Below are 121,896 nucleotides of genomic sequence, written 5' to 3' on the forward strand. Positions count from 1 at the left end.
AGCTTCTCCTTGGAGGACTCTGGGCCTTGGAAATTTAATCCTTCTCTGTATCCTTATCCAAAGATCTTTTCAACAAAGTTGGTCTGGGCTTACAAAGAAATTCTTCTTCTAGACATTAAGATAAACTTTTCTACCTATAAGCATTTGCAAGCAAAGATCCCTTGCCTATGGAAGGGTGTATTTAATGTTGAAGCAGCCTGCTTGACTCGAAGATCTTGATTATGTATAAAGCCTTGGACTTTTGTCTCTAGAAATTGTGCCCCTCACCCCCCATACAGCACATTCAGCAGACCTTCCAGGCTACCTCCCAGGCACCAAAATTATTAGCTGACACTGAAGTTGCCTTGGACCTAGCCCCTAATTGCATCAGAACCTGGCTACTCAGAAGACTGGCTTTCTTAATCCATCCGAACTCAATTGGAAAAATCTACTTAATTAAATAGGAAAGTGGTTAACATTGTGCAAGTACAATTTTCTCAGATGATTAGACACTTTTTCTTTTGAAATGAATAAATAAAAGGGAAAAAGGGGCAGAATAATAATGGTACAGGTTTTACTTTTCTAAAGTTTGAATAAAATTAGCATAATTTCCCTTTTATTAAGCTACAGTAGATAGAAAGCACATTATAGACACTGTAGGTGGAGATGTGGGTGGACACATAGGAGGGGTAATGAGAGAGCATTGAAAATACTGTTGAAATAATGAGCATGTAATATGAAAAACAGCAGCAAGGATCAGGCTGTAGAATGGAAGGATCCCTCATTTGATCACAGACAAAGGGTATGGAGAACAGAAAATAAGAGGTAATCATTCAGCTGAGCTGAGACTGGGACAGCCTGTACTAATGGAGCTGGGCATAGATAGAAAAAGAACTGAGAACGCTTTATCATTGACTTGGGTTTTAAAAATTATACCTTGTGCTTAAAGGGGAAGAAAGCACCATAATATCATTCATAAAAATATTTAGTTTTATTCAAACTAATCATGACGGAAATGAAAGCTACACAACTTGCTTCCATCTGATCTGGAGCAAACTTGCTAGAATATAAGAATATTGGGTTTGATAGTCCTTCTGCCCATCCCCCTCAAAGTACAGATAATATAACTCTCCACATACAGATAGTACAACCCTCCACATATACCTGTTCTGCCCCATTCATTATACAAATGAGGAAATGAAGGCCCAGTGAATTTTTGCAAAAGAAGTGATTTTTTAAAAAATCCTAGAATTTTGTGAGGCAGACAACCAAATATCCACGTGATTTACTATAGTAAAGTGCTCTGTTACTTGCCATATAGCAGAAAGTGAATCAAGATATTTTCAGCAGGATTGAGGCCATTGATCTAGATTCTCAAAGGATATTTATAGATTAGTAAATGACTCTGAATTTGTGATTTCTTCACCTGACCTGTGCCAAGTATATTTACATGGCACCATTGTGTCAGCTACAAATGTGGAAAGTCCAAAAGTTGTTGTACATATTTTCTTTACCCAAATCTAGGCAGTTAGATAGCAAAGTCTCAGATCCAAAATGGACCCTGAGATGTCATCCTTTCAGCCAGCTCTCTCTCTGCATCTCCCAGGCAATGGCTCCACTCTCTAACTTCTTTCCTTGCCCAGGATCTTCTTCTCAGCCTCCTCCCAGACTTGTTTACTTCCCACCCACACAACCTTTATCTCTCCCCATGTCCCCCATGTCCCCTACTCTCTTCTTCTCGTTATGGTTGCCCTTGACAGCGATTGAGAGGTGCTTTGAATGCCCAGTAAATATAAAGCCCAAATTTCCATTATTTTTAAAAATGTTGGATCCCCCTTACTCAAAGACAAGGAATATTCTTCTCTAGAAACATAATTCATTGTTGGTTCCCCCTAGAGACTTCTCCTAGAGAAGAGAGACTTCCTGCATATATTAGGATAAGTGATTCTTAAAAAAAAAGATTTTATTTATTTATTTGAAAGAGAAAACATGAACAGAGGGGAGGGGAGGTGCAGAGGGAGAATCAGACTCCCCACTGAGCAGGCAGCCTGATGCAGGGCTGGATTTCAGGACCCTGAGATCATGACCTGAGGTTCCACTTAAGGTGGGTGCTTAACTGACTGAGCCACCCAGGCACCTCAGCATAAGCAGTTCTAATGTAGCTACTAAAAATAAGAAGTGGTGAAGTTTTCCCTTAAAACAAAGTGAAGCCCTGCATCCCGCTCAAAGGTCTGCTTTTTCCCATGATGGATAATCTGTTCTTGATGTCCATCCTAGAATTTGCAAAAAGCAACTATATGCATGCAGTGTGTTCCCTCATCAGCCTCTGTGGAGGAGTTCTGGCTGTGCTTAAAACAACTCATGTAGATTATGCCGTTCTCAACCATCTTACCTAATGAAGCTTTTCATTCAGTCTTTGATTCAGCACATTGTTACCTTTATAGCCCACAAAATTATTATAGGTCTATTTTCTTACATTTAAGTTTGGTTTAAGTTCTATCAGGGTAGGAAATGTGTTTTTCATGGTTTTTGTGTCATTGCCAGTGAGTTTCTGGCACAAAGTAGCTGCTCAAAAAATACTTGTCAAATGTTTAGGTAAGGGACCTAATATAGGCTCGGTGATCAGGGCTCTGCCACTCATGGGCAGCTCTCCAGAACAACAACTCATCTGTACATATGGCCCAGAAGCATCAATAGCCATCTGAATTGAGGATGTTGGGCTGAGCCAAGAGGTTATCTAACCCCTGTGGGCAGAGAATTTGCCCCCATCCCACGTATGGTAGACTGAATCATTGGCATCAATTCTTTGCCTTTCCTATCCTCACCCTTTCCATGGCCTTTTTTAAAAAAAGATTTATTTATTTATTCATGAGAGACACAGAGAGGCAGAGACATAGGCAGAGGGAGAAGCAGGGTCCCCGCAGGGAGCCCGATGTGGGACTCGATCCCAGGACTCTGGGATCTCATCTGGAGCCGAAGGCAGATGCTCAACCACTGAGCCACCCAGGTGCCCCCTCCATGGCCTTTAATTCTAGAATCAGTCATGTCTTGCTTTGGCCATTGTGGGCAGAGGCGATGCTGGGTCAATTCTCAGGCCAGACCTTAAGAGGCTCTGCATGTTTCTGTCAAGAGCAGAGTCGAGCTAGAAAAATCTAAGCCTCCAGGTAGCCAGTTAAGATAATAAGCCTACATGAAATGACAGTCAAGCATTTAATCACTTACAATAATATTATAAATTATAAGCAAGAGACCAAACAGAGGAAAGTGTTAGTTTCTCAAATGTTCCATTTTCCACTGTGAAAGAACACCAGGCAAAGGCCAGAAATATCATTGGATGGGAGGAATTGTCTCACTGTTACGGGAGCCCCAAACTAAAATCTCTTTCTATTTATGGATCTGGAGGTGGAAGAAAGAAAGAAGGAAAGATTAAGAGTATAAAGTACTGAATATTGTACCACTGTCATTACCATGAGAAGTGATTTCCCTAGTAGCTGCTGCCCCTTTAGCCTGGGTCCCAGACTGAACACATATGGAGTAGAGCCACCTCAGTTGACCTACAGATCTGCAGTTAGAAGTAGAGCTGCCCTAACCATGAGAATATGAAGGAGAACCACTAAGTGGAGCCCAGCCTTCAACAGCATAGTCAACTTAACTGATCCAGAGATACATGAAAATAAAGGCTGTCTATTTTAAGCACCATGTATGGGGTATCTGTTACACATTATTGTGGCATAGCTAATAGATACACTACCCTCTTTCCAGCCATCATGGTTGTGGGCACCTGCCAGAATCCTTACTCCAATCAAATATTATCAGGTATGCAAAGAAATAGGAAAATACCACTTACAGTGAGAAAAAAAGCCAATCAATCAAGAGAAGTCCAAAAATTATATAGATTAGTAGACAAAGACATTGAACTTGTTAAGATATGTTCAAGCAGCTAGATGACAGATTGAACATGTTGAAATGGAAGATAAAACAAAGAAATAAATTGGACTTCTAGAGATTGAAAAGACTACAATTTCTGAGGTGAAATGTGCACTATATAGAATTAATGGCAGATTAGACATTGTGGAAGAAAATATTTTTGAAGTGGAACACACAGCAATAAAAACCATCTGAGAAGATGGGAAAAAGTAATAGAACATTAATGAGTTGTGCAACAACTTGTAGAAGCCTAATGTATATGAAATTGGAGTCATCAAAGAACAGGATTTGGGGGAAAGGAGGAGAAAAAAATACCTGAAGAAATCATAGCAAAAGAATTTGATGCAAACTGTAATTGAACATATTTTAAAAGTTCAACAAATCTTGACCACAAATAATAAGGAGAAAACTACATCAAGACACATTGTAATTAAATTGCTTTTAAAAACTGATAAAGAAAAAGTCTACAAAGTACCCAGAGAAAAAAGATACATTAGGTCTAGAGGAACAAAGACAAAGATGACACCAGGTTGCTCAACATATTCGAAGTATTGAAAGAAAGCAACTGTCCACACAGAATTCTTTCCCAGTGAAAATATATTTCAAACTAAATGCAAAATAAAGGCATTTTCGACACAAAAGCCAAAGGATTCGTCACTAAAAGACTTGTCCTCTAAAAAGTGTTAAATTCCTTCAAGAAAAAGGAAAAAGATATGAGATGTAAATCTATATCTACACAAAGTAATGATCAGCTAAAATAATAACTACATGAATGAATATTAAAAATAAGTCCTCATACTTAAAGCCCTTTAAGACATTATTGATTGTCTAAAGCAGGAAATGGAAAACTTTTTCCGTAAAGAGCTAGGTCCAAAGTATTTTGCACTTTGTAGGTTATATGATCTCTGTCATAACTATTCAATTTTGCTGTTGTTGCATGAAAGCAGCCATAAACAATATGAAAATGAGTAAATGTAACTATTTTCCAATAAAACTTTATTTCCAAAAACAGATGGTAGGCTGGACTTGGCTCATCGCTGTGGTTTACCAAAACTTTGTTTAAAGCAAAAATAATGATAATGTGTTGTAGGGTTTATAACATATGTAAAAATAAAATAGATGGCAAAAAGAGCACAAAGACTGGAATTGATAAAGAAACGTAATGAATGTAACAGAAATATTGTTATACTACATATGAATTATTATAATATAACTTGAAGATAGATTAGTATAACACAAGGATGTACATTTAAAACCTACAGTAGCCACTAAAACAACAAAACATTATAGTCAAAAACTCAACAAAGGAGATAAAACACAATCATAAAAATACTCAACCAAAAGAAGGCAAAAAAGCAAAATGAACAAAGAACAGATAGGATAAAGCAAGTAGCAAGATGTTTGACTAAACACAATATATCAATAATCAAATGAAATATATTAATTATCTAAATACCCCAATTTAAAAAATCACAAATGGTCAGATTCAAATTTTATAAAATCAAGATCCAACTATGTTCTGCCTACAAATACCTTAAAAAAATGTTTAATGTAAAAGGATATACCATGGTAACACTAATCAGAATGAAGCTAAAGTGAATATATTAATATCAAAGTAGATTTCAGAGAAAATAATATTACCAGGCAAAATAAATACAGTAAGCTCATAATGATAAGTGTGTCGATTCATCAAGAGAACACACAGCTCTAAACATGTATTCACTCATCCATCTTTCGATGGACAAAGAAGATGTGGTTTATGTATACAATGGAATATTCCTCAGCCATTATAAATGACAAATACCCACCATTTGCTTCAACGTGGATGGAACTGGAGGATATTGTGCTGAGTGAAGTAAGTCAATCGGAGAAGGACAAATATTATATGGTCTCATTCATTTGGGGAATATAAATAATAGTGAAAGGGAATAGAGGGGAAGGGAGAAGAAATGGTTAGGAAATATCAGAAAGGGAGACAGAACATGGAAGACTCCTAACTCTGGGAAACAAACTAGGGGTGGTGGAAGGGGAGGAGGGCAGGGGGTGGGGGTGACTGGTTGGCAGGCACTGAGGGGAGCACTTGACAGGATGAGCACTGGGTGTTATTCTGTATGTTGGCAAATTGAACACCAATAAAAAATAAATTTATTACTAAAAATAAATAAATAAATAAATAAATAAATAAATAAATAAATAGTAAAAAAATAAACATGTATTCACTTTAAAACAGAGCATACATATTAAACTATATTTGTAAACAATATGATCATCTGTGAATAAAATAAGATCCTATGAAGTAAAAAAGCTGTAAGGATGAATAAGTAATGTTATCAAGGTGGAAGGATTTAATATTAAAATACAAAAATCAATTTCATTCTACATATAGCAACAAAAATCAGATATTGAAACTTAAGGGGCCTCTGAGTAGCTCAGTTGGTTAAGTTTCCGATCTTGATTTCAGCTCAAGTCATGATCTCAGTGTCATGGGACTGGGCCCCATGTCAGGCTCTCAGCACAGAGTCTGCTTGAAGTCTCTCTCTCTCTCTCCCTCTCCCACTGCCCCTCCCCCCGCTCACACATGCACTCTCTTTCTAAAATAAGTAAATAAATAAAATCTTTTAAAAAATAAGTTGAAACTTAGCAACAATAGCTTTTGCAATAGGATATAGAAAATACTTAAGGATAAAAATGACAAAATAGACACAAGACTTGTACACTGAGATATAAAAACATTACTAAGAGAAATTAGACAAACCTTAACAAATCAAAAGACATACTGTATTCATGGATCGGAAGACTCAATATTATTACAATGAGAGTTCTCCTCTAATTTACGTATAGATTCAATGCAATCACATTCAAAATCTCAGAAGGCAATTTTGTAGAAATTGCCAAGCTCATTCTAAAATTCATATGAGGGGGAGGGCCTGGGTGGCTCAGCAGTTCAGCATCTGCCTTTAGCTCAGGGCATATCCCGCAGTCCTGGGATTGAGTCCCACTCTGGGCTCCCTTCATGGAGCCTGTTTCTCCCTCTGTTTCTGTCTCTGCCTCTCTCTGTGTGTCTCTCATGAATAAATAAATAAAACCTTTTTAAAAAATAATGAAATAAAATAAAATTCATATGGGATTAAGAAGTTGGAAGCAGAGAAAGAGGACCCTACTAAACTCACCTCATCCCATGAACACAACTAGATAACTATCAAATCATCCTAAATACCCCAGAAATAGACGTAAAGATGACAGAACAAACTGCACAACTAAAGGTAGAGAAGAAGCCATATCAAAGAAGGTAGTAAGTGTGTAGATGAGGCTTGGGGGAGTAATGGATCATAAGTGCTGTGGAGAGGAAGAAGCTGCAGTCTCAGAGAAAAGTAGGAGAGAGAGGAGCACACAAGGAAATGCACAAGGAGAATGTTTCCCTGGAGAATGAGAGGGGCTGAATTTCATGAATTCTTGGAACCACTGGGACTTAAAGCCTGGAGTTTTAAAAGTCAGTGGGCATGGCTGAGGTGGAGCCCAGAGGGCACTGTATTTCTCGGAGAAAAGGCAGACAAACAACCTGGGCCCAACAGCATGGAAACATCAATTGAAGAGTGCCTGGGGCCCACAGTGGAGAGATTATTTGCTTTTCTTGGAGTGCATCCCTGAGAGATAGCATTCATGGAGACCCCTCTCTCGGTACAAAAGAGCTCACTGGTGCCATTTCCTTTCCCCACTCCTCAACATAAACACAGAGCCACCTATGGGAAGCAGCACAGGGCCAACACTAGCTGCCAAACTTGCTTACACTGAGCCTCAACCACTGTGCTCTGGTGGGACTGCCCTTAGTCATGTTGGCCTTAGTCCTAGTACTGCAGGCCCCTCTCCCAGAAGACCAGCACAAATTCCTGTCCATACCATGTCTCCCGACCAGAGAGTTCTGCACAGCTCTCCACTTCTGGTGGAGAGGCGGGGCAAGATGGCGGAAGAGTAGGGTCCCCAAGTCACCAGTCCCCACCAACTTACCTAGATAACTTTCAAATCATCCTCAAAGTGGATCATAAACCTAAACATAAAACTATGGAACCCCTAAAAAATGAGATTTTCATGACCTTGAGTTAGACAAAGATGTCTTAGATACAACATCAAAAGCACTATTCATTAAAATTTTTGATAAATCTGGACTCCCTCAAATTAAAAATTTTTGCTACACTTCTATAGACAACACTAAGAAAATGAAAAGACAATCCAAGGACTGGGAGAAAAATACTACAAATCTGAAAAAGTACTTGAGTACAGAATATATAAAGAACTCTCAAATATCTGTAGTCATTAGGAAAATGAAACTTTAAACCAATAAGATACCACTAAAATTAACAGTAATGAGAAGAACTGACCATACCAAGTGTTGTTGAGGTTGTCAAGTGACTACAAAACTCTCAGACACTGTGGGTAGGAGTATAAAATGGTACATCCATTAAAAAAAAAAAAAAAAGGTTGGCAGTTTCTTTCCTCATTGTATTTTGAAAGAGCAACTGTTTTGATGTATAAGAGCCTTTTTGGCTTTTTGTTAACAGTCATTTGAGTGGATGTGAAGTGGTAGATCATTGATCTCATCAATTTTTCTTTTTTTTCATAGGTGCACTTTATCAGAGTAGTTCCCTTCTATTTCTAATGGGTGTAGAATTTTATCAAATGCTTTTTCTGGTTCTATTGAAACGATAATTTGTTCTTTGTTATTCTATTGGTATGGCATATGATTAATTGATTTTTTGTATTTTAAACCAACTCTGCACTTTGGTATACCATTTGGTTATATTGCATAATCCTTCCTATATGTAGCTGGGGTTGGTTTGCTGCTATTTTGTTGTGGATTTTTGCATCTATATTCATAAGACATATTTGTCTGCAGTTTCCTTGGGATATTTTCTTCCAGTTTTGGTACCAAGGTAATACTGGCCTTATAGAATGAGTTGGGAAGTGTTCTTCCTCTGCTCCTCCTCCTCCTTCTTCTTCTTTTTATTTTTTGGAAGACTTATAAAGAGTTGTTATTAATTTGCTTTAACTGTTTAGTAGAATTTGCCACTAAAGCCATCTGGGCTTGGCCTTTTCTTTGTAGGTAGTTCTTTGATGACTAATTCAATCTTTTAATTGTTGTAACTCTACTCAGATGGTCTGTTTTTTCTTGAGTTACATTTGGTAGTTTATGATTTGTGGGGGGGGGGGGTCTTTATCCAGTTCATTTAAGTTGTGTTGTCTAATTTATTTTCATATGATTGTCCTTTGTATTTACAATCCTTTTTATCATTTTTATGCCTGTAAAGTCAGTAGGAATGTCCCATTTTTCATTTTCAATTCTAGTAACTTGAGTCTTCTTTCTTTTTTTGTGGTCAATCTTCTAAAATCTGTTCATTTTATTAACTTTATTAAAATGTGTTCTTTCCAAAAAACCAGCCTTTGGTTTCATTGATTTTATTTTTTGTATTTTCTCTTTCACTAATTTCTTTTTTTCTTCAAATTTTTATTTAAATTCTAGTTAATTAGCATATAGTGTAATACTGGTTTTGAGAGTAGAATTCAGCATTCATCACTTACATACAACAACCAGTGCTCATCAGAACAAGTGCCCTCCTTAATCCCCATCATTCATCTAGGCCATACCCCCAACCTCCTCCCTCCACCAACCCTCCATTTGTTTTCTATCTTTAAGAGTCTCTTGGGATCCCTGGGTGGCGCAGCGGTTTAGCACCTGCCTTTGGCCCAGGGCGCGATCCTGGAGACCCGGGATCGAATCCCACATCGGGCTCCCGGTGCATGGAGCCTGCTTCTCCCTCTGCCTGTGTCTCTGCCTCTCTCTCTCTCTGTGTGACTATCATAAATAAATAAAAAATTTTAAAAAAAAATAAGAGTCTCTTATGTTTGGTTTCCCTTTCTTTCTCTCTATTTTCTTTTCCCCCTCCTATATGTTCATCTGTATTGTTTCTTAAATTCCACATGGGTCTATTTCACTAAATTCTGCTCTAATAATTATTTCCTTCCTTCTGCTCACTTTAGATTTAGTTTGTTCTTTTCTTTCCAGTTCTTAAGGTGGAAAGTTATTAATTTTCACTTATGTTAAATTATTTTCTAACTTTCTGTGTGATCTATGTGTGCGTTGCTTAATTTCCACATTTTTGCAAGTTTCCCTTTCTATTATTGGTTTTTAATTTTATTTTGTGGTTTGAGAACATACTTTGTATTATTCCTATCCTTTTAAATGGAATTAGGGTTTTTTAATAGTCTATCCTGGGAAATACTTCATGTACACATGAGAAGAATGTATATTCTGTTTTGATATGGAGTTTTCTACAAATGTCTGTTAGGTATAGTCAGTTTATATTGTTCTTTTTTAAAACTTTACATTCCAGTATAATTAACATACAGTGTTATATTAGTTTCAGGTGTACAATATAGTAATTCAACAATTCCATACAACACTCAGAGTTCATCACAAGTGCCCTCCTTAATCCCCATCACCTATTTCACCCAAACCCCACCCATCTCCTCTCTGGTAACTATTAGTTTGTTCTCTAGAGTTAAAAGTCTGTGTCTTGGTTTGCCTCTCTCTTTTTTTCCCCTTTGCTCATTTGTTTTGTTTCTTAAATTCCACATATGAGTAAAATCATATGATATTTGTCTTTCTCTAACTTGTTTCACTTAGCATTATACTCTCTGGTTTCATCTATGTTATTGCAAATGGCAAGATTTCATTCTTCTGTAGCTAAATAATATTCCTCTGTGTGTGTGTGTGTGTGCCAATTTTGTTAAAATGTCTATACTACCCAAAGCGATCTACAGACTTAACGCAATCCCTATCAAAATGCCAACAGTTCATTTTTTCACAGAACTAGAACAAAAAAATCCTAAATTTGTAGGGTACCACAAAAGATCCTGAACTGCCAAAGCAATTTTGAAAAGGAAAAGCAAAGCTGGAGGTATCAAAATTCCAGACTTCAAATTATATTATGAAACTGTAGTAATTATGGTGTTGCTCAAACTATCTATTTCCTTGTTTATTTTCTGCCTAGTTTTCCAGCCATTGTTGAAAGTAGCTTATTGAAGTCTCCCTTTAATTCTGTCAATTTTTGCTTCAGGTGTTTTGGGATTCTGTTGTTAGGCGCACATATATTTATAATTCTTATATCCTCCAGCTAGATTGATCCTTTTATCACTATAAAATGTCCCTTTTTACCTGTAAGGTTTTTGTTGTTATTTTAAAGTCTTTTTTTGTCTGATATTAGTATTGCTACTTCACCTTCTTAGATGTTGTTTTCATGATATATTTTTTCATCCTTTACCTCAGCAACAAGGTAACTTGAGGCAGAATGAGAAATGTTGACATCCTGTTCCTGTTGGGAAAACATTCCTCTAACTAAGAGTTAGAGAGAGAGATATCCATGTCTGTGCAAGTCTAGAGCATAGTTTTCACCTCACTGAGCTGAGGGAGGGCGGGAAAGAGCATAGGTTTTGGTTCAAATACCACAGATTCTTGCAGTTCTTGCTGAGTTTTTGTAGTTTTTCTTGAACAATATTTCTTCATTTGTTGTATGTCCTGAGAACAATTTTCAGAGACTTTAAATGTTTATTTTCAAAATAATTTTCACCAGCTTAACTGGGAAACATATCCACAAAGCCTTTGATGTTGTCGTGGCAGAAACAAAATTCTAGAGGTGTTTTTTAAGTAAATATATACCCACAAGATGATCTGGCCATTCCATGCTTGGTTGTTTACTTAAGAGAAAAGAATGCATATGTCTATACAAAGACTTGTACATGAGTGCTCCCAACAACTTTGTAATGGCTCCCAACTGGAAATAATTCAAACGTTCATCAGCAAGTGAATAGGTATATGAATTATAATATATCAGTACATTGAAATACTACTCAACAATAAAACAGAGTGAACTGTTAATATGGACAAAGCATAAATGAATCTCAAAATAATTACACTGAGTAAAAGAAGTGAGACAAAAAAGAATAATACTCTATGACTAGTTGTATATAAATTACTAGACAATGTAAAGTAATCAATAGTGACAGAAAATACTCTCGATGGTATGTACTGGAAGGGATGTGATGGAGGGGTTATAAAGGAGCATAAAGCAACCTTCCAGAGTGATGAACAGCCAATTATCTTCATTGTGGTGATTGTTTCACAGGCTTGTATATCTGTTAAAACATGAAATTGATTGTATACTTTAAATATGTGAAGTTCATTGTAAGTCAGTTATGCTTCAATTAAGCTGTTAAGAAAATTCTATTCTTCTTTTTCTTGCTGAACATCTTGGATCCTGGGAGGAAACAGCAAATTTCCTCTTGCTCGGGGAGACTTTTCTCCTTTGTCTGTGTGTTTCCAGCTTCTGATGAACCACCCAAGTTGCTATACTCTTCTCTCTTCCTCTCATTTTGGTGGTTGGTTTCCTCTCTCATCTTTTAATTCAGCTGTGTCCTGGATCCATTCGATTTCATTTCTTTGTTCATTTTTTCATGCCTTCAACAAACATTTGTTGGTCACCTGTGTAATGCCACATGCTATGCTAATTCTAGAAATAAAAGAGAAAAGTGGTCCCTGTTGCCAAGGAACTCATTGTCTAGTAGGATGAAAAGACATATACACAAAAAATACTAGAAGTCCTAAGTAATATGGAGGTTTACACAATGTACCATAAGGCACAAAGAAGGAAATAGTAGGGGATATTTTGGTTTTGTGTTTCCTGAGTTTTCTTTCACCCTAATCTGTTAACAGCCTGATTTCTTTCTGGAGAATTACCTTTCTCTGCTGTGTACTATGTCAGTGTGACTAAGAGTCTAAGTGACTGTGCCCTCCTTGACCAAGAGACTTGTATATAACCCAGGGTGGAACACAGGTTTTTCTCCATGGATTTTGCCTCTTGAGAAATTCAAGGATGAAAAAACAGATATAGTTCACTCTTCCCAAAACTACCTCCTGGGCCAGATGGTCATATTCTAATTCCTGCTCCCTAGTTCCCTGATGTATCCTGATGTCTATTTCTGAATCTGGTACTCCAACCTTCCTATTATATCTATGATGCACTTCTAATAAATGTCCTTTTTTTCCTAAAAAAACTAAGTCAGTTGCCGTTGCATACAAAGAACCCTAAATGGTATAGGTTCATGGAAGAGAAGGTGCTAAAGTTGTCTATTAACATAAGTATGGTACAGATGAGCCATAGATAAAATTGAAGTTGGAGAGATGCACAGGGGCCAGACACTGGAGTGTCTTAGGATAAGGACAAGAGGATTTTAAACTGGAAAGTAATCAGTCAGTAAAGTCATATAATAGCGGTTCTCAAAGTGTAGTCCTTTGGGCCAGAAATATAAGCATCACATAAACACTTACTAGAAACACACATACTAGGGCTACACTGAATCAGACCTACCAAAGCAGAAACTCTAAGCATAGGGCCCAGCAATCTATGTTTTAGACTCTCTACATAATTATGATGCACTGGAAGATTTGAGAATAACTATTCTACATCATTCTTGCTGGTGTGTGATGGGGAGTGGGGTTTAAAGGGTGGAAGTTTGAAGAAAATGAATCCAGTTGGGACACTATTACACTAGTATATGGCCTAAACTAAGGTACTACTAGTAGATGGGAGTATAGGAAAAAATTTCAAGAAATTCAATGAATATAGAGCCAAATGGGCTGCATCATTAATAGAATGATGATAAGAATCCATTCGCAATGAGGAAAACGTAATTTTCAGAATTACTTCCAGATTTTTGACTTGGATGAATGGGTGAATTAAGCTTAAGGGGAGAAGTATAGGAGGAAAGGCACATTTTAAAAAATTTACTGAGGTGAAATGCACACAACACAAAATTAACCATTTTAAAGTGAACAATTCAGTAGTATTTAATACATTTACAACACTATGCAACCACTACCTCTATCTGAACCAAAACATTTCCATCACTCCAAACTGAAATCCTATGCCCATTAAGTAGTTTATCTCCATTTCCTCTTCCCCCAGCCCCTGGAAACCACCAATCTGTGTTTTGTCACTATGGATTTACCTGTTTTGGATATTTCATATAAATGAAATCATACAGTATGTGAACTTGTATGTCTGGCTTTTCTCCCTTAACATAATATTTTTGAGATTTGTCCACACTGTAACATGTATAAGTATTTCATTCATTTTAATGGCTAATATCCATTGCATGTATATACCACAATTTGGTTATCAATTCCTTCTTTAATGGACCTTTGTTTCCATCTTTGGGCTATTGTGAATAGTGATACTATGACTTTGTGTGCACATGTATTTTCATGTACCTGTTTTCAGTTCTTTTGGGTATACACCTAGGAGAAGAATCGCTGAGTTTAGTAACTCTGCTTAACATTTGAAAGAACTACTGAAATGTTTTCCACAGTGACTATCATTTTACACTCCTATCAGCAACATGTTAGAGTTCTAATTTCTCTATATCATCACTAACATTTGTTGTTTTCCTTTTTTTATTATAGTCATCCTAATGGTGTGAGCTGATGTCTTATTGTGGTTTTGATTTGCATTTCTCTAATGGCTGTGGTATTTAGCATCTTTTTCATGTGCTTATTAGCAAGTTGTATATCTTCTTTGGAGAAATGTCTATTTAAGTCCTTTGCCTATTTTTTAATTGGGATGTCTGTCCTATAGTCTTGAGTTTAAATTCCTTACATATTCTAAATACTAGACCCTAACCATATATATATATATGTATATATATATATATATATATATACATATATATATATATGATTTGTAAATACTTTCTCCTATTCTATGGGTTGTCTTTTCACCCTCTTGATAGTATGCTTTGACGGACAAAAGTTTTTAATTTTGAAGAAGTCCAATTTATCTGTTTTTTTTTTCTGTTGTCACTCATGCTTTCGATGTCATATCTAGGAATCCATTGTGCAAATCCAAAGTCATAAAGATTTACTCCTGTACTTTCTTATAGGAGTTTTATGGTTTTAATGTCACGTTTAGGTTTTCAGTTTATTTTGAGTTTACTTTTGTATATGGTGAGAGGTAGGAGTCCAATTTCGTTATTTTACATGTAGATATCCAGTTGTCCCAGAACAATCTGTTGAAGTGATCATTATTTTTCCATTGAATGGTCTTGAAACCCTTGTAGAAAAACAATTGGCCATAGATGTATGGGTTTATTTCTGTATTCTCAATTCTATTCCATTGGTTTATATGTATTACATTGTTTTGATTATTATAATTTTATAGTAATTTTTGAAATTGGGAAATATGAGTCTTCCAACTTTGTTCATTTTCTTGTTTTGGCTATTTTGAGTCTCCTGGAACATCATATATATTTGAATATTAACTTTTCCATTTCTACAAAGAAAAGACACTGGAATTTTGTTAGGGATTGCATTGAATCTATAAAAAAGCAGATTGTAAGATAAAGCATGAGTTTTATTTTAAGCATGATGAGTTTAGGGTGATCATCTATAAGGAATTAGATATATGTTCTAGAGCTTAGAAAAGAGGCTTGAATGGAGATGCATATTTGGGATATGAGTATACATGAAGATAGCAGTTGAAGCCTTAGCTGTGATGAGATCTTTTGGGAAGAGCATGTAGAGAGAAATGAGAGGAAAATCCTTGGCTTCACCAATATTAAGAAAGTGTAAGGAAAGGAGAGCCTGAGAAAATAATTTAATAAAGGAAGGATAATACTGAAGCTAAGTGAACAAGAGTGATACAGTAAAAGCCAAGGGAAGAGAGAGATTTAATACAAGTAGTGTTTCATGTTGCAGAGTTCATGACATAATTTTTAAAAACAATCGATGGATTTGGCACTGGTGACCTTGGGAAGATCACTCTGTACAAAATGTGAAGGCTAAAACCTGGCTAGGGCAGGTTGGAGCATATACAGGAAGTGAGAAAGTAGGGGCAGCAGAAGTATAGCATATTATTTTGGAGCATCTTGGCTATGAAAAGAAGGGAAAGATAAGATTAGCACAAAAGGAGGGTATAATGATATTGGAAGATTTGGAAGCCACAGAGAAATACCTCAGAAAGGAGGTAAGTTGAAAATAGAGGAGAAAGAGGGAGTAATGAGCAGAATAATGCCTTGAATCTGTTAGAGATGAGGGGGATGTGGAGGGGATTGCCTTTATTAGGAAAAAGGACAGCCTCTGCAGACTACTTTTTCCTTCTTTAGTATGAATGATGAAACCTGAAAGTCGGTGCAGACAAAAATGACCCATAAGTAAGGGGGGAAATTACAGAAGTTCAATACGTGATAGCCTTCATATTCTGGGTGAAATTGGAGGTAAGGTCATCTGCACTGAAGTGATGGAGTACTTGTGGTCAATGGAGCAACTAGTCAGAGAAATAGGAGGACAACGTGGTCAGAAATAAGGTAACAAACTAATAAAGGATGCTGAGAGTCAAGGAGGGACTGGTTGCCTTAATTCATTCAAGGATGTGATTTTTCTGCAATAGCATTCAGCAGCCCAGATGTGGAAGCAGCAAGGGAAGATGGCAAGGTTGATCTAGAGTTGAAAATTATAGGAGAGATGTGCGAGAAAGTTGATAGGCTTGGTGCTGAGTTCAAGGATACAATTGTTGAGTGCAGTGGAGTCCGGTTTGGATAGATGAGAAAGTAAAGCAAAATAGGGTTGATGGACTAGAAATAAAATAGCTTTGATGTCTCTGTGTGTGTGAGGTTAAAGAGCTGAAGGGGAAGAAAAGGCTGAGGGATAAGATGATAAGATCCATAACAGTACAGTAGAATATGAGTTTGGAGACAGAGCTGCTCCAGTGATATCAGGTCTAGGATATGACAATCAAAATGGGTCACTGGGGTCATGACAGGTGAGGACTGTTGGTGTTGAAGATGTTTTAAAAACACCCATGAAGCCAGTATGCTGAATGGCTTCTCATGGATAAAGAAGCTGCCCAGCATGAAGACAGGACATGAGGAGGAGAAGAAAACAGGGAATATCCAGGCTTTTAATGAATACAGAGGAACGGGTGAGAGTTTCAAAGATAAAACAAAGAGGAGAGGGATAAAAAGAAGTATATACAGTTGGCATAAATCTTAATGAAGGAGGCTTTCTTGCCCCGGGATGGAAGAGTAATAATCTTCCAGTTGTATTGGAATGCTAGGAGATATGATCAAGTGACAGCATGCAATAAGTGGGAGTAGAAGAATCAGACTTTTCCAAAGAAGAAGCTTGGGAGTTTCAGGAGAGATGTGCTCTGAAGAGCCAGGAGATAGTGCTCTGTGAAGTAGTTGAGGATAGAAGGGAGGTTATTTACAGTGGAATGAGGGTCTTTGAGGAAAGGATTGGAGGGAAGTTAACAATGTGTGAAATATTCAGGTAGAATGAGAGTAATGAATGATAATAATAACTTGTGTCAGATACCATAATAAGGGTTTTATATGTTTATTTCATGTAATTATTACATTAACTCTGCAATGTAGGTGTTATCTCTCTTTTTCATACGAATAAACTGACATTGAAAGCACGTAGAAACTTGTTTAAAGTTATGTATCTAATAAGATGCTAAGTTGGTTTTCCAAGATTTGACTTCCAGCTTGGTCTCAACCACTAAAAAGGATTGGAATGACAGGATCTAAGAGGAGAAAGAGGGTGCTGGAGGGCCTCCAGTGATTGTATAGGAGACTTCATGGGTCCATTTAACTGAAAATGTAGATGTGTATTCATAGGGTCCTCTGACTGAGGCTGCCAGTTAGAGTCAGCAATCTGCTGTCAGATTTCCAGATGGTCAGTGAGTGGAGGAATATGCAGACGGGCTCTTGGAGAAGGCTCTGAAAATGTAACGATAACAGAATTGCTGAAACAAGAAGTGATTCTTTCTTTGATTTTTTTTCTCTTCCCTCTCACCACCAGCCATGCCCCTCCCACAACCTTCTACTTTTAAGGTTTTGCCAGCATTGCTAGTACTCGCTCGTATACTTTCAGATACACACCCTCTTATGGTTTTGATAGGTTTTGGAAGCCTTTGCTTCCAAAGGCTGCATCTGAGACTCTTCGGATGACTGCTCTGTTTGCCTGGGAGAGCTTTAAGCCAGGCAATGGATGGATGTGGCAATATAAAAGCTCAGTTTCCTTGCCTCAGGTTAGGACACCTTGGAGGCATAACTTACTACAGAGTTCCCTTGAGGGATCAGTTTGGACCTACCATCCTTGGAACCTGACCTGAAATTGCACTCTGTCTTGGCTTCTTCCCCCACTTCCTTCCTAGTTTCTTCTGGGAGTGCTTTTTACACAAATCACATGTACATGAATCCTCAACTTAGGGTCTGCTCCTGGGGAACTCAAACAAGAAATCAGATAACTATTAAAGGAATGTTCATTTAGATAGAAATTTTGAGGATAAAATTGAAAATATATTTTTTAAACAAAAACACGTGAACAAATTAAGTACTAAAATGAAGTATGGGTGAATTCCTTCATAATACAGAAGTGGTGAAAGTTTTTTGACTTATGACTTAAAATCAAGAAGCAATGTAAAGAAAAGATTGATAAATTCTGCTACATAAAAATTAAAATAAAATTTTCTTTAAAAACATAAGTAAAGAAAATGACAAAATTAAATAAATATTTGCATCTTTTATCATTGGTGAAGGGCTAATCTCCTTTCTACATAAGGAGCTGTTAAAAATTTAGAGGACAGCAGGGAGGCACATTCTCTTCATTTCTATTCAACAAGTACTGGAAGTCCCAGCCAGAGCAATTAGGCAAGAAAAAGAAGTAAAAGGCATCCAAATCAGAAAGGAAGAAACAAAATTGCCCCTGTTGGCAGATGGCATGATCTTATTTATAGAAAACCCTAAATACTCCATTTTAAAAAAAGCTGTTATATCTAGCAAATAAATTCTAGTGAAGTCTCAGGATACCAAAATCAACATTCAAAAATCAGTTGCATTTCTACACACCAACAATGACTTCTCTGGAAAAGAAATTAGGAAACAATCCATTTATGATAACACAAAAAAGCATAAAGTACTTAGAAATAAACTTAGCTAAGGAGATCAAACACTTATAGACTAAAAACTACAAGCATTAATGAGAGCAATTAAACAATACAAAAACAAATGAAATGACATTCCATGTTCATGGAATGAAATAATATTGTTAAAATTTCCATATCACTCAAAGTGATCTACATATTTAATGTAACCCCTATCAAAATTCTACTGGCATTGTTTTTTGCAGAAATAGAAAACATTTCTTGAATTTATATGGAATAACAAGGCCAGGAATAGCTGACTCAATCTTGAGAAGAAAGAACAAAGATGGAGGCATCACGCTTCCTGATTTCAAAATATATTATAAAGCTATAATAATCAAAACAGTATGTATGAGACTGGCATAAAGACAGATATATCAACTAATGCAACAGAATAAGGAGCCTAGAAATAAGGAATGCACATACACAGTCAATACATCTTTGACAAGAGAGCCAAGAATACACAATGAAAGAAAAATAGTCTCTTCAACAAATGGTGCTGAGAAAGTGAGATATCCACATGCAAAATAATGAAATTAAGCCTTTATCTTACACTATACACAAAAATAGGCTCAACTAGATTATAGACTCAAAGACCCCAAAACTGTATAACTCCTAGAAGAAAACATGGGTGAAAAGTTTCATAACATTGGTCTTGGCAATGATTTCACGAATACAACACCAAAATCACAGGCAAAAAAAAAAAAGCAACCAAACAAAAACCCCATCAAACTAAAAACCTCCTTCACAGCAAAGAAAATAATCAACAGAGTGATAATCAGGGAACTTACAAAATGGAAGAAAATATTTGAAAACCAAGCATCTGATAAGGAGATAATAACTAAAATGTTAAGGAACTCCTTCAACTTGATTGTAAAAAAACTAATAACCCAATTTAGAAATGGGACTTGAATAGATATTCTTCTGAAGAAGACATACAAAGGGCCAACAAGAATATGAAAAAAATGCTCAAATCACTAATTATTACGGGAATGTAAATCAAAACCACAATACAGTATTATCTCACAGCTATCGGGATGGTTATTATTAAAAGAAAATTCCCAAAGGCAACAATGTTGTCGAGTATGTAGAGAAATTAAAATTCCTGCATGCTGTTGGTGGAAATGCAAAATAGCATGGCCTTTTTGGAAAATAGTATGAAGTTTCCTTAAAACATTAAAAATAGAGCTACCATTTGATCCAGCAATCCCATTTCTGGAGGTTTATCCAAAAGAAATGACATCAGGACCTCAAAGAGATATTAGCACTCCTCTCTTCATTAAAACATTGTTTACAATAACCAAGATGTGAAAACAACCAAAACATCAAACAACAAATAAATGGATAAAAAATACAGTATATATATATATATATATATATATATATATATATATGTAATAGAATATTATTCAACCTTTAAAAAGAAGGAAACTCCACAGTATGTGACAATATGGATGAATCTTGAAGACACTATGCTAAGTGAAGTAAGCCAGTCACAGAAAGCCTGCCTGATTCCACTTATCTAAGGTATCTAAGATAGTCAAATTTATAAAGTCAAAGAATAAAATGGTAGTTGCCACAGGCTGGGAAAAGGGGAAAATAAGGAGTTAGTAATGAGTATAAAATTTCAGTTAAGCAAGATGAATAAGTACTAATGATCTGCTGTACAACATCATACCTATAGTCACCAATATTTTCTACACTTAAAATTTTGTTAGGAGGTGGGACCTCATGTTAAATGTTATTACCACAATAAAATAAAAATAGGAAAATAAATGAATATATAAACGGTTTTAAAAATTCAGAGGAAAAATACCAAAGTTCAATTGAAGAATGAGAAAGAGTAATTGCAGAGAGAAAAGTAAACTGGCCCTTAAACATATGAAAAGATGCCTAAAATAACTCAAATAGAAATTACTACTACTCAAAGATACTTTATGCTTATTAAATTGGCAAAAATGAAATGATTGACAAAACATTCTGTTGCAAGACTGTGCAGAAACATATGCACTCATAACTTGATGGCAGAAAGTACAAAATGGCACACTTAGGTGGGATTTTGGCAATATCTAGTGGAATTAAATATGCCCATATTCTTTTACTCAGCAGTACTGAAGATATGCCTCCACAAGACTAAAACAATATACACATAAGTTTATTAGTCATGTATTATTTAAAACAATAATAGTCTGAAAAGAATGCATCTCTGTTAACATAGACTGGTTGAATAAACTAGCCAGGTGATGGAGTACTATACAGCCATAAAGAAAGAATGAGGACAAACTCTCTGAATTGAAATTGAGTACTTTCCAAGATGTAGTAAGTAAAAAAAAAAAATCAAGGTATAGAACAGTCTATGATCCACTACATTTTTTTAAAAGATTTATTTATTTATGATAGAGAGAGAGAGAGAGAGAGAGAGAGGCAGAGACACAGGAGGAGGGAGAAGCAGGCTCCATGCCGGGAGCCGGACGCGGGACTCAATCCCGGGACTCCAGGATCACACCCTGGGCCAAAGGCAGGCGCTAAACCGCTGAGCCACCCAGGGATCCCTGATCCACTACATTTTGTGTATGAAAGAAGGGAAAGGGGCACCTGGGTGGCAAATTGGTTAAGTGCTGGATTCGTGGTTTCAGCTCAGGTCTGATCTCAGGGTTGTGCGATAGAGCCCTACATCAGGCTCCATGCTCAGCAAGGAGTCTGGGTTTATCTCTCTCTCTCGCTCTCTCAAATAAATCAATAAATCTTTAAAAAGGGGAGAATAACCATCTCCCATGCACATATATACAACAATGTGTGTGTCTACACACCTACCCATTATTTACATTGTATATATATTGTGTGTGTATATATATATATATAACAACATATCACTACATGCATATAGTTACATATACACATGCTTAATATTTGCAAAAGAAAAAAGAAACATAGGAAGGACAATCAGAACGTAAGAATAGCTACTATGGAGATATGAATGGAGAGAAAGGTATCAAGGTGGAACTGAGACTTCTCCAAGGATTCACATTTTTGAAATATATTAATATTTTATGTATTCAAAAGTAAAATTACATCAAAAGAAGCAAAAAAAGAAAATCCTAATATTGACCATAAGCAGAGACAGATGAATCTTGCTACATATTAAAATGATAATATATTCACACTGAGAAAAAAAGAATTATAAATTATCTTAAGCAACTTTGAAACGTGGTTCTCTGACTCCAACACTCTGTATATTTAGTAGCATATATTCTGAAGATGAAAAGAGCTGTAAAATAATCTTAAAATTTACCCAGTAGGTTTATTGTCAGTACTATTGGTTCGGTTTAAGTATATTGTGGGATCAAGCAATTTGAGCACAAATATGAAAATTGCTGTATTTTATTGTAACAGGAAATAAATAAAAAAATTATGAGCCCATAATGACACCCAAAGAGAAGGTGGGGTGGAGAGAAGAGGCAGGAGGAAAAGGAGGAAGAGGAGGAGAAGGAGGATTTTGACTGTGGTACTGTAGTTGTTTAAAAGAATGTCCTTGATCTTGGGAAATGTGCACTGAAGTATTTGGTAAAGCGGTTTGATGTTGTCATTTCATTTGAGAGTACTCAGTTCAGAAAAAAATATAATATATGCATATGCACATAGGAAAAGGAAGTAAAACAAATGGAGCAAAAACAAAAAAAACAATTGGTGAATCTGAGTAAAGAATATAGGAGAGATCCTTACACTATTCTTGGAATTTGAAATTATTTCTAAGTAAAAAGTTAGTAAATGAAGTTACTCCAAAAATGCTACCTTCTCAGCATGTGCAACATTTGAGAGCAGAGCAGACGGAAGGGCTGTTCTCCATGCTCAAATATTAACCCTGGTGCAGGATGCAGGCTGATTAGAAAACAGGGAGTAGGACCAGTTCCCAGTAACCAAATTAATCCTCTAATAACTGAGAACACATAGCTCACAAAAGCAAAATGTCTCTAGTTTTTATCATTAGAGATCACAAGGACTTTAATTGCCAAAAACAAATGGATGGAGTTTTAGATGCGGAATAACTGATGCTAAGACCAGGTAAGAGGCCACAGCCCAGCTTGGCTTGATAGGTCCCTGGAACAGGGAAGAATCTGGTGTATATGTCAGGCTGTGTGTGTATGTACGTGCACAGAGGTCAGGCCCCAAATGGAGAAGGAGGAGAGAAAGTATAAGGATGGCAACAGGCAGAAATGCTTTCCTGAATAAAAGGCAAAGTGGAGGGAGCACCAGGAGGCCACAGCCCCTCTCACTTGGGCCTTCAGAATCAGGCCTTTGCAGCCACCTCATTAACACATCATTAAGAAGAGTCCATTCTACCTAAGTGAGTGTTTCTCAGAAAAATGGATTATTTCTGTCCCCTTAAAATTCATAAATGCTGCCCAGAAAGCCCTAGGTTTCCTGTAATGTCTATTAAAAATTCCGGATATTCTAGCAGCAATGTCCAGTCCCCACTATTTCCACTAAGAGAAATAAAATAGTAACACTAAATTATGCTTGTTCTCTCTTAAATGATGTACGCAGTGGAGAGAAGGTATAACATTGGATTGGATACTCAGTCTTTCAGGATCATCACTAAAATACCTGACAGTCTCTTAAAAATTGTAGTATGTTTCATTCTCTAAGGACTAAAATGCAAGAAAACCATTTCTGTTATTAGAGTATTGTGGGTTTTTTTTTTCTTTTTGAAATAGTAAAACTAAAAGAGTTTACCCTAATAGTGAGTGTGAGATTAAATTGGCTTTGATTCCTGAACTGTTGTTTCTTTAGAGCTATAAAATACTTTTGTTTCAGAGTATCTTATACTCATAGGAAGGAAGGAAACTGACATTTATTGGCTGCCTACTATGTGCTAAGCATTGCACTATTTCATTTAATCCAGAATTTAGCTCATTCCAAACTCAGAAGTAAAAGACAGAAAACACTAAAAGATTCTTTTTTATTAGAAAGGGATAACATTAGCACCATTTTGTTCTGTGGATACAAATTCAGACCTATACATTGAACTATGTTTTCATGTGTAGTCTGCAGTATCTAAATGTTTATGTCCCCTTAGGTTGTTTTTGTCAATAAGAATTTCTTACTGCAACTATTTTTCCTTTCTTCATTTCCTGGTGGTTTCTTCTTTTTATAGAATAGAAGACTTACAATATTGTATCAATGAGGCAGATTGTGTCTTATTTTCTCCTTTTCACTTAAAGACAATATAAAAACATTGCAGAAAATTTGGCAAAATGAGGAAGAAAAAACATCTAAAACCTCACCACGCTACAACAATAATGCTTTTCAATTTTGTATATTCATTTCCAGTCTCTGTTGATAGTGTTATGTTTTTACACAGTTGCAATAAAAGTGTATGTGCAAGTGGGGACCTTTTACTCATCTTCTACATATCCTGTCATGCAAATATCTATTTTTCACTATTATAATTCTTAGTGCTAAATAATATTCAATAAAACCACTATACCATAATTTCCTTAAGTGTGTCTCTACCTTTAAACCGCTAGATTGCTCCCTATTTTCCAACATTAGGCAAATTGTGTCAAAAATTTCTTCACCTATATAGCACTGACTTTCTTTTTCAACCATTTCCTTAGGATAACTTCCTAATAGAATATGAGCACTTTTATGGCAATTGACCCGTCTTCTCAAATTGCTTTCTGAAAGTACTGTAGTCAAATGACAACCCTCCAGCTTCAAGTACATTCCAGAGCTACCACATTTTCCTCAGCCCTCCTTCAGTACTTGCTTATTTGAATCATAATGCTTTTGGCCCAGCTAGTAGATAAAACATGGTATCATTTAGTATTCTATGGCATGTCTTATTTGACTTAAAAAAAATTTTAAGGCTTTAATTTTTTTAGAGCAGTTGTAGGTTAACTGCAAAGTGAAGAGGACAATTTTCTATATATCCAATGCCCACACCATGCAAAGCTTCCCCCTACTATCAACATCCCACAGCAGAGTGGTACATTTGTTACAGTTGATGAATCTACATGGACATGTCGTTATTGCCCAGAGTCCATAGTTTACATTAGGGGGTCACTCTTGATATTGTACATTATATGGATTTGGACACACGTATAATGACATATATCCACTATTAGAGACTCATAAAAAGTAGTTTCATTATCCTAAAAATCCTCTGAACTCTGTCTATTCATCCATTCCCCTCTCCAATCCCTGGAAGCCACTGATCTTTTACTGTCCCCATAACTTTGCCTTTTCCAGAATGTCATAGAGTTTGAATCATATTCTATGCACACTTTTCAGACTGGCTTCTTTCATTAATGACATGTATTTAAGATTCCTCCGTGTCTTTTCATGGCTCAACTGCTGATTTCTTTTTAACTGAATAATAGTCCATTGTCTGGAACACCATGGCGTATTTTATGCATTCACCTACCGAATGACATTTTGGTTGCTTTCATGTTTTGGCAGTTATGAATGAAGCTGCCGTAAATATTGTGTGCAGGTTTTTGTGTAAATATTCTACTTGGATTATATTTGCATATCTTTCATTGTAACCAAGTTTGAACATGTCATCTTATTTGTGTTTTCGAAGGTAGTGAATTTCCAAAAGAATTTGTTTGTTTGTTTGTTTGTTTTTAGAGATGAGAAAGAGGGAGACAGAGAATCTCAAGCAGTCTTACCCAGCACAGAGCCTGACATGGGGCTCAGTATAACAACCCTGAGTTTGTGACCTGAGCCAAAATCAAGAGACAGATGCTTAATTCTCTGAGCCAATCGGGTGCCCCTAAAGTAGTGAATTTTTGTGTGAATTTTCTTTTTCCCAATTTTCTGTCCAAATCTGCATGTTTTGTATTTTGGCCAATTTCTACTTTTTTGTTTTAAAACCAATGTCCCTGAAAGTCATTACCTGAAATGTTCTTCTCAGTATGTGACTTAATGTTTAATTTTGTTTTTCCAAAATGATGGTCTTCATGTTTATATGGTCAAATCTATCTTTCCTTTTATACTTCCTTCTATGCTTTAAAGGTTTCAAGGTTAACTCTTCTCCTGAAACCTGAAAAATATTCAAATCTATACTTCTACCTAACTTGCCAATATGTTTATAATGTATTTGGGCGAATTCTGTGAAATGCACTTCTAAGCTATTATTTTTCTAAATTGCTAACCACTTATCTGAACTGCAGTATTTGGGATGCCTCTTTTACATTATCTATGATCAAATCTATTTCTGGATGTTCCACTCTATTCCATCTCTGATTTTCCTCTACTACTATGCTCTTTATATTTTTGTTGCTTATAAATAGGCATTTTGATTGTATTTGTAATGGGGTCTTATATTAGCTCAGGGTGCCATGACAAAAAAACCCCATAACCTGGGTGGCTTAAACAACAGTTGTGTATTTCTCATGGGGCCAGAAGTCCAAGATCAAGATGGCATTTGACCCAGTTCATAGTAAGGGTGCTCTTTCTGACTTGCAGATGGCTGCTATCTTGCTGTGTTTTCATACGGCAAAGAGAAAAGAGTGAGCTCTTCAGTGTCTCCTCTTACAAGAACACTAATCCCACTAGATCTGGGCCCCACCCTTATGACCTTACATAACCTTAATTACTTCCTTTACTTGAAATACAGTCACACTGGGGCTTGGAGCTGCAACATGCATTTGTGGGGAACACAATTCATCCATAGCAGGGTCACATTGCCCAAGAAGCATTCCAGTCCAATTATGTTTCTGACCCTATAATTTCAGATTCCTGAACATCGTCAAAGCCAGCCATAACCTCCAGCAGCTATTTCTAATCATCATCCTAGATCCTATTCCTCAGCCCCCACACTGCTGCTTTAGATTCCTAGTGCTGTACTCCAATCCCCATGATTTGTCTCTGGCCTCTTATAATTGTGCCAGCCCTATACATCCCTCTTGACATTTTGAATCTCTGTAACTCTGCATGGCTCTGGCTCTCTAGTCCATTCTTCCATGGAGCCCCTTGTGGCCTCAGGTGAAAATCTTTATTGAACTGTCATCAGGCTAGCCTCCAGCTCCCTACATTTCTACAGTTTCTTCTGGAAGGATAAGACACATAATGACATCACAATTCACCTTCCAGTTTCATATGAACTCATAATACAGGACTCTATGACACCTTTGTCTCTGCTAACTGTGGTTTAGGTCAATGTAATGGGCCTGTATGTCAGGCTTCTTAAATATGAACCTTAGGATAAGGGATTGCTAAAATCAATACTATTTGCTTGTAATATTCTCTTACTGTGTGTCTTCAAGACTGTTCTCTTACTCTAGACACTATTCCACATCCTTTTTGAAGAGATTGGTGTTCTCACTGTTAGGTTTCCATCGGGTTAGGCAGGCATGGATGACCTGCTAACTGAGCATGTCAGTATGGTGACAAAGACCCTTTCCTTTAGCTTTGGAATCCTCCTCAAAGCCCTGGAGAAAAATTAGATGCTATTTGAAATGAAGGACTTTCTTAAAAAACTCATTCACTCCCAGAAAACATAACTTGGTCTTTTGTTCTTCATTATAAAATCTCCTAAAATAGCAATTGAGAATACGAGTATTTGGCCAGGCACTATTTTATTTGTCCCTCCATCTCTGGCACTTAGTGTAGTGCCTGGCCCATAGTACACACTTAACAAATATTTATGGAAGACAAGAAAGACGAGGTGAATTTAAACCTGGGAGCTGAGCCCAGTTTTTAATTTTATATTTTTTCCTTTATTTTTTAATAAATTTATTTTTTATTGGTGTTAAATTTACCAACATACAGAATAACACCCAGTGCTCATCCCGTCAAGTGCTCTCCTCAGTGCCCGTCACCCATTCACCCCCACCCCCCGCCCTCCTCCCCTTCCACCACCCCTAGTTCGTTTCCCAGAGTTAGGAGTCTTTATGATCTGTCTCCCTTTCTGATATTTCCTACCCATTTCTTCTCCGTTCCCCTTTATTCCCTTTCACTATTTTTTATATTCCCCAAATGAATGAGACCATATAATGTTTGTCCTTCTCTGATTGACTTATTTCACTCAGCATAATACCCTCCAGTACCATCCATGTCGAAGCAAATGGTGGGTATTTGTCATTTCTAACGCATGCCTCTAATTTTTACATCCTGGCAGACTCTTAATTATTTCCCTCATGGACCCTACTCTTCCTCCATCTTGCCCCTCCTCCCTCCTTAATTTTATATTTTAGAATTATTTGTTGGCTTCATGAATGTGTGATCCCTTCAACATAGTTGCACTAAGATACTGCTCACAGGGACAAAATTCTGAGTCTCAGGGGCATTCTTCCACGGGTTTGGCCAGAAGTGTGCTTCACAGAAGGATCTACCAGACATCTCTGCCTAAAATTTAGAAGAGGGGAGGAGGTTTTTATTCATTCTTCAGTTCTATAGGTATTTGATATAGTTCCAAAGATGAGAAAAAGCAATGTACCCCCATAAGACGGGAACAGAGGCTCAAAGAAAGAGGACATTGAAATTAACAGTGGGCCTGCATTTTTTAAAAGAGGAATTGCTTTACATACTATGAAAATAATGGAGATTGGTATTAAGAAATTTACTATTCTTTCCTATCCCTCCCAAACCTGGATCTTACAAAAGTTATAGGATTGATATTCCCACCACTTACCATCAAAAACTGCATCACATCATTCAGACACATCACTTAGAAATTGTAATTCATGGAGTGAGGATTCAGGAATGAATTTGGTGGCAATTCACATCAAGTTCCTACTGTGAGAACTTTCTATTTTATAATCTTTCTTATCTGAAATAGTTTTCCTGCACCTTTCTACCTCATTGCTTCCTATTTTAAAATTAATCTTTTGTTCTGGGGCTGCACTTTGTAATTTCTCTTGTCCTCTATTATTATTTACTATTTTAAATCTGTGTGGCTTCAGGGATAGTCTATTTGAAAGTTGTTAGCAAAAAGTTTTATGGCCAAAAGCATCACATTCTTGGTAGCAAAGCAACCTGTGCTACGTACCCAACTGATTGTACATTCCCAGAATTCTGTTCAGAACTCCTAGGAAAGTGGTCTTTAAAAAAATATTTATTTATTTATTTGAGAGAGAGTGAAGGAAGGAGCAGAGGGAGAGAATCTTCAAGCAAACTCCGCACTAGGCATGGGGTTCAATCCCATAACCCATGAGATCAGACCTGAGCCCAACCCAAGGTGCTTAACCAACTGAGCCACCAAGGCACCCCAGAAATGTGGTCCTAAGGACTTAGCAGGGGCCTTTACACTGTGAAGATAGAAAGCCCTGAGAATGAAAAAGCAAACAGAAATTTATGGGTATGAGATATCACCTATAGATGTGAGGATACTGTAGTTTATTATTGAGGATTACAAAGTACCAAATAGAGGGAGCCCACTAGCACACTGCTTTTCAAACTTTAATGTGTATATGAATCACCAGGGCATTTTGTTAAATGTATATTTTAATTCAGTAGAACTGGAGTTAGGCCTGAGAGTCTGCATTTCTAACACACTCCCAGGTGATGCTGATGCTGACGATCCATGGACCACACTCTGAGGAGAATAGTCTTCTTATGATTTATTTATTTACATCTTCTTTGCTGCAAAGAATGTTACCATTTATTAAGCCAGAGTGATAAAACAAGATAAAAAATAAGTGAAGAAATTAAGGTTAAGGTGAGGGGAGTAGGAAAGGAAGAAAGCAGTCTGGAAGGATCAGTTGATGTAGGAAATGCAAACCATCATGCTGTGAACAATTGCTAGAGAAGGGAAAGCATTTCTGTGCTTTTTACTGTTCAGAGCAAAATGAGAAACTTGACCTGTTACAAATCTTAACAGTGTTTGTGAGATAAAACCTTCCCAGTGCTCAGCAGAAGCAAGTGGCACTGAGCACCAGGGGCTTCATTTCCTGTGGGTAACCAGGCAAGAGGCCCCAGGTGAAGCAGTAAGCAACATTCTTCAATGTGTTCCGAGAGGAAATAGAATGGTTAACTCTTAGTTTTATTTTTTTAAATAACGTATGCATCTGTGTAGGTCCGTGGCATAGTGACAACATGTAGATTTATGACTCTCTGATGCTCTAGCTTGTCTCAAGGATAAGATTTAGGATCTCTAGGATGGAAAGACTGCATATCCTTCAGTATGGATTATTTATATAGAGATAAATCATATATATGTACCCAGCTTAGGAAGTTTGTGTAATAGGATACATAAAAGGATATGGAACGATTTTGTCCAAAGCTGAGCACAAGTCCTCCACTAGGCACAGTCCCCTGAGATTTGCTAAGATGTAGACTAACTCATCCTCCAATTACTCACCCTATCACCAATCTTCAGAATATATATGAGGAGGCTAGATAGTCACTAATATGATCTTTGAAGGAAATTCACAGAAAAAAAGGATGTGGCATTTTCCCCCTCCTCTAGGGAAGGATGGGGGTTTTCTCCCACCCAGTCCAATTTGGAATCTTAAAGCACTTGATGAGGGATTGCTTCCTAAAAGAAGAGCCCAAGATTCTTACAGATATGCCTAAAGCTGTTTCTTGAGTGTTTTAGTCAGTGACACACTAATAAGTGTTTAACAACCTGCTCTCTGAAAAGGGAGTGAAGGTGGAGGAAGCCCTGATTTGTAGCATTTGCTGATTTCTGTGGTGTAAATATTCCCATCAAGCTTGAGGTTACTGATGTAAAGTTGTGAAGAAATGTGTACAAATGTCAGCTTCAGAACATCACCAATTTTAGGTAAACCCCACATTACTACAATAACAGCCCCCAAATGTGTTTTGTAGACACCTCCCACATTAACTTGGAGTTTGATCATCTGACTTGCTTTCAGCCATGGGAAATCAGCAAGTATAACAGAAGCAGAGGCTTAGAACATGCTTGTGCTTTGAGGCTTTCCCTCTTGGAATGCTTCATCATATAAGGAAACCTGGGATAGCCTGCTGGAGACTGAAAGATCACTCAGAGAAATGTAGCCCAGCCAACACCCAACACAAAACTGCAAGACATGTGAGTGAGGTTACCTTAGACCAGCCAGCCCTGACCAAGCCACCAGATGATCACAGCTATATGTGTCACCACAAGGCAGACCAGCAGAAAAACCATCCATCTGAGCCCATCCCAAATTACTGACCCACAGAATTTTGAGCAAACAAAGTGGTTGTTGTTTTAATCTGCTAAGTTTTGGAGTGTTTTAGCCTGCTAAGTTTGTATGGAACAATAGATAACTGACACAGTCCATATATGTCCTCTGAAGTTTAGGGCACATAGGAGTATTGGTGCTGGTAGAGTAGCTCACGATGGCATGGCATGGAGAGAAGGGTCAGTATTGGTTCAAACCATCCTTCCACCTCTTGGTGAGCAAGGTCAAGTCTTTGCCATGAAGGGGATCCTTGAAAGGACTCCACCCAAAAAGGCTACCTGTTGGGACAAAAAAGACCCCACAAGAATAGAGATTATGGGAAGTCCCCTAGAAGCAGGAGATGAAGGGGTATTATTAAGAGAGGTCTGCCGGAAAGCTTATTGCCCACATCTGAAGGAAAGTATAGTGAGGCAGCTTCTGCCAATGCACTTCATAGAAGACTTAGGGTTTGGATGCCTACCAAGATAAAAGGGTATTCAGCAGTCAAGAGAAACATAAACAGCACCAACTCCAAGCTCTCTTTTCTCCATTCCTTCTTTAGAGGAGCCTCCGTGGGAGTAGAATAAAGAGTAAAATAGAAGAAAGCTGTTTCCTGTTTGTATTGTACCAAATCTGGGCAATTCCATAACTTGGAAAACTTATATTTGCATTTAAAGACCTCTTAAAAATTAAAAAATAAAGACCTCTTAAATGATATTCTATGCATAATGAGTGGCTTACAGACACTCAATAAAAATTAAATATTATCATATTCATTCATTCAATAAATATGGATGCAGGATTACTTTTGCCAGGCAAGTTGTAAGATCTAAGAATTGAGCAATAAACAATATAAAGTTCTTAACCTTCATAGAGCTTACATTCTAGTGTGGAGACAGGTAAAAAAGACAAATACATAAGTAAGTATCAGTGGGAAGTGCTCAAATGAGAATAGACATGTATTTTTTGGTATCATTCCAGTGAGTGAGTCACCTCATTACTTTTGGGTGGGTATGATAGTTCAGGTTCTCCACTCAACTTCTATTAGCACTTTGATGAAAGGGGCTTTTAGTCATTCCTTCTTGGCAGTTGGGGGCCAAAATTGTACATGAGGAGAGGACAGCAAGGGGGTAATGGATGATAGAGATGCTATCTATCCTTCATTATTATGTCCTAACACTTCCCAAGCAACCAGTGAAATTCTCAATATGTAGTTACTTAACACAACTTAAATACTCAACACCAGTACAGAGGATAAGTAATTGTGATATATTTATAGAATGGAATGCTATGCACTAATGGCCATAAATGAATGGTATCATGTATAAAGATGGATGAACTTCAGGAATGTAATGTGACAAATAAAAAGCAACTCACAAAAGAAAACACACACCATGTTAATAATTATATAAAGCTTGAAAACAGGCAAAACTAAGCAAGATATTTTTTTAGGGTTACCTGAATGGGTGCAAATGAAAAACTGTAATGAATAATGAGGATCATTCTTGAATGAGTGGGGTGTGACTAGGGAGAGGTATACAGAAGCCTTCAAAAATATCGGTAATGTCCAGCTTATTTTTTCTAATTTTTTTAAATTTTTATTTATTTATGATAGTCACACAGAGAGAGAGAGAGGCAGAGACACAGGCAGAGGGAGAAGTAGACTCCATGCACCGGGAGCCCGACCTAGGGATTTGATCCCGGGTCTCCAGGATCACGCCCTGGGCCAAAGGCAGGTGCCAAACCGCTGCGCCACCCAGGGATCCCCAGTAATGTCCAGCTTAAACTTTGATCTGTGTCAAAATCAGGAAAAAAACTCGCTGGAAGTCTGAGTCTTATTCGACTTTCATGAATTTGAACCTCTTTCTCCTCTATTAATTAGCTCTCCAGTTGACTCTGATAGACAGTAAGTTTTGAGAACCAAGGTTTTCTTAAGCTAGGTAGTGTGTAACCAGAAATTGACTTTGTAATTATCATTTAGCTATATATGTACGTTAAATATATTCTTTATATGTATAATACATTCCATTTAAAACTTTTGTGTAATTGCCTTGACAGCCTTGTCCCTACTTTCTAAGCCTGAAAACTCCAGCAGTCCAAGACTCTTAACCACGACTGGACAGACCTCAAGATACTTTATCGGGGAGTCTAGATTCAGAAATTGGATTGTTCAGTCTAGTTTGAATCAAAACCCCAAGCTTGATTTGGCATTAAACTATATTTCTCTCTCACTTTATACCTGATTCAGACTAAAAGTAAAAGAAGTGTGGTTGACATGGTTGACTTCTTTTTCTCCCCTTAAATTCCCCTCCACCAGCTGCTGTAGTCAAAGCTACCACCATGATTCATCACCACTACTACTATTATGATATTCTATTAACTGTTCTATCTTTTCTCACTTTTGCTTTTCCCTACAACCCATTCTCGACACAGTAGCCTGAATAACATTTGTTTTATTTTTTTTTAGTTTAATTTATTTAGGCTTATAGAAAAGTTGTGTAAATAGTACAAGAGAGGGAAGCCTGAGTGGCTCAGTGGTTGAGCATCTGCCTTTGGCTCAGGTCGTGAGCCTGAGGTCCTGGGATCAAGTCCCACATCAGGCTCCCCGCAGGGTGCCTGCTTCTCCCTCTGCCTGTGTCTCTGCCTCTCTCTATTTGTGTCTCTCATGAATAAATAAATGAAATCTTTTTTAAAAAATAGTACAAGAGAGTTCCCTTATATCCCTTACTCAGGTTTCCCTGATGTCAGCATCTTACATAACCATGGTACACTTATTAAAACCAGGAAATTCACGTTGGTACAATATTATTAACTGAACTACATGCCTTATTCTAATTTTAGCAATTTTCCCACTGTCCTTTTCTCTTTCAGGATCCTATGTAGGATCTCACATAGCATTTAGTTGTTGGTCCTGCTTAATCTCCTCCCGTCTATAAAAGTTCCTCACTCTTTCCTTACCTTTTAATGACCTCTACACATTTGAAGAGTATTATCAGTGATTTTGTCTAATGTCCCCTGGTTTAGGTTTTTTCTGATGTCTCTTAATGATTGGAGTGAGGCATTTTGGTATGCCTAATTTAAAGATTTTCAGAGGTCTCCAGTACACTACAAATAAAATCAAATATCACGAACCAAATCTGGCATTATCTGGCTCTTCATTTTTGCTCTCGATTTACCTTAAATCACTTTGGCCTAGCCACAGTGGGTACTGTAGTTTGAATTGCCCAGGAAGCACACTGTGAGATGGAGTTCACTGCAAGGGATGTTTATTAGGCAGAGCCCTGGGGACTAACCCTTATGGAGGGAATGGGAGAAAGGGTAGTAGGCAAATGGGGAAATTGAGCTGCAGTGCTGGCACAGTGACTCACTTAACTGATCCTACATAAAGCCCTGGGGCTAGGAATGGCCTTTCAGATTTGTCCCCCATTTGCAGTAACATGGCCAAGCCTTATACTTCCCACATGAACTGATCCCTGGAAAGGGTGTGACCTTAGTGCCATTGCACCTGAAGTTCCTGACACTGAAAGTCTTCTGCCCTTAGCATTCCCAGCAGCTGGGACAGTAAGCCGTTCAGTGAAGGAAGATCTAGGTGATACATGACTGTGTTCTGCCAAACTCTTTCGTTTCTAGGTCATTTTCCCTTTAGAAAACTTCATGCACTTGTCCATCTAGCTGTTATGCTTTCCTCTGGTTGTTTGCATAGATGATTCATCCTCATCCTTCAGAAATGAGCTAAATTATCAGTGCCACAGTGAGGCCTTCCTGGTTTCCTTCTTCCTATTTCATGATTTATGATTACATATCTGTTTATTAATTTACTGCCTCCTGATGGGGCTGAGAGCTCCATAAAGGCAGGAAGCACATAAATTTGGCTCACCTCTGTTTACCACCACTTAACTTGGGGCCCAGCCCATAGCAAGCCCTCAATAAATTGTCTAAAATGAATGAACAACAGGATGAATGGATGAAATAAAATAAATCTGGGTTTGTTAGACAGAACTTCAGAGTATGGCAAATAGTCCCAGACAACCAGGAAGTGACCTAGGGTGTGTAGTGTACTGCAATCTCCTTAAGTAAAGGGTTCAGGAGGTGGAAAATGCATTGAGAAACTCAGAAGTCAAGTTGAGTCCAATCTGTTGTCAATGGTGAGTTTTAGTGTACTCAGGCTGCCATAACACAATACAATTGATGGTGTGGCTTAAACAACAAAAACATGTTTTCTCACAGTTCTGGAGGTTGAGAGTTCAAGATCAAGGTGACAGTGTGCTCAGGTGCTAGTGAGAGCCCTTCACCTGGCTTCTAGACGACTACCTTCTTGCTTGGTCTGCTGGCTTATCTTCACATGGTGGAGAAAGGGCAAATGAACTCTCTGATGTTTCTTCTTATAAGGGCACTAATCCCATAATGGGGGCCCACCCTTATGATCTCATGATCAAGAAACCTAATTACTTTCCAAAGTCTCTACATCCAATACCATCACACTGAGGGTGGAGGGCTTCAACACAGGAATTTGGGGTACACAATTCAGTCCATAGCAAGATGTAATGCATTTTATATTGTTTGTTTAAAAGACTATTAACTTACATAATTTTGCATTGAGTTTGTGTAAAAGACTAAATATATTAGCTCATTACCTTTTCTAAAGCATATGGTTAGACCTCAAGGAATAACATCACCACATATTAAGTTTGAAATACTACAGATATACTCCTTTGGGCAAAAAGTACTGTTGATAAATGAATATGAGCAACTTACCAATCTTTGAAATATCAATTTTCAAGTGTTCATGTGCATTAAAGTCTCCTGAGGATCTAGTTAAAATAGATTCCTGGGTTCCAGATCTGGTACTTTTGTCATTTAAACCAGAGTGCCAGGTGATCTGGGTACAGATTGGTGAGGCCAACAGTTTGGGGAACACCTGAGTGGTTAAGTCAACAATCCCTTAGTTTTTCTCAAACTGAATTCAACTTTCTGTTGCTTCCAACCTTGGCCTGACTGCAAGGGCACTGCAGGATTTACAGGGGATCTGGTCCATATCTGTGGTTATGCCAGGTGTCTAAGTAACAGGGGAAGAGGAAAGGTGCTCCTAATAGCCAACAATCCTCTACTTCCATTACACAAGCTGTGCACACACACACACGCACACATGCACACACAACAAGAGAGAAATGGTGCAAAAGGATATGATTGGGGTTGGGGAGAGTTGGTGGTTAAGTCTGGGAGAGTCAGGAGGTGGGTGCGGCCTGATGCAGCATCATCACTAGGTGAATAAGCATAATGACTTACACACAAAAAAAAGTTTAAATCTTTTTTATTTTATTTTTTAAATATTTTACTTATTTATTCATGAGGGACACAGAGAGAGAGAGGCAGAGACATAGGCAGAGGGAGAAGCAGGCTCCATGCAGACAGCCCGATGTGGGACTCGATCCCGGACCCCAGGATCATGTCCTGGGCCAAAGGCAGGCGCCCAACCGCTGAGCCACCCAGGCGTCCCTAAACCTTCTTTAAATCAAACTTTTAAAACAGGTTTAGGTCCACAGAAAAATTGAGGTGAAGTTGGACATTTTCCATGTACCCTCTGCCCTGCCCCTACATATGCATAGCCTCCCCCATTATCAACATCCCCCACCAAGGTGATATATTTGTTACAACTAATGAACCTACATTGACACATCACAATCACTCAAAGTCTATAGTTTACCTTATGATTCACTCTTGGTGTTGTACATTGTATGGGTTTGGACAAATACATAATGACATCTATCCATTGTTGTAGTATCACACAGAGTTTATTTATTTCTCTCTCACCCCTAAAGTCTGGCAACCACTGATCTTTATACTGTCTCCATAATTTTGCCTTTTCCAGAATGGCATATAGTTAGAATCAGACAGTAGGTAGCCTTTTCAGACTGGCTTCTTTCACTTATTAACAGGCATTTAAGTTTCCTCCATATCTTTTCATGGCTTGATAGCTCATTTCTTTTTAGCACTGAATCATATTCCATTGTCTGGATGGACCACAGATTATTTATCCATTCACCTACTGAAGGACATCTTGGTTGCTGCCAAATTTTGGCAATTATGAATAAAGCTGCTATAAACATCTATGTGCAGGTTTTCATGAAAACATAGGTTTTTGACTCCTTTGGGTAAGTACCAAGGAGTGCAGTTGCTGGATTGTATAGTTAAGAGAATATTTGGTTTTATAAGAAACTACCAAACTGTCTTCCAAAGTGGCTATACCACTTTGCATTCTTGTGAACAATGAGTAAGTGTTCCTGTTGCTCCACATCCTCACCAGCATTTAGTATTATTAGTGTTCCTCATTTTTATATTCTTAAAGGTATGTAGTAGTATCTCTGCTGTTGCTTTAATTTACATTTCCTTGATGATATATGATGCAGAATATATTTTCATATGCTTGTTTGCAGGACGCCTGGGTGGCTCAGCGGTTGAGCATCTGCCTTTGGCTCAGGGTGTGATCTCAGGGTCCTGGAATCGAGTCCTGCATGGGACTCCCCGTGGGGGGCCTGCTTTTCCCTCTGCCTATATCTCTGCCTCTCTCTCTCTATGTCCCTCATGAATAAATGAATAAATCTAAAAAGAAACAAATAAACCCAAATCATATGCTTGTTTGCCATCTGCATATTCTTTTGGTAGTGTCTATAAAAATCTTTTACCCATTTTTAATTGTTTTTTTTTTATTGAGTTTTAAGAGACCATTGTATATTTTGGATAACAGTCCTTTATCAGAAGTGTCTTTTTAAAAATATTTTCTCCTACTCTATGGCTTGTCTTTTCATTTTCTTGGCATTGACTTTTGTAGAGCAGGATTTATTTTATTTATTTTTATTTAATATTTATTTATTTATTTATGTTGGTTTTAGCTTGTTAAAAACATCTTTATTCGAAGTGTTCTTTAACACTTCACTACACGCATTACTGAGTGAGGATCACTTCTATTCACTGAAATAACACTATGCTGAACACAGTTTAAAAATATGTTCATTTAAAAATCTTCAATAAAATAGTTTTTTGCACTTCACTATATATATTAAAGAATGGGTATGAGTTCCATTCTTTGAAATAACACTGTTCTGAAGGCAGCTTTTAAGTACCTTGTTAGAAACATCTCTTTTACAAGCGTTTTTAGACACTTCTCTACATGCATTACGGAATGTATATCTCTTCCATTCACTGATATAACACTGTTCTGAAGTTTGCAAGTAGCTTGTTATAAATATTTTATTACAAGTATCTTCCTTTCCAGTTTTATTGAGAAGAATTGGCATACGTTATCGTGTAAATTTAAGACACACAGCATGATGGTTTGATTTACATATATTGTGAAATGATTACCATAATAGCTTCAGCTAACATCCATCTTCTAATATAGATACAATGAAAAGAAAAAAAAAGGAAAATATTTTCTCCTTGTGTTGAGAACTCTTAAGATTTACTCTCATAATAACTGTCCTATATATCACACAGTAGGGTTAGCTAAGTCATTATGTTGTATGCTACATCCCTAGTACTATTTATCTTGTAACTGGAGGTTTGTACCTTTTGACTAGCTTCTCCACTTTCCCCCACCTTCTACCTCTGGTAACTATAATTCTGGTCTTTTTTTCTATGAGTTTGGGTTTTTGTTTTTTCCACACATAAGTGATATCATACAGTATTTGTCTTTCTCTTTCACTTAGCATAATGCCTTCAAAGTCTATCCATGTTGTTGCACATGGTAGGATGTTTCTCATTGTTATGGCTGAATAATATTCCACAATATATATATACCACAATTTCTTTATCCCTTTATGCATTCATGGATGCTTAGATTGTTTCTATGTCTTGGCTACTGTAAATAATGCTGCAATGAACAAGAGGGTGCAGATACCTTTATTGAGTTAGTGTTTTTATTTCCTTTGGATATATTTCCAGAAGTAGAATTGCTGAATCATATGGTAGTTCTATTTTTAATTTTTTGATTGTACTCTTTTCCACAGTGGCTGCATCAATTTGCATTCCCATCAACAGTTCAAAAGGGTTCCCTTTCCTCCACAACCATACCAGCATTTGTTATCTCTTATCTGATGATAAGATAGATGATGACCATTCTAACTGGCATGAGATGATTTCTCATTGTGGTTTTAATTTACATTTCCCTAATGACTAGTGATGTTGAGCATCTTTTCATATATACCTATTGGTCTTTTATATATCTTGTTAGAGAAATGTCCATTCAGGGTAATTTGCCCGTATTTTTAAAGTGGGTTTTTGTTGTTGTTGTTGCTGTTGTTGTTGTTGTTATCTTATTTGCTATCAGGTTGAGTTCTTTTTTTTACATTTTTTATTTTTGTTTTTATTTATTTTTTTTTTAGTTTTTTTTACATTTTTTAAATTTGAGTTGACATACAATGTTACACTAGTTTCAAGTACACAACATAATGTTTCAACAACGCTATACATTATGCTATGTTCGCCACAAGTGTAGCTACCATCTGTCAGCATGCAACACTATTACAATACCATTGCAATATTCCCTATGCTGTACCTTTTGTTCCCATGACTTATTTATTCCATAACTAGAAGCCTGTGTCTCCCACTCCCCCTTCACTCATTTTCCTATCTCTCCTCTCTCTCCCCTGTTGCAATCACCAGTTTGTTTTCTGTACCTATAGCTCTAATTCAGCTTTTTGTTTGTTTATTTGTTGTTTCTTACATTCTACATATAAGTGAAACTGTATTGTGTTTGTCTTTTTCTATCTGTACGTATTTCACTTAGCTTCTGGGTCCATCCAGGTTGTTGCAAATGGCAAGATCTTATCTTTTTTGAAATGGCTGAGTAATATTTGATTGTATAAAATAGACACACAAATCAATGGAACAGAATAGAGAGCCAGGGATAAACCCATGCATATATGGTCAATGAATCTGTAAATTGTGAGTCCTTTCAATAAATGGTGTTAGGAAAACTGGAGAGCTACAATCGAAAGAATGATACTGAACCACTTTCTTTTAAAAAAAGAAAAAGATTTTATTTATTTATCCATGAGAGACACAGAGAGAGAGGCAGAGACACATGCAGAGGGAGAAGCAGGTTCTTCGCAAGGAGCCTGATGTGGGACTTGATCCTCCAACTCCAGGATCATGCCCTGAGCCAGTGGCAGAGCTCAATCACTGAGCCACCCAAGCATCCTCTGAACCACTTTCTTACACCATACACAAAAATAAACTCAAAATGGGTTAGAGATCTAAATGTGAGACCTGAAACCATAAATCTCCTAGAGGAGAGCACAGGCAATAATATCTTCAGCATCAGCTATGGCAACCTCTTTCTAGATATGTCTCTTAAAGCAAGGGAAACAAAAGCCAAAGTAAGTAATTGGAACTACATCAAAATAAAAAGCTTTTGTGCAGCAAAGGAAATCATCAACAAAACGAAAAAGACAACCTACTGAATGGAAAACAATGTTTGCAAATGATGTATCTGATACGGGGTTAATATCCAAAATATGTAAAGAACTTATGCAACTCAACATCAGAAAAACAAATAATCCAATTAAAAATGGGCAGAGGACTTGAATAGACATTTTTCCAAAGAAGACACACAGATGGCTAACAGACACATGAAAGGATACTCAATCACTAACCATCAGGGCAATACAAGTCAAAACCACAATGACTTGGAATTCTTAAATATTTTATTTATTAACCCCTTATCAGATATATGGTTTGCAAATACTTTTCCCATTTTGTAGGTTGTATTTTCATTTTGCTGATGGTTTCTTTTGCTGTGTAGAAGTTTTTAGTTTGATGTAGTCCCACTGATTTATTTTTTTATTTTTATTTTTAATATTTTTTGTTTTTATTATTTCCTTATTTTATGTTTTTATGTTTTATTTTTAATTTTTATTTTATTTTATTTAAACTCACTTGATGAGATGAGATGACCACTTATTTATTTTTACTTATGTTGCTTGTGCTTTAGGTGTCATATCCAAAATATCATTACTAAAGCCCATGTCAAAGAACTCTTTTCTTATGTTTTCTTCTAAAAGTCTCATGGTTTGGGGTCTTACATTTAAGTACTTAATCAATTTTGTGTTATTTTTGTGAGTGGCGTCAGATATGGGTCCAGTTTCATTCTTTTACATGTGATATCCAATTATCTGAGTACCTTTTGTTGAAAAGAATATCTTTTCTCCATTGACTATTCTTGGCTCTCTTGTCAGATATTAGTTGACTGTATATTCTTGGGCTTATTTCTGGGCTCTCGATTCTGTTCCATGTGTCCATTTGTCTGTTTTTGTGCCAGTACCATACTATTTTGATTATAGATTTACAGTATAACTTGAAATCAGAAAGTGTGGTGTCTACTGTTTGGTTCTTTCTCAGTATTTCTTTGAATATTCAGGATCTTTTGTGATTCCATATAAATTTTAGGATTTTTTTCTTCTTCCGTAAAAAATGCCATTGGAATCTTGATAGAGATTGCATTGAATCTATAGATGGCTATTGGTAGTATTGACGTTTTAACAATACTAATTCTTCCAATTCATGAATACAGGATATTTTCCCATTTATTTGTGTCTTCAATTTCTTTCATCAGTGTCTTGTATTTTTCAGAGTAGAGATCTTCCACCTCCTTAGTTAAATTTATTCGTAAGTATATTATTGTTGTTTTTTAACAAGTTTTAAAAAAATATTTTATTTATTTATTTGAGAGAAAGAGAGAGAGCATGAGTAGGGTGAGGAGCAGAAGGAGAAGCAGACTGTCTGCTGAGCAGGGAGCCTGATGCAAAGCTTGATTGCATGACTCCAGGATCGTGACCTGAGCCGAAGGCAGACACTTAATCGACTGAGCCACCCAGACAATCTATTTTATTGCTTTTGATGCTACTATAAATGAGGCTAATTTCTTCATTTCTTTTTCAGATAAATGTTGGTAATGTATAGAAATACTACTGATTTTTGTATGTTGATTTTGTATCCTGCAAATTTATTGAATTCATTGATGAGATCTAATAGTTTTCTAATAGGATTTTCTATATGTCAAATCACATCATCTGTAAAAAGACAATTTTACTTCTTCTTTTCTAATTCTAATACCTTTTATTTCTTTCTCTTGCCTAATTGTTCTAACTAGGACTTCTAGTCGTATACTGAATAACAGTGGTGATAGATTATTTTGGAAATGGTTATTTTTACTACATTCTACATTCATTTTTGTAACCTTCAAACTAGAGTTGCAAGTGAAATATGTACCACTAAGATCATATTGCAAAATCTGACTATGACTATATATCTACCATTACCAGTAAGATTACCCCTATCTTTTAATGTTCTTATGTTGTTAATTAGCATGCTTTTACTTCCACTCAGAGAATTCCCTTTATTTTTCCTTGTAAAGAAGGTCTGGTGGTAATGAACTCTCTTAACTTTTGTTTGGGAAAGTCTTTATCCTTTCTTGGTTTCTAAAGGACATCTTTACCAGGTATTGAATTCTTTGTTGGCAGATATTTTCCTTGAATATTTTGAATATGTCATTGCATTCTGTCCTCACTTGAAGGCTTTCTGTTGAGAAATGGCCTGAAGAGTTTCTGTTGAGAAATCCACCAATAGTCTCATGAGGTTTCCCTTGTATGTAACTTCTCTTTTTCTTGCTGCTCTTAAAATTCTTTCTTTGTATTTGTCTTTTGATAAGTTAATTTTTATGTGTCCTGGTACAGCCCTATTCAGGTTCAACCTATTTAGGGTCCTTTGAGCCTCCTGGATCTGGATATCCATTTTTCTCCTGAGAATTGAGATGTTTTCAGTCATTATTGCTTTAAATATACTTTCTGTCCCTTCCTTTTTCTCTTCTCCTTCTGAAATTCCCATAATGCAAATATTGTTTCTTTTCATATTGATCCATAATTCTCATAGGCTATTTTCATCCTTTTTCATTCTTTTTTCTTTTTGCTCCTCTGACTAGGTAAGTTCCAATGCCTTATCTTCCAGGTCACTGACTCTTCTGCATGATGAAATCTACACTTGAAACTTTCTATTGAGTTTTTCAGTTCAGTTATTATACTTTTAAACTTTTTTGATGGTTTGCTATTTATTTCCTTATTGGACTCTTCATTTTATTCATGTATTGCTTTCCTAATTTTGCTTAGTTATGTTTGTTTTTTCTTGTAGTTCACTAAACTTCCTTAAGAGAACTATTCTGAATTCTCTGAGAGTTCATAGATCTCCATTTCTTTAGGAACAGTTATTAGAGCTTTATTGTTTCCTTTGGTAGTGTCATATTTACCTGATTTTTCATGATCCTTGATTCCTTACATTGATATTTTTGCACTTGAGTACTCAGGCTCCTCTTCCAGATTTTACAGATTTCCTTTGGCAGAGACAATTCATCAGTTAACTCAGTTTGGATTTCTGGGTGTGTCTTCTGGTAATGTCCTTTGGTAGGTTCAGATTGCTATTGTGGCCTATTTGTGAGCAAAACAAGTGTTTGAGCTCTGAAGACAGAAATAGAGGTGTGGCACTAGCTGAGAACAGATAGGACTCTTGCTTGGTTCTGTAACTAAGTGAAGATGTAAGATTAGCTCCGAAGTTGCCTGGATTTCCCAGTAAAACTTACTAGATGACTGGAACTGGGTACTATATTCTAAATATTTTATTTTTTATGTATTTATGAAAAACACACAGAGACAGGCAGAGACATGGGCAGAGGGAGAAGCAGGCTCCCTGCAGGGAGCCTGATGTGGGACTCCATCCCAGGACCTTGGGATCACACCCTGAGCCAAAGATAGACGCTCAACCACTGAGCCACCCAGGCATCTGTATTCAATTCAATAATAGATGGGTCTATGAATTAGCTTCCTTGCACTGGCAGGGCAGTAGAACACGATGCAGGACCTACACAGCTCATTGTTCTGAGACCCAAATCAAGCCAGAGTGTGCATTATATTCCCTGGTTACATGAGGCCACCAGTTTTGCTCTACAGGTAGAGGAAGCCATTGGCTGTGCTCTCTGTTTAAGTATCACTGTTGATAGGCCTGTTGAACATATTATGCAACTTCCCATATGATCTGGTTAGGTTCCTTGGTCAGGCAGGCTAAAGGCTCTATTCAGTGATGAGCAAGGCTATAAATTAGATTCCCTGCCCAGGTGCAGTGGGAGAAGTCATTCTAAGGCTGGTAAAGTTTTTATTTTGTTGTCACAGCTCAAGCTGATCCATACTTCAAGTTTCCTGATTGAACAAGGTCCCTGGCTTTCCTCTACAAATTATCAGCTCTTCTTGCCCACTTCTTGGCTTGAGTGACTCTGGGTTGCACAGCTTCCAGGAATTGTCACCAGGCTTTCTGGTAAGAAGGACCAGAAGACACTCTCCACAGACGGTGAGACTGTGATTCAGCTTCTTTCTTGTATTTGGGCGAATCAAGCTCTAGAGTTGGCAAAAACTCTCCATTTCAAGATCCAAATCAGGCAGATCTGCAACCTACCAAGTTCCTGGTCAGAGCATGTCTCTGACTTGGTCCTGCAGAAAAGCAATGCCACTGGTTGGGATTACTACTTTGGGCACTGCACATATGAACCTGGTCTACCAAGATCCATGTGCTGGTTGCTGTGAGCCCCTTCCCCCTTCTCTGTCACAGTCAGATGTTCAGTGGTTGAGCCCTATACATTTTCTTGTAATCCCTATGGCGCAAGATCAGAGTAGGGGCGCAGCCCAGGTGGCTCAGCAGTTTAGCACCACCTTCGGCCCAGGGCATGACCCTGGAGACCCGGGAGACCCAGGATTGAGTCCCACGTTGGGTTCCCGGCATGGAGCCTGCTTCCTCCTCTGCCTGTGTCTCTGCCTGTCTGTGTGTGTGTCTCTCTCATGAATAAATAGATAAAATCTTTTTAAAAAAAGATTAGAGTAGGGGCTACTGCTAAGTAACCCACAATGCTGGGGGCAGAGCTGGTTGTCCCACTGGCTTCTCTTTTCCTACAGAAACTGAAGGCTTAGGGGGACCTCTCTGCATGGTGCTGTACTGGTCTGAGGGAAGGGCAATGTGGTCAATGTGTAGCCACTTCTTTTACCTTCTAATGCAATCTGTCTTGGTTTCTGTGATACAGGCAGGGGCTTCAGCCTCACCCCCATGCACTATAATTCCCTATTGGTGTCTTATTTTTAAAAAGTTGTTAGTTGCTTTTTTCATGACAGGAACAAAAGTCAAGAACAACCTATGTCACCTTCTTAGTGATATCACACAGAAATTTTTAATTTTAATGTTTAGCTTATTTTTTAAAAGATTTATTTATTTGGGAGAGAGTGATCAGGGTAGAGGGACAGGAGAGGGAGAGAGAGAATCTTAAGCAGACTCCTCACTGAGCACAGAACCCAATGTGGAGCTTGATCTCACTACCCTGAGATCACAACCTGAGCTGAAACCAAGAGTCAGATGCTTAACCAACTGAGCCACCCAGGTCCCTTAGCTTAATTTTTTTAATAAAGTTTATCTTATCAACTATTTCTGTCATGGGTCATGTCTTTAGTGTTATATCTAAAAAATCATCAACATACCCAAAGTCATCTAGGTCTTCTCTAATGTTATCTTCTAGGAGTTTTATCGTTTGGCATTTTACATGCATTTTGAGTTAATTGCTGTGAATTATGTAAGGGCTATGTCTAGATTCATTGTTTTACATGTAGATGTGCAGTGCTAGTACCATTTGCTAAATACTATCTTTGCTCCATTGTATTGCCTTGGCACCTTTGTCAAATATCAGTTGACCATATTTATATGTACCTATTCCTGGGCTCTCTATTCTGTTCCATAGATGTGTTTGTATATTCTCTCACCAATGCCACACTGTCTTGTTGACTGTAGTTTTATAGTAAGTTTTGAAGTTGAGTAGTGTCAGTCCTCCAGCTTTGTTCTTTAAATTGTGTTAAGTGCTTTAGGTCTTTTGATTATTTATATAAGCTTTCAAAATCAGTTTGTTGATAGTCGCAAAATAACTTGCTGGGAGTTTTACTGGGATTGTGTTGGCTGTATAGATCAAGTTGGGAAGAACTGACATTTTAATAATATTGAGTTTTCCTATCCATCAATATGGATTATCTCTTCATTCATTTAGTCCTTTGATTTCATTTATCAAAGTTTTGTAGTTTTCATCATATAGATCTTATACATATTTTGTTAGATTTATACCTAAATATTTCATTTTGACGGGTGCTAATATATAAGTGCTATTGTGTTTTTAATGTCAAATTTCACTTGTTCATTGTTGGCATACAAGAAAGTGACTAGCTTTTGTATATTAACTTTTTATCTTGCAACCTTGCTATTATAATTTATTAGTTCTGAGTTTTTTGTTGATTAATATTTTCTACATAGACAATTATGACAACTGTGAACAAAGAGAGCTTTATTTCTCTTCCCAATCTGTATATCATTTATTTCCCTTTTGTCTTATTTCATTAAGTAGAAATTCCAGTATAATATTGGAAAGGACTAGTAGGAGGGTACATCCTTGCTTTGTAATTGATCCTAGTGGGAATGCCACTAGTTTCTCACCATTAAGTATGATGCTAACTGTAGTTTTTTTGTAGCTATTCTTTATCAAGTTGAGGAATTTACCCTCTAGTCATAGTTTACTATGAGTTTTTTTTATCATGAATGGATGTTGAATTTTGTCAAATATTTTTCTGCAACTATTTATATGATCACTTAATTTTTCTTTTTTAGCCTATTCATGTGATGGATTATATTAATTAATTTAAAATTTTTTAACCAACTTTGCAAACCTGGCAAAAATCCCACTTGGTCCTGGTGTATAATTATTTTTATACATTGTTGGATTTGATTGGCTAATATTTTATTGAGGATTTTTGCATCTATGTTCATGAGAGGTATTGGTCTGTAGTTTTCTTTTCTTGTAATATCTTTTTCTGGTTTTGGTATAGGACAATGTTGGCCTCATAGAATGAATTAGGAAATATCCTTTTGCTTATATATTCTGAAAGAGATTATGGAGAATTGATATAATTTCTTCCTTAAATGTTTGATAAAATTCACCAGTGAATCCATCTAAGCTTAGTGCTTTCTGATTTGGACGGTTATTAATTACTGATTCAATTTCTTTAATAAGCCTATTCAGACAATTTATTTCTTCTTGTGTGAGTTTTGGCAAATTGTATCTTTCAAAGAATTGGTCCATGTCTTCTAGGTTATCACATTTGAGGGCATAGAGTAGTTCTGACATTTCTTTACCATCTTTATTATGTCCATAGACTCTAGTGATGTCTGCATTTTCATTTCTGATGTTAGTAATTGTGTCCTTTTTTTTTTAGTTATCCTTGTTAGAGGCTTACTATTTTTATTTACCTTTTCAAGAAGAAATTTTGGATTTCACTGATTTTTTTTCTGTTGATTTCTTGTTTTCATTTTCATTAATTTCTGCTCTGATTTCTATTATTTCTTTTTTTCTGCTTACTTTGGATTTAATTTGCTCTCCTTTTTTCTAGTTTCCTAAGGTGGAAAACATAGATTACTGATTGAGATTTTTTTAAATATATGCATATATATTAAATGCATATATTAAAAATAAGTACTGCTTTTGCCACACCCCATAAATTTTGATAAGTTGTGTTTTCATTTTTATTTAGTTCAAAATATTTTAAAATTTCTCTTGAGATTTATTTGACCCATGTGTGATTTAGACATATGTTGTTTAATCTCAACATATTTGCAGATAATGCCTCTTTAAAACGTAAATGAAGGAAGACAGTTAAATGAAAACATTTTGTTGTAATCTGGTGTAGCTCAGTCCAGCACAATCAAGGCCCTCAAAATAAATGGAAATTTGAGAATATAATTTTTATATCAATGCTGGATTCTGTATTTAATAGCACACTTCTTTACATATCCAAGAGCAGTCATGAAATGCAGGGCAAGATCAACTAACTTGAGGGTGGAATTTTATTACTATAAATTTTTAAAGAACCACCACAGCTGCTGTGTGCAATGTGGAGGACTAGAATATGTGAAATCCAGTTTGGTCTCCATTATAATTAACACTATAGAAGGGATTACATTTCCAATTATTATTATTATTCAAATGTTAATACACAAATTTTTAAATCCACTCTAATCTGGTAACAGAGTTGATAATGGAAACATGAATTACCTATTTTCTTGCTTTGCCTATTTACATTATGACTGAAAAATTATCTTATTTCATTTAATTAGGGATTAAAATAGGAATAAACTAGGATGAGTCAGTTATAAAAATAGAAGAGAAAAAGTAAAAAATAAATTTAGTATTCATTTAACTATTTTTTATCTCATTTTAATGGAGGAGAAAGTTAGCCTTTTTTCCTTCCCTCGTTGTGACTTCACCGTAGGTTGAAAACTAATAAGTAAGCCATTTCTGGGCTTTCTTTTTTGATAAGAAAACATTTTTAAAAACTAGTGCTTAAGGCATCTTTCTCTTGTATGAGGAACAAATAAAACAGAATCCGGTGATTAGACTATGTTTGCAACAATTGTTTGTTAAGCCTGGGACTTTTTAGAAACAAGTATACAATTATTCATCTAATCTAAACTTTGCATTTTTCTGTTTTCAGGTCAAACTCTAAGAGTTTGAGGTCGAATTTTGATGGAGCACCCAGATGTCCTCAGCTGTCATGAGGAATACTTATCATATTTGCTTGCATATTTTCCTCGTTATATTAGATACTTAGTTATTGACATAGGAAAAAAAGAGGTGGATTAAGGAGTTAACTATCAATCACTCTAGCCAAGGGTCATATTACCCTTGACATGCACAATCCAAAGCGTTCAGCTTTACTGCATCCTTTTAGAAAGAAGACATTGTTTCCATGTGACTAATAAAATAATAATAATGAGGATAGTAGTAATAAGAAGAAAAAGAACAGATTCCTATTGAGTACCTACTATCCAACTATACAAGCATGTACACACACACACACACACACATGCACACACTGCCTCTTCTTTCCACCATGGTTATCATCACCTCCTTCCTCCCTGTTGGTGAAATACTGGAAAAGGGGTTTATTGATGCTTACAGAGGTCTTTAAGATGCATTGGTTTGGTATGAAATATCCTCACAGGTACAGAAATGTGACATTAACCAAGGGTTTCTCAGCTTGGACCAATGTTTGCAGTATTATGTAAGGCATTGTTTGCACTTCAGAAAGAAGGATCAGCAAGGGAAGAAATGATGCAAAGGGTTTGCTTAGTTTGGGGGAAAATTTTTCTTTGTTAGAGGCTTAACTTCTCTCCTAAATACCAAGAACAAAAAAATAACAGCCGTATAACTAGAACGAATGTGGAAATACTGCCAGGACTGAAAATCCCAGCCCATAACAACTGCCATTCTTAGGGAACTTCCAGAGGGGAAGTTCCAGAAGGAACTACTCCTTTTGCTCCCAGCAAAAATAAGGGTTAAGAGGGGAAGTTTCCCTTACCTGTTGTTAATTGCCTAAATGTGTATCAAACCTTCTTTGATGCAAGAGCTTCTTGGGAAGTTTACACACATATACAAAGAAAAAGGAGGCAATGACAGGGTTTAGCTTTTCTATTACCTTTTGTAATGTTCTCAAGTATAATAAATGCTGAACATCTCAGAGGAATAAACTCTAAGGTTTGAAAAAGCTGAACAAAAAAAAAAAAAAAAAAAGAAAAGAAAAAGCTGAACACCAGCAAGATGCATCTTTTTCATCTTTGTCAGGTTAAGATGACCCAAATAGCTCCTTCTGCTTCAAATGTCTATGGATGCCTCTGAATAGACAGATTCACTGGCAATGTGTAACTAGACCTGATTGTGTCACTGGGCTTGGGTAAAGCATTTTCGTTAAGCCCTGTGCTGTATTCCATGGCACTATTGATGAGCTGAGGTGGTATTCTGGTCAATATAATGATCAATGCATTTAAACAATGGTTTTGTATTTTTTAGCTGAACTGGTTGGTTATTTTACTGAATTGATTAAATCAGAGGGAAGAGATTGCATGCTCACCTGAAGAAAATGTAAGAAAAATTATCATATTCTAACAATTGATGACAATCATCACTTTTTTTGATACACCAATTCTTTTTTTCAGATCTATTTATTTATTTGAGAGAGAGAGAAAGCTTGTATGCATTCAAGTGGGGGAGAGGCATAGGCAGAGAATCTCAAGCAGACTCTCCATTGAGGGCAGAACCTGATGTGGAACTCAATCCCATGACTCATTAGATCATGACCTAAGCTGAAACCAAGAGTTGGTCACTTAACCAACTGAGCCACTCAGACACTCCAAGATCATCACTTTTTTATGAGAAATCCATACCATTTGGGTTTCTTTAAAATGATTATTGAACTTTTTTTAACTACTCACTTCTATGCACAGTACCAGGCAAGGTATAGGTATGCAAAACTGAACAAACCATTGTGATTTTTGCCCTTATGGAATTTATAGCTTAGATGACAAGAGAGGGGCTTTGAATAAATAATTAGACAAATAAATACATACAAACAATGAGTGCAATTTACTTTATACTTCAAAAAATGAAGAAAAAGCATTTTTAAAAAAGGAAAGCAAGGCAGCCTGGGTGGCTCAGCAGTTTAGTAATCCTGGAGACCCAGGATTGAGTCCCACGTTGGGTTCCCTGCATGGAGCCTGTTTCTCCCTCTGCCTGTGTCTCTGCCTCTCTCTCTCTCTCTCTCTCTCTCTCTCTGTGTGTGTGAGTGTTTCTCATGAATAAATAAATAAAATCTTTTTTAAAAAAGGAAAGCAAAGTGGTTTTAACTTTTTCCTTTTTTTCTTTCCTTCCTTCCTTACTTCCTTTTTTCCTCCCTCCTCCTCCCCTTGTTGCTTTATTAGGGAATGTATAGATTGAAGGAGGTTGGAATATATAAATATGAGGTAAACCTAAGAGACAGCATGAACAGTTTCCTCAAGCAGAAAACATGGGAAGAAGAATAACAGAGTGTAAAAAAGGAAGTGGAGTAGGGAAGAAAAAACACTCAATACCCCATGCATTCCATTTAAAATATATGAGGATAGAAATTAATGGCACAGATTGGTAAGCCTAGAGAAATAAATCCAGATGAAGGAAACCACTTAAAGAATTTTCTTAATTTTTTTGTTAAGTTTTGTTTTGTTTTGTTTAAGTTTTGGTTTGGTTTGGTTTGGCTTTTGGGGGTTTTGTTCTAAGATTTATTTATTTATTTGAGAGAGAGTGTGTATGCAAGTTGGGAGGAGGGGCAGAGGGAGAGGAAGAGAGAGAACCTCACGCAGACTCCTTGACCAGTAGGGAGTGGGATGTAGGGCTCAATTGCAGGATCATGGCTTAAGCTGAAATTAAGAGTCAGACACTCAACTGACTGAGCCACCCAGGCAAACTTGCTTTATATTGTTTTTGAACTATTCTCATGAAGTAGATTTTATTGGCAGATTTTTGGTAGAATAATTAATTACTGGCTCAGAGAAATGAAATGTAATGCCCATGGTCACATAGGATAGCTGGGTTGAGCCACCAGGTCTCCTAATACCTAAGCCAGGGTTCTTTTCACTGTATTTCTTCAATTCTAAGTAAAGAAAGATTTCCAGGGGCACCTGGGTGGCTCAGTGGTTGAGCATCTGCTTTCAGCTCAGATCGTGATCCTGGGATCCTGGGATAGAGTTCTGCATCAGGCTCCCCACAGGGAACCTGCTTCTCCCTCTGCCTATATCTCTGCTTATGTCTCTGCCTCTCTCTGCGTCTCTCATGAAAAAATAAATAAAATCTTTTTTTAAAAAAAGAAAGATTTCCAAATGCCATGCCTCACTATTTTTATTTTTTTTATTATTTTTAAGATTTTATTTATTTATGCATGAGAGACACACAGAACACACACACACACAGAGAGAAAGAGAGAGAGAGAGAGAGAGAGAGAGAGAGAGAGAGAGGCAGAGACACAGGCAGAAAGAGAAGCAGGCTCCATGCAGGAAGCCTGATGTGGGACTCAATCCCGGGACTCCAGGATCACTCCTGGGCCAAAGGCTAAACCGCTGAGCCACCCAGGGATTCCCCCATGCCTCACTATTTTTAAGAACATCTTAGTTTGCATAGGAACAAATTGTCTACAGTTTGGCCGATTGCAGGATATTTATTTCCCATCTCTCTTGATTGCCTGTGGTCACACTCCTAGCCTCTGTCTAGCTTATACTCAGATTTACCTGGTGGGTGAGATTGGGAGAAAAAATTGGAAAGATGCAACTCTGTTCCTTCCTTCCCCTAGTATCTACCTGCAGAGAGCTTTGAGTTTCCTTTTTTTAAGATTTCATTTATTTGACAGAGAGCGAGCGAGCAGCACAAGCAGGGGTAGCAGCAGGTAGAGGGAGAAGCAGCCTCCCCGCAAAGAAAGGAGCCGAATGCAGGGCTCTATACAAAGGTCGGGATCATGACCTGAGCTGAAGGCAAATGCTTAACCTACTGATCTAACCAGGTATTCAAAGAGAGCTTTGAGTTTCCATGGGAGAGGCCTGTGACAGGCCGATAACCCACCTAAGCTTCATTCTCTAAACAGCTTTAGCAATAACAAACCTGATATTTTTATCTCATCTTTTGAGTCCTGCAAGCTCAGATGGGAGAGAAGGAGGTAAATTATTGAGACTCCTCTAAGCCCAACATATTTTATCAAGAGACATATTACATAGTGCTTCAAATGGACACTGTTTATATCCCATCTCTGACACTAGCTGTGTGATCTTGGGCAAATTGCTTAACTCCTCTGGATCTCCACAAAATGGGACAATAACAGAATCTACCTCGAAGTGTTCATGTAAAATTTAAACAAATTTTCGGTGTCTGACACAGAGCACTATATTAACATTAGCTTTGTTTTTCTTTAAGATAAAATTAAATGACTAGTTTTTTAACAGTAGTTTATGAATGTACAAGGGACAATCTTTCAAGAAGTCTTTCAAGAAGACTGTGTCATATATGGGGATTTTTATATTATACAAATATTTCAAATATTTATTTTTATATGGATACAATGAAGTTTATGGTTAAAAGTATGGACTCTGGAGTTAGACACCTTGGTTCAAATTCTAGCCTCATGACTTACCAGTTGTGTGACTTTAGACAAGTTACTTAACATTCAATCTCAATTTTCTCCTATGTGATATAAGGATAATGATAATATCCAACTTAAAAGATTGTTGTGGAAAATGGCAATAAAGTACTTATTGATCTGATATTCATTATATATTTATTAAAGAAAGTAAATACATAAAAATGGAGTGGAATTGCCAGGGCCTGTGGTAACTCTATGTTTAACCTTTTGAAGAAAAAAAAAAACTTTTGAGAAACTGAAAGACATTTTCCAAAGCCGTTGAAATATTTTACATTCCCACCAGCAGTGCAGGAGAGGTCCAATTTCTCCACAACTTCACCAACACTTCTTGTCCATCTGTTTAATTATAGCCAACCTGGTGGATGTGAATTGGTTTCTCATTATGCTTTTGACTGACCCTGAAGTCAAATGATGGTAAGCATTTTTCTTTTTTTTTAATTTTTATTTATTTAAGAGAGAGAGAGAGGCAGCATTTTTCATGTTGATTGGCCATTCTTGGAGAAATGTGTACTCAGATCCTTACGCATGAAATATCTTCCTGGAGAAATGTGTATCAGAAATATCTTCCTGAAGAAATATGTACTCCGATCCTTGTGCACATTTTAACTGGGTTGTCTTTTTATTATTGAATTGTAAGAGTTCTTTATATATTCTAGGTGCAAGTCCCTTATCAGAATATGATTTGCAAATATTTTCACCGAATCACTGAGGTGTCTTTTCACTTCCTTGATCATGTCCTTTGAAGCACAAAAATTTTTACTTTTGAAGAAGTCTAATTAATCCATTTTTGTTGTTGCTCTCATGCTTTAGGTTTCATATCTAAGAAGTCTTTGCCTAACCCAAGGTCCTGATAACTTACTCCTGTATTTTCTTCTAAGTGTCTTATAATTTTAATTCTTATATTTAATTAATGATACATTTTAAATTAATTTTTGTGTCTGGTATGAGGTAGTAGTCTAATTCTTTTTTTTATTTTTCAGGTGTATATCCAGTTGTTTCAGCACCATTTGCTGAAGACTATTCTTTCCCTATGGAATTAACTTGGCACCTTTCTTGAAAATCAATTAACTATAAATGGGAGGCTTTGTTTGTGGACTCCAATTCTATCCCGTTGATCTATATGTCTATCTTCATGCGAGTATCACACTGGTTTGATTACTGTATCTTTGTGGTAACTTTAGAAATCAGAAAGAATGAGTCCTTCAACTTTGTTCTTTTTTAATATTGTTTCAACTATTATGAGAACCTTGAATTTCCATATGAACTTTAGGATTAGCTTATAAATTTCTGCAAAGAAGACAGCTAGGATTTTCATATGTTATATATGAAAATCTCCATATCTCATATCTCCATATAACAATATTAAGCCTTGAGGAGGGGCAAGATGCTGGAAGAGTAGGGTCCCCAAATCACCTATCCCCACCAAATTACCTAGATGACCTTCAAATCATTCTGAAAATCTACGAATTCGGCCTGAGATTTAAAGAGAGACCAGCTGGAATGCTACAGTGAGAACAGTTCGCGCTTCTATCAAGGTAGGAAGACGGGGAAAAAGAAATAAAGAAACAAAAGGCCTCCAAGGGGGAGGGGCCCCGCGAGGAGCCGGGCTGAGGCCGGGGCGAGTGTCCCCAGGACAGGAGAGCCCCGTCCCGGAGGAGCAGGAGCTGCACCAACCTTCCCGGCGGAAAGGCCTCGCAGGGAGTTGGAGCAGGACCCAGGAGGGCGGGGACACCCTCGGGCTCCCTGGGACACTAACAGGCACCTGCGCCCCGGGAGAGTGCGCCGAGCTCCCTAAGGGCTGCAGCGCGCACGGCGGGACCCGGAGCAGCTCGGAGGGGTTCGGGCGGCGGCTCCGCGGAGGGGGCTGCGGGGCTCCGGGAACAGCTCGGAGGGGCTCGGGCGGCGGCTCCGCGGAGGGGGCTGCGGGGCGGGAGCGCGAATCCAACAACGCAGGCTCCGGAGCACAGGGCGCCGGGACACAGCCCAGGATCCGGCCTTCCCCGGGGACAGGCAGAGGCCGGGAGGGCCCAGGACAGCAAGGACGCTCCTGCCCGCAGCTGAGCAGATCAGCGGCCCCGCCCGGGAGCCCCCAGGCCCTGCAGACGGAGAGCCCCGGAGCTACTGCGGGGGCTGACTCCAGGTTCCCAGAGCTGCCCTCGCCACTGTGGCTGTTCCTCCTGGGGCCTCACGGGGTGAACAACCCCCACTGAGCCCTGCACCAGGCAGGGGGCAGAGCAGCTCCCCCAAGTGCTAACACCTGAAAATCAGCACAGCAGGCCCCTCCCCCAGAAGACCAGCGAGACGGACGAGTTCCAGGGGAAGTCAAGGGACTTAAAGTACACAGAATCAGAAGATACTCCCACGTGTTTTTTTTTCTTTTTGATTTCTGCTTGCTTCCCCCACCCCTTTTTTTCACCTTTCTTTTTCTTTCTCTTTTTCTTCTCTTTTTTTTCTTCCTTTTTTCTTTCTTCTTTTTCTCTTTTCTTTCCTTCTCTCTCTCTTTTTCTCCTTTTACCACTACAACTTGTTTTTGGCCACTCTGCACTGAGCAAAATGACTAGAAGGAAAACCTCACCTGAAAAGAAAGAATCAGAAACAGTCCTCTCTCCCACAGAGTTACAAAATCTGGATTACAATTCAATGTCAGAAAGCCAGTTCAGAAGCACTATTATACAGCTACTGGTGGCTCTAGAAAAAAACCATAAAGGACTCAAGAGACTTCATGACTGCAGAATTTAGATCCAATCAGGCAGAAACTAAAAATCAATTAAATGAGATGCAATCCAAGCTAGAACTCCTAACGATGAGGCTTAACGAGGTGGAAGAACGAGTGAGTGACATAGAAGACAAGTTGATGGCAAAGAGGGAAACTGAGGAAAAAAGAGACAGACAATAAAGAGACCATGAAGACAGATTAAGGGAAATAAACGACAGCCTGAGGAAGAAAAACCTACGTTTAATTGGGGTTCCCGGGGGAACCGAAAGGGCCAGAGGGCCAGAATATGTATCTGAGCAAATCCTAGCTAAAAACTTTCCTAATCTGGGAAGGGAAACAGGCATTCAGATCCAGGAAATAGAGAGATCCCCCCCTAAAAGCAATAAAAACCATTCAACGCCTCGACATTTAATAGTGAAGCTTGCAAATTCCAAAGATAAGGAGAAGATCCTTAAAGCAGCAATAGAAAAAAAGTCCTTGACTTTTATGGGGAGACAGCAGGGTAACAGCAGACCTCTCCACAGAGACCTGGCAGGCCAGAAAGGGCTGGCAGGATATATTCAGGGTCCTAAATGAGAAGAATATGCAACCAAGAATACTTTATCCAGCAAGGCTCTCATTCAAAATGGAAGGAGAGATAAAGAGCTTCCAAGACAGGCAGGAACTGAAAGAATATGTGACCTCCAAACCAGCTCTGCAAGAAATTTTAAGGGGGACTCTTAAAATTCCCCTTTAAGTTCAGTGGAACTATCCACAAAAACAAGGACTGAATAGATATCATGATGACACTAAACTCATATCTGTCAATAGTAACTCTGAATGTGAACGGGCTTAATCACCCCATCAAAAGGCGCAGGGTTTTAGATTGGATCAAAAAGCAGGACCCATCTATTTGCTGTCTACAAGAGACTCATTTTAGTTTTTTTTTTTTTTTTTTGAGACTCATTTTAGACAGAAGGACACCTACAACCTGAAAATAAAAGGTTGGAGAACCATTTACCATTCAAATAGTCCTCAAAAGAAAGCAGGGGTAGCCATCCTCATATCAGATAAATTAAAATTTACCCGGAAGACTATAGTGAGAGATGAAGAGGGACACTATCTCATACTCAAAGTATCTATCCAACAAGACTTAACAATCCTCAATATATATGCCCTGAATGTGGGAGCTGCCAAATATTTAAACCAAACTGAAGAAATACTTTGATAATAATACACTTACACTTGGTGACTTCAATCTAGCTCTCTCTATACTAGATAGGTCTTCTAAGCACAACATCTCCAAAGAAACGAGAGCTTTAAATGATACACTGGACCAGATGGATTTCACAGATATCTACAGAACTTTACATCCAAACTCAACTGAATACACATTCTTCTCAAGTGCACATGGAACTTTCTCCAGAATAGACCACATACTGGGTCACAAATCGGGTCTGAACCGATACCAAAAGATCGGTATAGTCCCCTGTATATTCTCAGACCATAATGCCTTGAAATTAGAACTAAACCACAACAAGAAGTTGGAAGGACCACAAACACGTGGAGGTTAAGGATCATCCTGCTAAAAGATGAAAAGGTCAACCAGGAAATGAAGGAAGAATTAAAAAGATTCATGGAAACTAATGAGAATGAAGATATAACCATTCAAAATCTTTGGGATGCAGCAAAAGCAGTCCTGAGGGGGAAATACATCGCAATACAAGCATCCATTCAAAAACTGGAAAGAACTCAAATACAAAAGCTCACCTTACACATAAAGGAGCTAGAGAAAAAGCAGCAAATGGACCCCACGCACAGCAGAAGAAGAGAGTTAATTAAAATTCGAGCAGAACTAAATGAAATCGAGACCAGAAGAACTGTGGAACAGATCAACAGAACCAGGAGTTGGTTCTTTGAAAGAATTAATAAGATAGATAAACCATTAGCCAACCTTATTAAAAAGAAGAGAGAGAAAACTCAAATTAATAAAATCATGAATGAGAAAGGAGAGATCACTACCAACACCAAGGAAATACAAACGATTTTAAAAACATATTATGAACAGCTGTACGCCAATAAATTAGGCAATCTAGAAGAAATGGACGCATTCCTGGAAAGCCACAAACTACCAAAACTGGAACAGGAAGAAATAGAAAACCTGAACAGGCCAATAACCAGGGAGGAAATTGAAGCAGTCATCAAAAACCTCCTAAGAAACAAAAGTCCAGGGCCAGATGGCTTCCCAGGGGAATTCTATCAAACGTTTAAAGAAGAAATCATACCTATTCTACTAAAGCTGTTTGGAAAGATAGAAAGAGATGGAGTACTTCCAAATTCCTTCTATGAGGCCAGCATCACCTTAATTCCGAAACCAGACAAAGACCCCACCAAAAAGGAGAATTACAGACCAATATCCCTGATGAACATGGATGCAAAAATTCTCAACAAGATACTAGCCAATCGGATCCAACAATACATTAAGAAAATTATTCACCATGACCAAGTAGGATTTATCCCTGGGACACAAGGCTGGTCAACACTCGTAAAACAATCAATGTGACTCATCATATCAGCAAGAGAAAAACCAAGAACCATATGATCCTCGCATTAGATGGAGAGAAAGCATTTGACAAAATACAGCATCCATTCCTGATCAAAACTCTTCAGAGTGTAGGGATAGAGGGAACATTCCTCGACATCTTAAAAGCCATCTACGAAAAGCCCACAGCAAATATGATTCTCAATGGGGAAGCACTGGGAGCCTTTCCCCTAAGATCAGGAACAAGACAGGGATGTCCACTCTCACCACTGCTATTCAACATAGTACTGGAAGTCCTAGCCTCAGAAATCAGACAACAAAAAGACATAAAAGGCATTCAAATTGGGAAAGAAGAAGTCAAACTCTCCCTCTTTGCAGATGACATGATACTGTATATAGAAAACCCAAAAGACTCCACCCCAAGATTGCTAGAACTCATACAGCAGTTTGGTAGCGTAGCAGGATACAAAATCAATGCCCAGAAGTCAGTGGCATTTCTATACACTAACAATGAGGCTGAAGAAAGAGAAATTAAGGAGTCAATCCCATTTACAATTGCACCCAAAAGCATAAGATACCTAGGAATAAACCTAACCAAAGAGGTAAAGGATCTATACCCTAAAAACTATTGAACACTTCTGAAAGAAATTGAGGAAGACACAAAGAGATGGAAAAATATTCCATGCTCATGGATTGGCAGAATTAATATTGTGAAAATGTCAATGTTACCCAGGGCAATTTACACGTTTAATGCAATCCCTATCAAAATACCATGGACTTTCTTCAGAGAGTTAGAACAAATTATTTTAAGATTTGTGTGGAATCAGAAAAGACCCCGAATAGCCAGGGGAATTTTAAAAAAGAAAACCATAGCTGGGGGCATCGCAATGCCAGATTTCAGGTTGTACTACAAAGCTGTGGTCATCAAGACAGTGTGGTACTGGCAGAAGAACAGACACAGAGATCAATGGAACAGAATAGAGAACCCAGAAGTAGACCCTGAACTTTATGGTCAACTAATATTTGATAAAGGAGGAAAGACTATCCATTGGAAGAAAGACAGTCTCTTCAATAAATGGTGCTGGGAAAATTGGACATCCACATGCATTAGAATGAAACTAGACCAGTCTCTCTTGCACCATACACAAAGATAAACTCAAAATGGCTGAAAGATCTAAATGTGAGACAAGATTCCATCAAAATGCTAGAGGAGAACACAGGCAACACCCTTTTTGAACTCAGCCACAGTAACTTCTTGCAAGATACATCCACGAAGGCAAAAGAAACAAAAGCAAGAATCAACTATTGGGACTTCATCAAGATAAGAAGCTTCTGCACAGCAAAGGATACAGTCAACAAAACTCAAAGACAACCTACAGAATGGGAGAAGATATTTGCAAATGACCTATCAGATAAAGGGCTAGTTTCCAAGATCTATAAAGAACTTATTAAACTCAACACCAAAGAAACAAACAATCCAATCATGAAATGGGCAAAAGACATGAAGAGAAATCTCACAGAGGAAGACATGGACATGGCCAACACACACATGAGAAAATGCTCCGCATCACTTGCCATCAGGGAAATACAAATCAAAACCACAATGAGATACCACCTCACACCAGTGAGAATGGGGAACATTAACAAGGCAGGAAACAAATGTTGGAGAGGATGCGGAGAAAAGGGAACCCTCTTGCACTGTTGGTGGGAATGTGAACTGGTACAGCCACTCTGGAAAACTGTGTGGAGATTCCTCAGAGTTAAAAATAGACCTGCCCTACGACCCAGCAATTGCACTGTTGGGGATTTACCCCAAAGATACAGATGCAATGAAACGCTGGGACACCTGCACCCCAATGTTTATAGCAGCAATGTCCACAATAGCCAAACTGTGGAAGGAGCCTCGGTGTCCATCGAAAGATGAATGGATAAAGAAGATGTGGTTTATGTATACAATGGAATATTCCTCAGCCATTAGAAACGACAAATACCCACCATTTGCTTCAACGTGGATGGAACTGGAAGGTATTATGCTGAGTGAAGTAAGTCAATCGGAGAAGGACAAACATATTTTCTCATTCATTTGGGGAATATAAATAATAGTGAAAGGGAATAGAAAGGAAGGGAGAAGAAATGTGTGAGAAATATCAGAAAGGGAGGGATCCCTGGGTGGCGCAGCGGTTTGGCGCCTGCCTTTGGCCCAGGGCGGGATCCTGGAGACCCGGGATCGAATCCCACATCAGGCTCCCGGTGCATGGAGCCTGCTTCTCCCTCCGCCTGTGTCTCTGCCTCTCTCTCTCTCTCTATGACTATCATAAATAAATAAAAATTTAAAAAAATATATCAGAAAGGGAGACAGAACATAAAGACTCCTAACTCTGGGAAATAAACTAGGGGTGGTGGAAGGGGAGGAAGGCAGGGGGTGGGGGTGAATGGGTGATGGGCACTGAGGGGGGCACTTGACAGGATGAGCACTGGGTGTTATTCTGTATGTTGGTAGATTGAACACCAATAAAAAATAAATTTATTAAAAAAAACAATATTAAGCCTTTTGATTCATGAACAAAGGATGAGTTTCCATTTATTTACATTTTATTTCCATTCTTTCAACACTGTTTTGCACCTTTCAGAGTATAAATTTTGCACGTTTTAAAAAATTTATTCCTAAGTATTTTACTCTTTTTGATATTGTTTTTTAAAGACTTTATTTATTATTTATTTATTTATTTATTTATTTATTTATTTATTTATTTGAGAGGGAGAGAGAGGGAGAGAGAGGGAAAGAGCACAAACAGGGAAAATGGCAGAGGGAGAAGGAGAGGCAGACTCCTTGCTGAGCAGGGAGCCCACATGAGGCTCAATCCCAGGACCTGACCTGAGCCAAAGGCAGACACTTAACTGACTTAGCCACCCAGGCACCGTCTTTTTTGATATTCTTTTGATATTCTTTGATATTCTTTTGATATCTTTTTTGATATCTTTTCAATGATATTCTCATTGTTAACATATAAAAATACAATTATTTTATGTATATTGATCTTATACCTGGCAACCTTACTAAACTTCTTTAATAGTTTTTTGTGTATGTATTTTATATATATGAGGTCAGTCATGTAAATATGGAAATGGTTTTACTTCTTCCTTTCTAATCTACATGCTTTTTATTTTTATTTTTTTCTTATCTAATTGCCATGACTAGATCCTCCAGGACAATGTTGAAAGGAAGTAAGTGGAGTAGATATCCTTATTTTGTTTCTGATCTTAGGGAGTATTAAGTATGATGTTAGCTATGAATTTTTTGTGGATGCCCTTTATCAGAAAGAAGAAGTTCCTTTCTACTTCTAGTTTGTTGAGACTTGTTATCACAAAGAGGTGTATTTTATCAAATGGTTTTCCTACATTTATTGAAATGATCATGTGGTTTTTGTTTATTATTCTATCAGTATATTACATTACACTGATTGATGTTAAAGCAACCTTGTGTTCTTGGGATAAGTCCGGCTTGATCATGGTATCTAATCCTTTTTATATGTTGATAGGTCCAGTTTGCTGGTATTTTATTGAGGAACTTTGTGTCTATATTCATAAGAGATAGTGGCTTGTTAGTTTTATTGTCATATCTTTGGTTTTGGTGTTGGGTTAATATTGACCTAATAAAATAAGTTGGACAATGCTCTCATCCTCTTCTACTTTTTGGGAGAGTTTGTGAAGAAATAGGATTAACTCTTCTTTCAATGTTTGGTGAAATACAATAGTAAATCATCTGGGAATGGGCTTTTCTTTGTGTGAAATTTTAAAACTACTAATTCAACATCTTGTGACACTTCTATTCAGATTTTCCATTTCTTCTTGAATCAGAGGTGGTAGTTTGTGTCTTCCATTTCACCTATGCTATCTAATTTGTTGACATTTAGTTGTTCATAATATTTGTTCATAATCTTTTTTATTTCTGGAAGGTTGGAAGTAGCATTCCCTCCTTCATACCTGGTTTAGTAATTTGAGTCTTCTCTCTTTTTCCCTTGGTCAGTCTGGTTAAAAGCTGTCCATTTTGTTGATCTTTTTTTAACAACCAACTTTTGGTCTGGTTGATTTCCTCTATTGATTTTGCATTTTCTACTTCATTAATGTTGTCTCTAATCTTTATTATTTCCTTCCTTCTGCTTTATTTGGGTTTAGTTTGCCTTTTTTCTAGTTCCCTAAATAGGTTACTCATCTGAGATTTTTTTTATAGGTGTTCAGAGCTATGAATTTATTTTTAGTCAGTGCTTTCCCTACCTCCTGTAAGTTTTGGTATATTGTATCCTAATTTCATTCATCTCAAAATATTTTCCAATTTCTGTTGTGATTTCTTCTTTGATCCATTTGTTATTTAGAAGTGTGTTACTTGATTTCCACATATTTGTGAGTTTCACAACTAATTTTTGTTATTGGTTTCTAATTTCATCCCTTTGTGGTCAAAGAACATATTTGCTATGACTTCAGTCCTTTTAAATTTACTGAGTCTTGTTAGATGGCTCTGCACATAGTCTATACCAGAGAGTGTTCCGTATGCACATCAAAAGAATGTGCATTCTATTGTTCCGTGGAGTGATCTAAAGAAGTCTTTTCTAGTTGGTTTATAGTGTTGTTCATATCTTCTACTTCCTTGTTGATCTTCTAATTTTTCAAGCCATTATTAAACATGGGTTAGTGGAGTCTTTAACTATTATCATTCATGGTGTACATATTTTTATTTTAATTCTATAAATATTTCCTGCTTAGCCCTCTACCCATTTGCTATACTTGAAAACCATAGTTAAACCTTAATACCCCACCAGAGTTCATCCATCTCTGCTCCTTTTGTCCACATATACACCAGAGAGAGACACAGAACTTTGGGAATGGAGAGGAATAAATGTGGGGAAGTCCCAGAGCTTCGTGGTATAAAGGATCAGGATAGGACACTAGTGGCAGACTTAAAAGATCAAGCCAGGTTAAATATGATGGAAGTCTGAATTCAAACTAGGAAATTTCAAAGTTCAGGGCTCTAAATTGTATTGTAGAAATCACAGATGAGTATGATTTTATGGTTAATTAATTTTGACAAGAGTGCCAAGATAATTCAATGAGAGACAGAATGGTGTCTCAAGAAATGGTGCTGAGACAACTAGGCATCCACATGCAAAAAAAAAAAAATCGCAATCAGACCCCTATGTCACACCAAATACAAAAATTAATTCAAAAGGGATCATAGGCCTAAATGTAAGAGCAAAAACTGTAAAACTGTTGGAAGAAAACAAAGGAGTAAAACCTCATGACATTGAGTAAGGCAAAGTCTTCTTATATATCACACCAAAAGCATAAGCAATTAAACAAAAAATAATTAGGGGATTCCTGGGTGGCTCAGCGGTTTAGCGCCTGCCTTTGGCCCAGGGCGCGATCCTGGAGTCCAGGTATCTAGTCCTGCGTTGGGCTCCCTGCATGGCGCCTGCTTCTCCCTCCTCCTGTGTCTCTGCCTCTCTCTCTCTCTCTCTCTCTCTCTCTCTCTGTCTATCATAAATAAATAAATATAGATCTTTAAAAAAATAAAGTAAAATAAAATAAAGAAAAAATAATTAGACTTCATCAAAATTAAAAACTGTGCTTCAACCGTTGCTATTAAGGAAATGAAAAGACAACTCACATAAGGGGAAAAATATTTGCAAATCATATATCTGATAGGGACTTGTGCCCAGAGTAAATAAAGAACACTTACAATTTAAAAATTTAAAAAAAACAACTAAATGAATTAAAACAGAGGAAAAGGATTGAATAGACATTTCTCCAAAGAAGATACACATATGGCCAACAAGCACATGCTTAATATCATTAGTCATCAGGGAAATATAAATTAAAACCACAGTGAGCTTGCAGCATGGCCACCAAAGCTGCTGCTGCCTTAGCATTCCTGAATCAGGAGAGCTGAGCCCATGCCTGGGGAGGGTGGGGGCTAGTCTGTGAGTCCTGGATGTGGTCACTATGGACAGTTTTTCCTTTGGCTGTTAGCTCTCTAGCCACACCCGCTCTTTCACCTTGAAGGTAGAGGAAGAGGATGAGGTGGAACACTTGCTGGCTTTGGCCATGCTCTGCCTCACCAAGAGGGCTGAAGAGGAATGTAATGTGGTAGAAGTCATGACCAGGAACCATTATCACCAAGAGATTGCTGTCCCTGTGGCCAACCTCAAGTTGTCCTGCCAATTCATGTTTAGTTTGGATGACCTCCAGCTCCAACCACCTGTAACCTTCTGTCTGAAATCAGGTTCTGGCCCCATGTAAATTGCTGGGCAGCACCAGATTGTTACTATAAGCAATGATGTTTCTGAGGAAGAAGAGAGTGAAAAGATACCTGGGTAGCTCAGTGGTTGAACGTCTGCCTTTGGCTCAGGTCATGATCCCGGGGTCCTGGGATTGAGTCCCGCGTCAGGCTCCCTGCATGGAGCCTGCTTCTCCCTCTGCCTGTGTCTCTGCCTCTCTCATGAATAAATAAATAAAATCTTAAAAAAAGAAGAGAGTGAAGAAGGGAGGTGGAAGAAGCTGAGTTGTGCCCCATCCTACCTGCCAAGAGGCAGGGGGGCAGGCCCTAATCTCCTTGGAATGGGAGGGATTCTGAACTTCTATCCTGACCCTCTTTCCCCCACTTACCTATGAGATCGGAGGTCAACATCTGAAGCTCAGGACTACACAGTTTTAATACTTTTTACATTTTCGGATAAAAGTTGAAATAAAGTGATGTGAAGGTTTTGGGGGGAAAAAAACCACAGTGAAATACTACCTCACATTCACTAGGATTGCTATAATGAAAAAGATGGACAAGAATAAGTGTTGACGAGGATGTGAAGAAATTAGAATTTTTATACACTAGTAGAGGGAATGTAAAATGATGCAAGCCCTTTGGGAAATAGTTTAGTTGTTCTTTAAATAATTAAATGTGCAGTTACATATGACCCAGAAATTCTACTCTGAGGTATATCCTCAAGAGAAGAGAAAGCATATGTCCTCACAAAAACTTGTATATGAATGTTCATAGCAACATTATTCACAAAGTCCAAAATGGAAAAAATCTGAATGTCCATAAACTGAAGAATGGATCAACAAAATGTGGCACAATCATGCAATGTAATATTATTTAGCCATAGAAGAGAATAAAGTGCTGATACATGCTACAACATGAGTGAATCCTGAAAACGTTATGCTAGGTGAAAGAAGCCAGACTCAAAATGCCACACATTTTGTTTGATTCCATACAATCATAAAAAACACTGAATTTTATACTTTAAAATTTAAAATACTTTATAATATTGAACTTTGTGGTATATGAATTATATTTCAATAAAGCTATATTTTTACACTTTAAAATATTGAACTTTGTGGTATATGAATTATATTTCAAGAAAGCTATTTTTTTAAACATGAATAAGATCATTTCCCAACTCAGGAGAGTCATACTTCAGCATGAGTAAAATTATCATTGCCGGTTGTTTTGAGTTGAGCTTCTGTCTTGACTTCTCAACCAAGATGTCAGTGCCCTCGGGATAAACTCCTGTTACCTACCTGGAAGATGATTCTCCTGAACATCAGGGGAATGCCACACCCCATTGTGCCAATTGTCTGTCCAACTGTGGCATACATACAGTAGACATTCAGAAATTCTTGGTGAATTAAATTGGTTTCTACGAAATTCCCTCAGTTTGTGTGTGGGGAACTCAGTTTCATGTTGGATCACTCTGATTCTTGATACCATTCCTGTCTACCTGGATGCTTTACCACCTCAGAGATCTTTCTGTTTTCATCAACTGTCCTAGTGGATATGAGTCTTGCTTGTTCTACTTAAACCAAGGTCCATTTCTGCCTGTCAAGTGACCTCATATGGCTGGAGAGGCAATATGGTCTAACACAAAAATATAGCAGTTAAGAGTACAAGCCCACAATCCCCAATTTAGATAAATAGCAAAGCTTGGTCTCTCCTCTTTCTCTCCCAGCCTCCTCTTTTTAACTTCACACTGTGGAAAGAATGATCTTTAAAAAATATGAATCGGATCGTGTCTCTTCCTTGCTCAACTTGTAACACAGATTGAATGCTTAATGTCAAGTACATTTCTAAGCCCTTTATGTCTATTGATGCATTACAACTTCACAACAATAAGTATTATTATTATTTTCATTTTATAGATGAGCAAGATGAGGCACAGAAAGATTGAAGTGCTTATCCAAGAGAACACATTCACTAAGTGGTTGGGTTGAGAAATGAACCTAGACAACATGGCTCCAGAGGCCTTGATCTCAGCATTACACCATCCCCTTCTCAACAGTTGTTCCTCCCACTGAGAGTAAAATTCTTACCATGGTTTTCAAGGCCTACATGATCTGGTCTCTGCTCTCCTTATCCTCTACCACTGCCCAGTACCTGAGCTCACCATGCTCCAGTCACATGAGCCTGCTGTTAATTCCCAGTATGTATCAAGCTCTACCCCGGCCCCAGCACCTTTGCACTTTCAGTTGCCTCTGTGATGCATCTTCTCTCCTTCCCCTCCTTCATATGTCTGGCTGATTAAATGTTACCATGTCAGAGATCTTCCCTGACCTCCTTCTCTTAGCAAATACTTCCTCCCCAGCTCTCTATCCCCAGACCATTCTTGTATGACAGCAGCCTCCTCATTTTGTTCCCATCACTTTTCTCAATGTGCTTACCCTATTATGACTGCCTCCCCTCCTGGCCTGTGGGATCTTGAAGATGGAGCTATGTTGATTGGTTCACCTGGCACCAAGCTCTCTATCTGACATAATGTCAGCACTTAACCAAAATTAGCTTAATGAATAATGAAGAGGGCTTAACCTATACCTTTGTTATAGCACATATCAACTTGTACTGCTATTATTCTGAACTTCTTAAAGTAGAGCTCTATTTTGTTAATTTGTGTCTAGTATATTCACATTAGAATGCTTTAATATATATTGAATAAAGAGAATAAATAAAGGCGTGAGCCATTAAGGACCAAGATTTGCCAAGAAAGGCTTTGCAGAAGAGGTATACTTAAATGACTTCATTGCCAACAACATTTTTTTTCAAACATAAAGATATGCATTTTTAAGGCTCCTTATGAAGCAAACAGTTCTTGCTAAATAACATATCAATCATTCAAATGTAACTGCGAAAATACCATATGGATACTTTTATTGCAAAAAAAAAATCCATGGGTTTAAGTTGTATATGAACCTACAGAACAAAAGAATTTTGCCAAACATTTAAATAGTGACAAGGTGTTAATGTTGGTTTCCAAATCCCCAAAGTGGCAGACCATATCTAGGCATACCTTCTGAACTGGATCAAGGGCCAGCTGATTTAATTCTCAACAATGGTAGTCAGTGGGGATCAATTCTTTTTTAATTCAAATGAGTGACAAATGAGACAGATATGGATTAAATCAGTTGTTGTATAGGCTGTTTTATTCATACTTAACCTATAATTCATCATTCTTATAATACAGTGCTTCAGACAAGTTCATGCAGTCAGAGCCCAGGATCAGAAGCACAGCTCTATAATTTACCTGCTGTGTGACTTCAGGCAAATTATTCTCTAACCTTTGGTTTCCTGGATTATAAAATTGAGATAATGGTAGTACCTGCCTCAGTGAATATGAAATGCTTTCCATAGTGCCTGTCATACAGAAATTCTTCACTAAATGTTAGATACTAATAGTAGCATTTTGGGTGATATGGAGGAAAAAGCACTTGTTTGGTTATCAAGAGATCCAATGAGTCTTTGTCCCCTTTCTTTCACTAACTAGTTGTAAGACTTTGGGCAAATCCCTTGGCCATTTCCTGTCTCAGCTTCCTCTTTCATAAATGAGGGCATTTACATGCCTACTTGTTTCAGATATCTAGTGCTGCACAATAAACTACCAAAACTTAGAGTCCTAAAACAGCAATTCATTATTCTCACAGTTCTGTGGGTCGACTGGTAGCAACTGGAAGGTTCTTTTGCTCTATGTAGTATAACTGAGGTCAATCAAGTAGCTGCATTCTGCTGGGAGTTTGGCTGGGGTGGTAACATGTAAAGTGGCCTCTAAGCATCTGCAGTCTCTCTCTTCGTGTCCTCTGTTCATTCCATTGTATAGCCCAAGTATCTTTACAACAATGTTTCCAAGAAGGAGTATTCCAAAAGGACAAGTTCCAATGTAAACGGTTTATCAAGCCTCTATGTCATCTTGCTTGCTGATATTCTATTGGCCAAAGCCAGACAGAGAGCCAAACTTGAGTCAGTTTGGAAGAAGACTACACAAGGGCATGAATTCTGTGAGGTGTGTTTCATTGGAAGCCATCAATGGAACAGTCTACCCCACCACGATTCCAGATTTTCTTCAGAATCATCATACTCCAGTTTAATTATCTAGTGCTTGGAACCTAGATTTCTTTCCATGATCTTTTCCATTTTGTCATTTTGCTTCTTAACACACTACTGTTTCGTTCACATGGCATGCTTATGGAAGCCACTATAGATGGAACTCCTTTGTCTTTAAAAAAAAGAAGTTGTAAACAAATTTTCCACTTTTACTTTTGTTGTAGTTTTTCCTGTTGACTTGGCCCAATCTTCCTGGAGCCGATATACTTTAATATGCTAAATTTTCAATCACTTGAAATTTTAAGTACTATTCGCCACCCCACAAAAATTTCACTACCTTTCCTTAGGCTTCCCTTAGTCCACACTCTTACCTTACCTCTTTTCTCCTATTGTATATCCCTGAGAAACATTTATATAAGGGTTTCTGCTCTAGCTGCTCAGTGTTTACACAGGTCTAATCTTGATCTTTTATGGCACTTTCCTTCTACATCCTACCGGGAACGAAACAAAGGCAGCTCTCTTCACATAATGTTCAAGTACTGTTCCTGTGTCACGTGTTCCAGCAATGCTGATCATCTGCCTCTTGATGCTGAAAAGAAGTTCTTAATTTTCTATCCATCTGGAGCCATCTAGAGGATGTGTAGGTTCAGGAAACCCCCATCTCCCTAGCCAACAGACCCATGTGCATTGGCACAATTGCACCCACTTTGTCCCTTGTCATCTACATGCATTTTAAAAGGCAAAGCAACAAACCACTGTTCATTAGAACAAGCTATTTCACACTATCTTCAGGGACATACCCTGTTGCTGATATAAAAACTTGACATAAGGATTGGGTTTTTCATTTCAAAATGCCCCATTCTGGTCTCTGGCTGAGTCATTTCAGGTTGAAGTGGAAACCTAGCATCTATCTGGTTAATTGGATTGATTTAGGCAGCAAGAGGTCTGGCTGAGGTAGAGTTTAGCATTTAGCAATGATAAAGAGCTTGGAGTCTAGGCTTTCCACAAAGTTCAAAACAATCTTGTTAAAAGGCATTTCAGGAAGCTAAACAATCTCTTCCCTGGGATTCCTCTCTTTAGAAATCAACAAAACAAAAATCACACAGATCTTATGATAATTGCGATTAACTATACTGTAATGTTTTCCTAATGTTATCTAATATGTCATTCATAAGACATAGAATAGAGCTAGGGTGGTTCCTTCAAAAAAGCATCATCCAGGAAGTTACTAATATGTCAAATACTCACAATTTCAAGAAGGCACACCAAGCACACTGATAGAATTTTCGAAACTATATGTTTTATAAAGTCATAAGGATCCATTAATGAAACATCAGCAATGAATACAACTGATATGTGTGATCCTTTCTGAATTGAGAGTAAAGACACAAGCTGTAATGAATTTGTTCACTTTTAATTTAGTGTAATATATCTCAGGTTAACGTGTGTTGTGAAAAGAACTCAAGTCCCAATAAAAATCGAATGTTCCAAAAATTTCCATTTTATGTAAATGATACAAGAGTATTGTGCTTCTTATATGTATGTGTATTTTAAGAAAATGAATTTTAACAGGAGAAACAGTGCGAAGACTAATAAATTAAATATATTAAAATATTAAATATATTGTTCTTTGTGGCTGTTTCTAGCAATACTGCAAAATGGAAAAATTCTTATCTTAAAAAGATTAAGATTCTGTGTAGGCATAAAAAATATCTGAGCAGATCTACAAGAGAATATTACCGATGTTTGACTCTGGGTAGAGAAACCAAGGTGGCAGGGAGATTCAGTTCACATTTTATATATTCATTATATAGTAGACTTTAAAACATTATCATATATTACTTCACCATAGAAAATTAGTTGAAAAAGGACAAACCTAAGTTTTTTATTTTATTTTATTAATCTGATCCCCAGGTCACAGGTAGAGGTTAATAGGGGTAGAAGTCACAGAATTCACAGCACTTTTGAGTTGGAGACTTTTGACGTCATCTGTCCCATTATATCAACTATTACTAAAGTACTGCTAAGTTTACCCAGTTTGCCTAACACTAAACGCAACTAAATTCCAATAGAGCTAAAGAAGGTGGGTAGCCATTGGAATTCACCTTAATGGAATCTAACCTAGAGTTGAAGATGCATGGTGTAGGTTTCTGCTTCATACCATAGTGTCATGAAGCATCAGGATCATTCCTTCAAGAAGTGGGTAAGTTGGGCAGAAGTGCTTGCCTACTAGGGTGAGCCTTAAGATATCAGAGGGTTCCCTCACAACTACCCCTAAATTTCCAAATACATTCCATTATAGATTTAGACTTTTTGTTGAGAGACAGAGGCAGAGACAGAGTCTGAGCAGGGGAGAGGGGCAGAGGGAGAGGGAGAGAGAGGAACTTAAGCAGACTCCATGCCCAGCACAGAGCCCAACACAGGGCCCAATCTCACAACCCTGAGATCATGACCTGAGCTGAAATCAAGAGTCAGACGCTCAACGAACTGAGCCACCCAGGCATCCCCAGATTTAGACTTTTGAATGAAGATACTGACATTTACTGAAATGCAGATGTCCCTGTGAGGGGTAAGCAATAAAACATAACACAAAGAAGAACTGAACCTACTGATTCTTTCCTGAACATTGGGAAGAAAGCAGATAAAGGAGAAGGAAAACTGAGGATACCATAGAGAGGAAAAGATATGCTAAGGGAAGCTTGGCCTGCTTCATTCTTCTGTCTATAGAATCCTATGGCTGTGTAATAAGCCTTAGAAAGAGGCTTTTGGTGATAACTTGAACCTTTATAAAACTAAGCAACACCAGCAATTCCTCAAGTTTGAAAATCCCAGTGACTCCTCTCCTTGCAATCTCACTGCTGTCTCATCACCCTTTTCTGGGGAGAGCGTGATTTATCAGTTTGCTCTACAGTTGTATGGAGACCCCTGAGCCTAAGACCTTGCTTGGAAATGATGTAGTCACTATTGTATATCACAACACAATGAGAAAGAGGAACATTGAACAACTGGAAGGAGAGCTCTAAAGAAGTTCAGGATGCTATAGGAAAAGTATATGGAGGTGCATGTGTAGGCATATGCACACACACACACACACACACACACACACACACACACATACCATTTCCTCACTACTAGTCATCATTAGGACTCCAGGAATTGATTCTCCAGCTCCTGGTAACCCTCCCTAGCTATTCACGGCGCACTGACTGAATATAGATCTCTCATAGTGTTTTCAGGACTATATTGTCGTTATTGTGTTTCTTACCTTCTTCATGACGCCATAAAAATCTTTGTGTGCAGTGACTGTGTCTTCTATCACAAGTTTTCCCAACACAATGCTGATGTACAGTAGGCAGATGATACATTTTTGGTGAAGGAAGGAAATGAAGCCACTTAACTGCATTTTAACACTAAAACTAGTGATTTCCCTATATACAGAACACAAATTTCAAAAGAATTTTGAATGCATCCCTCACCCAGCAATGATTCTTATGAGCTCTCCATGGCTGTAGCTTGGGTGGGAGTCTTACAAACAGCACTTGGCAGTAGTCTCCTTTCTTGTCTTCCAGGAAGAGAGAATTCTAAATGATGCTTATTCAAGAATACTCAGGTTCTTGCATGGGTATTAAGATTTGGAGTTTGCAGGGAGGAACATTGGACAACGAGCTGAAAAGAAGAGAAGAATGAGAAGAAAAGGAAAGGACCAGCCATGCTGGGTGGGGAAAACCAAGGCAAGAGCTAAGAGAATTGGCAGTATCTCCAGGGCAAGCTTGTGTTAGGTTAGCTATTCCCATTTCAAGTTTGCACACGCCTCTGGAACTCCCTGAAGACTTTTGTGAGGGAAAACCCCACCTACAGGTTCTGGATGAAACGTTACTCCTGGCTTCTAGAGATGAGTCCCCTGGTCCTACTATTACTCATTTCCTGGAAAAGTCATAACTGGTCCATCCTGACCTTCAGAGCCTGAAGGAGTGCAGATTCATCTTTCAAATTCAAGAAGTTAGAGAAATCATGCAGAAAAACCTCAAAGAGCAATCACTATGTCTTCTGCTTTATCAAAAACTTCATGAACATTTTTACTGGTACTTTCTTTGGCATGTTCTGGGTGAATCAGCAGGAAAACAAAGTGACTTCACTGCCGAGTTGAAATTTAATTCTGCAAAGGATGTTATTTCTAGTTTTGAAAAACTGTGCTCAGAACTTGAATCTAAAGTAATAATACACCCTTTCCGGCCTTATGTAAAGTCATGCTTATAACCTGAAGCTTGGCATGATCTCTAGTTTTAGTGGTGCTGTTATTACCTATATTTCTTTATTTGTCACAACAATCCCAGTCTTGTTTTCTACCTTGGCATTGGTAACTGTAGCTTACCTTTCAGGAAAAACATATTTATATTATCCTTACCTGTGTATGATTACCTGGCAAGCAGAAAAGCCAGTCTTGAGAATAAGCCATCCATAATTCCTTCTTCTCTTATGCCAAGCTCTTGGGTTTTTAACATTTTAATTAGGAGAGGTTCTTTTCTCCAATTCACTAATGTCTTTTCAGGTCGAGTTTGAGTATGGCCCATGGATTCAAGCCCTAGACTATAGGTCCCTCCCTAAAATAACTGCCATCAATCAAAAGAAGCAGATAATCAATCCCCTTTCATGCACAAGACAGTGTATTTTGTAGGGCCATGTTGTAAGAATACCTATGTAGGTTTGTGAGAAAATCTGGCCTAAGTACTTCAGCATCTATAGACAAAAAAGCTTGCAGTTTACCCCAGTCTAGCCCTTCCATCACAGGATGACACATGCACCGTGACCTTAATAAAGTCCAAGGGTCATAATGAATCTCAATCATCAACTGTCCCCAGAAAGTTTTACTTCTTGAAACCACTACATTTTATCTTTCACACAATGTATTTGTACTATAGATACCCATATATATTAGATCTATCAATTGCTTCAAAAGAAAGAGAATGAAGGGGTATGTAACAAAAAGATATAACTTCACTCGTACAATAGAAATATATTTAATTTGGAATTGTGCTTTAGGCACTACAGAAGCAGTGACCCAAGCAACTAATGTACCACCACATGTAGAATGATCCATAGATTATGAGAGGCTACATTGAGTGGACACTAAGACTTTCATTCCATTCAAACTTTGCCAAAATTCTTGGGATGGTTAAATTCTTGTTAACAGAATATTCTCGTTAAGAAGGAAAAAGGGAGGGGCACCTGGGTGGCTCAGTTGATTGAGCATTGGACTCTTGGGTTTGGCTCAGGTCATGATCTCAGGGTTGTGAGATAGAGCCCTGAGCAAGCTCTGCACTGAGCATGGAGCCTGCTTAAGATTCTTCCTCTCCCTCTGCCCCTCCTACCTGTGCATTCTCTCTCTCTCTCTCTCTGTCTCTCTGTCTCTCTCTCTCTCTCTCTCTCTGTCTCTCTCAAAATAAATAAATAAATCTTTAAAAAAAACAGAAGGAAAAAGGGAGTGATGTTATCAGAGCAGCAAAATAGGTCAATCCCAACTTTTATCCCCCTCACAAGGCAACCAACAGGCAACTATCCATAGACTGGACACCTTTGTGAAAATTCCAGAACCTGGGGGTGAGGCTGAGGCATCACTTTGGACCACAGAAACTGAGAAGGATAGCATTAAAAGAGTAAGGGAAGTAGCTACACTCTGACAACATTGCCTCTCCTCCAGACCAGCACAGTGCCACACCAAGAGGGCCTCCTGGGCCTACAGTTTCTGTAGTGGGTAAAAGAGCCCAAGGCAGACATCCAACTCCCCCAGCTTTATGGAGTGCTTCCCAGGAGGCTCAAGTAGGGAAATCTGCAGGGCTTGGCCACTGAGGATCATTAGGCAGAAATGGAGAAGGGGATCAGGGCTTACAGGAATCAGTACTTAGATCTTGGCAGACCATATTTCTCCTCCCAGTTGTGCTCGAGCAGGGATTCCAGCCAGCAACTCTGCCCACCTACAGAACCGAGCTGGTGGCCCTGGATGACCAGGGAGCACAGTGGGCAGTTCTGCCTGGCTCAGACCCACACAGGCAGCCTGACTGTTGAGTGTAGCCTCACCTGACCAGAGAATCTGGGCGGCTATAGAGCCCATTCTATAGCCATGCCTGGGCAGGAAATTAAGCCCAGCAGTCCTGTCCAACAATGAAGTATAACCTCTGGCTCTGCATGACCAGGAAGCCTTAATAGTGATTCTGGACAGCCTCAGAACCCAGCTGACAGTACAACCCAGCCTACAGTACCACCCAACCACAGCTTAGCCAGGGATGCAGTCCAATCGTGAAGCACTCTCTGCAGCCCCTCCTGACACAAAAGCCTGGAAGTTGACCCCACCTAACCATGGAGTGAAGTCTCTAGCCCCCATCCAACTGCAAGATACAACCGGAGACCCCTCCTGACCAAAAAGTCCAGCCACTGAACTCGATCAGCAACAGAGCACAACCGGTGGCCTACATGATCACAAAGCCCAGCCTACAGCCCAGCCTGACTTCACGGCACAGCCTGCATGGCTGCCTAATCACAGAGCAAAATCTAAGTCCCTGCCTGACTACAAAGCCCTGCATGTGGCCCTGCCGAAAGAGTCCAGCCAGCAGCACCATATAGTTGGGGATTACAGCCTGAGACTCCACCCCAAAGGGAGTCATTGAGGAGTGAGGTCTGTAGTCACAGCCAATTAAGGAGTCCAACCAGGGGACCCACCTTGCCCAAAACACAGCAGGTGATCTTACCTGACAAGAGGTGACTGCAGAGTCCCCCCTAGTGACATTTCCTGACCATGGAGCACAGCCCTACCTGATCAGGAAGCCCAGTGATCCTGCTAAAATGTGGAGCCCATCTAACTGCAGAACCCACTCAGCAACACTCCCCTGCCCTCAGAATACAGGCAGTGGCCTTGCCCAAATAGAGACCTCAAAAGCAAGCTCCACATGCCCGAGGACGTTACTGGCTGATCCTTCCAGAACTCCAAGCTGAGCTGACTGGTGAAGAACCGTCCCTGCCCAAGTGAATCTGTAATGTTTAGAGGAGGAGACCACTTATTCAGATGCATAGATACCAATGCAAAGAATCAAGGATCATGAAAAATGAGGTAAACGTGACATCACCAAAGACACTAACAAGTTCCCATAACTGACCCTAGAGAAATAGAGATCATAAACTGCCACAGTATTCAGAATAACCCTTTTAAAGAAGTTCAGGGAGCTACAAGAATACACAGACACCAAAATTAGGAGAACAATCCATGAACCAAATAAGAAGTTCAACAAAGAGATAGAAACCACAAAAAATCAAACAGAAATTCAAGAGCTGAGGAATATAATGACTTAACTGAAAAAAAGCAATAGAAACTGTCACAACCAAGAAGATATTCAAATGGGCAGCAAGTACATGAAAATGTGCTTAACATCACTAATCATTAAGGAAATACAAATCAAAACCACAAAGAGTTGTCACCTCACACCTATTAGAATGGCTAGTATCAAAAAGGCATAACAAGCACTTGTGAGGGTGTAGAGAAAAGGGAACCCTTGTGCACTGTTGGTGGGAATGGGCATTGATACAATCACTATGGAAAACAGTATGGAAGATGCTCAAAAAATTAAAAATCGAACTATCATATGATCCACTTCTGGGTGTATATTCAAAGGAAATGAAATCACTATACCAAAAAGCTATCTGGAACCTCATGTTCATAGAAGCATGATTTACAGTAGCTAAGACATGAAAACAACCTAAGTGTCCACCAGTGGATGGATAAAGAATATATTTATATATTTATATTCAGTCATAAAAGATAATGAAATCTCGCCATTTGCAACAACATGGATAAAACTGGAGGGCATAATGCTAAGTGAAATATATCAGGCAGAAAAAGACAAATCCTGCAGGATCTCACATATGTGAAACCTAAAAACAGTCCAGCTCATGGAACCAGAGAACAGGTTGGTGGCTGCCAGATGCACGGAATGGGGTATGGGGGAAATGGGTGAAGGGAGTCAAATGTTACAAACTTCTAGTTGTAGGGGTGATTAACCTCTGGGGATATGATGGAGCATGATAACTGTAGTTAACAATACTGTACTATCTGAAAATTGCTAATGAAGCCGAATTAAAAAGTTCTCACCACACGCGAAAAAATTGTAACTATGTGAGGTGATGGCTGTGTTAACTAACCTTATCGTGGTAATCATTTTGCAGTGTGTATATATATAAAATCACTACATTGTACACCTTAAAGTTACACAATGTTATATGTCAATTATGTCTCCATAAAGTTGGAAAAATTGCTGGAGGGAGACCCTAAATGATTAAAAGCTAACATCTATTCAAATCTAAGGAGTTAGCCCATTCTCCCATTTCTGGAGTAGATTGTTACAATTTATATTTTCCTGTTTGGGGCAGTTCAGCAACAGCCAAATGTGTAGTCATGACTTAGCAATGTGGCTCCTGTGACTCATCCAAATTGGGGCACAATTAGCAAAATGTGTTCCCATAAATGGCAGTTTCACTACTAAATTCTGGGGCGAAACCAGGAGCCATGTAAGACAGAATGGCATGGGGGAAATGGTAAGTCTTACTAAAGTAAAAAGATTGGTTCTGTCTTCGGGTAAAGAGGGTCAAAGTCAGAATGACTTGAGAGTTGTTAAGAGTTACTATTAGAATTCCCAAGCTGAATAGCAGTCATAGCCTGTAGCAATTCTTGAGTGGGAAAAAATATGTAGACTCTAAATATGAGACTCAGGAGAATAGTGTATTTGTCAGACTAAGCAAACACTCCAACTTTAACAATTCTAAATTTAGAACCAATCTTGAACTGTTGGAGGTCTGTGTCCACATGGGCTGAGAAAGGAAACTTCTTGGTTTCTCCTCCTTAGTGCCTATAAGAATAACAGATCCTTGACCTCAACATCAATGGGGACAAGGAAAGGATGGATTTTTTTTGTCCTTTATATCTCAAAGTTGAGTCAGCGGTCAACCAGAATTTGGCCATGTAACAGAACCATAGACCTGTGTTTCCCAGGTATGCAGTTGTAACCTGTGGGGATATGAGGGGATACAGTGGGTTTTGGAAAATAGAGCTACCAAGTTGCCAATATATAAAACAGATGGAGGGAAGAATGAGAAAACAAGGCTCTGCAAATGCTTTCCTTTTCTGCCCTGGAGCCCTCCTTTGGCTTGTACTCTGATGTGGGTAGAAAGGCATTTCTACCTGGCTTCCCTCAGGAAATGAAGTTTGACCTGAGCTTTGAAGTATGCAGAAGAAGAAAACAATGTTTCAGACAGTTTCGGACTGGGCTGTGGGAAGGCCCTGTGTCAAAGATATTACGACACACTCAAGGCACAGAAATAGGGTTAGGTGGGAGAGCGCTTGAGAACACAGCTAAAATCCCCCCTTGAAAGCCATGTCATTTTTATGTCTATATCTTTAGGCTCAGAACAATGAGTAGCCAAGGCAGGTTATTTAGAGAGGCACTATCTACCCAGATTCTCATTTTGTGATTACTTTGTATGGATTGTGGTGAATGTATTGGAGGCAGATGGACTGGGTTCAAAGAGGCCTTTCAGGAGACTATTCTAGTCATCTAAGCTGGAAATGATTGTAACTTGGACCAGGCTGCTGCCAGAAGAGATGGATGGGATTGGTGGGTATAGGAGGGAAAATCAACAGAAACTTGCTTGATGGATTGGCTATAAAGAGTAAGAGAGATGGAGACGCCAAAGAGGAGTCTTAGATTTCTCTCATGTCCAGTTTGGTGAAGCTACTGACTAAAGAAAGGAACACCAAAAGAGGACCTGATATTGGAGAGAAAGCATAAAGTCAGACTTGGACCTGTTAAACTAAGATGTCTCTGAAACTTGAAAGGGAAGATGTTAAGTAGGACATTGTATGAGCCGGTCTTAATCTCAGAGGAGAGATTTGAAATGGGGTTATACCATTTTTAATAATCATATGTGGATGTGGATGAGTTTGCTTCATAGGATGAGTTATAGAGAGAGAAGGAAGAGGCTTCAAACAAACTGAGTCTTGAGAAAAATTTATCAATGGGCCTATAGAGGACAATGCACCTCCTACATAGAAGTAAGAGAAAAACCATGGGGACATGATGTCAGGAAGAAAGAGTGTCCAGAATTAGGTAAAATTTAATAGTGTCAGAATTAAAAGAAGTACCTGAATAAGGAAATCTACAAGGTAGAAACTTTAAGCAAGCTTGGCCTGCTGCTGGAGATAAAAGTAGTATTATTGATCAAGAGAGTGGCCAGTGGCAAGAATTCCAAGGTGTACAATTGCAGGTTCAACAGAATGGGTTGTCTTCAAATGGGATTTAGAGTTGTAGGTTTTGGTATAGATTCATCTAAGATTTGTTGACAAGACATGCAGGGATTAGGCCTAGGTTTGGGTAGCCATTTCTGGGAATGTCCTGGGGGTATCCTAGGGGATTGATTAAGGAATGAGAAGATTCCTTTTCACAGGGAGGATTGTCCTTTTCTTGGTCCTCAGCCCATCTGGAGATCCCAACTGACTTGACAAGTGCTGACTTCTTGCTTCATTGCCTCTGCTCCATTTCAAAAATGATTCTTAATCTAATACAAATTTATAACAACCAATTAATGGCCTGGAAACACTTGATTTGGTTAATTACAAACACACAAGTATTTTAATTGTAATGCTTCCTCTTTCATTTATGATTTTATATATTAGAGTCCTCTCCCTTTATTTCTTAGTCTAGCTAAAGCTTTGTCAATTTTTTTTTTTACCTTTTTAAAGAAATAGCACTTCATTTTGTTACTTTTATTTTCCTTCTGGCCTCTTTTTCATTTATTTCTGCCTTGATTTTTCTTTGTAACTTCCTCCCTTCTGCTAACTTCGGGCTTAGTTTGTTCTTCTTTTTCGAGTTTCTTGAGGTATAAAGTTAGTTATTGATTTGAGATCTTCCTTTTTTCTTAATGTAGGTGTTTATCACTGTCACCCTTCTTAGAATTGCTTTTGCTACATCCCATAAATTTTGGTATGTTCTGTTTCCATGTTCATTTCTTTCAAGATGATTTTTTTATTCCCCTTTTGATTTCTTCTCTGATCCATTGGTTGTTTAGGAGTGTGTTGTTTAATTTCCACATCTTTGTGAATTGTCTAGTTTTCCCTCTTGCTGTTTATTTCTAGTTTTATATTATTATGGTCAGAAAAAACACTTGGTATGATTGTAATCTTCTTAAATTTGTTAAGACTTGTTTTGTGGCATAACATGATCTAGCCTGGAGAATATTTCATGTGTGCTTGAGAGGAACGTGTGTTTGTTGCTTTTGGATGAAACATTCTGTATGTCTGCTAGGCCATTTTGGTTTAAAATATAGTTCAAGTCCTACATTTTTGTATTGCTTTTCTCTCTGGATGATCTAACCACTGTTGAAAACAGTGTATTGAAAAGTCCTATACTATTATTGTATTACTGTCTGTTTCTCCTTTCAGATATGTTAATAAATATGTCCTTAAAGCTGAAGCGAATCTCTGGCAGGCGGTATATAGTTGGGTTTTGTCTTTTGTTTGGAGAATTTAATCCATTTACATTCATTTAAAGTAATCATTGATAGGTAAGGATTTATTAATACCATTTTACTAATTGTTCTCTGGCTGCTCTTTAGTTCCCTTTTTCTTTTCTTCCTCTCTTTGTGTCTTCTTTTGTGAATTGATTTTTTGTAGTGATATGCTTTAGTTCCCTTCTCTTTATCTTTTGTATATCTACTGTAGGCTTTTTTTCTTTTTGGTTCCCGTGCAGCTTACATAACACATTTTATAGAGGTAACGGTTTATTTGAAACTGATAACAACTTAACTTGGATCACCCTGCTCTTTTACTCTCCCCCCTTTTATGTTTTTGATGTCACAATTCACATCTTTTTATATTGCTTATCCATTAACAAATTATTGTAGAGGCCAGTTTGTTCTTGAATACTAATCTTTTTCTGGCATCTTGCTAAACTTTTTACAAATTCTAATAAATTTGGTTTTCGATAGAGACAAGAATCTCATTTTTGAAAAATAACAGTGTACTATTTCTTGGTTTTGAGTCCTTATATCTTTAATTTCTTTCCTTACTGTGCTGGTTATAGTAAATCTAAATATAGAACTTCTGACAATGGAGTCCATTGTCTTGTTCCTGCTCTTTAAGGATATGCTTTTATCATTCTTACATTAAGTATGAATTTTGCTCTAAAATTTTTAGATGCCCTTTACTCGACTAACAGAGCTTCTTAATATTCCTTTTTTTTTAAAGCACGGAGCCTAATAGAGGGCTTGAGCTCCTGACTCTGAGATGAATACCTGAGCTGAGATCAAGGGTCAGATGCCCAGCCAACTGAGCCACCCAGGCATCTTGAGCTCCTTAATATTCTTAGTTTGATAATCTTTTAATCAGAATTTTTTGTTCCATTAAATAATCTTTGACTATATCCAGATGATTATAACATTTTTAATTTAATCTGCCAATGTAAAATGTTTATTATATTTCCTATTTAATCCAAATTTCCATTGCTGGGATAAACCCAATATTGTCATGATGTATTACCTGTATTATACATCACAGTGTTCTATTTAATAATATTTTTTCAAAGATTTATTTATTCATTCATGAGAGACACAGACTGTGAGAAAGAGGCAGAGACACAGGCAGAGGGAGAAGCAGGCTCCATGCAGGGAGCCCGATGCGGAACTCAATCCCGGATCCCGGGATCATGACCCAAGGTGCCCAACCTCTGAGCCACCCAAGCGTCCAAATTTAATAGTATTTTAGTTAGGATTTTGCATCTACTTTAATCCATGAGATAGCTCTATAATTCTCCTTTCTCATGCTGTCAAAGTTGGGTTCTGATATCTAGCTTATACTGGTCTCATGAAGAGTTGGAATATTTCCCTCTGGAATTGGTTATATAAACGCATTTGTTCTTTGTATGTTTATAGAAATAACCTGTAAAACTGTGTTGTACTTGTGTCCCTTTTGTGAAAGGAGTTTTTAAACTACTATTTTAGGCATTTTACTTCCTCTTAAGGCAATTTTATATTTTCCTAGGAATTTGAATATTTATCTAAAATTTTTAATGTATGGACAAAGTTCTTAATATCTGTATCCTTTGTCATTCTTGGTATTTTTGCATTTTTGCTTTTTTTCTTGATCAATCTTGCCACAAGTTTGTACACATATTCATCTTTTCAAAGAATTTACTATTGGTTTCGTGAATCCTCTATTACGTTGGATGCTTATCTTTTTAATTTTTTTCTTTTCTTCTTTTTTAGCTTAAGCATTTAAGGCTGTATATTTCTCTCCAAATGTCAAAATTTTTAGTTCATACCTTTTAAAATGTACTCTTCAAAATTAAAATCCAAAAGAATTCTTGGCTGAGAATTGTAAGAAATCAGTATATGAAAAGGAAAGAATATGAAGAGACATAAAGAGAAAGAGAGTGAGGGCCAGGTGTGTGAAAGAAGACATTTTTCTCTATGATTTAACAACCCTTCATGACCTTTAAGGTCTACAGCAAAGGGGCACCTGAGTGGCTCAGTGGTTGAGCATCTGCCTTCGGCTTAGGTCGTGATCCCAGGGTCCTGGGATCCAGTCCCACATCGGGCTTCCCTGCAGGGAGCCTATTTCTCCCTCTGCCTATGTCTCTGCCTCTCTCTCTCTCTCTGTGTGTCTTTCATGAATAAATAAATAAAATCTTTTTTAAAAAAAAGATCTACAGCAAAGTTGCTGAACTCTTGGTAATCAGTTGTGAGACAATTTTCTGTGAAAACAGGTGAGGAACCAAACCAATCTTTTCACTTTCAATCATGTGGAAAGCAGAGAGAAACATTTGGAAGTAAAGTTCAGGAGCAATTAAAAATCCAAGCTTATAAAAGGCTGTGGACTTGGGGCTCATGCCAAATTAACCAAACAGTTATTAGTGTTATGGAGAAACTATGCAGTTTTCAATGTAATAGTATGAGAGGAGACCTATGTTAGATTAGCCCTTAAGTGCTTGTTCACCCTTCCTTGAAATTTCTTCCACTTTAAAATATTCATGTCTCACTAGTCATACAGAGTAGACTGATAATAGAAGGCACAGAGAACAGTAAAATTAGTACTTTTATTCATGTTCTCCTGAATTAGAATCAAGGAAAAGAAGTGTGAGTAGCACCATCTTTAATTTTTTTTCTTGTTTCCACAAACTCTGGATTCTGCTTGGCCAGAAGTCTTAATACCCAGGAAAGGATGCACCCGCTAGAAGATGTAATGATGGTTGGAGTGTTTGAAAATTTAAAAAGAAATTAGGCACTTTAACTTTTTATTTCATAGGTGAGAACTGTTTCTGCAATTTGAGTTAGCTTAACAAGTGGAGGCTTTTTGCTCATGAGTAAATGTATCATTTGCCCATAAATAGGTAATTGAATGGTTAAAAAAAAGTACCAAATTTAATAGAATAATATACACAAAAAAGAAAATGGGCACCACCTGGTGATCATAATTTATCTAACACTTCACTAATGTATTTGTGGGTTTTTTCACTAATGTATTTGAATGAATATAGTTTCAATTAGCTATTACCCCATATCACCAAAAAGTTAGTGGCTTAAAAAAACAATTGTTTTATTATTGCTTATGGTTCCTGCCTGCTGGGAATTTAGAGAAGGATTGGGGAAGAGCTAGCTTGAAAGTTTAGGACTGGATTTCTTATGTGGTTGCAGTCAGACAATGACTGAATTTGGAAAAGCAAGGCATTAAAGCTAGTGACTGTTCAGGTATCTTTCATTCTTCATGGAGTCTCTGGGCCTTTCCATGTAGTCTTTCTACATGGGCTAGTTCCATCTTCTTTGTAACTATCAGACTGCTGAATGGTTGCTGAAAGCTTTAAGGGCAAATATTCTAACTCACAAGGTAGAAGCTGAATCACATTTTATGACCTAGCCTTGAAAGTCACATAACATTAACTCTATCATACTCTTGGTCAACTCAGTCACAAAATCCCATCCCTTGAAAATGGGTGGGTATATATAGATTCCACCTCTCAATGTGGTAAGAGTCAAAAAATTTGCAGACATACTTAAAAATACCAGAAAGTGGAGTACAATTTATAATCCTTATTTAGAAGGATTATAAGTGTTGGTCAATCTTAAAACAGACCTTCTTTCACCCAGATATTCACCCCACAAATATACACATTTTCAGTGTTTTAGATGTCTGGAATCTTGACTTTTTTCCTGTCATCACCTTTATTTCTTTCAACAATGGTATCTACATAAGAATAGAATCAATCATGGGCCTGTATGCCACATGACAGAAATCCTTGAGAGGGAAAAAAGGAAAGAAACTAATGTTAATGAGTACCCATTTTATGTCAAATATCTAGCTAAACTTCATACTTTTATTTACCTCACCAAACCTATCTAATGATCTATTGCAGCATACCAAATTATCCTACACCTTCGTTCGTTCATGTCACAAAACAGCAACTGTATTCATCTCACAAACTTTGGGGCCAGGAATTCAGACAGGGTACAGTGGGACTGTCTCATCTATGCTCCACAATGACTAAGGTCTTAGCTAGAGTAGATTGAATGGCTGGAGAAAGTTGTCATGGTTGAGTCCTTTGATTCTTTTCACATGGCATTTGCTAAGAACTAGAATGTCTAAGATGACTTCATTACTTACATATCTGGTGGCTGTTCTTGGATAGCTGGCACAGTTAGATTTGTCTAGGTTTATTTCCACATGCAGCTTCTCCCCATGGCTAGCTTACACTTCCTCGCAGCATAGTAATCTAGGCTTGTCAGACTCAGGCAAGTTTAAAACTCCTTCCACTTTATCTCATAGACTTTATGCAATCTATCAATTAGTGTTTCCCCATATTTGTTCCTCAAAAGCTCTGGTTCAACAAACCATGGTTTGAAGTATTTTGGGAAACATTGTGTAACATATTTCTTTATGGAGACTCAAAATGCACATTAATATATAAAAGGCACTGAAGCATCTGTTTAACTTTCCCAAACTTGTTTGACTAAGGAACTTCTTTTTTATTTTTTATTTATTTATTTTTTTTGGAACTTCTTTTTTAATATAAGATCCACTTACATCAGTCCATGGGATACACTTTCACAGATGTTGTATTAAATACTGCAAAGAAAATGTACTATTGTTGATGTTACAAAATGTAATATTATAGGCAGAATCTGATTTTAATGAGTACCACTGAACAGTCATGATTACATAACAAGGCTATTTTCACGATCTGATTAATCATCCAGGTTGAAATTGCTCTGCTGATGTATATACGGTAAATTTTCATGAAAGAGAAATCTTGGGGATCCCTGGGTGGCTCAGCAGTTTAGCACCTGCCTTCGGCCCAGGGCCTGATCTTGGAGTCCCAGGATCGAATCCCACATTGGGCTCCTTGCATGGGGCCTGCTTCTCCCTCTGCTTCTTGCTCTCCCTCTGCTTCTCTATCTTTCTGTGTGTCTCTCATGAATAATAAAATAAAATAAAATAAAATAAAATAACGAAAGAGAAATCTTGTGTGATCAGAAGACCCTAAGTCCTTACCAATCAACAGTGAAAAAAATGTCAAATATAAATTCTGCCTATTTAAAGAATTGGGGTATTTGTATTTTTAATGCCCACAGAATAATCAATTTTTGGTGAAATATTACACATCAAGTTTATTGTTATTATATTGAAGAGAATATTTGTTATATTGAAGAGAATATTCTCAGCTGTATATATTTATATATATGTTAAATAAATCTTGTCTACATTCAGATAATCTCAGTCAACTTTTTTGGTACTTTCTATATGCCAAGCCCTGTTGAGATACAAAAAACACATATATATATAAGACAACACACCTTTAGTCTTCATTCTTTGGAAAGATTATTTGGAAGAGCTGGACCTTGTATATCTCGAACAATAATACTGCCAAACAAGGCTATATAATAAAATGAAAAATAAAATAAAATCCCAAGTCAAATGCCTCCAACAGCCAAAAGATGCTGTGGAGAGGCAGGAAATAGAAGAGCTAAGGAACCGAAGCAATTTTCATAGAGAGCAGAGTGGAACTTGACTCATCTTGGTGGATGGATGTCACAGAATTTGAACTGTCAGAGAGAAGAAACAAGTACCCAGTAGGCAAAGTATGATCAAAGGCAAGTGAATCTCACTTCCCTCTGGAATTGGCAGTCCTTGCATACATTGCTTCTGTTCTTTGTCCTTTTTTTCTGTCTCAACCTGCCCCTGCTTGTTTGTCCCTTCATGGCTAAACAAAGCTCTGTCTGGCAGCTGTGCTCTTCCACCACCCAGTTCCAGTCATCCAGAGCCAGCTCAAGTACCTGACCCTCTATTAAACAAAGCTTCCCAACAATTGTGATCCTTTTTTAGAACTAGCTAGTAGTTTGGCACTACCAAATCAAAACAATGCCTGAGTGTACAACAGGGCAGCTAAATCTGATGGATCCATTATTGAGACTGATGAATGAGTCCATTGAAGTAGTAAAAATTGATGTAAATGCTTTCTCTGGGCACAGTCAAACGTGAAAGAATAAAATTTAGAGCTAAGGAAAAGTATGACTGACTATGGTTGATTGATTAGACCATTGAAGACCATTGGAGGTGCTCTAAAAGGGAAGTTGCTGGGCAAAAGTAGGGATTTGTGAGGATTATTCTCACAGTAGAAAGGTATAGAATTAACTGCAGGAAGGGGAGACTGTAGACAGAGAAATTCAGTGAGGAAGTAATTGAAACTCACAAGTGAAGCGATGAAAGCTGGTCTGAGATGTTAAGAGTAGACATAAAAAAGAGAAGATAAATCTGCTGTACTTCAAGAAAGATTTGCAGAATTTGGTAACTGAGTGACCGTAGGGAACAAATTTGGTTTTCTCATTTCTAAAGTGAGGGAATTAAAATAGATGCTCAATAAGTTTACTTCAAACTATATAATATCTATGAGTCTAGGATGCTCAAGGGGAAGGAAAAAATTGAAAACGAATATGCTTTTGTCTTAAAACCCAAGTTGCCATCCCTGACCACAGAATGGGTGGCTTAAATAACAGAGCTGCCTGGGTGACTCAGTTGGTTGAGCATCTGACTCTTGATTTTGGATCACATCATGATCTCAGGGTGTGGGATTGAGGGCCTTCCTTCCCACACACAACCAGTCCTTGGTCGCTGGGCTCCACGCTCAGCAGGGAGTCTGCTTCATTCCCTCTCCCTTTCCCTCTGCCACTCCTCCCTACTCATGTGCTCTCTATCTCTCTCTTCTCTAAAATAAAATAAATAAATCTAAAAACAAAAACAAAAACAAAAACACCAAAAAAAAAAACCCCAGACATTTATTTTCTCACAATTCTGGAGGATGGAAAGTCCAAGGCCAAGGTGCTGGCAGATTGATTCCTATGAAAGCCCTTTCCTGGCTTGCTGTTAGCTCCTTGTTGCTGTGTCCTTCCTTGGGGGAGATAGAAAGAACTAACTCTCTGGTCTCTTCTTATAAAGGCATGAATCCCATTATGAGGGCCCCACCCTCACTCAGGACCTCAATTAAACCTAATTACTTCCCAAAGTCCTCACCTAACCATCACATTGGGGATTAGGGCTTCAATATATGAATTTGGAGGGGACACAAACATTCAGTCCATAACAGTTTCCCTTTCTGAATATTCTGCTGTTGAATTATACCATAATACCGAATACCGATGTTATGAAACTTGATTATGTTTATGGATATATTTGTGCATATCCTACTTATTTTTACTACAGAACTATTCTTGCATTGTGCAAGCATACACATCACTGATTAGTTAACCATCTTCCCTCTTGATAATTTTAAGCAAGACTCTCAACTGTTGTCTTCTGATTTTATGTTGGTATATGTATCAGTTAGGATCAAGTTTGGTTGAATGAATCATAGAAGCCAAATAATGATGTCTTAAACACAATAAGAATTTCTTTACTATGTAAAAAAGTGTAATGATAAGCTCTTTAGTACTGATATAATAGATCTACAAATGTCAGAGACTGAAGTCCCCTTACTCTCTCTTCTCCTCCATCCTAACACATGGCTCCCCTTTTTAAGATTCTCTCACCATCTAAGATGGTTCTAGAGTTCCAACAATCTAAGCATTAGAAAGTTAGGAAAGGGGATGCTTGGGTGGCTCAATCGGTTAAGTGTCTGCCTTCAGCTCAGGTCATTATTCCGGGGTCCTGGGATCGAGCCCCTCCCTGCACTGGGTTTCCTGCTCCGTGGGGAGTCTGCTTCTTCCTCTCCCTCTTCCTGCTTCTTCCCCTGATGTGCGCTCGCTCACTCTCTCTCTCTGTCAAATCAATAAAGAAAATATTTTTTTAAAAGTTAGGAAAGAAGAAGAGGGGAAAAAAGACACACTTCCCAATTAAATCAGCACCCTTTATGGGGCTTTCCATAGAGTACCACACAACAGTTCTACTTACATCTTATTGGCTGCACCTATCTGGAAGAGATGGTAGATTTTAGCCTGAGCAATTGTGTTTCCATTAATACAGGGTTCTGATAGGTAAGAAGAAGGCAAGGATGGATATTATCTCTGCCATAATATGCTTAGTAATCAATAATACAGTCTTCTGAGTATTGAATTATAAATCTCACTGGACTATTTTATAAAAGCAAAGAAATATGAACATGTTGTCTAAATTTCATTATTAGCACCAAAATAAGATATTCTGTATGTATGCAAAATAGCATTCCCTTCACACAAATTTTGTTCAATTTTCCCTCAACAACAGAAAGCTGCCTGTTCACAAAAACAGACACATAGATCAATGGAACAGAATAAAGAATCCAGAAGTGGACCCTCAACTTTATGGTCAACTAATATTCGACAAAGGAGGAAAGACTATCCACTGGAAGAAAGACAGTCTCTTCAATAAATGGTGCTGGGAAAATTGGACATCCACATGCAGAAGAATGAAACTAGACCACTCTCTTGCAGCATACACAAAGATAAACTCAAAATGGATGAAAGATCTAAATGTGAGACAAGATTCCATCAAAATCCTAGAGGAGAACACAGGCAACACCCTTTTTGAACTTGGCCACAGTAACTTCTCGCAAGATACATCCACAAAGGCAAAAGAAACAAAAGCAAAAATGAACTATTGGGACTTCATCATGATAAGAAACTTTTGCACAGCAAAGGATACAGTCAACAAAACTAAAAGACAACCTACAGAATGGGAGAAGATATTTGCAAATGACGTATCAGATAAAGGGCTAGTTTCCAAGATCTATAAAGAACTTCTTAAGCTCAACAGCAAAGAAACAAACAATCCAATCATGAAATGGGCAAAAGACATGAAGAGAAATCTCACAGAGGAAGACATGGACATGGCCAACACGCACATGAGAAAATGCTCCGCATCACTTGCCATCAGGGAAATACAAATCAAAACCACAATGAGATCCCACCTCACACCAGTGAGAATGGGGAAAATTAACAAGGTAGGAAACCACAAATGTTGGAGAGGATGTGGAGAAAGGGGAACCCTCTTGCACTGTTGGTGGGAATGTGAACTGGTGCAGCCACTCTGGAAAACTGTGTGGAGGTTCCTCAAAGAGTTAAAAATAGACCTGCCCTACGACCCAGCAATTGCACTGTTGGGGATTTACCCCAAAGATACAGATGCAGCAAAACGCCGGGATACCTGCACCCCGATGTTTCTAGCAGCAATGTCCACAATAGCCAAACTGTGGAAGGAGCCTCGGTGTCCATCGAAAGATGAATGGATAAAGAAGATGTGGTCTATGTATACAATGGAATATTCCTCAGCAATTAGAAACGACAAATACCCACCATTTGCTTCGACGTGGATGGAACTGGAGGGTATTATGCTGAGTGAAATAAGTCAATCGGAGAAGGACAAACATTATATGGTCTCATTCATTTGGGGAATATAAATAATAGTGAAAGGTAATAAAGGGGAAAGGAGGAAAAATAAGTAGGAAATATCAGAAAGGGAGACAGAACATGGAAGACTCCTAACTCTGGGAAACGAACTAGGGGTGGGGGTGACTGGGTGGCGGGCACTGAGGTGGGCACTTGACAGGATGAGCACTGGGTATTATTCTGTATGTTGGAAAATTGAACACCAATAAAAAATAAATTTATTATTAAGAAAAAAAGAAAGCTGCCTGTTTATAAAGTTTACCTTTAGGGGTAAAGAAATGATGCCATTGAGCTACTCTCTACTAAACTTGTATTTTGACTTTTTTTTTCTTTTAGAGGAAGGAATGGGCTTTCTTTGATCCACCCCACACTCTAGCTTGGCCTCTCTAGTTGTCAGTGGCCTTCTATAGTAAGGGCAATGGCTAGGGTTAGAAGTACAGGAGACTGATGCTGAAATTCCCTGTGAAATAAGAACAATGAAGTTGGCAAAATTCCTGAAATCCATCCTGCCTTGAAATCTGTTAGTCATGGGGATCCCTGGGTAGCTCAGTGGTTTAGCACCTGCCTTCAGCCCAGGGTGTGATCCTGGAGTCCTGGGATCGAGTCCTGCATCAAGCTCCATCTCTTTCTCTCTCTCTCTCTCTCTCTCATAAATAAATAAAATCTTTAAAAAAAGAAATATGGTAGTCATGCTGATTCTGAATGCATTTCCTCTGTTTCTACTTAACACCACCTCCCATCAACTTAGGTGACACAAGTGAGTTTGATCCTGTCTTACTTGGGGCTTCTCCAGCCACAGGCTGTGAAACAAGGATTTGGGTGTAGGTGGTTAATTTGGGAGAGGATCCCAGAAGCACACATGAGATAGGAAGAGAGGAAAGTCAGTAAAGGGTATGCTTAATGGGCACTTTGCTCAATCCCACTGTGACTTTGGAGGCATGATGTCAAACATGCCTCACGGTTGTTCCAAGAAGGGTGAGGGAAGCCGAAGTATTTATCTGTTGATTTCCCTCCCTCACCAGTTGGAGATCACCCCAGGTGGTATGACATATCTAGCATTTCTAGTTTGCCCTACTGGAGGGCTCAACAAGCCCTCAGGCCAACAAGCAGAGAGGCTTAGGAATTTGAGGTTGAAAAACAGCATGCTGGAAGTTCTTCTGCAGCTACCAGTGAACTAGAGGTGAGATGAGGGAAAAGGCATTAACAGGGTCTGCTACTTGCCCCCTGAGACTCCATGTCCAGTGTAGTTACATGATACAGGCCGGATTGATCAGAGTGTCACCTTCTGTGGACACAGTGATTGGATCGGGTATGGCCACCCATCCCCCAGAAGTGACTTTTTTTTTCTCACAGGTAGTAGGGGCTTCCCCTTACCATACATTCCCTTCTGTATTATTCAGTGATTGCTGAGTAACAAATTGCCACAAATTTAGCAGCTTAAAGTAACACCGTTTATGTAGGTCAGTCAAGAGTCTGAGCATGACTTAGCTGAGTCCTCTGTCAAGTTGGGATCGGGGTAGTGGTCAGGGCTCAGTTATTATCCAGGGGCTCAACTGCGAGTAGATCTGCTTTCAAGCTCACTCAAGTTGTTGTCAGAATTCATTCCCTTTTGGTTGTAGAACTGAAGGCCTCAGTTCTTGCTGGCTGTCAGATGAAGGCTACCCTTGGCACCCACAGTTTCTGGCCACGTGGCTTCCTCCCTAGGCATACTAACACCATGGTAACTTGCTTCTCCAAAATCAGAAATGGAGGAATAGAGTGAGTCCACTAGCAAGATGGGATTTTACATAATCAAATATAATCACGGAAATTGCATTCCATCAGCTTGTCATGTTCTATTAGTTAGAGGCAAGCCATGGGTCCTGTCTACATTCAAGGAGAGGGGGTTATAGAAACATTTGAATTCTGAAAGGTCGGGATCATAGGGACCCCCTTAAAGTCTATCTGACACCCCTTCTAAGGTATTCAGTTCTACCATGATAAGAAAGTTCACTCAGAGATTCCAAGGCCACCACTTCTGAGGCAGGTTCTTGCCTCCGCCTACACTGTGATGATAAGTTCTCTCTCTAAAGACGAGAAAAACCTCACATGTTTAATTTCTCATAGAGCACTCTCTCTAATAAAACTTCTGATAAATTGGGATTTATTTCAATTGTTTTGGACACAATATTTCTCTTGGTGAATCCCAATACTGAATTAGCCTTCTTGGCAATCATGTCACACTGCTGATTTAAATTATATTAAAGCAAACTAATCCATCTACATCATCTTTCATTATGAACTACTGTTAAGTCAAATCTGTTGCTTCATGTGCTTTTGTATCTCAGTGAGTTACTTTACATTTTTTCTTACTAAATTTCATTGTGTTGATTTTTTGGACAGGGTTTAAAAAACATTTTATATGTTTTCTAGATTTGGCTATCCTCCAAACTCTAGGTCATCTGCAAATTTGATAAATGTGTCTTATATGTATTCAGCCAGATATTTGACTTAAAATGTTAAAAATGGCAAAGTGGAGTCTGGAGGGCTGTCATCATGATGGACACTAATAAATTCATGTAACACAGTTCCCAATGATCCCATTAGATAGTTTTTTGGTAGTCACCACTTCCTTTTCTAAAGGCTCTAAAACCATCTAATTGATAATCATGCTAAAATTTGGTTGCGGTGCAGTGTCAAGGTTACTGGTATATAGTTTCTGGAATCTAAATTTCTCTTCCTTTTGTTAATTACAATACTATGATAGTTCACAACTGGAACTATGAGACCCTTTAAGTCTTATAAGTCTGTAAGTTCCCTTTAAGACCAAGGAACTCATTTCTCCAACTGCTGGGAGTTAGGCTATTGACACCTTATAGCTAAGTCCTTCTCTGGGAATTGTCCTCTGCTAAAGACAGTCACCTCTCCTAAGGAAACCTCCCACTCCTGGGGGTTGAGGGGGATAAGCCCACATTCTTCAACTGGTGGAAGTGGATTCATAAAAGCCATGTTCTCTTCCCTCAAGGTAAGACAAGTCTGCAAGTCCCTCCCAACATCAGAGCCTACCATGGGATCAACCCAGATCTTTGTTGTAACTGAATTTCTATTTAATTTCTCCCTCTGTCCTGTTCTGATACCCTTATTCCTTCATCAGTGTTGGTCCTGAAGGCATACCCTAATGTAAGGCTTTGTCTCAGAGTCTGTTTCCCAGGAAACTGGACTTGCTGTACCATTATTCTTCAGGAGCCTCTCACCCCCTTCAAAAGTCCTCTTTCAGTGTCCAGGGTAGAATTTAAATTCATTTTATTGGGTAAGTGCTCTTAATATCTCTCTAATTCTCTTGAGCTTTTTTCTCTCCATATATTGTTGGCTATATATTTGGGAGGTTGAAGATCCCTCTTGTCAATTGTGAAGGCAAAAAAAGTTGAGGCATTTTGCTTTTATCCTGTGACCTGCTCACATTTGGTGAGCAGCCCCCTTCCTTGCACTTCTTCTTTTGTGAATGACTAAATGAGTCCTTTTTGTGTTCTTTGTGCTTTCCGCATGCCTTAACTCACTCTGGGACTTGGCCCTTCTGGCACTGTTCATACTCCCCTCATGCCTTGCAGATCTCAATAGAGAATGGTAGTGGATGTACAGGCCACCTGCTCAGGGCACCTGCTTGATAATTCAGAGGTAAAGTCTGTGCTTTGATACAGAAAAGTACTGTCTTGGTTTTATCACCATCTCCCTTTTAACTTCTGGCCCATATACAAAAAGGTTCTTTTTTCTCCATCCCCCAAACTCACCCTGCCCAAGCCCTGCTTTGGGCAGCAATTTTCCTACAACCAATGCCTTTGAATACACTTTTTGTGCCACATTGTTCCAGGCTATATGAAGCCAGCCTAAGCAGTGTTAATCCATTTTGATGTTTTCCAGCCAAAGATCTAATTGAGTTGATTTCTATGACATTTTAGAGCTACCCACTCAACTTCAAAATTTTAAAAACTTTCATTTGCATCTTTGTTTTTTGCTACCACCTAAACAAAACTCCGCACACATCATATTTTTCTTTTGGGAAAAAAACAACCTTCTGAGAACAAGGGAATGGAGGTGCTCCCTTCCATGAAGTCCCAAATAAAACAGATGAATGATAGCTGTTAGAATAATAACCATATTTATGTCTCTGTAAGACATAAAATTATCCACGCACATGCAAGAACCATATTCCATGGATATAAACTTTAAGTCATTTGGAATTAAAGGGGGAAATCATTGGTACTGTCTGAACTTCAGGAGATCTGCTCAAGTTTTCCCACTCACTACTAAATTCTCCGCACATATCAAACTCTGATTGAAAAGGCTTCCTAATGTGGTGCATACAAAACAAAATGTACTTGCAGTGGGTTGAGGTCTTTGATCACTGAGATCGAGCACTGAGACAAATTGAGCACAAGTGGTAATAAGCAAAAGAATGGGAACAGCATTTGAGATCTTCAGTCAAAAAGTACTCAAAGAAATTTCAAGATATGATTAGGACTCTAGTGGCTCTATTACTGACCATGTGCAAAGGAAAATAGGGGAGAAGCATCATGCACTGGCTGTCAAAAGGAAACAGACAAAATTAGCCTGATTTCTTGTCTTATGTAATTATTGTGGATTTTTAATTAAAGATTTTCAAAATTAATAGAGTGTAGATGGAGGGTTTCTTTGCCTATGGGTTTAATTTTTTAAGATTTTATTTATTTTTTTATGAGAGACACAGAGAGAGGCAGAGACCTAGGCAGAGGGAGAAGCAGGCTCCCTGCGGGGAGCCTGCTGAGGGACTCGATCCAAGGACCCCTGGGATCAGACCCTGAGCCAAAGGCAGAGGCTCAACCACTGAGACACCCAGGTGCCCCTGCCCATGGGAAGGGTATCCATCCCTGATATCTGGTCCTGAATTCTGACTCCAAGACTTTTGAGCTGTGTAACCTTTGGCAAAGTGCTTAAACTCTTTGGTCTCAGTCTGTTCATCTGTAGAAAGGGAATGAGAACGATAACTAATTCCAGATTGTTGTAAGGATCAAATGGGATAGGTATTAGAAGTGCTTAGCACAATGCCTGGTTATAAAGTTTCAAGGAGTATTAGCTATGACTGCAGTTATTATTATTACAATGTAACATTAATTTTGGTGATTTTTCGTATGTCGCCCCCCAATTGGAAATTCATTATGGTTCATTAAGGATCAGCAGAGGGAGTCAGTTTCCCTATGAGTGGATACTGAGAGGACCAAGCTAGAGGAGGGGTAATGCCTATAAAAGTGGGTAAGGTCCTGTGAGTTTTATGGGCCTGTTGCCATTTTTTGTGGGCCTGGATACTTTTCAACCCTTTCGGCTAAATTGTAGCAGTGAATGTAGTTGGCTGCCAGCTCTCCTTGGCCTCAGCACCTTAATTATGATTGAGACAAAGGTCTGACTCTTAATGAGAACACAGCCTCATCAGACTGCAGAGCCCTGCCCACAAGTCTGGGGCACTTTTTATTTCATGGGGAACTTATTTTTGTCGGAAGTTTCCCAGACGTGGACTATGAGGGCTGATGGCCTTATTGTTCTCCTTTCTTGAAGGAAAATGGAAGAAAAAAGAAACAGAACTTCAGCTTTCAGGTCTCTTTATAGCCTCGACCTTCAGGGATGGTGCCTCTCTTGTGGGCAGAAAAGACCTTCACGTACTTCAGAGGCCTCGGACTCAGATGCCTACAACAGGCCAGAAATAAGTGAAATAGGCCAGAAGCCCTGCAGGGCTTGGGAGGAACAGAAGAGCTTGGGTCTTTCCAGACAGCAGCTCCAGGAGATTGTTCTCACCTAAGAAATGGGTGCAGTGATGGTAGATCCTCCAATCTTTCAAAAGAAACTACAGATCTAGCTTTCAAAAAAGATTTTATATATTTATTCATGAGACACAGAGGCAGAGACACAGGCAGAGGGAGACGCAGGCTCCCTGCAGGGAGCCGGATGTGGGACTCGATCCCAGGACCTCAGGATCACAACCTGAGCCGAAGGCAGATGCTCAACCACAGAGCCACCCAGGTGCCTTACAAATCTAGCTTTTTTTGTTGAATCTCCTACTTTTTAAAAACACTATGTGGGTTAAACAAAATATTTGCCAGCCATGGCTCAAGTATTACCAGACCAGGATTCTCATCTATATGGTGCAATTTCAGGTTCCTGGAGAGGTTCCTTCTGACCTAAACGTGTCCCTTACCTTATGTCGCTCCACTGGAAGTCCAGCAGAGGCTTTCCCAGTTCTAAGACCTCCGTTCAAGATGCAAAGTCACCCTTGTAGGGAGCACACGGAGAACTCATCAATCACTAGCTCACTCACTAGATGATGCCAGTTCACTGTATCCATTTAGGGAACAAGGAAAGGGGAAGCTGTACAGGCAGGTAGGGATAGGGCAGTCCAGTGGAACACCCGGAATTCTTTGCTTTGGTACTCACTAGTTGTCATAACCTCACTTTTCCTTGTTTGTGAAAGGGGGCTAATAAATGCTACTTCATGGGACTGTGGTGAGAATGAAGTAGAGTAAGACATACAAAATGTCTGGCCAAGAGCAGACTGTCCTTAAATAAAAATTTAATCTGGAGGGAAGAAGGAAAGATGTTCTGGAGCTCAGGAGCAGTTTTGAAGTAGGGAGGTAGCCACACAGGACCTCTCAGAAGAGGGGTAAAAAGGGTGGGAAGGCAGGAGGGAGCCATAAGCAATCAGAGCATATCATTTTCTGGCCAGCAATCCCACTAGTATAAGGGGATAATCTATTAAGGGAGAAACAGGCACTATGATAATAACCCACAACTGCAGCCTGTTACACTGACTTGTATTCTAAGCTTACACAAGTCTAATTCATCTTTCCAATATCTTTGGCCACTATGGACTTAGTTGTCTGGATACTGTTTCTTTGACTTCTTTGCTCAAATCAATGTTCCATGCCTGCATTTCTTACTTCTATAACACATAAGTGCATTGTCAGCCAATTTTTTTTGCTTGGTGGAAAAAATAAAAACAAAACCTCTTGTGTTTTATGCTCTGCAGAACTCAGAAGAAATTTTAGAGAAGAAATTTTAACCAGAACGAAACCAGCTTTAGACGTGTACGGTAGAGACAGGAGTGTAGGGTTGAGGAAGGAATGGGAGATAAACATAAACCTCCATCAATATGACAAAGGAAAATGACAAGTGAATGAGTGTTACAGAATCACATATCAGCGGCTTGGCTTTGTAAAAACTGTCCCAGTGTAATAACACAAATGTCATTTTTTTTAAAAAAGAGAGAAATCCTGTACCATGTACGAAAAACAGACTTTCAGACCCTCGTTCCTAGCCCATGCCATTGCTTAGTATTCCAACTACAAAGGCCTGCAGAGTTGCCTGTTTTGAGAGATCATAAAGGAAGAGATCGGGTTTTATCCAGAAAGATCACAGGAAGACACGTTTCCCAGTTGAATATTGAAATTTCCAACACCTCTATACACACCAATGTGAGTGCACATGCACACACTTATTCATGCACATGGCCAAAGTGCTTTGGATTCATGTTACTATGGTTAACAAATCAAAGAAGTGGACAAATCTCCATACTCTCTGTGTGTTTTTTGTGGTTGGCCTCTTGTCTGAGGCCAAAGATTAGTCAGGATGTTACCAGGGGTCCAGATGTGGCTTTTCAGAAAAACACATTCCTTAGCTTGGCTTCTGTATGTCTTGGTTGCCAAGATCCACTCTTCTGTGCTCAACTCAGCCCTCATCACACACCCTCACCCCTCCCCTGCCTAATCTCAAATGGCCACCACAGTGGTTGGCTTTAATATTGGAACAGAAAGAAGGAAAAGCCTTGAGACTACATATTCCGCTCCACAACAATCTGGAGAAAATGTGTCAAATGCATTCCACTGCCATATGTCAACTCCCTTCCATATTGAAGTTATTTCTGCAGAAAATATTGTCTAAAGAATTCTCATCACTGCATTTGCACAAGGGTGGCCATAATTCCTGAGGTTTGGATCTCTAGTAGAACAGGTATTGTGTTCAGTTTGATTGTCTAGGATCTTGGAAAAACTGGCCACACCAGTGAGGGACTACCTTAACCTATAACCTTATTACAAAACTCAAGCTTTGTTTTGTGTGAAAATGTCAATATATGAAAACAAATACAGGTGGCCCTTTAAAAAACCCAATTAAGTGTGGGGCAAGCCCTAGGAATCTGCATTTTATTACAAGCTACCCAGATGGTTCTGATACAAAGAGTTCCCTGACCCTACTTTGAGAACGATTGCTCTGTGTCACCTCTGCTAACAGGTGGCATTACATTTTTGGAGCCCAGAAACCCTTTACATTGTCAAAAAATATTGAGGACCCCAATGAGCTTTGGCTTATGTGAGTTAAATCTATTGACTCATACCATATTAAAAATTAGATGGTTTTAAATATTTATTTATAAATCACTTTTGAAATAACAACAATAAACTTATTACAATCTAACATAAGTAAAATATTTTCATGAAAAATAACTTTTTTCCCCAAACCAAGAAAATTAATGAGAAGAGCGACATTATTTTACATTTTCAAATCTCTTTATTATCTGGCTTAATAGAAGACAGATGGCTCCTCATATTTGCTTCTGCATTCTAGCTATTGCAATATGTTGTTTTGATAGAAGTATATATATATATATATATATATATATATATATATATATATATATATATAAACAAAATCCACCTTACACAGACATGTAGTTGGAAAAGGCTGTTTTAGATCATTATGGATATTCTTTGATACTACACCAAAATGCAAGAAATTGTAGTTCCTTAAAGGTTAGTTGCACCACAGACTCTGAGACCATCCAGTGAGCCTTTCATTCTCTATTACATTAAAATTCATTGGTATGTCTTGCACTTAGAATACATTTTTTACTCATGCATAATTTTATAAAACTATGAATTGGTCATTTAGAAAATATTGGTTCACCAAGTTTTGCAAATATTCCAAATGTTGACATACTTCATTACACAAAATTTTAAAAATCATATTTGTTAATATCAACACTAATCTCCCAGAAAACGTCTGTAAGTATTGGGAAGCTGGCAAGTACATGGTGATGGATATACGCTTTCCAAAATTTTAATTTTCTCTTGAAAGTTGGAATTTTATCTTTGGCAACAAATACTGTCAGTTGTTTTCCTTGAAATAACAGACTCACTTTGTTCATTGTCAAAAAAATATCTGCCAAATAACCAAGTCCAAATAACCATGATTGGTCTGTCAGTTATTTGTTCAAATAAAAATGGTCTTCCATGAAAAAAGCAGCTAGTTCAGCTCACAACTCAACTGTACAAATACTTTTTCTTGAGACAACTATCACAGGTTAGTGTGCAGCAGAAGTGTTTTATGCATATGTCTCACTTTGTCACACAGAATAGTAAAATAAAATTTTAAAAAGAAGGCACAGGCTTAGAGTTTTCCAATAAATATATTAATACAAGCTCATGTTTGAGAATCCTGAGCATTGGGCACTCCTGATGGCTCTGATTAGATGAAAGTCAGATGTCCACACCACACACAATAAAGAACATTTTGCCACAACAATGGTCAAATCTGGCAGAAACACAATTCAAATTTGGTGGGCCCAGGTTTGATCCATTATTTTCTACAAAATCTGTGCTAATGAATTGATGCAGGCCCTAAAAGATGTAGTAGATGTATAGAGTGTGTATGCATATTACAGTAGATGTTAAAATCTTCTTTTTCTCTCTAGAAAGGCAGTAACTTGCTCTAGAAAAACCCTGTAGTTGGGGATATAATGGGATACGACAGAGGAATGATATTATGATGGTGTTGGGCTAGAGATTCAAGAATATTGTCTCAACTCACCTGTCTGTCATCCTTTTAGGGACCTCAAAAGATAGAAACAAAATGTTTGCAAAGTGAAATGAAGTAAAAACTTGATTACTAACTAGGATTTTTTCTCCAAACTCAAATGTGGAGGAATCTCTGAAAACAGGCTGGATTCCACAGATGGCTCATTTACCCAAGTGAAATTGGTTTCAATGTTCTAGAACCAAAGCTTCCTAAAAGCCCACTTTGCATAACTTTCCTAAGTTTAAAAGTTATCACTTCACTAGAACAAAACGCCATCTTGTATTCCAATGTTCATAGCAGCATTACTGACAATACCAAAGAGTGGAAACAACTCGAATGTACATGAGCGGATGAATAGATAAACAAAATGTGGTATATACATACAAAGAAATATCACGCAGCCTTAGAAAAGAATAAAATTGTGATACATGCTAAAATATGGATGAACCTTAACAATATCATCCTAAATGAATAAATTAAACACAAAAAAATACAAATACTATATGATTCCACCTATAGGAAGTATCTAGAGTAGTCAAATCCAGAGACATGGAAATATGGATCTTTTCATTTGAAAGAAAATATTTTGGGACAATGCAAGCACATTATCTAATGAAGTCAAGATAGTGAATAAGTTGACAGTTACATTTGGGCAACACAGCTATAAGTAAAACCACAGTTGATTCTAAATGTTGTTGTTGTTGCCTGTTGGTTTACTTTTGGGCATCTCATTTAGTTTCCAAATCACTTTCTCTCTTATCCACCTCTTCTATTTCCGTTTTTCTCCATCTTTAATCTTTCTCTTTCTTTTAGTTCCCTTCTTCAATCATTTTTTACACCCTTTGCTGCTATTTTTTGGCCTTCTCACCTGCACTTGTTCCTGTCTACCTCTATTTCCCCTTCCCCTTTTCCTCCTGGACTTGGAGCTCCTATCCTAGGTGGATATTGTGGAAAGATGAAAGCCTCTACCTGGTCTCTTGTTTGCTTCCAGCCATATATACCCCTCAGTAATAACAGTGATGCAGAGAGACTCAAGATAGATCCAAGCATCTCAAACCTGTTAGTAGAGAGGGTCTCCAAAGAGGAAAAACTGACACAGCCTATTTTCGGAGACTGACAAGTTGTTAACAGCTGCAGTAAGACAGGTTGAATCAGATGAAGTTTTTTTCACGCCAGAAATTAGAATTACAATTCAGCATGAGACTCTACAAGCACATATAAGTATAGTATCTTTGAGGGCAGAGACATTTCACCCATCTTGTACATAGTTTACAACTAAATGAAAGTCAAGTTTAACTGGATATAGCTTATAATTGGCATGATTGCTTTTAATTTGCTCAACTAATTTAATCATCTGCAATCAAAATAAGATATTTTCTATATAGTCATTAAGCTTTCACTGTATAGCACGAGGTAGAGTTTCAGAGTCCTGGCTCAGGAGCCCCATTCCCTGGATTTGGATCCTAGAATTATTCTCCCTAGCTGTATGGACAATGGGTGAATTGTTTGAGTTCTAAAATATTTCCATTTTTAAAATATCAGGACCTTTGTAAATATTAGGATTTACTTCCAACCACCAACTCAATAAAATATGTTGAAGGTTTATTTGACATTCAACTGCTGTGGGGTCATAGCATTTGGGCAGTCTCAGAAGTAAAATGGGGTCTGTTTGCAAGTCCTTGGACTATATCGAAGGACAAGGTAAGACTTTCATAGCTGTGCAGTGTATGGACAACACATCTTAGGAGTTCAGAGAGTATAGGTTTACCTCCACACTGAGGGATCAGAGACAATCTTCATGTGACATTCCAAGGGCCTCTTGTAGAATCCAGGGTCCAGACATGTGATGCTGGGGGAAAAAAAACCATTCCATTTTGAGTAAAAGCATCAAAGTAAGGAAGTGGGTATCAGAGACAAAGAACAGGGCATGCATGAAGACAAGCCCTGGAGAACAATGTAGGAAAAGTAGATGGGTGCCAGATTAAAGACAGGCGACAGAACCATTCCTCTGCAATGCTGTCCTGGGCACCATTAGATCTGACGGTGACTCCTTTCTTCTATTTTCCCTGAAGTGCAAGAGTAATGTCTGCAGTCCTCACCTGTCCCAGAAAACCACATCCCTTCTGTTTCCCACCCTAGTAGACATCCCTCCATCCATCTACGCACATCCTTCCAGGTTTGGGCAGTGAAGACTTGCCTTCCAGTCCATGAGCCATTGAGAAACAAGCCTGCCACTAGTAGCTGGAATCTGTTATTGCTCCCAGTAAACTCCCCAGCAGGACCGGGGAGAGCCTATGGATGTCCATGTCACCCCCAACTCCATCCTCGACCTCCATTCCCAAAGTCAGCAGACTTCCCCCCGACTCCACAATGTAGTTGCTTGGCCTTTGTGATCTGGCTTCTGCTGGTGTGCTTTCTGAGCCTCTGCTGGTACTGAAACCAACTGCAAACCCCACCCACTTGCTCACAAGGCAAGGATCCTTTCCTCAAAAAACAACATCCAGACCGTCTATCTCTACCTTCACATCCATTGACTATCTCCGTTTCTGAGATCCAGGTATCTACTGCAACTTAAAAAACTACTCCAGACTAAGTGGCTTTAAACAACCATTTAGAGTAAGCATCGTTAAAGTCTCCCCTCCCACCGCCGTCATGTCTAAGTCAGAGTCTCCCAAAGAGCCCGAGCAGCTGCGGAAGCTCTTCATCGGAGGTTTGAGCTTCGAAACGACCGATGAGAGTCTGAGGAGCCATTTTGAGCAATGGGGGACGCTTACGGACTGCGTGGTAATGAGAGACGCCAACACCAAGCGCTCCAGAGGCTTTGGGTTTGTCAGGTGCCACCGTGGAGGAGGTGGACGCGGCCATGGACGCTCGGCCGCACAAGGTGGACGGAAGAGTCGTGGAACCAAAGAGGGCTGTCTCCCGAGAGGATTCTCAAAGACCCGGTGCCCACTTAACTGTGAAAAAGATTTTTGTCGGTGGCATTAAAGAAGACACTGAAGAACATCACCTTAGAGATTATTTTGAACAGTACGGGAAAATTGAAGTGATTGAGATCATGACTGACCGAGGCAGTGGCAAAAAGAGAGGTTTTGCTTTTGTGACCTTTGACGACCACGACTCTGTAGACAAGATTGTCATTCAAAAATACCATACTGTGAATGGCCACAACTGTGAAGTAAGGAAAGCCCTATCGAAGCAAGAGATGGCTAGTGCTTCGTCCAGCCAAAGAGGCCGAAGTGGTTCTGGAAACTTTGGTGGTGGTCGTGGAGGTGGTTTTGGTGGGAATGACAACTTTGGTCGTGGAGGGAACTTCAGTGGTCGAGGTGGCTTCGGTGGCAGTCCAGGTGGTGGTGGATACGGTGGCAGTGGGGATGGCTCTAACGGATTTGGTAATGACGGAAGCAACTTTGGAGGTGGCGGAAGCTATAACGATTTTGGCAATTACAACAATCAATCCTCAAATTTTGGACCCATGAAAGGAGGAAATTTTGGGGGCAGAAGCTCTGGCCCCTATGGTGGTGGAGGCCAATACTTTGCCAAACCACGAAACCAAGGTGGCTATGGTGGTTCCAGCAACAGCAGCAGCTATGGCAGTGGCAGAAGGTTTTAATTACTGCCAGGAAACCAAGCTTAGCAGGAGAGGAGAGCCAGAGAAGTGACAGGGAAGCTACAGGTTACAACAGATTTGTGAACTCAGCCAAGCACAGTGGTGGCAGGGCCTAGCTGCTACAAAGGAGACATGTTTTAGACAATACTCATGTGTATGGGCAAAAAACTCGAGGACTGTATTTGTGACTAATTTTATAAAACGTTATTTTAGTTTCTGTTCTGTGGAAAGTGTAAAGCATTCCAACAAAGGGTTTTAATGTAGATTTCTTTTTTGCACCCATGCTGTTGATTGCTAAATGTAATAGTCTGATCATGACACTGAATAAATGTGTCTTTTTTAAAAAAATAAAATAAAATAAACAACTATTTATTATGATATCTCATACTGGGTCAAGTATCCAGACAGGGCACAGAGGGGAAGCTCATTATTGCTCTACAAAGTCTGGACCCTCAATTTGGATAAACTATACATCTGGTGGACAAAATGGCCAGAGACTATCTGGGTCTCTCTCTCTCTCTCTCTCTCTCTCCTTCTCTATCCCTCTCTCCCTCTCTCTCTCCTCCCTGTCTCTGTCTCCCTCTCACATGGAGTCTCCATGGGGCTAGCTTGGGCTTCCTCACAGCATGGCACCCTTGAAGGAATAAAAAAATGCCTCTTAAAGGCTAGATCTGGAAGTGACAGAGAATCACTTCTGCCATATTCTATTAGTCGAAGCCATCACAATTCAGCCACAATTCAGCAGAGGGACCATAGACCTCACCTTTCTTTATTTTAGTTTTATTTATTTATTCATGAGAGACACAGAGAGAGAGAGACAGGCAGAGACACAGGCAGAGGGAGAAACAGGCTCCATGCAGGGAGCCCGACATGGGACTCGATCCCAGGTCTCCAGGACCACACCCTGGGCTGAAGGTGGTGCTAAACCACTGAGCCACCCGGGCTGCCCAGCCCTCACCTTTCAATGAAAAAAACTGTCAACGAATTTGTGGCCATTTTTAATCCAGCACATTTGATTGACAGCAGGAATCTTCTCAGTAGAAAGCTTCTAATTGCTGTGTGTGCCTCCTTTCATTCACCCTTTGTCTTATGTAGAACAGACCTCCAAATGTCTGCGATATCCAGCCACCTAGATCAGATCTGACTTCACCATTTCCACTCTGTTATGGGTTGAATTGTGTCCTCCAATAAAGATTTGTTGAAGTTCTAGCCCCTAATACCTCAGAATATAACCTTATTTGAAGATTGGGTCTTTGCAGATGTTAAGTCAAGGGTGGATCCTAATCCAATATGACTATTTTCCTTATAAACAGGACAAACATGCACAGAAGAAAGACAATGTGAAGAGATAAAGGGAGCAGATAGCCATTCTACAAGCCAAGGAATGCCTGAGATGACCAAAAGCTAGGAGAAAAACTTAGAACAGATCCTTCTCTAGAGCATTTAGAGGGATCATCACCCTGCCAATAACTTGATTTTGGACTTCTAGATTCCAAAACTGTGAGACAATAAATTTGTTTTATTCTGAGCAACCTAGTTGGTGGTACTTTATAATGGCAGGACTAGAAAACTCATGCCCTCTTAACATGAAAAATGCAGACTACAACATTTTTAGGGACATCTATATAGTCAGGAAAGTTTCCTTTGCAATGGCCAAACCCATGCTAAGAATCTATCCCCTACCTTTTTCTTCTGTAGCCTTCAGCATCCTTTCCAACTGAACCTGGGAGACTTAAAAGAGACATGCAGTACCTTCAGCACATATTAGCCCACTTAATTTCCATAACTATTCTATTATTCAGTGACTATAATCTGCCAAGTTGCTATGACAAAACAGTACTGACTGAGTAGCTTATAAACAATGAAGATTGAAGATTCCTGGGTGGCTCAGCGGTTTAGTGCCTTCGGCCCAGGGCGTGATCCTGGAGACCCGGGATCGAGTTCCACATCAGGCTCCCTGCATGGAGCCTGCTTCTCCCTCTGCCCATGTCTCTGCTTCTCTCTCTCTCTCTCCCTGTGACTTTGCTGAATTCATGTATCAGGTGTGTGTGTGTGTGTGTGTGTGTGTGTGTGTGTGTGTGTGTGTATCTCAGGAATAAATAAATAAATAAAATCTTTTAAGAAAATAAACAATGGAGATTTATTCCTCACAGTTCTAGAGACTGGGAAGTCCAAATTCAAGCCTCCAGCACAGTCACATTCTGATGAGATCTTTCTTCCTATTTCATAGCAAACTCCTTTTTGCTGTGTCTTTACATGGAAGGGGCTAGGGATCTCTTTGGAGTCTCTTCCATAAGGCACTACTCTCAGGGCACCTGGCTGGCTCAATCAGTAGAGCATGTGACTGTTGATCTCAGGGTTGTAAGTCTGAGCCCCATATTGAATGTAGAGATTACTTAAAAATAAAATCTTTACAAGGCACTAGTCTCATTCATGAGAGCCCCACTTTCATGGCCTATACATCTTCCAAAGATCCCACCTCCTATACCATCAATTAGGGCATTAGGATCTTAGTATATGAATTTTAGGGAGACCACATTCAGGCTATAGTAGTCAGATATTATTACTCCCATTTTACAAAAAAGGAAAATGAGTTACAGAGGTTGCGGAATCTATTTAAGATCATGCAGTTATGAGCTACTGGGCAGAGGACACCAGCTTTCACTGTGCAGCTGTCACTGTCATAGCATGGCAGCTTCCCTCTGCAGCTGGACTATTTTTAAGTGGGAAGGTGTTTTGAGCATAGAACTTAATATTTATCTCACTCAGTGCATTTCTTTCTCCAAAGGCAGCTCATTTGTCTAAGATGTGATAAACATTCATTCTTTTTGCTAAATATATTGTCATTAACCAAACTAAAGGTTTATAATAAAATTAAATTACAATTATTGCCTCAAGAGTGACGAGCGCCAGTTAAGGACATTTTAAACATTCCAAAAAATCAAAGAAAGAAACTTCTAGCAGACATTTCTTGAACAACTATAAGTTAATAAGTGCTGTAGTGGCACAGGGTTGAGTAAGACATGGCTTGTCCTCAGGTAGTCAAAGTAACTAATAAACACATACTAAGATATGTGATTTCACATCTCATGAGATATGTGATCTCACTTGTGCAGAGTGAGGCCGGATGGATCATTCACCTGAAATAACAGGTGGCTTCCTAAACACATGAGCAGTTTTGCTCTAATATAGGTACAGCCTTATTTCTAAAACATTCCCATGCTGTATCTCCCCATTTTCTTTGTCTTATGAGATCATATTTCTAACTTTAGACTTTGTGAGTTTTATAGGCCCCCAACCTTCTCTTCTTTCTACTTCCCAAGAGAAACTCCATTTTTCAGGCTCACCTACAACTTGTTCCCAGGTGCAAAAGACCTATCCTGCTTCATGGTTAATTCCTCTCTCTTTCAAAGCCTCTGACCACCCTCTCTCCTTTGGCAGAGTGTTTTGATGATTGAGTATAAGAGAATAGGAACATAGAAAGGCAATAGATTTCTGTACATTTATTTTATACCCTGTGACTTTGCTGAATTCATGTATCAGGTCTAGTAAATTTTTTTTTTTGTGAAGTCTTTCAGATTTTCTACATAGAGTATCATGTCATTTGCAAACTGGTGCAGCCACTCTGGAAAACAGTATGGAGGTTCCTCAAAAAGTTAAAAACAGTAGCACCCTACAACCCAATAATTGCACTACTAGGTATTTACCCAAAGGATACAAACATAGTGATCTGAAGGAGCACATGCACCCCAATGTTTATAGCAGCAATGTCCACAATAGTCAAACTATGGGAAGAGCCCAAATGTCCATCAACTGATGAATGGATAAAGAAGATATGGGGTGTGCGTGTGTGTGCGTGCACACATATGCACAATGGAATATTATTCAGCCCTCAAAAAGAATAAAATCTTGTCACTGGCAACAACGTAGATGGAGCTAGAGTGTATTATGCTAAATGAAATAAGTCAGTCAGAAAAAAACAAATACCATGTAATTTCACTCATATGTGGAATTTAAGAAACAAAAAGGAAGCAAACCATAAGAGATTCTTAATTATAGAGAACAAACTTAATTATAGAAAACAAACCTCCCTCCTAGTGGAGGGAGGTGGGCAGGAGATGAACTAAATGGGTTATAGGTACCAAAGAAGGCATTTGTTGTAATGAGCACTGGGTATTGTATGTAAGTGATGAATCACTAAATTCTACTCCTGAAATAAATTGTTTAAAGATTTCATTGATTTTATTTATTTTTGAGAGAGAAAGAGAGAGAGAGAGAGAGCTAGAGAGCAGGGGAAGAAGTGGGGGAAGAAGCAGAGGGAGAAGGACAAGAAGACTCCACACTGAGCATAGAGCCCGATGTGGGTGGGGCTCGATCCCATGACCCTGAGATCATGACCCCAGTCAAAATCAAGAGTGGGACACTCAGCTGACTGGAGCCATCTAGGCGACACCACCTGAAATCAATTTTACCAATAATGTTAACTAACTAGAATTTAAATAAAAACTAGGAATAAAAACAAAGAAACCACATGAACAACAAGAACAACAACAAAAACAAGTGACTAGGAACAAAGCTTTAAAGTTCACTCCCAGGTCAATTCACAGGCATAGAACTTCATCACCATAGTGAGATTGCAGTCACCAAGAGACATATATCTTGCTCTTTAAAATGCCATCTTCCATTCACTTTGTTAGAGAACAAAATTTGAGTTAATGCTTAATTCTTTTGGTTTAAGCTAAAAATGCAACCTTTTATGTACATGTATCTATGTGTACATATGTGCCTCTCAATGTGTGTGTCCACGTACATGCTTATATTTCCTAGCTCTAATCCCTGAGAGTACCTAGAAACACTGACACATAAGTAACAATGTATATGTCTAGTGCCATAAGTAACAATGTATATGTCTAGTGATTCTGATTGCTATTTCCTTTTTTTAAAGATTTTATTTATTTATTCATGAGAGACACAGAGAGAGGCAGAGACACAGGCCGAGGGAGAAGCAGGCTCCCCACAAGGATCCTGATGTGGGACTCGATCCCAGATCCCGGGATCACACCCTGGGCCAAATGCAAATGCTCAACCCCTGAGCCATCCAGGTGTCCCACATATCTTGTTTTCTAAACACTATTCTCCATTAAAAGAAACCAGGGTTCCTTGGGGAAATGTGTGATTCCAGGGCTGGGGCATAGAAAGTATATGATTCTGAAACATCTTGTGCCAAAAAATAAGGAAGTGCTCAAAGAATTTAGGGACCTATCAAAAGGACACAGAACCTAGCATGGAGGCACATCCACTGGTGAAATCTTGGATAATTTGAGATTTGGAATAAGTAATTACAATAATAGATTATATCCCAATGAGTATAATAAAAACTTATTAGTCTATACTGATAGGAATAAATGGGAGAAAGGGAAAAGCTTTCCTTAGAGTAGAATGTCAACTAATAAATGTAGAAGAAAAAATGGAGTTAGAAAATCATCAACAGATGCTAAATCTCATGAGTAGAAGTTGGATGAAGAACATATTTACATAGTTTCAAAGAGTCTCCCCACATCACTTATTAATTATCATGGGAAAATAATAATTGTACAATGGAGAAACCCAGCAGACACCCTTTTAAACAAAGAGATCAAATTTAACAGCACCAATATTGTGACAAACTGATGTTACGTGCCTTCTGATATAATGCACTGGGAAAGCACAACCACACTTCTGTGGTGGTCCTATCAGGGGATCTGATCATGTGGAAACATCAGACAGATCCAAATTGAAGGACATTCTACAAAATAACTAGTCTGTACTCTGCAAAAATATTAAAGCCAAAAAAGACAAGGAAATGCTGACAGAGTGTTCCAGTTTAAGAGAGATTAAGGTTACATGACAACCAAATGCAATACATGATCCTGAATCAAATTCTGGGTTAGGAAAAACAAAATAGCTATAAAAGCACATTGGGACAATTGTGAGAGTTGAATGTGGAGTGTGGATTAGATAATAGCATGGTATCAGTGTGAAATTCCCTGATTCTGATTGCTATGTTGTAGATATGTGAGAAAATGTCTGTGTTCTTAGGAAATGCACACTCAAGTATTTGGAAAAGGAGCTTAATGTCACCAACTTATGCTCAAATGGGGGCGGGGAAAAGAAGAAGAAGAAGAAGAAGAAGAAGAAGAAGAAGAAGAAGAAGACGAAGAAGAAGAAGAAGAAGACGACGACGAAGACAGCAAAATGTAAACAACTGGTGAATCCAAGTAAAGGATATATTGTTGCAACTTTTCTGTAAATTTGAAATTATCAAAATACAAAAACAAATTATTACTTTTTTAAAGACAAGCTTTTTGTCAAAGCTGCCATGGGAGGCTTATTAGCTATATATTCTTTAATGTGGATGCGGTTTTAAGTTCCACCACTGAGAAAGAGTTCTGGTAAACTGAGCAGGGGAGAGAAGGCTTGAGGACACTGATTGTCCAGGAGGAAAAAGAAAGGCCACTGAGGAAAAAAAAATGGATAGAACACAAATAAGATGCTGGGGGTGGCCAGGCTTCCTGTTGCCATCACTTAGTTATTCCAGTCTTACTCACCTCCTCCATCCTTGACACTCAAAGCAGATGGCATCATTCAGAGAAAGAACATGGATCAATTCTACACATGTTGTTTTGAGCTAGATGACTCCTATTTCTGCCCAGTGGTTATATGTCTTTCCTCGCCCCCCATCTTTCTTGACTCCAATAATTATGCTTATGTGTAGATGTCCTCCTATTTTACCTTGTTAATTCCAAAAAGGCAAGGGCCTGACTGTTTAAAGTTTTTATCCTAACAGCTAATAATACTATATAGATGGGGCCACTATGAACTTTTCAGCAATCTAGCCATCTTCCTATTTTCATTAATGCCATTTTAGTTTTGTTAATGTACAGAAGTATTTCCTGAGCAAGCAACAGGTTCATATTTAATTATCTTGTCTTATCTGACATGGGGACTACAGTGAGACAGTTCCAAAAGGCTTAAAAATAAAATTGCCTTCTCAGAACCAAATTCTCTCAATGGGAGAGGAAACCAAATTCACAGCCCCACGACTCTGGAAGGAAGTCCTAGAATTGGTATGCTACAAACAAGAAATTTCTAAAAGTTTTATGTTTTATGGTAAACATTTATGCAAAATTTGCATTTCACTCCATATTCAATATATATTTCTATTAATATCAAAGTGTTTATTTTTGCCTTAAATCTTTAAGTGAAATTATCCTCTGGGACAATTGGGTGATAACTGTTCTTTGCTTGCTTTGAGCCTTGGTTTTGTATATCTTGGGTTGAGAAAACTTCATGAGTAACACAATATTCATAGTCATATACCATATACCTTAAAGAATGGCTCTGGGAATTACAAAAGATGTTATTAATTGGACTTTCTGCTGACTGAGCAATACAGATATCTTACACTATTGAACACTTCCTGTGTGCCAGACACTCTTTTAAGGGTTTTATTTTCAGTAACTTATTTAACCCCATAACAATCCTATGTAGTAGGTTCTGTCATTATCCCCATTTTATGGATGAGAAAACTGAGACATGGAGAAGTTACTACCATAATGGTGGAGCCGGGCTACTAGCCCTAGGGTTAGCATTCCTAGCCACGACACGAGTCCAGGGTTGCATGGTATTGGGCTAAGGTTGTCTGAAGTTCATGCACCCCTCAGACTAAAGAAATCTGCTCCACCAAACTGATTGCTCAAGTGCCTTTAATCAGGTTGTCTCTCTTATGGTGATGGACACTAGAAATGCTGATACAAGCTTTTTCCTGGTGAAATCAGGACTGTTTTTTGAGAACACCAGAATCCACTTGATACAGGTCATCTAGAGTTGGCATCTACAAATACATCTCCACATTAATCCACACTTCATCTGCATCTTTGATCATTGTCTTGTGCTGAGATGCTAAGTAAAATGTTCATCCCTGAACAAACCTTAATTTATGCTATTCCTTCTTTCAGATTGCTGTTTCCACCATCTTCTTATCAAAATCTTCCCCATTCTTTTGTGCTCAGTTTTTTTAAGATTTTATTTATTTATTCATGAGAGACACAGAGAGAGAGAAAGAGAGAGAAAGGTAGAGACATAGGCAGAGGGAGAAGCAGGCTCCATGCAGGGAGCCTGATGCGGGACTCAATCTCGGGACTCCAGGATCACGCCGTGGGCCAAAGGCAGGCGCCAAACCACTGAGCCACCCAGGGATCCCCTTGTGCTCAGTTCTTATGTCACTATTTTACAAACAATTATAAAGGAATATTATGAAAAACTATATGACAACAAATTGGACAATTTAGAAGAAATGAATAAATTCCTAGAAACGTAAACTACCAAAACTAAAACAGGAAGAAATAGAAAACTTGAATATACTGATAACCAACAAAGAAATTGAATTAGTTTTTATGTCAATCTTCTGATGTACATGATTTCCCAGTCCCTCCATACACACACAGAAGAAAATTATAGTGATTATTTTATTCTGTCTTATGCTGTATTTTCTTATTTATAACCCTACCATAGCTCTTACCACCACTTCCCACGATTCCCGAGCTGGTCTATCCTGACCTTAAACGTAGAATCTGGACAGAAACAAATATGCAGTGTATGTTTGACATTAAACTCGCATTAATAGGGTCATGTTACAAACTTAATATTTCTGGCCTAGGTCTCAAAAACCCATTGATAACAATAAGAAGAATCCAACAGATATTTGTTAAGTGCCTGCTACTTACCAGAACATGGGGGTCTTTATTGGAGGGGCAGCAATAAATAAGTTAATCCAGATCCCTGACCTCACAGAATTTACAATCTCGCAGGAAACACACATAAAGAACCAAGAAAGCCACACGAACTGAGGGCCATCATATATGTAAGGGGAGTTCACACTACAGGGTCCTAACCTACTTTGTATTTGTAGTGAGGCAGTGAAAATATCCACAAAAAGTAGGTATTAGGTGAAGAAATGGAGAAAAAGGATTTCAGGGAAAGGGATCAGCAAGTGAGAAAACATGGAGATGCAGGAGGGATTGACACATTGAAGGAAGTGAATGAAGTTGCTCAAGGAAAGAGAGTGATGAGGCAGGGATGGCTGAAAAATGCAGCTGAGAGATAGGCAGAAGTTTACCTTCAGTGATATGTTTGCAGCTATTTTATGGCTTTGGTTTAGACTTTGCCCTTAAAAGTAATGGGAAGAAACAAATGTTGGTGAGGATGCAGAGAAAGGGGAACCCTCTTACACTGTTGGTGGGAATACAAGCTGGTGCAGCCACTCTGGAAAACAGTATGGAAGTTCCACAAGAAGTTAAAAATAGAGCTACCCTACGACCCAGCAATTGCACTACTAGGTATTTACCTAAAGGATGCAAATGTAGTGATCCAAAGGGGCACCTGCACCCCAATGTTCATAGCAGCAATGTCCACAATAGCCAAACTATGGAAAGAGCCCAGATGTTGATCAACAGATGAATGGATAAAGAAGATGCAGTATATACACACACACAATGGAATATTACTCAGCCATCAAAAAGGATGAAATCTTGTCATTCACATCAACATGGATAGAACTAGAGGGTATTGTGCTGAACAAAATAAGTCAATCAGAGAAATACAATTATAGGGTTTCACTCATATGTGAAATTTAAGAAACAAAACAGAGGATCATAGGGGAAGAGAGGGAAAAATAAAACAAAATGAAATCGGAGAGGGAGACAAACCATAAAAGACTTAACTGTAAGAAACAAACTGAGGGTTACTGGATGGGAGTTGGTGGGGGGATGGAGTAAATGGGTGATGGGCATTAAGGAGGGCACATAATGCAACGAGCCCTGGATGTTATATGCAAGTGATGAATTACTGACCTCTACATCTGAAACTAATGATACGCTATATGTTAACTAATTGAATTTAAATAAAATGAGTTAATAAAAAAAGTAGTGGGAAGGCATCAATAATCTGTGTTCTATTTTTAGAAAAATCACTCTGGCTGCCAAAGGGTGAAGAGCCTGAAGAGGCCAAGGGAATATGTGTGATGTTAAGACAGCTTAGGCATCCTCTCTGTATCTGTTTCCTCACCTACAAAATGTGATAATTAATAGTCCCTTCCTCATAGGGTTGTGATGAGGGTTAAATGGGTTAATATATATAAAATATCCTAGGAATTACCTGGCCACATATTGGCCCTCTAATAAGTATTAGCTATAATTATTAGGGCATTTATGCTTACACTTTCAGAAAAGAAGACTTAAGAGTGTGCATGATATTTTATGCTGGAGATTTAAGTTTTTCTTTAATTTATACTATTAAATACTGAGTTTTTACCCTTTTGCTATAAACCAAGATGATTTTAGGGCATGAATTATGCAGTATAATTCTGTAAGCTTAGTTTTGATGATATTTCCAAAAGAGTCAACTTCTATGAAAAGTAGAAACGATGGGCAGCCCCGGTGGCTCAGCGGTTTAGCGCCGCCTACAGCTCAGGGCATGATCCTGGAGACCCGGGATGGAGTCCCACGTCAGGATCCCTGCATGGAGCCTGCTTCTCCCTCTGCCTGTGTCTCTGCCTCTCTCTCTCTCTCTCTCTCTCCTCTCTGTGTATTCTCATGAATAAATAAATAAAATCTTAAAAAAAAAAAAGAAAAGTAGAAACGAGGCCAGTGTGAAGCACAATTATTTCTGACAGACTCTTAGCTTCTGTGATGTATCTGGACTATACTAAGCACTGTGGGTATAGCAAGGTGGAAGGGTCTCTCCCTTTCCTTGAAAATCACAAATTTGCCATCAGACCAAGTGACTGATCCCTTTGTCCTGAACTTGTTGGGCAGCACAAAAAGTCAGATAAACTTCCAGAACTTCAATGCCATGGAGGCAAATCAGTGGTCCCAAAGCAGGTGTTGAGTGGGGCTTAACAAAGACTATATATCCCTAGCTAACAATATGGCAAGTAGAACCAATATTCAACATCATCCTTCTCAAATTGGGAAAACAAGCCTGAGAGTTTGTTTTGCCTTTATAATTCTGTATATTGGGTCCTCTGAAGTCTTATTTATTTCTTATTTTCTTGTAAGTATAAAAGACTAAGTTTGGATATTTCACTGTAATGTTGTCAGTAGATTCCACAGTCCACTAAACTGAAGGAAAGCCTCTGCTTAGCCTGATGGTTACGATTTACCCTCTCCACCACTTGCAAGGTTATTTTCTCCCACCTACCTCATAGGACAAGGCAGATTTAGGCCTGCAAAAATATATACTTAGGTATCTTCATCTCTATAAAGTAAGCATTTTCACATGGAACATGTGAATAGTTCACTCTTGTATTTTGTCTACAATAATGGGTGATTGACTTTAAAAAAAAAAAAACTTTTTATTGTAAAATAAAACAGGGATACAAAAAAAAAATCCCACCACACAGTGGAGTTAGACCTTTGTAATCACCACTCAGGTCAAGAAAGAAAACTTTGCCAGCCATCCTAGAAGCTTCTCAATTCCCTACCCTCAACCCCAACCCCTTCCTCCCCAAAAAACAATCACTATTTTGATTTGTCTTTCTTTAGAGTTTTGTCACCCAAGGGTACATTTATACTTACTTTAGTTTAATCTTGCCCATTAAAAAAATTGAAGTCTGAATTAACAATTTCCTTCTCCATCTTTTTCTTTTTCTTATTTACCTATTAAGGAACTGGGAGCACTTGACCTATAGCATTTCCCACAGTTTGGATTTTGTTGGTTGCATGTGCAGTTGTAGTATATCAGCATATTCCTCTGTCCTCAGGACTTCCTGCAAATTGGCATTTGAATCCAGAGGCTTAATCAGAATCATATTTAATCTCTTTGGCAAGACAATATATATAGGTGTTGTGCTGTTCTTTCCTTGGTAAGATTACATAACATCTGATGGTCTCTCTTATTATGATATTAGCATTTGTCAACGTTCAATGCCTGAATCCACTAATTCACTGGAGGCTGTAAAATGGTGATTTTCTAATTCCATTATTTCTTATTTTTGTTACTTTTACATAATAGCTTATAAGGAGACATTACCTGTCATTTATAATTGTTACTCTGTGAGAAGAGTCCATGTAGGAAAAGCAGGGTAAGTGATTGCTTATTTTCTCTTTATTATCCCCTGGTGGTGACCAATTAACTTTTTTAAATATTAAGAACAAATGGATTTAAATGTATTTAATGGATTGCAATTGCAATTATTATCCCTCTTTTTTTAAAAGATTTTATTTATTTATTCATGAGAGACACACAGAGAGAGAGAGAGAGGCAAAGACACAGGCAGAGGCAGAAGCAGGCTCCACGCAGGGAGCCTGATGTGGCACTCAATACTGGGACTCCAGGATGAGGCCCTGGGCCGAAGGCAGGCGCTAAACCACTGAGCCACCCAGGCGTCCCCAATTATTATCCCTCTTGAAGCTCAAATTGTCCAGTCTTTTGCCAGTGGGAGCCTCTTTAAAGTTGGCTCCTGAGCCTTGTTTAAGTCTCATATTTGTTCAACCTAGATTTTCTTTCACTTTCGTGATCCTGGTTTGGGTCATCTATCGAACTGTTCTATAGCTCACATTGGTTTTTGTTAAGGTCTTTAAAGCAATGGTTCCCAAAGTGTGATGTCCAGATCAGCACCATCAGTATCACCTGGGAACTTGTTAGAAATGTAAATTTTCAGATCCCACACTAGGGTACCGAATTAGATACTTTAGGAGAGAGGTCCAAGAATATATATTTTTAAAAAGCCCTCCAGGTTATTCTGATGAGCCCTAAAATTTGAGAACCATGGCTTAATGAACAAACTTCGTAGAGTCTTCTTAAATGTATTGTTCTAGCCATCACAAAAATCTGTTAACGTTGGACTAAGGATTGATTTTTCCCTCCCTATAGTCTGTCAAATTCCTCTTGTGTTTGACAATTGCTCTAGGAATGACATCTCTGGTTCTTTTAATGGGGCCACAGCTTCTGTTTTATTTTACTGAAGAGCTGGGAAACTTGCTCTTTTCTGCTAAGGTGAGCATGATAATGTCCTACTTAGTAGTCTCTAGGCAGAGTCAGTAGGGTTCAATGAGCATTTATTGTGTATTTACTGAGAGCCAGACCTGATGCTAAAGGATAGGGATCCCATATAGACTAAGACACAGCCTTTGCCCTTGAGAACTTAGAAGAAAGGTGTTTGGGAGCATCCTTATGCTCACAAAAGCAATTTCCACCAAGGTGGCTTGGCTATGGCTTACTTCAGTCAATGTAGCTCAAAATTGCATTTGGCCTTCCTGAGGTCTCTTGATAGGGCCATATCCCTCTTGGTCAATAGCTCATGCACCCTTCATACTATCTTGGCCCAGCCATGGGCAGTGAACAACCCTATGACCTTACCTGTTGATTTATGATCAGAAAGAAGCAAAACCAGAGATTTAGATCAGATTCTTATGAATGAACTGAAATTCCAATGAACCCAACTTTTAGCTTTAGATGGAAAAAAGTAGATCCATCTCTAACTTTTGTGGAATTGGGGACAAAAGGACCAGTGAGGTATTAGGCCTGTGGCCAGTCCCTCTCTTCTCATCTCTAAGGCAACTATACACTGTAAGGGACCATACATACACCTATGTAGGCACAAGACATCCCAAATTTCATGTCCTATCTTCATCCACAGCACTACTGTCAGGAGAATCACTCTTGTCCTTGGGAAGAAAGACCAAGGGAAGAGGACTATAGTTCTAGAAGCCAGCTTGGGGGTCATCTGAGCAGGGAATCTCAGGGTCCCAGCTACCCAGAGCATTGTCTAAAAGAAAGATCTCAGCCTCGGGATGGGCACATCTCCTTGGATTCATGGAATCATCATCACATAGGGAGAGGCTGGGCTAGAGAAAGGCCAAAGCAAGTCTTTCTATGAAACAGGGTACAAGTTATCTATGCCTAAGAGTGCTACAAGAGGAAGGTAGTGAAGGCAAAGTGTGCTTATAAGTCCTTGGCTCACTGAAGGAGCACACACTCTCAGAATCTTTAGGGTCAGCTACTGGTCCTGATTCTGGCCATTTTGCCTGGTAAAGATTGTCATGGAAGATATCAGCAAAGTTACTAGCTCTGGTTCAGTCAGACTTAAAAAAAAAAAAAAGAAGAGTCAAACACATAAAATCAGAAATGAAAAAGGGGGGCATCTGGGTGGCTCAGTCAGCTAAGCATTTGACTCTTGGTTTCAGCTCAGGTCATGATCTCAGGATCATGAGATCAAGCCCCACATTGGGCTCCACATTGATCATGGAGTCTGCTTGAGATTCTTTCCCTCTCCTTCTCCCTCGGCTCTTCCACCTTCTCCTCATGAGCTTGCTCTCTTTCTCTTTCTCTCTCTCTCAAACGAACTCTTTAGAAAAAAATGAAAATGGTGACACTTAACTGATACCACATAAATACAAAGTATCATGAAAGACTACATCATGCTACGTATGTCAGCTAATTGGATAATCTAGAAGAAATAGATAAATTCCTAGAAACATACAATTTACCAAGACTGAATCATGAAAAACAGACCAATAATGAGTAAGGAGATTAAGTCAGGAATCAAAACCTCCTAAAAAGGTAAAGCCCACACTAGGTAGATTTACTGGTAAATTTTACCAAACATTTAAGGAATAATTAATATGAATCCTTCTCAAAGTCTTCCCCAAAAAATTGAAAAGTAAGGAGCATTCCCAAAGTAATTTTTTAGGCCAGCATTACCCTGATAGGCAAACCAGAAAAGGACACTACAAGAAAAGAAAGCTACAGGCCAATATCCTTGATGAGTATAGGTGCAAAAATCCTCAGCAAAAATATTAGCAAAGTGAATTCAATAGCACATTAAAAGGATCATACACTATAATCAAGTGAAATTTATCCCTGGGATGCAAAAAAGTTTTAACATTTCAACATATGTAAATCATTCAATGTGATATGCCACATTAATAGAATGAAGGATAAAAATCATATGATTATCTCAATAGATGCAGAAAAAACATTTGACCCAATTCAACATCCTTCCATAATAAAAGGTCTTGACAAATTAGTTATAGAAGGAATGATGTACCTCAATATAATAAAAGCCATATATGACAGGACTGTGCAGAGTTAACATCATACTCAATAATGAAAAGCTTAAAGCTTTTCCTCTAAGATTGGGAACAAGACAAGACATGTCCACTCTCACCATTGCTATTCAACATGGTACTGGATATCCTAGCCAGAGCAAATAGGCAAGAAAAAGAAATAAATGGCATCCAAATCAAAAAGGAAGAAGTCAAATTGTATCCATTGGTGGATGAATGGATAAAGAAGACACACACACACACACATGAATATTATTCAGTCATGAGAAAAAAGGAAATCCTGCCATTTGTGACAATATGGATGGACTTAGAGGATATTATGTTAAGTGAAATAAGCCAGACAGAGATAGACAAATACTGTGTGGTATCATTTATATGTGGGGAGAAAAACAGCAAACTCATAGAAACAGAAAGAATTGTGGCTACTAGGGACCAGAATGTGGAGGAAATCAGGACATGCTAGCCAAAATGTACTTGGGAGAGCAGCAAGCCATGTGTGTATCTGGGAGAAGAGTATGCCAAGAAATGGAAACAGCAAGAGCAAAGGATCAAGGTGGGAGTTGTCAAGGAGAAGCCTCCTGAAAATAGTTCAGGTGCAAAGGAAAAAAATGTCTGAACCATGGCAGTAGTGGGAGGGTGGGAGGGTAGGGGACAGACTTGAGAAATACTTATTTTATGGACCAGGAAGAAGAAAAGAAGAATGGTCTAGAAGGAGAAGGGTTCCCTCACTGTGCACAGCTACCACACCATTATGTGGCAATGCTCAAGGTCTATGGCTTTACCACTGCTCAGGACTTATCAGGTCCTTATTGCAACCCTGGTGTCCAGATCCTCACTTCTAGGAATCAGGACCTTGAAGCCCACACTTAGAGGTTCCCAGCTTGCAAGGACAAACTGGCAAGTTGAAACTAGGCCTTCTGACCATATATCCTGTGATTTTCCATTGTGCCCCTATCCCACCATTCTTCCTATGACAGTACCAAATTATCCTGAAAGAGGCAAAAATCAGATGACCTGTGAATTCTAGGAAGTTGATGGGGCAAAAGGCCATCCCCTAAACCCTGAGGGCAGGTCCTCTAACCCAGCTTAAGCCTGACTCAGAGGGAAACTTTTATAAAGGTCTTTTAAGTCCTGATGTTAATAATATCTCTTTACAACCTACGTATGGAATATAAGGAGGATGGGGTTTCTTCTTCTATCAAGTTGAGTTCTTGCCATCCTTTGATATCCCAAATGGATCTCAGGGCCTCGTGCTTTATGTTGTATATGTAGGAGTGTGTGTGTGTGTGTTGTGTGTGTGTGTGTGTTGTGTGTTGTGTGTGTGTGTATCTTCTAAATTACTAGATTGTGCAACATATATTCATCTTTCTTCTTTTCCTATCTATACACATGTTCCTAGGGTTGCTAAAAGCCATAACTGCCCCCAAGCAAATTTTCCCAGGCCTAACAGCAGCTGGCTCCCCCTAAGTGGTTAGCTGAGAGTGAAACCAACCACAGGAAATGATCATACTAAAGTTACACCCTTCTCAGCTCTCAGGCCTCAAGGAGATAATGGTGGAGATCGGGAGCAGGGCACAACCCAAAATTATCTATCTGAATTCATTCCAAATCTATGTTGATTATCAAAGCATGTTATAGTTAATATTATTGGGCCTCTGAATCATCAGGACTCTGAAACCATAACATAACAAGATTTCTCTGTGCTCTCACCTCTAACTTAAAACATTTCTGTTTATCTTACCCCCAAACCTCTTGGTAATGGCTCCAAACCAATCTTGGAGAGGCATCCCATTTTTCTCTCCCTGCATTTCTCCCCCTGCTTGCTCCCACCTTAACACAGGATCATTCTTCTTCCAGCCCCAAAGAGCAGCATCTCTTCTCATCCTAAACCCAACTCATGATCATCTTGTGAATGGTTATATAGGGTGTTCCTCAGCATTCTGGAACCTTTCTGAGTATTAAGCCTTTGCGAAATAGGTCAGAATCTTATAGCATGTGAAATTTGAATATGTGGAACGATTTTTTTTTCTCAAGTACATTTTGGCCTCAAAGAGGAAAAGGATGTTTGTTAAAATGCCTAGTTACTCATAATAATTTATTTTTTTCCAACAATATCATTTAAACTTGACCATTCTTCATTTAGTAATAGATGTTAGAGCAGTGTCCTCTCTCCCTCTCTTACCTACTCTCTTTTCTCCTTTCTAAAAAGTATATATTTATTATAATTTTCAGACCTTGTTGCCACAGAAGTAAATTAGTGTTATTCTTCAGCTGTTAAATTACTCACGTTTCTGAAGAGAAATAATCAGAACATCTATGTCTACAGCCATTCTTGGAGGAAGACAAGATATTGAAGATGTTATATTAAATTACATTGTGGTTCTAAGTTAAACTGAGAACTGACTTCCTCGACAGCTCTGATTCAGGCCTCCCCAAATGTCGTACACTATGACTCATGCTTCCTTCTGGAAATGACAAAACTTCCTCACCACCCTGATCTAAGCTGCCTGCTTTTGGTTGTCTGTACTCTCAGGAAGGGATTTAGTTGTATGTTACATTTTTTCCATGATGGGCAAGGAAACCCATTTTTTGTTTTTCCAACGGGAGAAACACAAATACGCACACACACACACACACACACACAGAATGACACACTGAAAATTCTGAAAATTAATACCAGCCAGAGAATCCATACCATCCCACCCCCACCCTTCACACCCCTGGAAAATAAAGATATGATTTAAGAAGAAGGGACTGACTTTTTAAACATTTATGTCTCAAAACTTTTTTAAATGTTCGGTTTTCTGCGGAAAGAAACTTATTTCAACGTGGCAAATCTAATGTTCTATTACTCAAGGGGGTCTTAAAGAGCTTAGATTTTGTAGTAGGTAGCTAAAAATTAGTGCTGAGCAGCATTGATATATTGCCCAGGGAGACTGCATTCCCTGTGTCTCTAGAGAGATGCTTGTAGGAAGAGAAAATTGAGGGCAGAAAAGAAGAGAGGAGAGGGAAGGAGGAAGAGGAAGAAAGGATATAATTGCCAATAATATTTTGTCTTTCTGAAAGGTGCTCTAGGCTGTCCCATAGCAGCCCCAAGTATGAATTGTACCAATTTGCATACTACAATGTATAACCCAGCACTCATTAAAGAATACTGTTTACTAAAATGAAAGGCACCCTGAATATTAACTTGGTATAAACTGAATGGTAAGTCATCAAAGAGGGAGACAAACCTTGAGAGACTCTTTTTTTTTTAAGATGTATTTTTATTTATTTATGATAGACAGAGAGAGAGAGAGAGAGAGGCAGAGACACAGGCAGAGGGAGAAGCAGGCTCCATGCCGGAGCCCGACACGGGACTCGATCCCGGGACTCCAGGACCACGCCCTGGGCCAAAGGCAGGCGCTAAACCACCGAGCCACCCAGGGATCCCCCGAGAGACTCTTAAAAATAGGAAACAAACTCAGGGTTGCTGGAGAGGAGGTGGGTGGGGGAATGGTATAACTGGGTGATGGGCATTCAGGAGGGCACATGATGTGATGAGCACTGGGTGTCATACACAACTGAATTATTGAACTCTACATCTGAAACTAGTGATGTACTATATGTTGGCTAATTGAATTTAAA

The 121,896-nt window shown here is 38.4% G+C and overlaps 1 long non-coding RNA gene and 2 pseudogenes across 1 annotated transcript; 2 read left to right on the forward strand and 1 right to left on the reverse strand.

Annotated features, from left to right (window-relative positions):
• Positions 1–17,649: 17,649 nt before the first annotated feature.
• On the reverse strand, positions 17,650–120,639 carry LOC140596303 (uncharacterized). Its single transcript, XR_011998339.1, has 3 exons — positions 120,557–120,639; positions 101,321–101,401; positions 17,650–17,733 (listed from the first exon to the last, which is right to left on the reverse strand). It is a non-coding gene; the product is annotated as an uncharacterized lncRNA (long non-coding RNA).
• LOC112929923 (nucleoplasmin-3-like) lies at positions 64,294–65,002 on the forward strand (annotated as a pseudogene).
• LOC112929932 (heterogeneous nuclear ribonucleoprotein A1-like) lies at positions 102,173–103,350 on the forward strand (annotated as a pseudogene).
• Positions 120,640–121,896: the final 1,257 nt, after the last annotated feature.

Source organism: Vulpes vulpes, chromosome X (assembly GCF_048418805.1).
Source record: "Vulpes vulpes isolate BD-2025 chromosome X, VulVul3, whole genome shotgun sequence".
Classification (NCBI taxonomy): Eukaryota; Metazoa; Chordata; class Mammalia; order Carnivora; family Canidae; genus Vulpes; species Vulpes vulpes.